General features: G+C 42.0%; 1 protein-coding gene across 1 annotated transcript; it reads right to left on the bottom strand.

The window, feature by feature from the left end:
- Positions 1-2,388: 2,388 nt before the first annotated feature.
- SLC7A14 (solute carrier family 7 member 14) lies at positions 2,389-105,727 on the bottom strand. The gene is made up of 8 exons (XM_024560528.3): positions 105,623-105,727; positions 54,757-55,213; positions 35,601-35,837; positions 33,661-33,878; positions 25,091-25,237; positions 22,417-22,625; positions 19,715-20,592; positions 2,389-9,146 (listed from the first exon to the last, which is right to left on the bottom strand). Exons 2-8 carry the CDS (start codon positions 55,058-55,060, stop codon positions 8,824-8,826), a joined length of 2,316 nt encoding a protein of 771 aa, XP_024416296.1. The 5' UTR covers positions 55,061-55,213; positions 105,623-105,727; the 3' UTR covers positions 2,389-8,823.
- Positions 105,728-144,179: the final 38,452 nt, after the last annotated feature.

Genomic DNA, 144,179 nt, shown 5'->3' on the forward strand with positions numbered 1-144,179 from the left:
TGCCACAACACTTACCTCACCCAGTTCACTGACTTAAGGAGGGCTCATCCCTTCCTGAAAACACTGTAAATGGCTTTGAGGGGTAAGTCAATATATCACACAGATATGTAATAAAAGCTTGGAGAATTCAAATTTCAGGTTCATAGAACTGGGGGCATGTGATTTTCTCTCTGAGCTTCATAGTTTAGAGTTTTTCTTGATTTGACTGAGGCCAATGTGAGAATGGAAAACACCTATCTTCACACAGGGAGAGACGCACGTGGGCCAAGGAGAGGAAGGGAGCGTGACAGAGAAAGGGCTCTCATTGCCAGTCAGAGAACTGCTGACAGTTGAACATGAAATGTGAAAGAGCTGTCAATTTAATGTTTGTGATATGAAGATCCCTCACATTTCTAATGGGGTATTTAAGTTTGAAAATGGTTTTGAGTTACGGCGTAAGGAGAAGATGGTTCTAAGGCAGCTTTGATACTCTGAATAACATTTTCAATCATTTTTCCATTTTAAAAGCTGTGGTAAAATATGCAGAACACAAAACTTAGTAGCTTAGATAGTTTTAAATGTGTAGTTCAGTGATAATAAGCACATCCATCTTGTTGTGCAAGGATCACCACCATCCTCTTCCAAAATCTTTTCATCTTGCAAATCTGAAACTCTCTACTCACTAAACAGTAACTTCGCACCCTCCCCTTCCCCAGCCCCTGGAAGCTACCCTTCTTCTAACTGTCTATGGTTTTGACTACCCTAAGTACCTTGTGATTGGAGTCATGTAGTATTTGTTTTTCTGTGACTGGTTTATTTCACTTAGCATAGTGCCCTCAAAATTCATCCATGATGTAACAGGTGTAGGAATGTCCATTCTTTTTAAGACTGAATAATATTCTATTCGAGGTCTGTTGGGAAAAGTCCAGCCATTGTTAATACAATGAGAATGGTTTATGCTACATCAATGTAACCTGGCAGCCAAGGAGAGTAGACTGGAATGAGCATAAATGAACAATGACAACTTCACTGTACTATCAGCAGAGGTGATAGACGCCATTGAGTGAGCACGTGTACTGTGTGGTCATTGCATTCAAAATGACTGAGTGAGTAGAGCAAAAAATCTGCATCAGATTTTGTATTAAGTTTGAACATTCCTCCGCGGAAACTATTTGGATGATTCAGAAGGCTGCAGCTATGGGCAACTGGTGATTGGCAGCTTCATCATGACAACATGCCTGCTCATGCATCACGTCTCATGCAGAGTTTTTTTGTGAAACACCACCCAAGTGACTGAGCCCTACTACAGCCCCGATTTGGTGCCTTGTAACTTCTGGCTTTTCCCAAAACTGAAATGACCTTTGAAAGGGAAGAGATTTCAGCCCATTGATGGGGTTCAGGAAAATATGATGGGGCAGCTGATGGCGATTTGGAGAACTTTGTGAGGTCCCAAGGTGCCTACTTGTCCTATGTACGATGTGGAGAGAAGCGGGGGGGGGGGGGGGGGGGGGGGGGGGGGAGGGAAGTCCAAAGACACAGCCTTTACCCCAGAGACTCAATCATCTAAGGAGACTAGACAGGAAGACAACTGAGGATCTGTAAATTAATACATTTAAAGTTTGTTTTTCTCCAGTGCTATCCTGCAAGGGAGATCAAGAGGGGTAGGGAATTAAGACATGGCAGTTCTTCGCATCTCAAGTAGTATAGAAAATATGAGACCCTGCTACACCCCTCTCCTTTACTCCAGGTGTCAGCATTAACTGTACTATCACAAAGTGCAATCAATTAAACCACCATTAATGCTGTTACAATTGGGTTTGGGATTGTAGGTGGGTAGGTAATATTCCTCCTCTTTGTCCTTAAAATGAATGGGGGCGACGGACATGAGCGCTCCGTGGTGCCGAGGCTGCAGGGGGCGTGTGGCTCTCACTGGGAGCTGGCACGGGAGTGGGGTAACTCCGGAGGCTGCATAGAGGGCTGGGTTCTGGGTAGAGCCTTGCGCTTTGTCTGAAGAAAATGGTGAGAGGGAGATGGAAGCAGTTCGAGTTCTCCCGGGTGCACTACAGTAAAGTGAATTTAAAAATGCAGGATGGCACTGGCTTTCCTCAAATTTAAATTTTAATAGTCAGTTAGCTGTACTTTTTGAAGTATTTTTATTCTGAAAACAAAATTTCCACAATAATGCGATTAGTTTAAAAAAAAAGAGCTCATTTATCTGGCTTTTCTACAATGGACAACTGAAACATTTAAGGCAAGATTCATTTATTCAGTTCCATTTTAGAATGGAAAGGATGTACCAGACATCAGGTACTGGTTAAGGTTAACAAAATATGGGAGAGCTTCTTTTTCTTTTCTTTTTTTTCCTTTGATAGTCTCCTGTGTAAAAGCTTTACAATACTATGAATATTTTATAGTAAGAAACTTTTGTTTCTGACTTTTTAAATAAACCTCTTTTAGACTTAAAGGCACACAATAAAGCTTTATGCATTTATTAAAATATACACATTTTGGTAAATTTAGAATTTTCCCTTAGTATCTTGATAAATCAATATATTATCAATACCACAATCAATTTCAAAATAAAACATACTCCATAACATATCTGCATATTATTTCTTTCTTCATGATAATCTACAACACCCCATTGTACAGTGCACCAATGGGAATTAAAAACCACAAAACGAACAAACTTTAACAAATACAGCAATTTCATACCAATATATGTACATATATGTATCAGAGAACAACACCAGAAATTACCAGCTGCAAAAAGCAAGTTGTACTTCTCAAGGACCAAACAAAAATGAAACAAGTTAGTAAAATTTACAAGCTGTACTTATAACTTTGGATACGAATTAAACAGTAACCTTTCTTTTCCACAGTGAGAAAAAGCGAGAATGTCGAGTCCTGCCGTTGGATGGTGTGACTACATGGGATGAGAACAATACCTGCTCTCTCAAAACCTGCAGCCCCGTCAGTCAGCTCAGACAGTTGAGGTATTTTTGTGCCATCGTAGCATTAATAGTGTCTTTGCTTTGGAAAGTGGGGGATTATGATTCTTGCCTTGGGGAGCATGAGACAAGTGTATCACAATTGCCAAGACCAATCAGGAGGAGGGGGGCAAGGAACAGTCTCTCCATCCCAATATTCAAACCAACACAATCCTTCATAGTCTGCTCTTCCTGAGAAATTTACATAACCCACAACTCCCTCTGGCCGATGTTACCAATTCAATGTCAGGAAGATGTAATAGCAAAGGAAAAATAAAAAGCACAGAGGGAGTCCCAGATGGAAAATCCATGCTGCCCCCATCTCCTAGTTCAAAGGCAAAGCCATTTTCTTTTCTTTTTGTACCAAAATGCACTGAATGTTCTTAAAGAGTAAGAAATTAGAGCTACCTACTTTCAGAAGACTCGAGTCCGAAGCTGTGTTGGTGAAAGCCCTATGTGAGTTTTGTAATTCCATGCATGCAGAAGACTGTTGAGTGATTTCTAACATTATTTTAGTTGATACTGCAGAATATAGGTTCATTTTTGATAGGCTTCAAAACTTCCACTAATCCCTTTTGAGCTTTATTAAGTCCTGAAAAAAGGGTTTTTTCTCTTGGAGAATTAATTTTGGCAAAAGGCTACAGCTTAGGTATTTCAGAACGATGCAAGCTGAACAAGAAGAGGAAAGCATTTTAGACAAGAAGTCGCTCCTGAGGAGGAAAAACAATCACAACAGCCTCTTCTGTAAAGTCTTAGAGAAAATACAAGTAGACACGGGACTAAGAATTATGTACACGAAGTTTTGCTACCCATCACCATTCCAACTGAAAAACATGAAGTACACTCACTCCGTGGTGAAACGGCACCCTGGTTCCTGCTTGCGGAGGGGCCTGTCGTTTGGGATGCTGCCTCTTCACTTGCTCATTTGTTTAACTCCAAATGTTGGCTTTCTCACAGCCAGCCGTCATGCTTACCAGTTGGCATGACGGCTTTCTTTCTTGGGGACTTCAGTAGGCCCCAGAAGACAAACAGGTCCTCAGCATCAGGGAGGTGCTTGTATACCAGAGAAACCTAGGCTTAGCAAAAATGTTTGGTAGAAACACTCTCTTTGCCTAGTCTTATTCCAAACAGCATGAAGATAGAGTGCTATTATGCAGCCCTAGGGGCCAACTTTGGGGTATGAGTTTCCTTGCACCTCCTTCCCTGCACGCGTAAGAAATTAAGGCCGTCTGTGGATTGCTCACTAACCTGAAGGCTGAAATCCAAGAGTGGACCATTATCTGCTGCCTAGACTCAGTGAGCTGACCTCAGCTCTGGCTTCAAACTCATTTCCTGATATCTGACTTCTCCACCCAACAAGACATTCCAGTCTGAGCTACAGGATAGGTAAACATGTGGTTGACCCTCTATGGGCTTCCACTGACGTCTCTGGACCCTGGTAAAACCTGGTGGGAAAGGCGACGGCAGTACACTTTAGCTTTTTTAGGCCAGTTCTGAAACTCCTTGAGCTCAAGCTGAGTAAATCTTGAGCTGAGGTTTTACTGTGTAGATAAGATAGAAATAAAAACTTGTTAGGTTTGGTTGTTTAAACTTATTGTTGAGAATTTTAAAGTAGCTGCAAATAACTTTGTGTTATCTGTCCATGTGTTAAATGCCCACACTTCTCCTAGGTTAATGCTTTAAGTATGGACGTCTTTTCCTTTTAATATGTTACATAAACTTGGAGTGTGTATGTGATTTGTTAACTCCTTGCATAGGCAGAGGGAGTCACTGCCCCAGGTTCTTAAAGTTCAAATCTCCCTGATTCATGCTTTCATCATTTCCCCAATGCCTCCCCACCCAAGCAGAGTCATCCAGCTCAGTTCTACTTTCACGTCTATCTGTGGGTGAGCCCTAACCTGCCTTCTCAGCATGATTTCTTATGTTTCATACACAAATCATGCATAAGTCATAAGCTCTTGCCAAACTAGCTTCTTGCTTTCCCTGGAAGGAGGCACAGTACGACTTACTAGTTAGGAGACAGCCATCAGCCGAGTCTATACCCTACTCATGCTGATCTTCCATTCTGCAAGCCTTTCTTCCACTTCTACTGGGCAAAATTCTGCCCATTCCACAAGCCCCAACACAAGGGCCGCATTCTCTATGATCTTTCTAATGGAAGGAGGTCTTTTTTATATCCGAACCCCCATTGCACATTGCAACTCCTTCATCTCACCTGTCATCTTCTCTATTGCTCTTTATTTATATATTCTGTTTCCCCTATTTCTTATGCCATAGCACATAATAAGCACTCCATAAAAATGTGTTAAATAAATGTATTGCATTTTCCTTTCATTCATCCATGCACCCATCTATCCATCTAGCCATTTGCTCAATCGTCAGATATTTATGGAACATCCAAATATGCCAGGCACATGTACCTGGTAAAATCCAGGTCTGAAGCTCATCTGTGGGTTTCAGTGCTCTATGCTATTGCAGTTCTCTGTCCTAATGAGGGAAGATTCATTCATATCATACAGGAGCACTTCTTCCTGTCACTACCAACAATTTTATTGTTTTTCAAGTTGCCCCTCATTGGCAACTAGCATTGCATATCAAGGTTCTGCCCTGGCTGGTGTGGCTCAGTGGATTAAATGTCGGCCTGTGAACTGAAAGTTTACAGGTTCAATTCTCAGTCAGGGCACATGCCTGAGTTTCGGGTCAGCTGGGAGTGTGAGGCAATCCATTGACGTTTCTCTTCTTCTCTTTATCCCTCCCTTCCCCTCTCTCTAACAATAAACAAATCTTTTAAAAAAAGGTTCTGCACTTGATTACTTAACACATTTCTAGCTTTGTCTTATCCTTTTTATTTGCCCCCAGCTCCTCTCTTAGTTATTTTGGGTATTACATGCATTGTAATAGCTACCTCAAATCCTTTTGAAATGAAACAGAATACCAATAAATGACAACAATGAAAAAAAATCAAATAATTGGCTCCAAACTACAAATCCACATGATGTAAACTCAATGGAAGAGCTCTAGCTATAGATAAGAATTTAAGAAAACACAGGCCTTCCTTGGACTCCTGTCAAGGGGCTAAGTTTCTGTGGGGATTATTTACAAGGGGATCTTTTCATGTGGGTTCACAAATGTGGTCTTAGGAAAATTGTTAGGAAACACTAGTAAGTCGTTCTAGTGATTGTTGGTATTTGAAAACTGCATTGTGGAATCTGGGACTTTTTCACACAGGCTGGGAAACATGAGGAAAAATATGTCTGTTTACCTTAAAAAACTTTTTCTATTAGATTGACTCATTTTTTTTAAACAAGTTTACTAGAAACATAACTAATCAATTTGAGAGAAATAAAGAGATCACAGCTTAAAATATTATACAGCTACCGAGGGATAGAAGTGACCCCTGAAATGAGAGTGCTTCACGGCATCTTCACGGAACAGCAATGGTATTGCTATTCAACAGTAGCAATGGTATTCACCGAAGCTTGTGTTCTCTCTTCTCATGCTCCAGAAATTGCATACAGCTGCTGCCAGACTTTAATACCTAAACCTCTCTAGTGAAAGGAAGCTCTTTAAGATTTTGTTATTTTGCATTAATATTTCCCTTTGAACATTTTTAACAGATACAGTCCCACCCTATCTACCTGGATGTATCTCAAGCTTAAGAGATTATATTTAAACTAGGAAGATTTGTTGAGTTCTAAAACCAGTTCAAAACTTCATTCTTGCAAAAAATGCTGATAACTCATTTACAATTAATCCCCAAGGATATATTTCACAGGCCAGGTGCTGTATCTTTATGGTTAAGTTTAGGAGAGAGAAAAACACAGCATTGCCGAGCATTATATTAAAATGACAAATGATCTCAGAAACCAGAGTTATATACAATTAATATAGAAGCATGAAAAAGATCTAGAAAATAGTAGTTATTTGAATTTAAATGACATAATGTTGGCTATGGGTATGATACGCAATTTATTTAAAAGCCTATTAAAATGTAGTTTCAATTGACCTTTAAAAAAATACTATGTTGAAGCCCAGTGCATCAACCACGGGGACTTGTCACGTTCGGCTGTTTTATCTACAGTTATCAGACTCCGGAGCTGCTCGTATTCCCGGGACCGAGAGCCTTCAAGGGCAGATGTCATTCTTTTTGAATTCCCATCACTTAGCACTTGGCATATTCTTATCACTTAGCATATTCGCAGTCAGGGTGAGCTGAGGGAAACAAATGGACTTCTGCTCCCTGTTCATAATCTTACAGCATGCCAAGATGGCTCTAGCCTCAACCTGTAAGAAAGAATAGACTTAAACATTTGTTGATGTATTCCGGAAAATTTTTGGCGTAGTGCTGGATCCAGGAGAGGGAGAATAAGGAATTTGGTATTTTGCCCCCCTTTCAGGAAATTGTCCCAAAGATTTTAGCTTGGCCCAACTTGTGCCTTCACATACATGTGTACATCCCTCAACGCAGCATTGAAATCCCTGTCACACAGGAGTAGAACTTACAGACCGTGAGTTTTTTTCCTGTGCCAGATCGTCTCATTTAGCTTGTTTCAGAGAAATTCCTTTAAGATGGACCAGATTTAGAGCCTCCCAGGTAGATATTTCTCCGGGCTGCAGTGAAACTGCTCTGGGAAATAGCAGAAAAAATACATGTCTGGAGGTGAGCTACCCCAGAAGAATAAGGTTCAGAAGCGAAATGTGATCACATGGAATGCAATTACCTAAGAAGCTGTGCTTCAACATTTTTGTTTTCAGAGTAGCGCCCACCAATCAACTGGGGGCATATCTCAGAAAAGCTACAGAATTTATAATTTTAGAAATCTGAAATAGAATTTGCAATGTGATCTCAGTGGCTGGGTCACTTCTCCTTGTAAAGATTTTATCTGATTATTAAACAAACAGCCTCCTTCTTCAAGGCATATTAGTGCCATGAAATCATGCTCCAAATTTGCCCCCTTCCATTATATCAGCAGGAGCTTAGAGCTTGGTGTAAGAGAAGGCTTGACAGAGAGTTAATTTCTGCCAATGCCCTTCTGGCCTTCACTACAAGAGATGGTTATTTCATTTTTTCCTGGGCATTTAGAAGAACTTTGATGGTGCTTCTCACCACATGACTGGGTCTGCATGACTGCTTTCTGGTGAATCTGAAACCTTAGGGAGAATGGTCTCCAAGTCCCTGAACTTTGCTGGATCCTCAAGTTACAGTTTGCAGACTATGAGAACATTGGTGAATAAAGAGAAGCATGCATCTTTTCCATGGATTTGTTTTTGTGAGATTTCAGGACAAAACGTTGCTTGCTGAGGAAGTGCCAACGCCACCTGCCCACCCTGGCCTGGGGAGCAGCTGTCAGCCTGCGTGCTGAGCACACAGCTTTGCCCTGTGGTCTCAGGGGCTGCATTGCTGCCTGTGCCCACACCCACCTGATTTGGCACATCTCCACCAGGGGCTGCAGCCTCAGTGTGGTCCAAAAAGTTTTCTCCTTGCTTCTTGGAGTATCAGTAAGAAGCAAAAAGATTCAACCAGCAAAGCAAAGGCCTAAGAAACATTTGCTGCCATCAGCTCTGATGGTTACAACTAAGATAGAATTTCTTGTACCTTCTTGTTTAGGTTTTCTTTCTTTCTTTCTTTTTTTTCCCCCACAAGGGGACCAGCAAGGAGATTCAGATTAAACCCTTTGACAGAACTATTCTGAAGAGCAAAAGTAGCAAATGACAGGCTATGACTGGGGACTGACTTTGGGGAAGGCTGGACTTTTGATGTGAGAGGCAAAACATGTTTTCACCTTCTAGCCCACAGGTAATGTTACTGAAAATAAACCACCACCATTTCTACATATATCTTGTGTGTTTACTTCTACTCTGGAGAGTAATCTAACTCATCATTTGCAATCAGGGCCTCCGAGTTCTGTTTGTGTTTGCTTTTGCTCTTTGCTTTGCTACTTGTCCGGGTGTTCTCCTTCACATCTGACATCTGTTGGTAATAGAAGCCTTTGTCTTCGGCCGGCCCGCCCCAGTTCTCCTGGCTCTCACCCTCTGTGGCGTAGGAGAAACCCTCCTCAACGGAGAAGGGGTCATCCACGTCGTAGCGCTGGTACGTGCTCTGGTGCAGGGCCTCCTCTCGGGCGCTGATTTCCAAGGTGCTGTTCCAGATGCCATACCCAAAGTAAATGAGCATACCTGCAGGAGGGGAAAGGCACAGGTGAATAAGCAGCTGCTTGGAGACTCATGGGATGAGTAGGGAGATACCTCTCAGTGGGACAAGCAGAGCTGGTGGTAGATGTGTTTTCTTTGGTCTACACCATGTTTGGAAGAGATAAAATTAGAGGCCATTTAAAAATTGGGCTATCTTGCATTAAGCAACCCACATTCATAGCTTCCCCTAAAAATGTCAGAAAGTCTGACAACACTGCATCCGCATTCCTATCTGGTAACTTAAGCCTGGAGGTGAGAACTAGCTGACAGGTTAGACAATATATGGCTTCTCTAGGTCACCCCAGTCCCCACCTCCCCTGTTGACATCCAGCTCACTACGTTCTGAGGTGTAGGTGCCAGCCAGGAATCTGCGTTTTCTTTTACGTTGGGTTAAACATTTATGGATCAGTAACAGTGTATTCCCAACATTCTCACCTTGTGTTATCCTATGCCTTCATCATTTATTTTGCCACTTAGCAGCATGCATATATTATCCTGCGATTTCCCTTGCCATGTTTCACTCACCAAACACATAATATGTTACTGCCACACAGGGCCATCCACTCTCTTCCATGGCCTCTCAAAGTGTCTAGTCCATGCCACAGTTAGGGCCCTTAGCTGTTTCATGATTGATTATCTGCATAGTGAGGTTCTATTTTATAGATTCTGCAGAAAACTGGTACTTAATACTTGTTGAATGAATGAATGAACGAGAATTCCTAGTAAGCATGAAATATCCAGTGCAACTCCTTGTTTTGATGTCACTCCAAGCAAAGAAACTTGTCTCCCCAGGTAATATGTAGCATTGACATTTCACTTCCATTAGAGTTTTTTTTTGAAATAATATATAAAATACTTTGAACGCCCCCATTCTCTATCTGGAAAACTGAGAACCATAACCTTGGGAGGCCGTAAGGGCATAATGATTAAGAGTGAGAGCTGTGGATTCATACCTGCCTCCACCGCTATTAACTGTGTAGTTTACTTAGCCTCTTTATGCCTTAGTATTCTCTTCTGTGAAACCACAAGAGTTATTGTACCTATCACATGGGGTTGATGTGAGAATGATACCAGTTAAGCAGTAGTTTTCAACCATGGCTGCACCTGAGGGTAACTTGGGGAGTTTCTGAACCACCCTGATATCTAAGCACCACCCCCAGAGAATCTGATTTAATTGGTTTGCAGTGTGACCCAGCCTAGGTATGGGTTTTAAAGCTCCACAGGTGATTCCACTGGTCAGCCAAGTCTGAGAACCTCTGAGATCAGGAGTGTAGAGCTCCTGATGCATATATTCCACCGCCAACTCTGGCCATACTGTGGTCTGTTGGGGACCCCTCGGGTATGCATCCTTCCAGGCCCTGACACCCTCTTCTGAGTGGCACTAGTCCCTTTGACTTTGCTAACCCTGCATGTGTCTGCTGGGCTCTGTGCTTAGAACAGCAAGGTCAAGCCTGCTTTCTGCCCTGGTACTCGAGAAATCCAGCTCCCTTTTGCATTTGAAGTGTGTCTATTTAAGCTTGGATTTCTTCTTACTTGTCTCAAATCACTCCCAAACCCCCGTGAAGTCAACTTTTCAGCAGCCAAAGTAAGCAGAGATTTATAGTCCTAATTGGTAATAAATCCTCTAGTTAATCATTTGCAGATGTAGCTATTACTTCTCAAATTGTGACTTTATTTTTCTGAGCAGGGATTTTTACTTTTTCTTGCTTGGGGGTGTAGGTGGTCATGGGGGATAGTTACTATCCTTGTGTAGCATGAAGCAGCAAATCTCTTAATGAAGGAGAACGCCTCTGAGACCTGAGAATACATTTCAGGAGACGAAGTGGAATTAGCAGGCACACTCCGCCTTTTGCTCAAGATTGCTTCTTTTGTTTTTTTTGCTATTTTCCCTCTAGACATCCAAACAGGTGCCAAATATTGCCTCCTACTTCTGCATGTTATCTATTATATCGGTTCTTTTCTCTTTGATCCCCTTCTCCGACCTTATTTATTTCCCTACTGAACTGAATGCCATTTTGTTTCTTTTCACACACTAACTCCCCTGACACTCCTTACCTCATTCAAGCACTGGCTTGACATCTATTCCGGCAGACCATCCCCTACCTTCCACAGGTATTGGGGTGCAGGTAGATTGATATTTATGGGAATTCTCTAAAAGTGTTGGTGTGATTACTCATAAAATCATAGACATTCAGAGTCTATAGATCATCCATTTATTTGAATACCTTCATTTGACAGAAGAAGACACAAAGGCTGGGAAAGACTAAATCATGTCCCTGGGCCTAAGAGGGGCAGAACCAGCATTCCGTATGGACCTAGAAGAGGCTCTTGCATGTCCAGTCCTTCACACCTCTCCTCCCATGGCTGGTTGATAGACTATACTTATTGCAGTAAATATTCAGTAAGAGGTTTGGTTTACATTTGTTTTTTGGGAGTGGCTGAACCCAGAACGAATATGTATGTGAGAGAATGAGTTGACTGAGGTTACTTTGGGAAAGCAACCCATGGAAACCTGCCACATAAATATTTATGGGCCTTTTCATGTTTTCTCTGAGCCCCCTACAGTTTCAAAGGTGTGTCACTCTGTCTTTAAAAACATATTTCAAATATGAGTGCTGTGAACCAAGAAGAGACTGTGCATGTATACAGCCTGCTGGAATAGTCGACATTCTTCTAGGTCTTAGCTTTATATCTGCCTTTACTTCTCTTGCAGCTCTTGAGTCAGTTCAGGAAAAGTGGTGGGAAGCAGAGAAAAGTGGTTGGAAGGATCGGAGAAAAGAAAAATGGAGGGGGACAAAGAAACAGAAGGGAGCAAATGAAGTGAGGGAGGAGAGAGAGAGAGCGGGAGAGAGGGCGAGAGGGAAGAGAGAAACATGTACTACCATCTGTCACACATAAACAAGGGCTTTGTGTTGGAGGAGTAAACAGGGCTGCTAACAGCCTCCGGTGGAGACCCAGGGTGCTTCATTTCTGCTGCTTCTTTCATTTGGCTGAGAGAACTAAGCGTGAGGTAGTTTCTGAAAAATCTGTGGCGATTCCGGGAATCCTGAATCACCTAAACTAAACTTCGCACAACACCTCTGGGTGCTGAGTTTCTATAATGATGCACTTATGTTGCTCCTTTATCTCAAGGAGTTCAAACTGTTAGACAAATGTTATCTTGTTTAGACTCCTCCTGGCCTGTCTGGGAGTGTGTGTGTGTGTGTGTGTGTGTGTGTGTGTAAGGCTAGGACTATGTGCATTTCACAGACAGGAAACTTGGCACAGAACAAAACAAAGGATTGTCCACAGCAACGTGGTTAGCGGTTGGACTGTGACTCCTTCTGGGTCTCTGCATCTAATACGCACACACACACACAAGTGGAGAGAATAGTGCAAAGCACCCATGCACACATGGCTAGCCTCCCCTGCCACCCAATACCCTGCCTCCTTCTCTTTAAGTCATTTTGAAATAAATCCCTTCCACTCTATGTACATATTTCAAAAATAGATTCCTTTAAAAAACTCAGTATCATTATACAACTAAAAACTAGTAATTCCTTAACATCATCCGGTATCTGCTAGTATTAAAATTTCCCTGAATTGTTATGCACGGGGGGAAAACCCTTCACCTTGTGAGGCTGTATGCTTACTCCAGTGATGCTCTCATTGCTTCGCATCGCTTTGGGCACTGTTATTTAGGTTGTACATATTTGTTTTGTAAACCCTTAAAGTTGGCAACGTTTTATTTTTGAGAGTGGATTTGGTTTTGGCATAAGCCAGAAGTCATTTGGAACGGAGCCTCGAGAATAAGATGGCTAATTGAGAAATAATATTATCTCTCTATTTGCATATTCTGTTTCTTCAGAACTTTGATCCATGGCTTTGTAGTTACATACTTTATATCTGTAATAAATGAAAGGCTGGTGTGATCTTGAAAACAGAAGGAGATCAAATTTTGTGCTGCGGCACACGCGCACACACACACACATGCGCGCAAGGACCCCGGAGGCTCCCTTGCTGGGCAAGAGTCATTTTTTCGGTTGATGAATCCTGGTGGGAGGGGCACTCCAGGCAGACGCTAGTTAACAGCAGAAGTAGTTCAATATTTTTACAAGAAACATGCTGTTTCGGGGCATATGGGCTGAATGCCAGCCCCGGTCAAAGGTAATGGCCCTGAGTCCTGGGAAAGGCTGTTGGCAGTGAAGGGAAATATTCAAAGGGAGGCTTTGGCTTCTTTTCCAGACAGAGTTCCCTGGTGGAAAAATGTGCCCATGAGAAGTTCGGGCTAGACAAGATGAAGAGTCTTGCCTTCAGCCATCGAATGAGCTTTCTTTATGTAGTAGAGCACTTTGTGATCATAAAGCCCTTTATAAAAAAGCATTTTCTTGTCCATCAGCCCAGAGAAGCTAGGAACTGTACAATCATTCAGTGATTGAAATGGCACTGAAACCCACATCTCTTGACTCTAAAGGGAGGGCGGTTCCTATCCTACCTAAATGTCTTGGGAAGGTTTAGAAATGCCAAGCCTTCAGATACTGGGGCACCTCAGCATCAGCTGGCAATATACCTGCTTGCTCTACTTGTGTTGATCCACTCTGTGATAATTAAGTAAATGGCCCCAAACCTACAAGTGAGAGGGGTAGGAGGAGGGGTCCTCTGGATCATATAGGAGAAAACCTAACTCAAAAACCTAGATCAAAAACTTAACCCTGAAAAGAGACTGGGTGACCTGGAAATAGAAGATAACAGCAGATTTCCACTTTTGCAGGCACAAACTCAGGTTGGGGAGCAGGGCCTTGATCTCTGGAGCCCCTCAGGAGTTTCCTGTCCTCTGCATGTAGCTCCATGCTCAGGGCAGAGGAGGCCAGCCACCTGACCTCAGACTGGGTGGAGCTGCCTCTTCCTGGGGAGCACTTTCCAGCAGGAAGCCCTGCCCGCTGCAGATAACTGAGGCTTTTTTATTTTTACCACTCTGGGATCAACTTTCCAAAACAGCATTTGCCAATGCAGAAATGAAGACTGGATGCTAATGAGGTGTCCTCCCATCCAGCGAGATCCCCACCCACTCCCACTTTGCTGATTATTTTTTACAATACCTCTACAAGTCCTGTTGATTGTAATAACAATAAGGTTTGTTTAATATGGAGTGGCCAGAAAGAGTAGGTTTAGGATGGAAAGATTCTCTCCCTGGTCCTGCAACTAATCTAACATAAAGCCACATTACTTTGTGTCTCAGTTTCCCATTGGCAAAATGGAGCTGGGAGCCCTTCTTTTATTTGAGGGGTATAATGGGCATGAGACAGAATGCATCTTGGTAAAGAATATTAAAAAAATCCAATACTCCAAGCCAGCAATGCCACTTCTAACTCAACAGAAACCCAAGAGAAATGGGTCTGTGTGGTCCCCAAATGCGTGTACGGGAAGGTTCACAGAGTTTCTGTTCCTAACAGCCCCAGACTGGAAACAAGCTCAATGTCCGTGGACACTGGAATGGATAAGTACCTTGTGGTGTATCACCACAGTGCACGGCTAGATGGCAAGGAGAATGAGCAAACTAAAACTCCAGGCAACAACGTGAATGAATCTCTCTCTCACACACACACAGTGAGGAAAAGAAGCCCCACGCCTGCTCTTTCATGGATCTAACAGGGCCTTCTGTCTCTGCCTTGGTCCTCTCTCCCTTCATTCGCAGCTGCCCTGGGTGCAGAGCTGTGGCATCTCCCCGCCACTTCCTCCCCATGTGTCTCCCTGTCCTGCAGAGCACCTCTGCCAGCAGGCAGCCTTGACCCTTGCAGACTCACCTCCACCCTCCCTCCTTCTTGGGAGCCCACTGGCCCTGTTGCCATTCTCAGCCTGGCCTTTGTTATTTTGCTTGCTCTTCTGATGTTGAAAGTGCAGTGGTTTTCTCCTCTGCCTACAGGAGAATTTCAAACTTATTTATGGGACATCCCATCAGGAATTCATTTATCTTGGTGCCCTCTCAAGGCCAAGCTCACGGTCCCTGTCTTTTCCTCCTCTTCCCCTCATCACAATGGCTACTTTGGTCAATTTCCAATAAGATTTCAGATGGTAGCTCAAAGACTATAAGTGGTGTCTTCTCTTCAGAATATTTATGTTTTAGTACAGGCTATATGGGCTCCATTGCCCAAATCACAAGTCCTATCTGGTCTCTAAATCTACAACAAGAATTGTTTTTTCTTAGATGGACTGAAAACATTTCAAATAAAAACTTGGCAGACCCCAGGTTAAGGGGGCTCGCAAACTTGCCTAATGGACGATTGATTCATATTAGTGGCTAGTAGGGAACAACTGGCCTGAGAGAGGCTCGTGAAAATCCCATCACACAGTGTTCTCACTGTCCCTCCTATGTTCCTATCCCCTGAGACTCTGCCCAACTCCATGAGGAGTTCTTCAAAAAACTGCCATCAGCTAAGAGAAAAAGAGAACGAAGGCCACTTTGTGCTCATTTTGTTGGGATTATTAAACATATGTTATTGAATTCTCTTTTCTGAAGGAAAAGAAACAGGTGCTGGGTAATCATGTTGGGACTTGTGCCTCATTTAATTCTACAAGTCGTGTCTTCTGAAGGTCAAAGCTTAGCAAAACATTGTGACAAAATGCTGTGATTAAGATTCATTTAGAGAAGGTTGCGTAAAAGAATGTATCCAAGAAGATTATCAAGTTATGACTCAGCCTAACCATATAAATCTTTTTTAAAATGTACCTGATGTTTCATAAGAAGCTCCATTTAAAAATATCTCTACTGTTCTCCCTAGGAAAGCTATACTATGAATAGAGATTAAGAGGAAAAATCTGACATTTTGGAAACTCAGAAGTTTAGAGGTGGGATATTTATTCTATAAGATCATTAAAGATTTTATAAGCCAGTTTGGGGTTGTGGGATAGATATATTTTATACATGCAAATATTAGTTTTGAAAAATATGGGGGCTTGTAATTAAATTATCTGCCTTCCTTGCTAATACCTTCTTATTCTTTGCTCTAGATGAGTGGCTCTCAAATGTGAGTGTGCACCAGAGCCACCAGAAAGCCTTGTCAAGACCTAAACAGCCCTTGGAGATTCTGTTTGGGTAGCGATAGATCCCAAACTGCACTTCTAACTAGTTCCCAGGTGATGCTGATGTTGCTAGTCTGGGAGCACACTTTGAGATCCACTGTACTAGGTCATTTTAAACATAGCTGCTCATTAAGATGACCTGAGGGAGCTTAAAGAAATACCCAATATTGCCATAGCAGACCACCAATCCGAACATCTCTGTGGCGGAGATCCTGGATATAGAATGTTTTACAAACAGCTCAGGTGATTCTGGTGTGTGTACATCTTTGCTCCAGGTGAAACAGACTTGCACACCAGCCCTCGAAGATCACGATACCAAAGCAGTTAGTAGCTTGCAGCTGGGTGCTTGTTGACCTGAGGGCTCCTGTGCCCTCTGTCTGGCCGGCTCCAGGCTGCAGGGTGGCCTTCTCCCATGGCAGGGAGTATCGGTTTCTGGTGCGAGCCTGAAGTTTGTGCTATCAGCAAGATTATAAAAGGCTCTCTGGGAGTTTTCTCCTGCCTGCTAACTGGGAGGGCAGCCTGAGTCAGAACAGGTTCATGCTGTACTTTGGCATGTGATAGCTAGTCTGGGGGACAATGAATCATTTTAGATTTTTTAAAAGAAAGGCGAGATAGAAATAGTTCTCACTGCTTTCCCCAATATTTTCTTCTCTAAGCCCCAAACCAGATCAAGGCTGGCAAATTATCTGCATTTTTACAGATGCGTAAACTGTACACTGAGGCCCAAAGGAGTTAAGTGAACTCCCCAAGGTCACGAGACACAGAGGTGGCAGAGCTGTGATTTGAACCTGGGATCTGAACCCCAAAGGCAAGGGGTCCTGCCACCTCACTGCTTTCGCAAAATGTCTTCAGTATCCCATAAACCATAGATATTATGTAGGACCAGCTACTTAATTTGTGGGTCCCAATGCAAAATGCAACCACGGAGCCTCTTGTGAAGAATTCAGATGGCAGCAACAGAGCCTTCAGCTAAGTGCGGGGTACCGTGTGACGGCACAGGTCATACGCCCAGGAAGCCAGCCCTGATGTTGTGTGTTAATCCATATGAGCTACATATCAAACATTCTGATCAAATAGAAAGGTCTGCTCAGAGGCACCCTGGTAGGGAGGTAGGAGGCCCAGATCTGAGCTTGGAGATACTGGGCTGTAGCAATAGCTCTTGAATAACTTCCTGTTATTCCTGTTGACATAGAGCATGTAATTTAACCTCTTGGAGATTCAGTTTACTCATCTGAAGTTGGGAGAGGGAGAGGTGGGGAGGCGGGGAACTATGTTAGTGTTTCTCAAACTGTAGTTACTTATGTAGCGCATTCTAGTGCGGTGGCCATGATCATGCACTCTGGGCCCGCACTGCCTGAGTTTGGCTCTGCTGTATCCTAGCGATGTGACCTCAGTTAAATACCTTAGGTTCCTCATCTGTAAAATAAAGAGTGTTCTGAGGATTAAATAAGTTAATACAAGTAAAGCCTCAGAATAAAGGCTGATATGTGATAAGCGCTATATGTGTTAATTATTACTGTGGATCATATAGCACCTGTGCCAGAGCTAATGTTTTTCTTAATTTGACTCCCTTTTTAAATTTAAAAATAATCACTAGGTTTATGTGAGTATGTGTATTTTTTCTAGTATATGTGAACATGTATAATAAATATATAATATTTTATAAAGTTCATTCATATACTCTCTAAAATCAGCCCAGATATTACCAATAGAATGGTCACCACACTGTGGGGAACACTAACCTAGATATTGAAGGTCCCTTCCAGCTTTAATAGTCTAGCAATGAATTAGTAAACCATGTACCTTTGTGTCTGTATCTTCATTCATTTGACAAATATATGACTAAAATTTTTGTACTCACTTCAGTCACTCTACCCATAATAGTATCTTTCTATTGCTTAGCTGCATGTTCAGTGGAAAAATGTTTAAACAGAGAAGAGAGATTGTGAATAAATGATATAAATGGTTAAAACCTTGATGAGTAAGTGGTGGTGTCCTCTGGATAAATCCCCCTAATGTCTAACAAGGGATGAGACCTAAAATAGTGAAGCATGGAAACAAAAGTTTATAGGAAGGCACAGAATGGCCATCAGAGGCGAGCAATCTGCTGGAGGACATTGGCCCTTTCCTTTGAATACTAGGTTTTTACCCACTTCCCTCTATCTAAACCTTACCTTGTAGACCCTGTTCAAATTCTACCACCTCAAAGTCCTTTCCAGCTGTTGTGATGGGAAATTTCTTTGTTCCTCATCTGAAGAGTGCTTATAATCACGGAGATGTATTTATTAGGCACATGGTACTATATGTTCCAGGCACAGAGGACACAATATTGAACACCATATCCCTGAGCTCGAGGGGTGGATGGTTTACTGATCGATGTGTCTCTATACTGTCCTGCCCAGGCTAGTTGATTCATGCATATTTGTTTTGCCTCTCCTTAAGGCAGGGGTTACTTATTCTATTACTTTCCTATTCCTCAAAGCACCCAAGGATCCTCCTTAGCTAGGTATTTGTTACCTGAGACCCTATAGTTACCAAATTGTATAACAAACATAAAAATAGTAACTGAACAGCTTTAAAATTAGTCTTTACTTAGTCTTTAGTCTTTGCAAGTTACCACTAGCACCAATCCTCAGCCATCTCATAAACATTGGTGATTGTTAAAGCAGATATGATATAAATAATAGGTCACAATGAAGAATTAGAAATCTTGGGAAAGATATAGATCTCCTTGAACCCAATGAAAGAGAGTTTAGAGAGAACAACTCTAATTCACACCTAAGGCTGTGAACAGCTGAGAACCTGACAGAGTCCTATCAGTTACCAGCAGAAGAAGGATGACGGAATGATGGGTACTTCCCAAGGAATATTTGATTGGAATATCAAAGGATGAAGAAAGGACCTTGGGAAAAAATGAAAAACTCTTGAAGAGTTTATGAAAGTCAATATGAAGTGAGGATGTTAAATGGTGCCATAATGCAATTTTGTCAGGAAAAAATGATGCCAAAAAATCCACACTTAATTTATACTTTGCTCATTAAAAAATTATGGCATGGTTACTATTTTAATTTATTTTTTCAAATGTAAAATACATTTTTTCATAATTTTTAGTTTATAAGATAGAATGTCAATCAACTTTTCCCACCCTCACTTTTACTATGCTACTTTCCCCCCCTTTTTAAAATATGGATTCATTTAAAGTGGATTTTTAATGGTATTAACTATCCATAAGAAGAATGTCTGGTATTAATATTCAATGAAGTGATAGATTGATCAGCATCATTCTTCAGAACCAATGACCAAGACCATAATAGGCAGAAAGAGTACAACTGACTTTCTTGCCTCTAATGCAGAAAGCAAAGGTCCATAGATCCATAAACCAGCCAGATTTCTCTTGGAATGCTGATGCCTGATCCAGCAAGAAGGTAATTTTGGGATAAGCCTGTTCAATGCCTTAAAAGGGAACTCTCAAGGCTCCAAAAGAAGTTGCTTACCCACAAAGCACCAGACGGCAAACCGGATCCATGTGATGGTGGAGAGCTTTAGCATGAGATAGATGTTCACCAGCATGGCAAAGGCAGGCACAAAAGGGAGGCAGGGGGCCATGTAGGGCAGCTTCTTGGGGTTCTCTGGCTGCTGCAGGATCACAAACACCAGGGCACTGATCAGCAGCACCATTAGAACAACCAGAAGGATGGCCCACCAGCTCTGCTCTGAGATGTAGTCGGAACCAAAGATGATGAAGGAGCAGAAGATGAACATGAGGATGAAGAGCAGGAGCACGCAGATGGTCACTGTGTGCCCTGTAGCTGCTGTGGGCCGGTCCATTTTGCCTGGAAGGCCCAACCGGATCCTCATGGTGTAGTAACGGGGCCCAATCAGCTTTTTTAACTTGATGAGATAAATGTTTTCAGATTCATCGGCTTCTATGCCTGTGGTCATGTCCACAGTGCCATAGTTGGGGTGGTTGACATTGTAGGTTGACTTGTCTGATTTCCCTATAAGCATCTCATTGTCTCCCAAGGATGGTAAGTTCTTGGCCCCACATGTGTTGGTGGCGGGGCCAGAAAACTCTTCCCCTTCACTCACAGGAGAACATACTTCCTTCTCACAGTCAGCCAGGATGCCCTCCTTCTTCTTTGTGTGCTCCTCAGACAAGAACTTGACAAAACCATCAATGTCACTTTCTGGTTGGTATCGAAGGAGCAAGACACAGACAGAGACCAAAGTGTAGGCGAGGAGTGTGCCAATGGACATCATCTCTATGAGGTCTCTGAGGCTGACTAATAGAGAGAGGAGAGCCGCCAGGAACCCCGACACAACGCAGGCCACGACTGGTGTCTCCGTGTAGGAGCTCACATGAGCCAGAAACCTGGAGGGTGAGCGAAGCACAGGGTTAATGTGGACTACCAATGGCGATGGACTCTAACACGGCTTAATTCCTCCCGGCCCTACCCCTCCAATTGACTTCCAGGTTCACAGCTTTAAATAAAGCTGACATTCCTACCCCAGGATTTGGTTCCTGGAATATAATTTAAAAAAGAATTCACTTTTAATTCCTTGGTTTTGAGATACACTTTTTATTAAAGTTCCTACTCAATTATGTGATGTAACGGGTTGATTGAGTCTAGGGGGCATTTCAGAAACCTAAGTGGAAACTCAGGCTTTGCTGAGAAGAAGTGCTAGCTGGAGAAGTCATACACCTGTTTGGGGTCCTCTAGACTTTTGTTACCCAAAGTGTGGCCTGTGCATCCGCAGCACTGGCATTGCCTTGGAGCTTGTGATAAATACATAATTTCAGCTTTCACCTGAAAGCAGCTACATCAGAATCTCTGGGAGTGGGGTTCAACAAACTGTGTTTTCAAAAACCTCCAGAATCTGATTTATGCCAAAGCTTGAGAAGCACTGCTCTACATCAAAAAGTACAGGGATTTAGCTGGTAAAATAGCACAGTAATTAATGCAGCCTAAATTCAACCAGTTACCAACTGGAGAAGATCAACAAGGGTGATTGAATGGCAGCTGCTTCCTTAGCAGTTCCTGTGGGCCTTGAGTAGGTTCCTGCTCTCTTTCTTCATGACCCCTCCTCTTCCGTTCCCCCTTATTTTCAGGATTCTCACAGGACAATAAACTGGACTTGGAGCCTCAGCATCTTTCCTCTTAATTTTCTCTGACAGCAGAAAAACCTTTCAGGTATGTGAAGTTGTCATATCTCCACCACAGTCAGATTCTTCCTGATCAGTCCAGTTCCTCAAACACCACTGGGACCTGGCTTGATGGCTTCAGGGGTAGGTTGAGGAACTGGAGCACAAGACGACAGATGATGACAGAGATAAAGTCCCTGAGCTGGATCCCTCTGCACCCCTAAGAGCTCTGTGCTCTCTGAGGTTTACTTTTGCTTTTGTGCACTGGGAGAATGTCTTCCCTGCAAGCCCTCACATGGTGGGCACCGAGAACCATGAGATGGGGCCACACCCCCTCTGCACTGTGGCCAGATAGGCCACTTCATGGTCAAGATAAGGGTCTGGAACTGTCACTAGACTGGTGTGGTTGAAGGTCTAGTCTTTGGAGTCAGACAATCCTGGGTTCAAATCCTGACCTCTCTACTCAGAAACTGGGGGATTTGGGGTAAGGATTTTTTTTTACACTCATCTGCAAAATAGAGTTATTGTGATGACTAAATAGGATACTGTGTACAAAGCACCTGGGATACACAAATATTCAATGAATGATAGCTTTTGTTGGTACTATATTAGGTCCTGTTTGGAGGGTATTTTTATTCTCTCTTCGATTATAACTTTGAACTTTTTCAACTTCAGAGGGGCTGTGTGGAGAGGGCCAGGTGCCAGGCCTCAGTATGAGGGCAGGACATAAGATGTCCCTGGGGTGGGTTCTTCCTTCCCCAGGCCACTCAGTGTTGCAGCTGGACACCCACTTATCTTTACAAGAGAATATACAATGTCAAATGGGAGGGGGATGGTTAGAGGAACAGATGGGTTTGTGCTAGATGTCAAACTGAGGGGCTGTTTCAGGAACTAATCTCTTTCAACTCAAAATCTATGTCAGGATATATGACAAATTCCACAGTCTAGGTGACAGGCATCGACATCAAAATTGCAGTCAGGCTGACAGCAGGTGACATTCTCCCTGTGCTGGCGTGGCAGAACAGAATCAGTTCCACAGAGTATAACCCTTACCTGAAAAGGAGCCCATCACCAGCCATGGCATAAATGACCCGTGGCATTGGGAAGAGGGAGCCCAGCAAGCTGACAGTCAGTCCTGCCACCGACCCAATGGCCACTACGAATTTTGCAGCATAGAACCCATGAGCCACAAACATCTCCATGAGCGGGGATTCTGTGTCAATGTCATAATATGGCACCATCAGAGTTAGGATCATGCTCACCTGTTAAAACAAGAGAAAATGTGGCTGGAGGTGGCGGGGACTGACAGCATGGGCGAATGTCCCACAGGAGAGCAAGAGCCCAGGGTCCGGGGTCAGAGGCCTGCACACAGTTTGGACCTGCCGCTTCTTGACACGTACCTTCACTTTAGACCAATCACCTGGCCTCTGGAGTTCTCAGTCTCGCTATTTTTCTCCCCACATGTAGACTTAGTGGGCTAGACCACACAGTCTCTAATATCTCTCAGTGGGCATTTCACATCTGAGGACTAAGTCTGCAGGGATTTTAGCCGCATGAAAGTGGAGCTAGACTGACAGTTCAATGCAGGGCAGACTTTACCAGGTGGGAGAGGCCAGGTCTGGCAGTGACTACGAGCACCCTGCCAACACAGACAAGACTCTCCTTTCTTTTATACTTTCAGGATCCTACAAAGTCTTACTAGTACTCCTCATCACCTCAAAGACCAGAGATCAAAACTCCAAAGACAGACGTGTAGGAGATCCATAGCTGATGAGACCCAGATGAGGACTCCTGTTTCCATTTCTTCTCTGTAGCTCAGTCCCAGGAGCCAGGCAGGTAAGCAAATAAATTATGTCACTGGGTGGAACCCAGTTCTGTTTGGGCTATATGACCACCAAGGTTTTGCTTAATCAGGGATCACTTAACCAGGACTTGTCTCCTCCTTCCCTTCAGAATTGGCTGCAGGCAACAGAGCCACCAATCACACGATCCAGCTCTCCCTGGCCTGCAAAGGCCAGTGCTGGCAACGAGAAGGGAGTTCAGAGCCTGAAAGGGAGAGAGTGCTGCACTTCTAGATCACTTCTTTGCCTATTCCTCAGGAGCTAAGATCCTGCACAGAAGCCATGACCACTAGGCAGGACAGCAGGTGGACTACTACAGCCCAGCAGTTCAGCTTCTTTCCTGGTGGTGGAATGGCAGCCTGCTGACCAGCACAGGACCAAACAGCTTCTGAGCATGGCTAAGACGCCTGCATTCTAAACGAGTATTTCCCAGCAATGTCACCACTTGCAATGTCCCTTTTGGGAGCGGGGTGGGGTGGGCTGGAGGAGAGTGGGGTTGATCTTATAGCAATTTGTGCTGAGTCTCCTGCCCACGTTAGATGAGGCTAGGCATAGAGTTGCTGGATGCATGGAAGTACTCTGTAGTCTATAAAGTGCTATTCTAAGGAAGGAACTATGGTTATTAACTTTACTGTGTCTGCTGCAAGGGTCGATCCCTGGAGGAGGGGGAGGTGTAAGGAAGGAATAGGAGTGGACATGCAGAGCTGAGTGTGTCTCTGCTGCTTCCCCCACAGCACCGCCCCTCCCTGAACACTGCCTGCAGGGATAATCAGGACAAAGATAAGATGAAGCCACTTGTAATGCCCGTGCATAGTGAGCGGTGGTAAGTGGCCTATCCACCAACGTTTGGGTGGCAACTGAATTTCTTTAAACCACATCTAAAACTGCTCTTGTGGTTTCCTTTGGTTCCAGGACAATCCTGTTTTGCAGCTTGCTTCAAAGATCAATTGCCCTGGCTTCTTTAGGTGGTTGCTAAAATTTTCCTTTTCCTGGGGGAGGGCAAAGAGGTGCATTTCACCAGCTACATCAGCAGGAGCCCCAGGGCTTACAGGGTGTATCCCAGCTGCGGACTTCTAGTTGTGGGACTGAAGTGAGTGAGCCCCTGAGGGCCTGGGAGCATTTGTGTAACCTCACACCTGTTGGTTTGTCAGCTGGTTCTCTCCATTGCCAGGGCTGAGGGGGATCTTGGATGTGGCCTAACTATCTCTGCGATAGAAATCCTAGGGTGGGAGCTGAGAGATGACACATTGAAAGTGTGAGGGACATCTCAGGGAGTGATCCTGAGAACACGAGGTGAAAGGCTTCATTCTGAGGACCATGCTTGACAGGGAAACCCTCGGGGGAGAGCTTGAGCTCTAGAAGGAAATTGCACTTCTCCCTGGGATTTAAGGGGAAGAGCGACTCCAGAGGACAATGTAATCTCTCTCCCGACTCTGGGGGAGCCTCGCATCTCCACTGCCGGGAAGCTCCCAGAAGACAGAAGGGCATTGAGGAGGGTGCACAGAGGCCCACAATGCCTCTGCTCGCACACCCACCCGTTACTGCCAGCCTATGATCTGAGCTCCTTGGACGGCAGCCCACTCCCGGCACACCGTCCTGGGCAGCAGCAGATACCAAGAGCCTTGGTGTAGGGCAGTTGGAGATAGAGAATCAGAGGCCGTGGCTGAAGTGAGGGCCAGGGACTTCTCCCATCTCCAGTTTGGAGTCCTGATTTTCATCTTGTCTTCGGTAGGTGAGGATATACAGAGCATGGATACATGCATACAAATGCTAAGGGCACAAGGAAAGGATCATTTCCTGGCAGAAGGGACCCCAGCCCCAGAGCCACATGTTAAGGTCAAACACGAAAAGGCCAGGAGGAGGGTCCACAAGCATTTGGCACTTACAGATACATATGCTGTCAGGCAGATGACCAGGGAGGCGGTGATAGCATAGGGGATGGACGTGTTGGGATTTTTGGCCTCCTCTCCAGTGGTGGCAATGATGTCAAAACCAATGAAAGCGTAGAAACATGTGGCTGCTCCTTGTAGCACCTGTAGGGATGATGACATCTGTCAGACTCAGAGTGTCAGGGCAGTACCACGGCCCGACATGTGGTACCCACAGTTGCCCAATGCCCAGCAGTCTTTATTGAGTGGCAGAGGGGATAACATGGTGGGACTTGTGCTAAACACGCCAGTTCTGATCTCTCTACTTTCTAGCTGTGTGACACATTTTCTCAATGTAAAATGGAGGTAAGAAGAATTATGCTCAAATCAGAATAAGACATTCAACACATTCAAATCATTTTTAGAAATAAGTGGGGTTAAAAAAATCACTAAGTTGGCCATCCCTAGGTCTTGGGGGAACTGATTAACCTTTCTGTGCTTTTATCCAGTGTTTCTCCACCACAGTCAGGGGCTGTATGTCTACCCCTAGGGGGTGTTTGTCAAGATGGAGAGGTACTTGTGACTGTCACAGAGACATGGGGTGGGTGCTTCTGGCATTGAGTGTAGTGGCTTCAGGAGTCTGCACAAAGAATTGTCCTGCCCAAATTACCATCAGTGCCTATGATAGATCATCTCTATGGTAACTTCTAGATCTGAAATGATATAAAAGATTCTCAGATCTTCACATATTCTATTGTCTTCTGTGAGAAGACAGGTAGAGATGGTTTGATTTTTCTGCTTTTTGGGGGGGCTTCAGTGACCTACTTGGGATGCAAGGCAGGAAAGGGTCTGAGGCCTGAGGTGGTGTAAGGCTGAGGAGGTGGTGGTGTCCAGTGACATCTGCTGGATGTCTCTCTGTCCAGAGCACACAGGACTGCATGGGTGGGTGGGGCTTGCTAAGTCAAGGTGTCAGTGAAAATCTGCCATTAAAGAGTGTGTTACCTTCTTCCAAAGAATCTACTGAAGTATAAATAAAGTTTCCCCATCTTAGTATCCTCATTATCAGCTGAAAGTAGAAAAAAATGCTTCTTTGAATGCTTGGGGATGTCCTTTTAAGGGAAAGTGAGAGAGATTTTTCTGGACTTGTGGGTATGGAATGAGGCCACTTTGCAGCATTTAAGCTCTAGCCAAGGGTCCAAGAGTGAGGCTCTTTGCAGACTAGACCTTTTGTTTAATTTTGTGCACATTCAATTTATAAGTGAAGAAACTCAAAACATATGCCGAGCAGATATATTTCCCTAAATTTTTACTCTTACCTTCTCCAATGACCTCTCAATAAGTAAAAAGCAAAATATTAAATACTAGAAGTTACAAGGTACATCACAAAGTTGAAAATCTCAAACCTTCACAAACAACCTTTGCTCATCTGCAGAATGAGTTGGCCTCTTCTACAGTCTCTTCCATTAGGACTCTAACATTTCAGTTCCCTAACTGAGAGTTCTTATCCTGGGGTCCATGCAATTCAGGGGTCTGTGGGTTTGATGAGAAAATATGGTATCCTTATTTTCATTAACCTCTGACTGAGTGTAAGCATTTCTTTCCATTATGAATGGGGGTGGTAAACTAAGGGTTCCTATATCTTTGTCAGTAATAGCAGTCATTTTCCTCCCACATTAGAGGTATTACCGAGAGCTTAGAATATCAGTTGTGTTCATTGCTATTTTCAAATGATCATAGTTATTAGATGTACATGTTAATATTTAATGTATAGTAAAGAAACACATTGTTATTATATCACAATTTGAAAATATTTTTATAACTATTTCAATGTAGTTGATTCCTTTTGATTTCCTATGTAATTAGGTCATTCATCTAAAAACACAATTCTCAGCAGGGGTTTACAGGCTTCACCAGAATGCCTCCCTCCACACCCAGAATCTAAGGACTCCTGGCCTATCTAACAACTCAGCCAAAGAGAATGCCCCAAACAAGCAGCTCCATTGCCAGAGAGCTACTTTCGGGGAGAGGAGCTAACTCCCAGCTCGAGCCCAGCCAAGCCCTTCATCTCAGGGCATGGAAATGTCTTTGACTTTCATACAAGGAGAGAAAACACATGTACATGGAAGCTCACAGGCTTGGAGATGTGCTTGTTTTCACTTATCTGGAAAATATTTCTGTTTTTAAGGATGAACACATGCTAGGCTTGCAAGCTTGCTTAGCTGCCTCAACTGAGATAAGCCTTGCTTTAAGACAGCTTCCAGAAAACAGGTCCTGCTTTATCGTCCTTTAACACCTGTCTACACACACCCCCCTCTTGTAAATCATACAGTGACCCATTGTGACAGTCAGAAGATGCATCACTCCTAATTAGGATGTCCAGGGCTACGGCTCCAAGCCTGTTTGGTGTGGTCAGTTCTGAGTCAATTCAAAAGGTCATCGATACTAGAAGAGCTCACTGCTGAAGAAAGGAGGTTGGGAGGGTCCTAAACAAGAATTTTTGGGCACACCTACCCCAGAAAAAGGTGAGAGGTCTGTAAATCACACCATGTGAGGAACACCTGGGGGTCTGGGGATGTCTAACTTGAAGAAGGGAAGATTCAGTGGAAGTCATAGGGACATCTTCCAGTTTTGAAGTATGGGCCATGCAGCAGTTGGAGGAGAGGTACTCTGTAGGCTCCAGAAGGGATCCCAGAGCCATGCATGCGGGCGGAATCAGACTTGGTTAGGAGTACAGACTTCATAGACTGTCAGACTTACGTTGGTTCTGCCACATACTAGGTTGATGAGCAAGAACAAATCCCTAACCTCTCGGAGCTCAGGTTTTTCTTTTTTATTACTTAAATGGAGGTAGTGATAATACTTAGCTCATAGGGTTGTTACAAGATTAAATGAGATTAATATAATACACTGCAATCCAAGAATACAGTAGTTGCTCAATAAGTGTTATATATTACCGCTAGTATTTTTTTTAACTATTGTAAGTTTTTCTAGACCAGATGAAATTGAAGGGCACAAACAAATTTTTTCTCCTCATCCTTCCCCTCCTTCTTTTCCTTGTTCTTGACATATATTTATTAACTATTTCCATGTACCAGGCACTGTGCTTGGTGATGTGGAGACAGTAATTAGCAAAAAGTACTATGACCTTGGCCTTGTGGGGCTTGGAGTCTCAAGAATACTGTACAACCCCAAATGCAGCCTTGACTGTAGTAATAAACTGAATAAGGTAAATAAATATCTATATATTTTTAAAAAAGAAATGCTACTCTTTTCCAAATGAGTGAAAGAATAGATGTCAATCGCTGATAATTGATTAGGTACCAGAAACTGAACTATAATCACATTGGGAAGAGAGAGAATAAGTTTGCAAAGAGAATGTCTGTTAGCCTGAATTTGCAGATATAGAACTAGAAAACAATTAGGTTAAAGAAAGACGAGATAGATCAAAGGTAGGATGGTGGGAGCTTCCACTGCATTAGGCAGGGAACAGAATTTAACTGAGATGGTTCAAATAAAATTATTTCAATGAGGGGATTCCAGGAGCTAAGAGTGAGGAGGAAATACTCTGGCCTTGCTCTCTTCTCACCTTCTGATCTCCGGATAATAGCTCCCACTGACCCAACAGGAAGCCATCGCAGGGGTCCTCTGGAGCACAGAACAGAGCGTGCAGGGTGGAGAATGAGTCTCGGGAGTGGAGGCAAAGGGAGAGAAACCAGCACACCTGACAAGATCAAACAGACCCTGGCCTAACAATCTATAGTTTAAATAAACAGATTACGGAGGAGAAGATAATAGAATTAGCAAATAAGGTCACCTTTTTACTTAAGTTAGTTTGAATCAGTTTTTCTTCCTTGCAAGCAAATGCAGGATCCATGGAATAAAACTGTGTATGGGTGTATCTCTACTCAAGTGACCACTAAAACTGCTTTCCACCTGACTCTACCCGGGTTCCAACCTGGCCACCGGCATTTGTGCTTAGGTTACCCTTGCATGCATGAAGGGAAGTGTGGTACTTGGGGGAGCATCTGTGAATAAAATTGGTGGGTAGTATGTGTGTGTGTGTGTGTGTGTGTGTAGATGTGTTATGTCATCAGTACTTTATCCTAACTTTCCTTTAATGGTTAACATAAATAAAAATTAGTATTGACTTTTTATTTTGATGACATGAGGGAAAATTGTTTTCCAAAGGAAACCTGGTGTAGCTGCTCCGCCAGGTGATCCAGCTCCGTCTGTGCCTCTGTAGAGCTTTGTGGGGAAGCAGCATGTGCCTCAGTTGCTGGAGGGCTGCTTCTTAATTACTTGTCAAAAATGATGTCTTTAGTGGCCTGATACTCAGTGTGAGGGGTCCCTAAAAGCTGAGCCCCTATGCCTTGCTGATATTTGAGAGGCATTAGGATGAAGCAGAGCCTGCCCCTTCTAACCCCCATATCATGTCTTAGCCAATCTGCCAGGTGCCTAGGGGATAATTAGACACCTTTATATAATTTGCTCCCAAGGGAGAACAAGACAAAACTACAACTTTAATAGCATTTTTTACCATGCTCAAGATCCAGATCTATTAGCAGCCTGTTTACAGCAACAGTGGAATGTGCTAATAGGTTCCAACAAATGGATTCAAATGTGCAAAATGTGGAAAAGAAGTTTTTCTTTGGAAGGCTGTCAGCATTCCCCACAAATATTTTCTATGGGCCATTTTTCTGGGAGCTGTTTGTGCTTGTAGAGCATCTTCTTTGGTTCAAGAAAAGCCATAAGATAGCATCAAGAACAAATAACATACAGGGAACACACATCAACAGTAATCATGGGCTGAGGATTTGCAGATGGAAGCAGGGGTTCAGCTGAGGGCCAGCAGTTACTTGATATAGGGAAGAAGTGTTTGTTGTTCTTAAGCTCTTCAAGACCAAAGAAGCATTTGACCCAGAACCTGTAAGTGAATAAACCATTCCTTAAGCTATTTTCTTTGGAAAGAAGTAGCAGCAGAAGAGGAAGAGTAGGCTTATGAGGGGTCCGTGGCCAGAGGATAGAGTGCTCATTAACCCTTTCAAAGTATCTGAGAATTGTGTTTCTAGTCATGTAATGGTAGCCTTCTAACCCATCCCCTACACCATGGTTTCCTCCATCCCATCCTACCTAAAGCAAATAAAGTGGATTGGAACTCCGAACTAGTCTCCTTGTCTGGTAGGTCAGGTTTTCCCTAAGGAGTGAAGAAATTCGTGCAGCTGCCAAGCAAGCAACCCACTTTTGTCGACAATTGTTAGATAACAGAGTAGGGAGTGTGTTTATTAACGTGGTGGAAGAAATGCTCATGAGAAGGTGTCAGACCTTAAAACATTGGATCTATATTCAAAGTGGTCTTGCTGGACTGGAAAAGTGACCTGAAACCAAAGTTGAGAAAGAACAGGTCCAGGCCAGTTCACCAGGGAGGAAATTCACTGCGCAGAAATCCAAGGCCAGGCAGATAGCAGGGGGGATGAGTCAGCAACATCTTCACACTGGATGTCCTTGTGCTCAGATGATGCTTTCAGTCACAGCCACTGGGGCACATATTTGAATTTCCTGCAGGGAAAATGGATTTGCAGGGGAAAATGGATTTGCAGTGAAAAGTCCAAATCCCAGCCAAACGTTTTTGGTGGCCAATGGCAAGCCTCCTGAAGGTAGTAGGTTTGGGTTGGAGTGAGGTCCGTGGCCAAAGGTGAAAAATAAGACAATTGGTCCCATGTGTCCACTATGGTGGGGTGGGGGATGGATAGTAAAGGACATAAATAAGGCTTTGGTTTATCCAGGACTGGGATTGCATTTCAACTCTTTTATGATCAAGATCTATGGCCTAAGCTTCAGTCGTTTTGATGTAAAAGTAGAGATCATTGTATTTATTTTTCAGGGCTGTTGTGAAGATTAAAGGGAAACTGTATGTGGAAAAATTTGTCATAAAGAAAATGTTAACTGTTAGGAATGGAATTTTTCCTTTTTTATGGTAAAACTAAGGCTTTTATTAACAGTCTTTTCTTCTTTTATTATTGTTTATTCTGTTACAGTTGTCCCAATTTTTTCCCCTTTGCCCTCCTCTGTGCAGCCCACCCCCAACCCCCGCTCCCACAGTCAATCCCCACACTGATTTCTGTTCTTCATTTCTTGCTATAAAAGTTGGTGAGAACCCAGGATGTATAAATGGGGAGCCTCTAAGGCTGGCTTGATTAGCTTCTTCTTTGATGAGACAGACTCCTGAATGAGAAATGATTTGGAGCTCCCAAGAAGGGAAGAGGAAACCCCCAAAGAGAATAAAAACCCCAGGACATAGCACAGGAAGAAAGACTAAAAGACTCATCTTTTTCAGCATGGGCAAAGGGTATTTACAGGAGAACATGCACTCTTTCCAGTTGTCACATGGGGCCTGGACTTAGTGTGTGCCACTCAGGTAAGCTATTAGGAAGATTTGAAAAATTTAACATGATTCAAGTACTCAAAAAAAGTTTTTGAATTGTTCTGACATGAAGTCTTGGTAAACAATGCATGTTTGGCCTGTGCTGGTTTAATTATACTCCCATTTGAAGATGAGAGACCAGGCCATTTCGGAATGCTTTTCCCCATTCCAAGACTCTATGACTTTACGAAAGTTTAAAGGAAATAAAAATATAACATGTCAGATTAATTATCTTATTTAAGAAGGCTGAGAAGGGAGGGTCATCATACTCAATACATTAATGTGGTAGAAAAGGTTCTGGAGCCACACGGACCAGGGCAGGAATTTCAGTCCTGGCACCAACTAGCTAAGTGGCCTCAGGTAAGTAACCCAAGCCTCTCTGAGTCTTGGATCCTCAATCTGTAAGTTGGGTATAGCTGCACCTGCATTAGAGTTTTGTTGTAAGAGTGATATAATATACATAAAGAATAATGCACGATTCACAGAGCACCTAGGTAGTGGATAAATCTTAGCTCCTTCCTCCTTTCATGATCACTATTGCTAGCCACCCAATGTGCACATACAAACATCCAAGATTTTATTCTCTTTTGTAAACATTTGATACAATTAGTTTTCCCACTTGATAGCTGAGAAAGCCTGAAAGCACAGAAGTTAGCTGTTGGCCAAAGTCTTAGAGTAAGTCCATGACCCACTAATTTCTTACATTGTTAAGAAAATGGTAAGAACATTTTTTGTGTGCTATCACGGAAATGTAATTGAGTTCCGGAAAAACATTCTTTTTTTGTCATTCTTATAATTTGTTGTTTCTCTTATTCGACAGGAAAGGAACAATGTGTATCATAAGAAAATATAGTTTTGAGGATCTAGAATGGGGTCAGCAGTGTTTCTTTGTCTCGTCTGGTTTTAACCAGTCTCGGGATTTATTCACTTCAAGGAGGCAGAATGAACTCCGTGGTTCTGTGGAATTCTTACAGATAAGCAGCAGTCTAGAAATCTTGGCTGAAATTGCTTCTTTGCTTATTTCTCTGCATTGAACAGCATGGCATGGTTCAGAATAACAGAAGTTATTTTGAATGTTCTCCAAGATTGATTTCTGGTCCCTGAATGTCTTGGAGGAAAACAGTCTAAGCAAAAGCTACAAAAGCAAAACTGGTGGAATCCTGGACTTGCTTCTGCCACCAATTTAGACAGGTTTTGCCTTTTTTCAGCCTCAGTTTCTCTACCTGTTAAATGAGGGGATAGGACCTGGTAACCTTTAAGACCTCTTTCAGCTCAAAATTCTCTGGTTTATGTTCTACTATTAAAAAAAAAAAAAAAAGAATGGCCTGGCAAATTCTACCAATTAATCCATTAAGTGAACATTTTTAGTCAACCTAGAGAAAGAATCCAGGTGTGACTTAGAACTACCTGTCACTGAAAATGTCCTTGTAGTCTAGCCCACTCTTTTGCCAAGCCCCAGACCTCACCAGGTGGACTTTTCTGTGTGAACCATGCCATTGGAATAGAATTCACAACCCGAACCTACTGGGCCCACTCAACTGCCCTCAGACCCCTGAGGGACTACCCACCTTGGGTCAAAGGTTGGGATTAGATTTTAAAACTGTTTGTTCCCTAGCTCCATACCCAGGAAACACTCACCCCTTCCCCACCTGTCCAGTCTCCTGGCTTCCTTTACTGTCTTGTTTGTTTATGGACTGACTGTCATCTTCTGAATAGACTATAGGGAATAGACTACAGGTTTTGGAGTCAGACAGTCCTGGCTTTGGGGCTTTTGTGTTTATCTACACTGTATGCTTAATAGCAAGCCATCTGATCTCTCTGCGTGTGAGTTTTTTCATGTGCAAGACCAGAATGTAAATATTTTCTTGCAAGTTACTAGGAAGATTAAATAAGCTATTACATGCAAAGCAATTAGTAGGAGGCATATTGCAAGGGACCGACACACCAAATCTATCACTGTTATCTATAAAATAGGATCTTAATAAATGTTTGTGAAACAAATAAAGTAAGAGCCACTCTTCCAGAACATTCCAGTGAAAAGTGAGGAAAAGGGTGGCATGAAGATAATGAAACAGAGCAGCATTTTCTTGAAAATATGTCTCAGACCAGTCACAGGGTGGAAGGCAGAGGGTGCGACAGGTACACTAGGATTTAGGAATGAACTCACCCCTGACCAGCCGTGGGGCAAGAACTGGCCTTCAGCCCAGTATTTCTTATTGATGAAGAAGAGGCCTGCAATCATGATGAACACCCACACTGCCAGGTTCAGCACGTTGAGGACGTTGTTGAAGCCCACAGAGTTCTTCACCCCCAGCGCGACGATGATGGTGACAATGACTGCGATCACCAGAGCCAGAAGGTCTGGGTATGATTCTTCACCTTTACCTAGAGGGGAAAGACATGAGTTAATAACGTCCCGAGGGATAAAAGGCCATGCAAACTCCCAGCCCCACCCCGGTCATCTGCTCTCTGCTCTGAGAAGGGCGGTCAGTTTGTCACGGCCAGAGGAGAAACTCTGTGTGTGCATGTGTGTGAGTACACACATGTGTGCCTACACTGTGGTCTACAAGTGTCTATTTGCAAATGTGCAGGTTTTGGTGTATAGGTAAGATGACCTGATACCCTGGACTGAAAACTGCGTTACATGGTAGGACAATTACAAGAGTCATATGGAACCATCCTACAGAACATTTGAAGCTAGGACTGCCCTGGGATATTTGGCACATAGATACAGGTCCAACATGTTATTTGAAAGCTGTTTTACATTCATTTTTGTTTACTTTATAGTCCACAAATTTTCCTTTCCATTCCAGCAATGGAAAGGAAAATTTGAAATGTATGTCTTTGAAAACTATTGGAAGAAGGGTGCTCTTTCCATTTATGGGTATGTGGTTGCAGAGAAAATGACCTATGAACACACCCTGCCTGCTAGGTCTTGTCTGTTAGCCAGTGGACTCCTGCCCTCTATAGAGTGGAAAAGGCACAGCCTCAGCAGTCAGGCTCCCGGATTTCAGCTGTACTTTTGTCCGTAACCAGAGAGGTCAAATTAAATTAAATTGCTGTTAAGCACATAGTGTAAGCAAGCACACAGGACACAAAGCCAGAACTGTCTGACTCTTTGGGCAAGTGTCTCATTTCTCTGGACCTCACTTGTGAAGTTAAGGGCTTGGACTACCTGGTTTTGGAGGACACTTATAGACCTAAAAGTCTATGAAATCAGCATACAAGGAGATGGGGTTTTCATATATTTTTATCTTCTCCTGGTATCTGGACACTCAGCATTTTTGTCACTTCTTCAGAGACTGGGACACTGAAGTTAAATGACTTGCACTGAGCCACAGAACTAGTCCCTGGAAGTTCTGAGGCAAGATCCCAAAGCTGCCTCAACTAATGTCTAGCTTCCCACAAACGTGAAAAGATAAAGTCAGACATGAGGATGGAAAATGGGTGGCAAGTGCCTGAAGTCTCAAAGTAATTGTTATGTGAGCTTCTTATTGTGTGGTATTCACTCAGTTTCATTACCCAACCTTGACCTCTGCTAGACTGGAATCCATTTTGTTCCATTTTAAAAATGTATTTTCTCATTTAAGAATTAATACATGCTAACTTATGAGAATTTTAAGAATCTACTGAGGAAACCATTGAAGAATTTCTTTACAGTTCTTACTGCATTAGTTTTATTTTTATATAGTTATTAACACAATACATGTGTGATTTGCATCCTTTGTCACATATCTTGCATTAAAAACATTCCACACTATTACAATAATCTTCCAATAATCTTCCAATAGTCATTCTTTTAATTTCTAGCTACATAATGTGCTTCCACAATTTACTTAGTCATTTGCTTCGCTGTAAAATACTTAGGCTGCTTCTAATTTTTTGTTATTATAAATAAGGCTGTGATGAACATCTTTTTGTAGAAAGCCTTATGGAAATTAGACTGATTTGCTTAGAGTAGAAAAAAAAAGAAGAAAGAAAGAAAGAAGAAGGAGACACATGTAAGGCTCCTGATACGTGTTTTTACCGAATTGTGTCCTGAAAGGGGAACACATTTATTTGGCTCTCCAGTTTGCACGTTGGGGTGAGAGGCTGTGGCAGTCTCACCTAAGCCGTTGAGGGTTCCCACGCTGTTCACCATCCAGCGGCTGAAAGTGTGGTTTGCCAGCGAGTCAAACATGCTGCTCAGAGCGCTGGCGCCGGCTGCAGTGCCGATCAGGTACTCCAGGATCAGGTTCCAGCCGATGAAAAATGCCACAAACTCCCCGACGGTGACATAGCTGTAGGTGTAGGCCGACCCTGTGGTCTTCGGGACACGCACTCCAAACTCGGCATAGCAGACACCTGCATGGGACAAACACACGTGGGTGGGGACCTTTAGGAGATGAGCTAACCTCCTGGTGACTAAACATTTTGGGTAGAAGATGCTGGGAATCTCTGGGGTTAGAGAACACATACAGAGAGTTTTATGTATATGAATCAATTCAACGCCAGGAATGTTTTCAAAACCCACTCCTGAAAACTTTTTAACCCGAATGCCTGGAAGGCAATCTGAACTAATTTTCAGGAACTGTTAGAAACTGATCTTATTTATTTAGAAAAATTCCCATTTGTATTATGTTTTTCTGGCATTGTTCCTTAGGTGTTAAATATCCTGAGTGAATATCGGCCTGACTCATGATGAGCCCTACAACTGTTGGCACCAGGGTTAGATTACGTGTAACATTCTTCCCTGTCATGTTTACATATTGCAGAAGATGCATCTCATTTGAGAGTGATACTTGGAGTGATGCGATATCTAGGGGGCTGATGAAAATTTCAAATATAGTGAACGACTAGTTATTTTTTGAAAAAATTTTTAAATTTTTACTTATTGATTTGAGAGAGAGAAGAAAGGGTGGTAGGGGATATACACACACACCCACATTTTATTATATATACATATTACAAATATATATATATATTTGTTGTTCCACTCACTGATGCATTTATTGCTTAATTCTTGTATATGCCCCATCTGGGGATCGAACCTGAAACACTGGCATATCAGGATGATGCTCCAACCAACTGAGCAGCCCAGCCAGGGCTAAAAGGCTAGCTATTGCCAAGGAAATTTAGCACATGCAAAAGATAATTTAATGAACACTTTTAGATTACCTGGCAGGCTGCTAAGCTCTGGCAATAAAAAAAGACCAGGAAGACATAGCCTTGCCCTTGAGGAGAGATGCCCCAGAAAATCAGCACACACGGCAGGCTTTACTCAGCTCAGTGATAGAGAAATGTATAGGAATGAGAGCAGAGACGAGAGGCGTGTGCATGAGCTGGTTTGGAGGAATATGAAAGGAGTAATTGGACAAAGAGGTAGAACATGAGGTAAAGATATGGCAGAGGGAGACAGTATGAAATATTTGAGTGGAGGGGAATGTGTGTATAGGGGGTACTTGGAGGGTCAGGGCCCACTTCAACTAGAATCATCTGTTGAATTATAATTTTGGGAGATGGGTACCAGGAATCTGAATTTTAGTAAGCTCGCTACTTATATTTGAAAAACATTCATATATTGCCTCATTTTTTGTTTAATGGAGTTAGAGGTCAAATGAGGAAGAGGCTGGGAATGCATCAGACTTCTGGGGGTTGGGAGAGTTTCCTACATTGTGCTGGGAGCTCTGGATGTGGGGCCAGCGGGCGGGGTGCCTGGTTGGAGGACAGATATAGGACAGGTTGGAGGAAACACAGCAGGAATGGGATGTAGGAGAATGTCAGAGGGAACTCAAAGCAAACTTTACCTTCAGTCCCAGTTTTGTTAATGGCCAGCCCTGAAGCTCTCTCATCACAAATCAGGGAAATAGTTCACTCTTTTGTGACTAAAGATAGCAGGTTTCTTCTCCTTTAGAAAGGGGAGACATCAGTGCAAAGAAGCAAAAATAGTGATGACAAAAGCAATGACACAGTGAAAGATGAAACATGGTGATGCAACTCATCTTTTCCTTCCTCTCAGTGACGTCATTTGTCAGGGGACGTCCATACGGAAGGAGCCCTGGCCCAGTTGGGCTGCGCTGTTGTCTCAACTCTATCTCAGGCTTGTTCCGCCTTTTCAATTCAGTTTCCTTCTTTGTAGAAACAAAGGGATTGGACCAGGATGCTCTCTGAAGGGTCTTGCCACTTCATCACCCTAGGACTCTACCTGTTATATTGAATTTTGCTGTGAAACATATTGAGCATAATCTAAATTTTCTTTTACATTAATTACGGTGCTGCTCGGTATTACGGAGATGCTATGAGGGTTAGCAGAGCTGTTTGTCCCGACATTAAACAGCGCAGGCTGCTGTTTATTTTGAGTTCCTATCTCAGCTCCTTTCCTTTCACTTTGTGAAACAGTTTCCCATCTTCTTGGAGATCAGATGATCTGTTGTTTCTCCTTGTTGCTGTCACAGGGCTCACCCTGAGCAGTCAAACCTCCGCTTTTCTAAATTGCTGCTTCTAACACTTGACATTTGTATTGTTACAGGGAGTCTAGAATTAAGAGGATGTGGTCTTGGGAGAAAGACCTGAGGAACTCTTCCATGAGGAAATTGTAGGGTGTATAAACACCAACTATGAGGACCTGATGACATTTTCTTGCTTGGAGGACTTTTGTGCTTTCTTCCCCTGAAGAGAACTGACTTCACCCATGCAGAGTAGGTTGCTCTTATAGCGCAGCATGAGGAAGGGATTAGGAGGCAACTAACTTCTCCCCTTTGGTGTAGGATCCACAATTTTACCCATAACTCTTATATGCTATATGGGTGTCTTCTCTCCACCTACCCTGACCCCCTGATAATATATAAGGATTATAACTGGAATTTTTCCAAGCAACTTTTGCAGCAGGCATCCATTTGCAAATTTAATTTGGAGAGCCAGTATTGTGGAGTTTGTGCAATCAAACACCCTCTTCTTAATATTTGATCTGCCAAATCAAAATTGAAAATACTCCGTTCACCATCAGAACTGAATAGCCAAGACGTCATTAGGTCTTAGGGAGGGACCCACCTGGGAGGGACCCACCCCTTGCTGCCCTGAGTCAGATGGTGCACAGTGCAAGAGCATGTGGGATCTCAGCCATTCATTTCTGAGGGTCCTGCTTGGATCCTCGGGACTGGAGGTTGGGGGGACAGTGAGAAAGTCAGCCACTAACTGTGTAAATTGATCACAGTAGTGAATACCAGAGACACAACAGTAAGGAAGGCATGTCTCCTGACTGTGAAGCATCTATGTTTCAATCAGGAAAGAGTTGAATAAACAGATGATTCTACATGGCCAGTTTTAATGCTACAGAATATTTATGAGGTGCTCTTGGAGCTCTGTGGGTCAGCTTGGTTCTTGGGAATATGGGTCTTTGGTTGATGGGGGAGCAGAGAGGAAGGGGTATGACTTTTGAGCTGCTTCTTAAGGGTGAGCTGGGTTTTGCCAGGCAGAAAAAACATGAGAAAGGGTGGTTATAAATAGATGAAAGGCTTAGCTGGATTGACACACACAAGCCAGTTTGGGGATTGAGGAAGATGAGTCTGCAGAGGTGGACTGGGAGTAGGTCGTTGAGGGGGTGGGTCCTTTTGAACAGATGTGGGAATCTGGCTGAGAGAACTGGACAGTTTATCTACTTCCATAGTTTTAAACCTTTGTCTTGGTTGTAAAAACCCCTTTGCACACAGTCTTATTTGGGAGCCTAGGACCTAAATAAGTAAAGGTAAAGTGGCTGTGTTTGAAGAGAGCAGGAGACCTGAGGCTGGCCTGTCCAGGATCTCCCTCATCTCACACCTTCCCCCAGCCCCCGGCACTCCTCTGCAGGTGCACAGGTTATACTGAGCATGGCATGGGGACAGGTGTCAACTGCTCTTTGGGTTTGATGTGACTGAGCCCCAGACTGAAGTTGCACATTCAATTAAATACAGAGCTGGGCTAGAATGGAGGCCTCCTCGTATCCAGTCCTAGGAGCTTTGAATTCATTCCTTTATCCAAAAAATTTATAAGGTGCCATCTCTATGATTCTATTATATTGTCTGGTCATGTTATTGTTCATTATCATTATTAGTGTACATTATTGTACTTTTTAAGGAACTGCATCATTTATAAAATGATAATGAAGATAGTAATAATAATAATAATAATGCTCATGTGGCTGCTTCCAACTAAAGAATCCACAGGGTTAGCTGTTTCCAAAGGCTGCAGGTGACCTCAGGGTAACATCAAAGGGTAACAGTTTTGGGGGGGAAAAGACATTACAAAATGGAAAGGCAAAGCCATGTTTCTGGGCATCTACCTGTGCTAGGCCCTCATCTGGTGCTTAGGGAAGCTGTGAGGGAATGCCGAGGCCTCTGTCTGCGGCCCCTCTTTGCTTTAGGAGAGGCAGTGAGGTACCATGGAAGCCACCCACACTCCAGAGAGTGGTTATGATGATTAGAGATCATGCACACGGATCATGTTGCCCAGGGCCTGGCACACAGGATGTGCTTAATGAATGGCAACCAAAATTATTACTAACTGTGGCCTTGAGCAAGACGTCCAGGCTGCTGAGCCTTAGTTTGCCCATGTGGAAAATGGTGATGGCCACTCCTGCTGTGCAGGATCCTGTGGATCTTCAGGAATTCAAGCATGATTCCTGGCATATTGCAGGCCCTCCTCCCATGGGAGCTGTGGCTATTATTATACATGAGGAAAAGGAATCTTGGAGAGAATGACTTAGCAGTAGCCTCTGGAGTGTTTAGCAGGAGCCCTTGCCTTGGAGGTGGGATAAAGAAGCAGGAAGTAAGTGTTGCTGGCTGATGGTTTTAGAGACTCGGCATCTGCAGGGATATCAGAAATTACCTAGCGTCTAGACCAAAGCCTTGTGTGCTCGATTCACTTCTAAAACAGAACATGGAAAGGTTTCCTCCTAGGTTTTAAATCTTTAGTCTGGAAACAACTGTCTTATTCCAAAACTCCGGTTAGAAATGGTGAGATAAAGAAAAAGTTCCCATTTTCTTGCTCAAACTTTCTTTATGAGAGCTACAGCCACTCATCCAGATGACCCTCATAACTGGGCTAAAAAGGCTTTGTGCAGAAAGTAAAGGAGAGTGGGAGTCGAAATGACAACCAGCAATTCTCTGTCACCCAAATATTTTGCAGCTTGTCACTCTGCAGGGGTGGGCAGTGCCCCCATTCCTAAGCAGATGGAAGTGGCATCAACAACGATGACACACCTAAAAAGCTTCTGTGAGGTGACCAGGCCACCACCCCCTTGCCATGAGAATTTAATGGACAGAGTTAAAGGTGAGCACCAAGAGACACACCTGAGCACTCCTGTGGTCTCCTCAATCCATCTGCGGTGCAGGTGGACCAAGTTTCCACTGGGACAGGCTGCGGTCTCAGCAGATGTTCAGGAGGGTGAGACACAGCAAATCTTTTTTGGGCCTGGATCTGCCCTCTAAGGAGGACCTTCCAAGAGACATCAGAAACCCCTCACAAGAAGGGTGCCATTTTGACTTCTTTGCAAATTGGGCCAATTTGCAGGGAAGGTGGAGCTGGGCCAGAGACCCAGGATTGGAAGACTGATGGAGAGAATCTTTCAGGTCAGGGGGTTTGGTTAGAGCTCCTCCTTCTAGTTTTTCTTCTTCCTTTCATACAAACACCTACCACTTTCACCTTCCTCCTTCTCCCCTCCCCCTTTCTACTCGGTGGCCCTCAAAACTTGAGAATTCTATTGGGCATAAATATGGAATTTGTATTTTAAGGAATGTTGCCACCTACTGGTCTATGAGGATGGAAAGACGTGTGTGCTTGGTAAATGGTACCGTGCACAGTCCCTGTGTGAAGCTGACAAGGATCTGCAGGTGGCTGTTCTTCCTAAGATTCTCCCCTAGATGGTCCCGATGGGGTGTTGCTGAGGGAGCAGCCCCTCCTGAATGCACAGGTGCTTGTGGCATTTTAGCTGACTTTTCTGCAGGACAACTCTAGTAGAGAACAGTGACTCCCTTGGATATGTTGGTGCCTTCACGAAAGAGGAATTCCTCCAAGGAAAATATCAAGTGCTCTTGGCCAATTTGTAGTATTGCCTGCTCTCACAGTGGAAAACATTCTGAGTAATGTTTGCAAAGGAGCAGGCATTTGTATCTATGGTTCACAGATAAGAGAAATTCATTAGCTTGGTTATTTTCTTAAAAAGCCTAAGAAATTACAAGCTGGGGTATAAAGTTTCAAGATGAGTAAATATAGCCGAGAGCTATTAAATTTATTCCAAAATAAATTATCTTTTGAAGTCCTGAAAGAGTTAATAGGATCTAATGATATGTTTTTTTTTGTGTGTGTATATATATACATATACACACACACATGTACAGTTATACATATATGTATATATATTTTCAACTATTCTGCACGGGATTTTTTGGGGGGCCAGATCCATGAAAATGCCCATGGTAAAGTCTACTGTGAATGTTTGTAATGCATATTAGCAAACCATTCCTTTTCACATATATGCAGCCACTCGGCGCTCAGTAAAGCACAGGCACGAGTTGTCTCCAAGGCAAATGCATTCCTTGGGCTGTTAAATCAAAGATTCCTCCTACCGCTTGAGATTCCCTCTTCTCCTTGCAACTCTATTCTGTGAAATGGGGTGTCTGTCTACCCTACACCCCAGAAACTGCTACTTCCAATCCCCAGGCTGTCATGGCAGCGGCCTTTTCTGAGTATTTCTGAAGCTTGGAACACCAGGGCTTACCCCTTTGTTTCCTTGTGTAAGAAGTTGTTCTTCCTTCAGTTCTATTCCTACTCCTCTGCCCACTTTTTTCTCGTCTCCATTTTTGCTTCTTATTTCTCCCCTTTGATGGTAGCTATTTAACCAAGTTTGGCCCCTAGCTCTTTTCCACATTTTGCTTTGGTGATCTCACCCCCTCACCAGGGCCAGTGGAATTTTCCAGGAGCCCCCTGATTCCCTTGATGGTCATGGTCCCTTAGCACTAGCCTCTGCGACCTAGCAATGTGAGGAGGGCACGAGTGTTCGGAGCAGGTGGCCTGGCACGTGCAAAGCTCCTGAGCTGCCAAAGCCAGCCAGGCAGGCTCTATGAACAAAGTCTGCCTTGTCCCAGGTGTCTGAGGCAAAGGCTGGCACTTGGCGTAACTTCTCTTTGAGGGTTTCCATCCGTACTCCCATCTCAAGTGGTCGTTCCATGACCATCGCGCCTTACTCATCTCCAGCCCCTATTTCACTTTGCCGAGTTGGGGCTGCTTAAATATCGCTTGTTCAGAGACAGCGCTTTGCCATGGTAACCCTTTTAATGTCCTTATAGCACTACTCACAATTCATAATTATTATATGTATTTATTTGCTTGTTTTCTGAGGCACAGCCTTTCTGTATATTTTGAAGCACAGCATTTTTGAAGGGGGCTGTGCCATAGAGGTGGCAATTCCTCTTAGGCAAATATTTTCAGAAGTAAACGTACACTCTTTGCACAAGGTTCATCTGGAGAAAGGCAGAGTAGGAGGCAGGCCTGCTGGGTCTTCTGTGGGGTATGCACTGAGAAGCTTCAGAATCTGAACCAGGACCACTCATCTGCATTAAGGACACATGTAGCCTTGTTAAGTTGGGGACCTGGCCAGTAGTAGTGGTAGGAGAATAATAATAACACCAAAGACTACTGAGCATTTACTATGTACATCAGTTACACTGAGCACTTTATATACACCATCTTATTTTTATGAGATGGTTATAGTGCATAGGCTGTTAATATTTTCATTTACAAATGATGAATCCAAGGTTTGGTCAGATTATCAGGACTCCCCAATCTTTTCCACCTGACAGGACACACCTAGATAACGATACTATTTGTATGGTTAGGAGAAGAAGGTCATGTGTAAGGGGGTGAGGCTGCTCATAGGCAGAGTGTACTAGCCTGGGCCCTCTGCCACCTCCCAGCTGCCCAGAGGGCTGAGGGGTCACCATGTTGGCACATCGGTAATTTGGGGGAAGCTCTAGGTTAAGTGGATTTCCCAAGTCATACAAGTAGTCAATGGCAGAGCAAGGCTCAGCTACAGGGACTAATTGCTACATGAGGTTGGTGTGTGTGTGTGTTGTGGGGGAGTTGAGATATTGGATCTCTCTTTACAAATCTATCCATTCCTAGATTATTAAAAAACAACAACAAAACACCTAACTCATACAGGCAATGTAATCCAAATTCTTCATTTTGCAGAGGGAGAACTTGAGGTCAAGAGATGTGAACAATTTGCCCAAGGGTCCCTCGCTGTTGGGGGACAGAGCCGGACCTAGATCTGACTTCTGGCCCAGGCCCTGTTGTGTGCTACAGTGCTCACAATTGTGGCACGTGTGCCTGTCTTCTTTCTTCGTATCAATGCCAAGCTCTTTGTCTGAGTTCTTTCCTGTGATCCTGTGCTCTGCAGCACCTCAGAGCTGGTGGCCAGTCCCTCCCACAGCCATGCCAGGTGCTCTTGGTCTGCGCTGTCCACTCTACTAAGTGCTGCTGAAGGTGTAAAAGAAGCCCAGGTTCTTCTGGGGTTTGCTGGAGGAAACTCATTTTCACAATCAGCAATTTGAAAGCTCTAGTTTCTATTATATAAAATATGTTCACCTTCTCTGAACTGGTAACTGACATCCTTCCTACAGGGCTGTCAATCAGCCCTGTATAGAACAGCTACATGCACTTCACAACACCCTTCTCACTGCTAACAGGTGACAGAAAGGTGACAGAGCTTAGAAGTCATTTTCGTGACCTGGGTTACAGAAGTTTTGAGCTAAAAAAGCACTCTCCTAATCAATAGAATACAATGAGCAATGGGTTTTCTTTTCTTTTTTTTTTTTTTTTTGAAACCCCAATAAGAGTGAGAGTTTCCTTGACTAATTTGATTTTCTTTGGTTACTTTTTGAATTTTGGGGTGTGTGCCTGCAGGAAGCAGCTTAGGGGTACCAGTCTGGAGGCAGACATAATTCAGCTCAGACTTGGCCTTTGACACTGACTGCCTTGTGGCCCCAGACAAGTCACCAAAAATCTCTGAGCCTTAGTTTTGACATCTACAAAAGGAGTATAATAATGGCACTTATTTTGTAGAATTTGTTGGGAGGATTATGCAACTGGTATTTAGCTAGTGCCAGGCACATTGTAAGTCTTCACTGATTTAGCTTTTAGGATTCACCATAAAATGAAAACACTAATAGCTACCTAGCAGGGGGGTTGGGAGGATTAAATGAGGTGATAAATGCACAGTATTTGCCTAATAAGAATAAAAACAATAATAATAATCACAGTGCCTAACATTTATTGAGTGTTTAATAAGTTAGGATGTCTCAGAGACTTTAAAAATATCAGGAGTAGCTGTAATCATTATTAACATTTCAGCATGTGGCTGTGTATTTGAACATTATTTTGGAGTTCTCATCTTCCAGAGGCTTGAAGACTGGTGTGCATTTGCTGGTCTTTACCCTCCTTCCCCACCCTCTTAACGTTGCTCCTCTTCTACCTCCCAGTACGGTTGAGAGCAGTTCTCAGATACGTTTGGAGGAACAAATCAATGCAAGTTTGTGGAATGAACAAATGATCTCAGATCAGTGAGAAGGGGTTGCACAAGAACCGATCTCCTGATGTTCACCTCTCAAGTCTGGTTTCAGTTTAAGGAGGGAAAAGTGGTTTGCTCTTAAAAACAAAACAAAGAAACTCACCAGGCCAGCAAAACAGACCCTGAATCTTTAGAAATCTTCCTTAGTCATGAAAATCCAACCTGAGATGAATGCTGGAATGGGGAGACCCTGCTTAAACTTTACAAAGGTCCTCGGACCTAGCCCAAGGAGAACGTTGGGAGCCTCACCTGTGGGAAAGGCATCTGTTTGATAGAGCTCTGCTCCCCTTACCACCTCCCCAGGGACTCACTTATCATGTGCTCACCTGCTGGCCAATCAGAGATGCTAAAGAGCAAATGAGGATGGCAGGAAATATGAATTATAAACCCTAGTGCTAAACCATAAGCTAAGAGGGCCAAGAAAAAGACTACTCAGTTTGATGATTCTTTATTGCCTTTTAGGCCCTTCTCATTGATTGCAATTGTTAATCCACATCTAATGAGAAATATTGGCTTCCAAGATCTCAGGGGCAGCTTGCTGAAATAGAAGACCTTGAGTTTTGGAGTCCTACAGACTCAGATTTCACTTCTGGCTCTACAACGAAATCTCTGCCTGCCTCGCAGGAAGTTACTTTAACCTCCAATTGGTTGGCTCCTCATCTGAGGACAGAACTAAAATCACCCCTCCCTCCACTGTGTTGGTGACAGAGACAGCAGGTGCTACATGAAAGCACCATCTGCAGTGTCCTGCACGCAAAGGTTAGTTTACTATCCCCCCGCGAGGGTGCTCTGCGAGGGTCCTCTCTCTATACCAGAGTTTTCTGTTTCTACTTTCACTTTCGGTCACCAGAATGGTGTTGTAGATCAATTATTGTAATGACATTATTTCAAAAACATTCTTATTTACTATGAGTCTTTTCTCAGCTAGAAAGAGTACTTATCTTTTTTCCCCTCAGCCTCCTTCATCCACCCATGCTCAAATCCTCTCCATCTTAAGTTTCCTTCTATCCACTGTTAGGGCCTAGCGCTTCGTAATCTCTTGTCTGTTCTATGCAGTATGCATACAACCAGTTTCGTCACCTCTCTTCTCTTCCCACTGTTGCTAAAATACATACCTAGTCATGCCACTGAACTTCTCAGCACCTACAGAATAATATATAATCTTGGTTTGGCCCCCAAATCCCTCCCCTAAGAACCCATTTTGTTTAGTGAATTATCTTGATGGATTATTTTGTTTGGGATATCATAGTCTTTGAAAAATGATCAGGATGAACTTGGAGGGAGATAGAGATTAGCAAACTGCTCTGGATAAGACAGAGAAAATCTTAGGGCTTGACAGTGAACAGTCTAAGGAGTATGAAGGAGAAAGGCTGCCTATCAATGGCGCTGGAAGCTGGAGCCAAGAAGAGAAGGTTGGACATTCTCTAAATGCAGGAAGAATTGGAGTGTCCTATATTTAATTGTAAGCTTAGTGTCTGCTGGAATGGACTGCATGATATCTCCCACCTCTGGCCCAAACTTTCCACAAAGTCTGCTGTACATGCAACATTGCCTTGTTGATACTTTGGGGAAGAGAATTGGGGTCATCTAGTTGGATGAAGAGGTGAAGAAAGGGGCATTGGGAAGTGAAGTGCAGAGTGGAGACAGAGACTCCATGGAAGCGGGGATTCAGGGTTGGAAAAAGTATGAGAAAGGTGAGACTCACAACTCCCTAGGTTTATTAAAAGGGGTCTAGATTTTCTAATGTATCTTCTGATTGTGCATTACTGGGAATCAGAACCAATTTTACTTAAATATTTCATGACAAATTGACCTCAGCAAACTGGAGGGCTTAGGGGTTATGAATCCATTATGAATCTGGCAGTGACAGCCAGTTTTCCTTTTTTTCCCCATCAACAGAACCTCTATGATACTGGGGTTGACAATATACCCAGTCAGAAGATGACATTCTCAGCCTCACGTATGTGGCCAAGTGTCCAGGTTTTAGCCAATGTAAGTAGTAGTTACAGAAAAAAGCTCATGAGAAAGGCACTTATAAAGGGGACAGAAATGTGGGAAGTGACCTGCCCCAACTTCTAATCTCTTTCCTGCCTTCTGGAACTCAGACGTGGTGGCTGGAGCTGCAGCAGCCATTTTGGATCTCAAAGTCACCTTGAGCATGGAAGCCAAGCATCTGGATGGCAGAGCAGAAAGACCAAATAGCCTGAGTCCCTGTGACTGTGGAGCCACAGCAGCAGCTTCCCCTCAGATTTCTTTTACGTAAAAGATAAGTGAAATTATCTCTCACTTCTAGTTCTCTATTTTATACAATTGAACCTAATCTGAATCTGCTAATACAGTAGCAGAATAGCAAAGTGATTAAGGAGTGGGCTCTGGAGTCAGAATGCTTTCACTCTGTTGCTTGATCTGTCACTCGTAAGCAAATTACCAAACTTTTCAGAAGCCTCCCAGTTCTAATATTTAATGAAAGGAAAATAATACCACTTATCACATAGGTTTTGGGTTTTTTTGTGAGGGTTAATAAAATAATGTGCTAAGCACTTAGAACTCTTTTGGTACGTAGTTATGTGCTCAACAAATGGTAGCTATTGCTGCTACTATTGCTATTATTACTAGTGTTACTATTACCATAGTTACTTCTCAGGTTTGGTGTTCATCTCCATCAATAAGCCATGGGCCTTCTAGGGTAGAGATAATTTCTTATTAATTTTGGTACTGCCCCAGGACCGGTGGTATATGGTGAGTACCTAATACATCTTTATTGAGCTATAGCTTATTAGACTTTTGCCAACTGTTTCTTCTAAGTGGATGATAAAAATGACTGGCATTGTGCACCGGGCAGGGGACTGGTGCTGTCTCTGTGTGTGCCCTGTCATTTTATCCTTACCCAAACCATCTGTGATGCGAACTTGAAGGGTTATTGTAGAAAGTCCATGAACTTAGGAGTCAGGTCTGTATTCTTTCTGAGGTTCAATTTATTGATATTAAAAGAGAACTGGAAATAAACTTAGAAAAAAAATTAAACCAGCCGTCCTTTACAAGAACTCAAGTTTGTAGGAGCCTCTTAGGGAAGGTTGCTTTTAATGGCCAGATGTCACTGGCATGGTGGCTTTGCTCTGTGTTTCATTCCAGTCAGCTGAATTAGAGAACCTCGTGAACCATCTTCCCTCCATCCATCAGTCTGTCAACAGAGCTGTAGGTGGTAACCAGGAAGAAAAACTATTTTCCCTCACCAGTGTACTTCCTCTGGTACACACAAAAGGGTTTTTAGCTCTGGTGATGGGCATGGGGTGGGTCTGGTTGTGGTCTGCTGGGCCATTAAAGGGTGGATCAGACCTTTGGACAAAGGGCAAAGGTGACAGCACAAGCTGTTTCCTCTGCAGTTTCCCTCCACTGTGATGGGCTGTGGGCAGTTATGGTGTTGGTGCCGGACTGGTAGGAGGAGCATGGGAAGTTATTGTAACTTTGGGTCTTGTTAAATCGTAGAGAGAGTTGCTCTCTCTCCTAGTCAGTTTTGTTTCATGTTATAAGCAGGCTAGCATTGTATGGGGAATGAGGCCACAAGGCTAAGAAACTCTCTTGAGAATCTGCTGGCTAAATAGTTTCTACCCTAACATACGTTTCCTCTTCTTGTAGGTCATAGCTGTAAAGAAGGTAGGTTCTGGCTTCTATAATAAGTAGTCCTTAATCCTGGCTGTACATTTGAATCCTCTGGGGAATTTAAAAAAAGCAATCCAGGCTCTACTCCAGTCCAATTAAATTAGAATCTCTGGGGATGGAGCCTGGGCATCAGTATTTTTAAAAATAAATAAACAGAAATTAAAAAAAATTCAAAGATGAGCCACAAACTGGGAGAAAATATTTGTGAGAACATATCTAAGAAAGGTCTTGTATTCAGAATACATAAAGAACTTTAAAAGTTAGTAATAAAAAAATGAAGAACCCAATAAAAAAGTGAGCAAAAGATTTGAACAGACATTTCACTAAAGAAGCTATATGGAACATAATCAACAAAAGAAAAAAGCAAGCAAAATATAACCAGAGACATTGAAATTAAGAACAATCTATCAGTAGCCAGAGGGGAGGGGGGAGGGGACAGTGGGGAGAAGGGTTTTTAGGAACTACTATAAAGGACACAGGGAGAAAACCAAGATGGGGTGGAAGCAAGGGAGGAAGGTGGGTTTGGCTGGGGTGGGGGGGAGTGGTGGGAAGAAAATGCAGACAACTGTAATTAAACAACAATAAAATAATTTTTAAAAAATAAGCTATGTAGATGGCAAATAAGCATATAAAAAGATGCCCAAATAGTAATTAGAGAAATGCTAATCAAAACCACACTGAAATACCACTAGATACTTTTTAAAGTGGCAAACAAACAAAACAACCACAAAAAAACAACACATGACAATAGTGAGGGCTGGCAAGGAACAGAGCAGCTGGAGCTCTTGCGTACAGCTGGTGAGAATGGAAAAGATACTGCAACTTTGGAAAGCCATCTGGCAGGTTACTATGAAGTTACATATACACTTACCACAAAACCCAACAATACCACTTCTAGGTATTTACTCAAAAGAAATAACAACTTGTGTTCACACAATAACCTGCACATAAATACTTATAACAGCTTTATTCATAATGGTCGACTGGAAATAACCGAACCGTCATTCAACTAGTAAATGGATAAGCAAACTGTGGTAGAGCCATACAGTGAGATATTACTCAGAAGTAAAATGGAACAGCCCACTGATACAAACAATATAAATTTATATTGCATCATGCTAAGTAAAAGAAACCAAACTCAAAAGGTTACATATTGAATGATTCCATTTATATGACATTCTGGAAAAAGCAAAAATATAGGGACAGAGGAGATCAGTGGCTGCCAGGGGCTGGAATGGGAGGAGGGGAAACGCACAAAGAGGTAACATGAAAGACTCATTTGAGGGTGATGGGACTCTTATGTAGCTTGATTATGGTGGAGGTTACATAATTGTATGGGTTGGTTAAATTCATAGAATTGTACATTTAAAAGGGTAAATTTTACTGTATGTAATTATTATTCAATAAAGCTGACCACCTCCTTCCCCAATCCATTATTCAGAAAAAAATGTCTTCAAGAGACTTAAATTCATAGTCAGGGTCGAAAGATATTGTTGGCACAAACAAAATTGCATCTAGGTTTGAAATTTGAAAACAGAATCTAGGTTCTGTTATTTAAGTTTCAATTTCTTTATATGTAAAACTGGAGATAACAAAACCTATCTTCAAGAGATATGAGCTTTAAATGTGATACTATATGGTGAGCTCCTAATAGAGGGTTTAGCACATGATAGAAATAAACACTTATTTAGTGTTATGTGTCAGGCATTGTACCAGGCACTTTACAGGCATCTCATTTAGTCCTCACAACTCTATGAATCAGGTGTTATTACGACCATTTTCAAAGTGGAGAAACTGAGGCTCAGGGAAGTTTTGGAACTCGCTCAAGTTCTCATAGGTAGTCAGTGGCTGAGCCAGGTTCCAAGTCTAAAATTAACATTACTAATTACTGTGCCACCTATGGAATCTTAATTTCGAACATTCCACTCTCCAATGTCACTTCTACCCTCCAGCACACTTCTTCAATATTTTTATTTCAGTGATTTTTTGAACTCATTGAGAGCACCAACTTCCACTGACCTCAGCACTTCTGAATCACCTCTACCCTCGTGTTCTCAGAGAGAGACACCTGGGGACGTTTGGAATATGTTGAATTGAGGTGTGTCTGGGACATCCAGATGGAAATGTTTGGTAGGCAGTGAGGCTTGGAAGACATGTATATGGCTGAGACATGAATTGTTATAGGCATGGGGGTATTGATGACGGTTGAAAGCATGAGAGAGTACATAGTCACCTTGAAGGGAGTGTAGGGTGGGAAACACCAACACTTAGAGAGCAAGTAGAGAAAGGGAAGTCATGAAGGAGAAAGAGAAGAAATGATCAGAGAAGTATAAGAACTTCATATTCTCACACAAAGTCAGGAGAATATTAAATGTCTCAAGATAGATGGCATGACTTTGTCAAATATAGCAGAGTTCCAGTAAGATAAGTGCAGAAAAATATCAATAAGACTTGGCAAAGGGCATATCATTGGTGACCTCAGTAAGTTTCATTTCATTAGGTAGTGGGGGCAGATGCCAGAAAGCAGTGGGTTGAGGAATGAATCAGAGGTAAGAGCCACCAACGAGCATTCTTGAGGAGTCTAAATGATTAGGAGAGGAGGAAGACTGGAAGTTGCTAGAAGAGAATGTGGTCCTAGGAAGAATTATATTTTAGGATGAGAGAGACATGACCTGGGGAAGAAGCCAGTTGAAGAGAGGATGAGGACACAATTGGAGAGGGGGATTATTGAGAGTATAAAAGGATAAGGTTAAGGGCTCATAGAATTGATTGACTTGAAAGTGAGGATGTTCCCAGAGGATGTTTCCTCTGAAACTGGAGGAAAGGTGGTGTGTGTGGGTGATAGTATAGGGACATATTTAGTGGTACAATATTTAAGGAACTCATGGCAGGTATTTTGAAAGAATCAAGGCTGTCTGCTCTAAGTGAAGAGTTATAAATTGAGCAGGGCTTATGGAGAACAATGAAAGTGTAGAAAAACCATTGAGAAGATTTGACAAAGGGCAAGTGAAAGAACTTGTGGACCCAGCAAAGGGAGGCTGGAGACCTTAACTTTGTGGTATGCTCCTATGTGAGGTTGAGTGACCTTTCCCAAGAGCTCATTCACCCAGGTGCAGACTTGAGAAAGCAGATTCTGGGATAGATTTTACTGGGTCATTTCAGAGGCTGGATGATGGCCAGGGAGACAAAGGGGTTTAGGAGCAAGCCCAGTAAGGGAATGAGCTATGGTCAGAGAGCATGGGGTTTTCATTTAAGGTTCGTGAGGCAAAACCATTCTAGGTGATGACAATACCAGGGTGTATCCACAAGAGTGGTGGCTGATGTGGCACCAGTAGAGGTGAGGGTCATGGGCATAGCACTGCCCAGTTATGGCTAGGCTGTGGTGGTAGATGGGTTTATCTGCCTGGATATTCCAGTTGCCTGGGATTATGGCAGATGCTGGGCTGGAGAGGAAGACTGTGAGCAGTGACTGGGAGGTGAGGAGATCAGAATAAATAAGCGTTGTGGGCTAGGGGGCGTGAATTTTCATGGATGTTTGTTACTGACAGGCATTTCGCCAAGAGCTTTGCATATATTTTCACATAACAACACCACCAGTTCAGCTCTATTATTATCCCCACTTTGCAGAGGAAAAAAACGAAACTGAGAACTTTGAGAGGTTCAGTAACTTGCTGAAGACCACACAGCGAGGCAGTGGTGGAGCTTTGCTGTGATGAAGGAAGAACAGGGATCTGGAAGGGGCAGTGGAAGCAGATCCCCCTGACCTTGTGAGTGGGTGAGGAGTGTGGGAATGGTATCCTCCCCAGGTTGGGTGGCAGGGCAATGGTGTCCTCAGGGTCCAACCAGCTTTTGTTTCTGGCCAGAAGTAGAAAAGCACCCCATGATATGATTATTGTGATACGGAGAAGCTGTCAATATGGGCTGATGATATGGGAGTGGAAAGAAGACAGTGGAGGGGAACTTTCTTTGTTTAGTGACAAAGGATAATAGAGTGAGAGGCCTGGTTGAAGAAACCTGCTATAAATATGTTAACTTTGGCACAAGTTGTTTTGGTCCTGGCCCTGGCTGGGGCTGTAGGAGGAATTCTGGCTGGCCTCGGCAGGGAAATGAATCAGTTACAAGGTGTGCAGAAATGTTATGAATGTGGCCATATTGAAGAAGGGGTGGGTCCCTGGTTGGGGGAGAAGCAGGCTTTTCTTTTGGTGCACCTGTTACTGGGCAGCAGTGCCAGAGCCTTCGGTGGAGCTAAAACCCAACCATCGGTTGGGTTTTGCTACCTTGTTTTGCTACCTAAAAACAAGCAAACTCTGGTTTGTAGCATTTGCTGGTTTCCGTGGTATGAATACTCCCACCACAACTGACTTCAGGGTAACCACATGGCCTCACTCAGCAAAGCTGGAAGAAGGTACAGAATCAGGGCTCATGGTGCAGTGCAGTACAGCATGGACTGGTCCAATCTTAGACCCACCCGAGCAGCAGAAGCGTCTAGGTTATGCAGCACCCATGAGCGCTGCGACGGGGGCAGGCTGCCAGAGTGCGACTGGGCCTCGTTCTGGTTTCTGAATGTAGTGTGGCATCATGAAGAATAAGATGTGGGTGACTCATTCATGGAATCATCGTGACCTGGGGGACTGGGCCCCAATAGGGTGGATCTGGAGGAGACTGTGCAGCCTGTATGAACTGAGCAGGACTCTCAGCCCTCTGCCCTGTGCCGTCTGTAGGCCCCCGGGTTACAGGTCTGCCTTCTGTCTTACTGTGGCTGGTCTGTTCTAGATGGTGACACTTTTAGACCTATAATTTATGGTAAAAATCTGGTGCCTTCTCTCAAATAATTTCTTTGCCAAATAAGTTAGAAAATGATTGCAATCAAGTTAATAGAATTTTAATCATCCATGAAATTCATTCTAGGTGAATAATTTATTTTATCTATAAGGAAAAAAATCCTTTGTTCTGCAGGAAACTTAATTATTAAAATATTCATGCATATTAGAGAATGACTTTAGAAAAAGAGGTAGTGGTAAAACTAGCAGGGAAGTAAGCCATGACTGAAGATAGATAAAATCAGTCTGGAAATATTTCCCTCATCAAATTGAAAGGGTATCAAATTCAAATCAGCGCACTTTCTGGTTGCATGTCTCTAGTCCATGCATCCCATGTGCACAGACCATTTTGCTGGATATACAATGTGAACGCAGACTTTCTTGTGATGGCATGTATCAGCACACAGACCTCCCAAAGTAAGTTCGCATTCCTATGTCTCATGAAACATTTGAAAAGACCATGACATTCACCCCTTCGTGGTGGAGCCACATGATCCACCTCATGCTTTTGCATTACAACCATCGAGAAGCGGAATATTTTCCTTTTCCTTCTCATTCAAGTTGTCTGTTGACCTATCCCTGGCATTCTGGGAAGGTACTGTATGGAACACAGCTCAAGAGAAGAGGAGGGAAGAGGAATGGGAAAGCCATTTCACAGATGATAAACGCTAGGTCCTGGTACCTCATTAAAAAGCAGATAATGAGTTTTAGGATTCTTTCTCCAGGTAAGAGAAGGCGCTAGTTGAGCTACCTCTGGAGAATATCAGTCGGTGTGGCAGATGGTGCTTCATGGGTCTCACAATGGCTTTGCATTTCTAGCTTGGTTTCCTCCTGCTGTGGAGTTGCAGTACCAGTTTGAGGCTCATCAAATCCCAATCATATCAGATTTATTGACTTACTTTGCTACTCTTCCTAGCCTTTATTTATTATTTATATCCTAGCTATATTCACTGTCCCCCTTATAAAAGAACTGATCTATCTTTCAAGGGAAGGGAAAGTTAAAATAAAAATGGAACCATTAGGACATGACAGGGAGTAGGAAGTTGGGAGATGGCTGGGCACCAGAACAATTATTTGTATCCAGAAACCAATGAAAAGTTTAGCTACTACAGTTGAACCAAAACTCTAGAATTGTGGGATGAATGACAATAGTCCGGCAAGCATGCTTTCCACAGACCTTCCGCTGCATGGAGACCCTTACCTGATAATATGGATGCAACGGCTGCAATGATGAAGGACACAATGACACCAGGTCCTGCCATTTCCTTGGCCACCAGGCCAGATACCACGTACATGCCAGTGCCCACACAGCTGCCAACACCAAGTGAGATGAGGTCCACGGTGGTGAGCACCTGGGCTAGCTTGGTGCCATGTGCTGTGGTGGCCCCTGTTCCCTCCAGCATGGACTCCACTGGTTTGGTGCGCAGGATCCTGGAGTGCATGGCATACCAGGCTGCCCCCCATTGCACCCGCCGGGGGTCCAGGGAGGCCAGGAAGCCACTCATCCTGAGTGGTAGGGGTTCTGGTGAAGGTCAACTGATGGTAGAGGGCTATGGAAGCCTTAGTGGGTGCTTCTGGAGCTCATCGAGTGCACAGGGATCTCCCTTTTAGGAGAGGTCCAGAGGGACCCAAAGCAGCCTTCTCCTGGGCATGAATATCTGCAGGAAAAACACAAGCAAGGAGATGAGACTAAGTGGGGAACAAACCATGACTCAGAGGCATGCTGGGAGAACTGGCCTATCCTGTTTACTCTTACACAAGAGCGTTGCATTTTCCCCTTTGTGTCCCCTCCACTCCTGAATGACAGTCTATAGCTCACTCTGTGTTGCATAGTTGTTCTGAAGAGGCTGGACTGAGTCAGTGCACTGCCTCTTGCTTCTCTGGGACCTTCTAAGTTCCTTCACTTCTCTGTACTTCGGTTTCAATTGTACAATGGGGATAAGAAAGTCAGCCTAATGTTTATGTGAAGATTAAATTAAAGTATGTCTGAAACAAGCTTAAGACAATGCCTGGAACATGGAATGTGCTCATCTGTCTGAACTCTAAGAACTTTTTACCTGGCTTGGCCAAGACTTGATCTGTGATTCTTGGGCACATCCTCTGGGGACACAACATCCTCAGTTTTTACACAAGGATGTAAAATTAGTCTAGGTCTTGCTTTGGAACCTTGCTCTCAAACTAAATTAAAAACATGTTTTTTCTTTGTTCTACACACCCAAATATATTTCTAATGAGCATATTTTAGTCTAATAACCAGGAAAATACAAATAAATACAAATCAAGATTAGTTAAACATGTCATAATTATTTTAAAATTTCTTAACACAATGAATGATGAGCAGAGCTCTAATTTATCCATCCTTAATCATAGTTCACTCTGATTCTGTGTGAATTCACTCATAATTCATACAGAGGATGTATGAATTGAAGTAACAAATAGGTTGACCATTATGAATGAATAGTGTAATCAAAGTTTTCACTTGACCTAGTGAAAAATGTTTTGAACATTTTCTTGCTTTACAAAGATTGGGGATGGGAGAATGCTCCTGGCATTTGGTGTGTGGGCCCCAGAGATGCTAAACATGTGGGAATATCTCATCAGACATTCTTGTAGGTGAAAATTCTGGTTATGATGATCTGAACCTAAAACCTAACTCTGTTTTAAATATAAACACATGGGATTGGGGGGATGGTATTAATACACAATTTCATCAAATTTTTCAGGAATACAACTATAAAATAAATTGAAGGAAGGTTGTAATTTCTTTAGAGGAGGAGTTCCTCTCCATTTCAGAAAACCAGCCCCCCCCGCCCAGCAATGCCATGTGGTACTGCATCTCCCACGCTGTACCACACATGTAACAGCCTGCCATTTGGAACTGGCCCATTTGCAGTATTTCTTCATGTAGTGCATGCATCTGAAAGCTTCATTTGGACATGCCTGAGTGTTTACGTACTGCAGTATGTTATCTAGAGGCAGGTTCTCCGTGAGTTTTGCTTCAGGACATTAAAGAGGGGTGTGGCGCTCACTTATTACAAAAGAGATAGAGTTGAGAACTATTGTCTTAGATGATTTCAAAAGTTTTGTCAAGTTAGGAAATTATATGAAGCTACTGTCTTTGGAAGTCAGCAGCATTATAAACGTCTATAAAGGAAAATGTAAAGTACAGCTGAATATCGTACTGTGCTGATAAGCATAGGACATTTATGTCTATAATAAATACCAGCCCACATAATCTACCAATATTAATGCATACCACTTAGTACTTAACGTAACACTTGTCTGCTTCTAGAGCTTTTGCAAACACAACCTAATTAGGAGAATCATGTGAAATGTGGCAGTTTGGTTCACAGGAGTTGGGGGCATGGCCTTACTGCTTAAATTTCCTCCTGGATCTGACAGTATTGCTCTCTGCTGGGTTGCAATCCTTGACAACACCTTGAAATGCCAGTCCAGTTCGATGCCACCATATATGCCAGAGTCATTTAAAAGCCTAGACTGTCAGCAACATTCTTTTTTAAAAAAATATTTCTACATTTGTGAGAAAATGTGTCACACACGTACCAGGAAAGCTGAAAGAATGACTGCTTTGCTTAACCTATTGAGCTCTTGTGGGGAATCTCGCGTATTATCTGTTTAATTGCAACTCAGCCAGCCTATAGTGAACATCCATTATGTGCCAGGCGTGGGTTAGGTTCAGGGGTGCTGAGACATGGGAGCTGCTCTCACGGAGCTTCCCATCTAGAATGGGAGGTAAGCCAAGTCACAGCACGAAGGAGGGCTTTGTTTGTTCGTTTTTCTGAAAAGTTATTTTTCCTGTTACAAAAGCACAGCATGACTGTTGCAGAAAAAATCAAACAATATAAATGATGACATTCAGTGTGGAAAGACAAAGCATGTAACACAATACACAGGTAGACAAATAGAACCAGGTGGCTTCAGAGAGGGATAAGGGCTATGTTGTGGATTGAATTGTGACCCCTCAAATCCATATGTTGAAGATCTAACGTGCAGTACCTTAAAATGAGACCTTATTTGGAAATGGAGTCATTGCAGATATAATTAGTTAAGATGAGGTCATGCTGGAATAGGGTGGGCACCTAACCAATATGACTCCTTATAAAAAGAGATTTGGACACAGAGCCATACACAGAGAACAAAGTGTGAAGATGAAGGCAAAGGTCAGGGCCATACATCTGTAAGCCATGGAACACCAGGGATTTCTGGAAAAGCACCAGAGGTTAGGAGAGAGCCACAGAACAGATCCTCCCTCACAGCCTTGGAAGGAACCAACCCTGCCAACACCTTGGTCTTGGACTTCCAGCCTCTAGAACTGTGAGGTCATCAATTTCTGTTGCTTATGTCACCCAGTTTGTCGTTCTTTCCTATAGTAGCCTTAGCAAATGAATACAGGCTGCAGAGGAAATCAGACAGGGTGCTGAAGGGGCAGAGGGTTAGGGTTAGGCTCCTGACCCTCAGGAGCCATAGTGACACTGGCTCCTGAGTGCCAGTCATGCCAGATGTCACTCTTCCTGCAGGCGGTCCACAGTGGAAAACAGGAGTGGCTGTTCTGGGAACTGAGTGATCACGACTGGGACAGGGTGAGGAGGAGGATCTGAGGGCTGTGTGACAGCTTTACGTGTGTCCACTCATTCAATGCTTACAACAAAACCGCCTTTACAGATGAGGCAGCGGAGGCTGGGAGAGGCCCAGTCACTTTGTGGAATTCATGGGCCCATAAAGTCAGAGCTGGCGTGTGGCTCTGGGCCGTCCACTCACAGAGCTCAGTCCTTACTCCTGGCTCTCCTGCCTGATGTGGGCAGCGTCAGACTGCTGAGGGTCCCTCAAGCCAAGAGGAGGGGCTTGAGTTTATGCTACATACAGTGTGATGCCACGGGAGGGTTTTATTCTGGAGAGTGACACAACGTGATTTATATTCTTAAGAGCTCATTGTAGCTGCTGTGCAAAGTTAACTGAGCCTGCGCAGCGGTCCCCAGCCTTTTTGGCACCAGGGACTGGTTTCGTGGAAGACAATTTTTCCACGGACAGGGGTGGGGCAGTGGGAGGGGGAGGACAGGAGTCGGAGGAGCTCAGGCAGAAGCTTTGCTAGGTTCGCTGCTCACGTCCTGCTGTGTGGCCCAGTTCCTAACAAGCCAAGGACAGTACCAGTCTGCAGCCTCGGGTTGGGGTTGGGGACCCCTGAACTGAGGAATCATGCCCAACAACAAGTTGGTCCCAGGACGGAGGTACAAGGTGAGTGAAGCGTGCACCTGCTGCTGAGGGAGGCAGTGGGTCGCCATCCTGGCTGCACAGAGTTTCCCAGGGGTCTTTCAGAAACACTGGTGCCTGACCCCACCCCAGAAACCCCAATTTAACTGAGCTGAGGTGTGGCCTAGATACAGGGATTTGTTAGAGCTCCCCAGGTTATTCTAGCAAGGCAGGGTTGGGTCCACTGCCCTATACCACCAGGCATGGCTGAAATGCTGGGTGTGGAAAGCCACATATTGCCTGTGATGATGGATTTTTATGTGTCATCCTGGCTGGAATTAGGGATGACAGATAGCTGGTGAAATGTTATTTTTGGGTGTGTGTGTGAGGGTATCTCTGGGAGAGATTAGTGTTAGAATTGGTAGGCTAAGGAGATGACCCTCATCGGTATGGGTGGGCATTGTCCAATCCATTGAGAAGAAAAAGGCAGAGGAAAGGTGAATTCGCTGATTCTGCTTGAGCTGAGACTCTGTCTTCTCCTCTCCTTGGACATCGGTGTTCCTTGTTCCTTTTAAAGTCAGACTGGAACTTACCCACCGGTCCCTCCTGATGCTCGGGCCTTCAGCCTCAGAGTGAATTACAATGCAACACTGCCTTTCCTGGTTCTCCAGCTTGCAGACAGCTAATTGTGGGACTTTTTGGCCTCCATAACATGGGAGTCAATGCCTATAATAAATCACCTCATATATATCTGTACACATATGTAGCCTATTGATTGTGTTTCTCTGGAGAGCCCTGACTAACCATCGCCATTTTCCCCGTGGGGCCACAAGTCCGACAGACCCGTCCTGTTCCTCATCCCGGGCAGGCAGCTGGGCCTCTCAGCAGCTGTCTCCTGTTGCCAGTGACCACGGATGCTACGCTGTCTGGAGACAGCCTCTGGGATACTTGTCCTGATCAACCTTCATCAGAAAGTGTCACAGGGACACTGAGCAATGAACCAGGCTTGTTAGAGAGGTGGTGGCTTCTATTTAATAGACAATTAGAAACCATGGTGAAAAACACAGAGACTCGAGGAGCAGAACAGTTGAGGGTGGCGAGGATTCCTTACTGGCTCTGTTCCCTCCACGTAATTGCCCTCAGGGCTTGCCTTACTGTTGCAAGCAGGGGCTTGGGGCATTTCCTGTCTTGGTTGGAAATCTACTGGAGGGAACAAAATGTACAAGAGAAAACATACTTCTAAGTGGCTATTGACAATATCCATATTCATTACCCCCAGATTATGTTACTCAAAGATAGTTTTGGAAGCTCATTGCTGTTGTCTTTCCAAGATGAGCAATAAATGTGTGTGGTGCTTTCTCCAGCACTTTAATTCAAGTGTCTCAAAATACTTCACGGCTTTAACTAAGGAAGGCTTACAGGACCTCTGGGAGAAGAGAGTCATCATTGTGGTGTTTGCTGGGTTGCTGGAGGGTTCAGCAGGCTCTGAGTATAATGTCGGTAAGAGCAGGTTCGGGTGAGGATGAAAATAATTACGGCTTAGACGTTTGCTGAGGTAGGATTACTGAATTAGACTGGAGTCTGCCTTTGGAGGAGAGGAGAGGGAGGAAACGAAGGATAACAAAACAGTAAACAGCCCCAAATCATTCTTGCCTGATTTTGCAAATACACTAAGGGATTACTGAAATCCCTTTATGACATTCCCTGTGAGTAATTGTCCAGCCTTTGCTGAAACATCTGGAGCAGCAGGGAACATTGGCTGGTAGAAGCAGCCTCTTCACACGGTTGGACAGTTACAATTGCAACAGAATTCTTCTAATCAGTGTCCCCTGGCAAACCGAGTGAAAGGTGCCTGGTCTGATGAGCTCCACCTGGTTACTCAGGGTCAAGAGGAGCCTTCTGAGCTCCTCCCCCCGACTCCTGTATCCTGGGGTCCTGTGCTGACCCTTAACCCCTCCAACCTCACTGCTTTTCCTCCTCTGGGTTGAGCTCCTGGCTCCTGGTTAAGGACGTAATTCAGCAGCCAGATTCCCTGGGTTCAAATTCTGGCTCTGCCCTTACTAGCTAAGTGACCTTGGGCCAAGCCTCTGATGCTCCAATGTGGACATCTATGAAATGGCATAATAAGTGTACCAAGCTCACAGGGTGCTGGTAAGGAGGGAAGGAGGAAGTACGAGTGAAGCTTTCAGCACAGTGCCTGGCATGGCATGGCAGCCTCATCTCGAACTGCCCTGCTCTGGCACCTGACCGGGTCTCTTGGTCCCCAGCTGCTGACACCTTTTCCTACCACCTCCCCCTCCCCCTCCCCCTCCATAGGTAGCTCTCAGAGGACCCTTGGTCCACTGCCCAGTCCTTATCCAGGGCTTTTCACTGCTGAAACTCCTCTGCAATTCTGGCTGCACAATGAACCCCCTGGCACTCCCTCTGCAAGGGACTCGTGCTTACCTTTCTCAGGTTTGCAGAGAGTGGCTTTCTCCTTTCCTGTGTTTTGTTATCTAAAGGGGCATCTCAGCAGGTTTGCTTGGGCCTGTGGGGGTTATACTCCTCTCACTCTTCTACACCCTTGACTTCTCTGCCCAAGATGTAGACACACTGTTGGAGGGCTTGGCCTTGGGGCTTCACTTACCGTCAGCACCCTATCCCTGCAAGTGTGACCCCTTTCTGACCTTTATGCCTGTGACTCACTCAGCCAGTCTCTGATGGCAGAGTTTCCACTGAGGGCCTGGCTTCTGTAGCTCCTGTCGTCCTCCCAAGCTTGCCACTTACGGCTCTGTGTTTGCACCCCGACGGTGAGTGTGCTTGCCTGTCAGTCACTGTGACTTTACACGGGAGGCCTGACACAGGTCCTATGCATCTGAATCTCAGGGTCTGCCCGGCCCTCGCAAAGCGCCCTAGGAAGCTGGATTGATATCTATGTTCTGGTACTCTCTCCTGTTGCCCCCAGTTTTGTTCTCTGTTCTGTACATGTAAGGGCTAATCTGCCTATGGGAAAAGACTTCACGTTTTCGAAGGCAATGAACGTATCTCGGATGGAGTCTTTATCTTTCCCAGACTAAACATCTTCGGTTTCTGCAGTGACCAGCAGTGTCTCACGTGTTGAAGCTTCTAGAGCGGTCACATTCTGTTTTGTACGTCTTGGGCAGGCGCAGTTTATTGTGCTTGACAGTTTTGGGCCGTGACCGAGCGGTTAGGAAGATGTCTTGTCCTGTGTGCGTGCATGTGCCTCCTACATCACACAAGGTTGATTCCTGACAAGCTCACTCAGGTACATAATTGGCTTAAAGACCAGGGTTTCTGATTTTTCAGATAGCTAATCTCCCCAGTTATATCTTTGTTAAGCGTTTGATAGATCAAACCGATCCCAAGTATTTTTGGATCACCCACCATAGTACTTAACGATGTGTTAACCCATTTATATTGTACACGGAATCTCAGATACAGCTGGCTTTGATTTGCTCGGAATGCCTCTAAAGGGGAGTTTGAGTTTATGATGACTGAGTGGTTAGGCAAAAGAGGTCATACCAATTCAGCTTCCTTTTCAAAGCTTGCTGTTTCTCTTTCTGTTTCTAATAAGATATTGAGTGCACTAATCAGCTTCTGCTACAGTAATAAACAACCTCAAAATTCAGTATGTCACAACAATGACGTTTATGTTGTGCTGGGGTTCTGCCCCAGGCTGTGGACTGGCTTTGGGTCTCTTCGTCATTCCGGACTATGAGTCTCCACATCTGCTCAGCCTGGGATTTGAGCTAGAGGAGCAGCCCTACCTGACTCATGGCGCTCTCTCCTGCGCGGGCCAGGAACAAGGGCTAGTGGAAACATGCGCTATGCCTCTTCCGCTTCTGCTCCAAGCGGCATTTCCCCTGACTTTCCAATGGCTAAAGTAAGTCAAATGACCAAGCCCACAGTCAATGAGTGGGTTGCATACCCTTCCCATAGAAGGCATTTTTGTCACATGGCAAAAGGTGAGGTTGTATACTTTTCTTAAATGAAGGATATGAATAGCTGTGATGATTATATAACTCATCTCATTAAGCCCGTGCTACACACTAGGCAAGACAATTGCGTTTTGCTTTGAGGCTTTTTTCTTTTTTTCTGGCATGGGCAGAAGTCTATGCATCTGAGGTGTAAGCGTAAAGAGACTCTGCTGTGTTTGTTCCTGTACTTCCACAATTCATTCTGCAAAGATATAAATATTGGTTCCCTTTAACAACCAGTGTAAATCCAAAATTAATCTGCCTCTGACACCAAGCAGTACCAACCAGTAAGCAGTCATTTTAAATTTATTTGCTTGAAATAAATAATTAAAAAGAAAAACCGTGTGAGGATTGATTGTTACCTAGTCTGGGACAGTATTTCTGCTTACAGAAGTTTCCCATTCTGCTTCCTTGTTTGTCAACACTCCAGGAGGTGAGAATATCATCTGTGTGTTTATTTGGCAGAAACTGTTGTGAAAACACTTTCAAGAGAATGCCTGGCATCTACTTAGCGGGCGGAGTGCCGGAAGCTTGTTCAGAGATCTGGTTATTTAGCACTGAGATACCACCTTTGCTCCCCAACCCCCTAAGCCAGGGAGGAAATCACAGCCTGCCGCTTCCTTTCACTCTTTTCTCCCACTCATCGCAGGTCCAGGATCTCAGGCCCTTGCATGGCATCATGTATCATGCATCGTGCATTTAGTAATATTAACAACAACAAACCCCAGAGCCCAGCGCAGGGAAAACCGCCCCATTAATCAGATTTCGATGGGAAAGTCCTCTTTTAGAAGAGGCAAATCACACAAGAAAATAATTTAGTCTTTGTATGTCACTGTAAGAGATCTAAGGAGTTCTATTAAAGAAGTCATTGCATGAAAGTATTTAATGAGTTCCTACTACGTGTTTAGCTCAATCGTGGCTGGTGTGGCCATACCAGAAACAATGTTTGATAGAGAATGTCAGGAATTTAGACACAGGGGAGCTTCAGGGAGTGTAAGTGGCCTCTGTTTGTTCCCCCTGATTCTCTCACTCACCTACTAGCTGTGTCCCGGGATGCTGCCCAGCACGGCCCACATCCAAGGCTCCCTGGCCTTCTGGTTGTATTGGTCAACGGGAGGTACCAGCAGGCAATTGGGAGGGAGGCTCAGTGTTTTATCTTCAGCTCCCCTCTGCTGGGTTACTGTGTCCATCCACTAAAGATCATGGCTCCTGCCAGGTGGCCCTCTCCACACAGCCTTCTCTCCCTGAGTCCTGATTACGCTTCTCTCCTTTTGCCCTTTCAGACAGAGTGTGGTACCTCCAAAAATACACTTTGCCTCCTCGTGATTGCTCTGCCTGCACCTTTGTATAGTATAGTTATTTTTATCACACTTTCTTCAAAGCACAAGATTTGCATGGGCCATCTGCCCCCCCGCTGGAATGCTGGTTGATCCATGGGGAAATCCTGGGGCCGGGAGGGGTCCAGGACAACCAAGCACACTGCCTATGCCTACAGAGACACTGGGGCTGGGCAGAACACTGAAGCTTAGACTCTGAATCTGCTGTGTGAACTTAGGTGAGTCTCAAAATCTCTGAGCTACAGTTTTCTTGTTATCTACAAGATAATAGTTATCTTGTAGCGTTGTCATGATTGAACAAGATGATGCTTGTGGATGCACTTTAGAAACCACAAGGCAGCTTATCAGTTGTAGGCATTGAAACAGTAGTCAATGCCTCAAAGGATGGCTGAGACACAGTGAGAGCCTTGGTGATTAACAAAAATGGACCAAAAGGTGTTTGCCCTGCTGGTCGTACCAAGGTAGGATAGCGAGCCATTCATGTTTGGAAAACCTCTGGACAGAAGAATAGTACAATACTTTTTCTGGTTCACACTTGGTTAGCCAGAAAAGTTAGCTAGAACATATTTCCTAAGTATTCCTAGGTGTACTAGGAGTTCAACTGCATGCAAAAGTTATTGGGAAATAGGGTGAGGCCACTTCTAAAACACATGCAGAGTTTTAAAGTTAACACTAAAAGGTGAGAGTGCCCTGTCATACAGTGAGCATATAACAGTGAATCTGGAGACCCCAGGCATTGTCCTTGGCTTTGTGACAAGCTATTGGTGAGATCTTGAGTAGGCCACAGCTCACTGAGGATTCTGCTTTCTTGTTTAAAAAATATGATAATGACTTACATTTTTAATGCAACTCAACAGGTTACAAAGTGTACTCATATGTGATGCCTAATTTTTCCCAGGAAACTTCTTATCTCCCCACCTCAAGTGAGATCTGAGAGGCCATTCTGAAATAATGAAATCCTGGGACGTTTGAGACACCCAGCACAACACCTTCATGTCACATGTAATTAATTTAAATGGTGCTCAGCCTCCAGAAGCCAAGCCGCACCCACTTGGGCTGGAAGCCAATCTCAGCATGTCATCGTACCCTAGAGAGAAACTCCAGCTACACTCCTGAGGGGAGCACACTTTACTGAAGCCTTCCTGACAAAAATGGAGAAATGCTATCCTATACCACACAGAAGTCCCTCCTGTATCAGTTCCCTGTGGCTGCTGTAACAAATGTTCATCAATTTAGTAGCATGAAATAATACAAAATTATTATTTTACAGTCCTGAGTCTGCAGGGCTACGTGCCCTCGGGAGGCTCTAAGGGCCAATCTGTTCCTGTTCCCTTGCCTTTTCCAGCTTCTGGAAATTAGAGACCACCTGCATTTGTTGGCTTGTGGTCCCTCCTTCATCTTCAAAGCCAGCAGCCTAACATCGTCTCTCTTCTCTGACCTCCTGCCCGCTTCTTGGAATTGTCCTTGTGACTATGTCAGTCCCAGCTATTTAATCCAGGATAATCTCAAGATTTTTATCTTAATCACCTCTGCACAGTCCTCTTTGCCATGGAAGATAACCTACTCGCAGGTCCTGGAGACTAAGACGAGGACATCTTCGGCCATCATTATTCAGCCTGCATAGCTATTAAGAACCACTCTTCAGACACATCCCCCTTAGTATTTCCATACTGTCTGGCAAACTTCCTCTCTTTTTTCTTTCTTTTATTGAAAAAACTTGGCTCAGCTTTCTCCATACCTTCTCTCCAAAATTCTGTCCCTAATCAAAAACAAATAAACCACCCCTCCGCCATTGCTGACCCAAAGTATATCTACCTACTGTTCCTCAAGAATACCCTTTTGTAAAGTCACCCCGTCGGCTACCTCCACCCGAGCAGCTCTGGAGCCCGGGCACTGAAGTGACCTATCCAAGGTCACATACCAGGTAACGGCAGGTCTGCTGACTTCCATGCTTTACTGCTCCATTTTATTTCTTCTTTCCTTTTTTTTCCTTCTCATAAGGTCTCACAAAACAGCTAAATATACCTCTGAAGACAGGAGGCAAAATAATGCTAGCTCAGAATTGTCTCTTCTCATGTGAATCCATCAACTGTCGCAGGTGGACAGAGCAGAGCTCACGAGAAGGCCTTGCTGCTTCACTTCTAAGAAGGCGAACAAGGCTGCCTTTGTTTACTATGTACGGGAGCACTCTTGTGACACCCAAAAGAAAATTGGTTATCTTATGCCACACAGAAGTCCCTCCTGTATCAGGTGATCCCTCAAAGAAAATTAGTTATTTGCCTGGTTGTTTATGTGGTAATGTTCCTTTAAAATATATTTTCCTCTTAGGAGCTGAGGCAAGGCATAGGGGTGTTTAAATGTTTCTCAAAGCTCTTTCTAGTGACTTGGCCTCAGCGGGAATTTCTTCATCACAGGAGTCTTCTGAGTGCTTTTATTCACATCCTTAACCAGCTGGCTTCCCCAGCATTGCTCGGGAAAATCCTTAAGTAGGTTCATCCCTGAAGCTCCTCTCCCTGCATATGCTACATAGTTGCCCCTGTGAGGGGCTCCCGCACAGATCAATAACTGCAGTCTGAACACCTGACTTTTTGCCTTTGGGTTTGAGCTTACATTTGAAACTACTTTTATTTTCTCTGCTCACTGTGTCTTATCCCATATTCAAGGCCTCTTTTGAACTTTGGATTCAGTTATTCTAGTGATTGGCCACCTGCCTTTTTGAGATTCCTTCCACTGCCCCCCACAAGGTATTTGTACTATTCTTAAAGGGTCTGCATCTTAAGTCAGGTAATTTAAGTAGACCAAGTTTTGATAATGGCCATTTTTTTATGTGATACAGCAATAAACAGACAAGTGGACGGAATCTTAACTTTACTGATGTAGGTAATTATAGATGCCGCATGAACTTTCAGTTCTCAACAAAGCTTGACTGCACATAACCAGCCCCACTCTACTCATGCTTTGCACTGTTCTCAACACACACCATCTGCTTTAATGAGTTCAGAGCGCCTAGTAAATGTCTGGCACCACGTATGCAAGATGCAGAGACAAGAAAGAAGAAGAAGATGCCCGTGCCCACTGGGAGCTCCTGGGCTGGGCAGGAAGACAGGCATGGCACTGAAGTGGCCACCCGATGTGATTCGGCAGGTCTCCCTACTCACTCTGATGATTTTACTTCTTAGCCTTTCTTTTTTTTTCTGTTTTTCTTACCTTCTCTCCCTCCCTATCATGAAGCTATTAACATTTTCATGTTCTTTGGGGACTCAGTTCTGTCCCATCTGTCATTAAATGTGTGTTAACCACAGGGGCCTCCCTTCCTGTGATTTCCTATGGGGCCCCCAACTCAGCATAAGTTAAATTGCCTTGCCCAGACTGTTTCATGCACTGGGATCTCCTTAAAACCCTCCAAATGGTCTTGTACCACAAAGAAGATGAAATCCAGATTCCTTACCCTGGCCTGGAGGGCCCGACACATTCTGGTGTCTACTTCATCTCTGAGTTCATCTCTTGCCACCATCCCTTTTGGTTCTGCCACACTGACCTCCTTTCTGTTCTTGAAACACACTGAACTCTTCATTATTTCAGGGACTTGGCACTCATTTCCTCTACCTGGAATCTCTTGTCCTGCGTCTTTGCATGTCTCTCTCCTCATGATTCTGGTCTCAGTAGACATGTCATCGCTGTGGAGGGAGACCTTCCTCTGCCACCAGAGCTAAAAGTAACCCTGTCTTTCATCCTCCTCCCCTTATGTTCTTTCTATCTATCTATCTATCTATCTATCTATCTATCTATCATCTATCTATCTATCTGTCTTCTATCTCCTATATTTTTGAGTAATTTATTTCCATTTGACCTTCATTTATATTTATATTTTCTGTATCTTCCCTCCATAAATTCCTTGAAGCTAGGGATTTTGTCTGTCTTAATTTCTACAGAATTCCCAGTGATTACAGCAGGGATGGGCACACTGTGGGTTATCCACAAATGTTTAGCTCCTCCATAGAGCTAAAAAGAGTAGTAGGTGTAAAATATTTCTTTATAAAAGATATCACTTACAATAGCAGTTTATAATAATCCCTGCTATCTTGAGACATCTATTACAATGTAATTTCTTTGTTAACTACTCTGTGCATAGAATTAAAAAACACAAAGCCTTAGAAATCATTTGACCCAAGTCTCAGATTTTTACAAATGAGAAAATTCATTATTTTCATTGAATGCCTTTACAGATCCCTTTGGGAAACTAAATGATCTATAAATAAGTTTAATTGTAAATAAATTATCTCCCTATATTTTTGAGCCTTTTATTTTACATTCATTAAGTCAAGGGAAGACAATTAAAAATCCACAGTATTATAACATTAAAATTTTAAACATGCAATTATTAAAATTTAGTTAAAGTTAGAGTTGTACCTTTTGATATAGACATTTCATGTAGCTCCTTGGAGACTTTAAACAGTGTTTTACCAAAGCTGAGGAGTAAAACCCTCCTAAACCACAGACTTTTGACAGCCTAGGAATGTAACACAGTTTTGAAAAATGGAGATCTGCTTGCCCTCGTCGTTTCTGGCTCCCGAGTCTACTTTGAGGCTGACACCTACGCAGAGTTGGTGAGTGGCAGGCCCTGGGGTACACTCTAGACCTGCAGCCCAGGGAACTGCTCTCTGGGGGCAGGTTTCTTCCTCAACTGCCACTGTGTCTTTCCACTAGGAAATCTGAAAGCTAGGAGAGCATCTTTTAATGCCAGGAGCCCTAAGTCACAGAGGAATGCCAGATTTCATTTGGGGACTTTTAAATAAATTTCTAACCTATGAGCTATTTGTTGGAGAAGTGCTTGCTTCCAAGCCGTCAAGTTAAAATTTTCCCAGATTGCAGGTTTTTAAGTTCAAATGTATTCCTCACAGAGCACCATAACATACAAGTATCAATGCAAATATAAGCATTTGATAAAATAGAGCAATGTGTCCATTATCACAAGTATTCAAAAAAATGCCAGATAAAAGGAGACATTTTCTCTTACTAACATGGCAAAGGTTTAAAAAAATAAAAATATTCATTGCTGATGAGGGGGTCAAAGAAGTGATACTTTCATATCCGGATGGTGGGATGCGAACGAACATATATGTTTTGGGAAGTAAATATATCATATGGAAATAATCAGGTGCAAAAAATTTTTCTCAGGGGCATCCACTGCAGTTTTATTTGTAGTGGTAAAAATTGGAGACAACCTAAGTGTTCAAAAATAGGAACAGAGTTAACTGAATTTTATGGCATCAAAGAATAAAATAGTGAGCAAACATTAAAATATTGTTCTAAAATAATACTTAGGGACGTAAGGACTACTCAGGATATAATAAATTAAAGCTAATACAACTGTACATGAAGTATGACGCAGTTTCATTTACGTGCTAACATTTTAAAGTGTGGATCTGTGTGTGGTGGGTTCAGGAATGATTTCTGTTTTCATCTTTCCTGTGGCCAGCATGTATTCCTTTACAATCCGGAGAACAAATTTTTTCAAAATAAAACATGCACCTCTCTGCGGCCAGGGAGAGATATCTTTGGTTTTGTGTTTGTGCTTCTATGCACCTTCACTATGCAACTGTTTTAGGATATGTTCCCCACACAGAATTAGATTAGCCAACATTATCATTATCATTCCATTCACTTTGAGGATTGACTTTTCAGGCCCAGAGAAAGCTCTAACTTGATTGTGAAATCAACCTCACACAGCAGGTTTGAATGACCAGGAGTCTGGAGGTGGGTGGGATTGTCCCAGCTGCCGAAGAGGTTCAGGCCAACATCCCTGCTGGGAAGATAAAATCTGTCCCTAAAGCAAATACCTCAGTCCTATGACCCTGGCTTCTCTTAGCTTGGTTTTCTTTCTTTCCATGCTTATCATCCACCAAAAGCAACTAATTCTGGTAATTCCACGGACAGTTCTAGGAATTCTAATTACTCTCAACAGGTTTTGTTGTGCAAAACAAGCAAAAACAGCATTCCTCCCACAAACCCCATGCCCTCTTCAGCTGTTGCCATGCTGTGGGTGGCTCTGCTTCGTCATAATCTGCCAGTTATCAGCCATCTCCATTAGGCCTTCCACGTCTTCCCTGCCACCACCAAAATTTCTTTTGCTGAGGTCATCAATGGTTTCCATGTTGCTAAATCCAGTGAACGCTTTTTAGCCCTCATCTCCATCACTTGACCTGTCAGAGGCATTCAGCACAGTTGTTCAAGTCCTCCTGCTGGCACACGCTCACTCCCTCTTTCGGCAGTGAGAGCCGTGGGCTGCGTGTGTTTGCCCTGTGCAAGCTACGCCGTACTCTCCTATCACTCTTTTAGGAATAACCTTTTGTGATTTCTTTTTCTTTTTCAGTATAATGGAATTTTGAAAGGAAGAACACGTCCTCCAGAAGATCCTTACTGCTGGTACATTTGTAGTTCTTAATATGATGTTAACTATTAAGTGGAATCACAATGATATTTAGATGTGGCCATGTGTTAGTGTGAATCAACACCAAGGAACTGTTATGGTGGGATGCCTGGGTTGTCTTTGCTGAAAGAGTGGTCTAAATGGGGAAAAGAGACTATCTAAATGCTCTTCAGTTCAACATAAAAAGGGGGGGGTTGATGGACAGATATGAACAAGAATATAAATATTCCTCAAGGTAGACAGACAGTCAGATGCCTTATGAACTTTTGGGTCCATCTGGACTGTTTGGTTCTTTGCACTTTGGCTCACACTTGGAGCTGACCTGAGACTGCTACCCTCCCTGCAATCTGAAGCTCAGGTTGGAAGTGTAAACTCCCCTTGTGAAGTGAGGCCAGTAGACCTGCTGCCCTAGTACCTTTGACCTCCTCCTTTCCCCTAGAAGACACCAGCCCAGTCTGATGTATTTTTCTATGCCTTCTCCAAAGGAAATGGTCATGATGCCTGATGTTTAGAATCAGCCCAAGAAGAGCCCACTTTACTATGTTCTGCATCAGTGAGGTCCATGAGCTCATGGACCTCTGCCCATAAGAAGTGCAATTTCTTGAGAACCAAGTGGGATGGGAAAGGGGAATGGGCCAAATCGCATTTCATACATGACCACTGAAGGGTATCCCGACAAATGAGCCTCTGTGTTCAGAGCCAGATTGACAATACTGAATGGGGTCCATCTGTCATAGCCAAGTGTTGACAGTGTAAGTCCTTCCTGCTTATGGTTTGAGTATGACCGGGACCCCCATTCCATTTGGTTAGTGAGAAATCTCTGAATAAGCAGGGGTGAACTCCTCTTGAGGCATATCACTGTATTAACACAGTCCCCTTTATTATTTTGAACTCTCACTTTCATTCTGTTGCAAGTAGATAAAGGGTAAAATAGACTAAAATAAAATCTTTTATTGTGAGGCTAAAAACTGAGATGTTAAATGCTTATACGTCTAAAATGCAAATCATAGTGCTTAAAAAAGAGTGTTTCCCTCTCTGTCTTCTATGTTTGCACATCTGAGGTAGAAATATTTGCTCATGCTCTCCGTTATGCCAGAGGCTGCCTAGAGAATATCTTGGGTAAACTTCACCAAAAAATTGTATCACTTACATATGCTTACTATGTACCAGGCATGATTTTAAACTGATTTATATATGTTATTCTTACAACAACCCTATGAGGGAGATATTATTTTTAAATATTTCCAAATTAAGAGTAAGGAAATGGGCACAGAGTAGTTAAAACATTTGTTCATGGTGACACAGCAGCTACCTGGCAGAGCTGGGATTTGAACCCAGGTAGTGCAACTCCAGAGTAGTGGACCATCTAGAACAGCCCTGCCCTGCAGAGCTATCTGTGATGATGAAAATGTTCTTATGCTGTCCAGTATGGTAGTCATAATCACAGGTGGCTATGGAGCGCTTGAAATGTGGCTAGTGCAACTGAAGAACTGAATTTAAATTTTATTTGATTTTAATTAATAATAACCACATGTGGCTATTATACCAGACAACATAACTGTAGAGTCTGTGTATAATAACTTCCAAAATAACATCAGAACAGTGACAGTATCCTTTACAGAAGAGGACGCTGGGGGCCAGAGAAGTTGGGGCATGTATCCAAGGCTCTGAAACTAGAATGTGGATGGGCCGGGATGTCAGGCTCTAAGCCACATGCTCTGGTCATCAGAGATGCACTGTCCCTGCTCCCCGCTCCCCACAACCAATTCATTCTCCTGGCTTTTCTTCTCTTTCCAAACAGAATCAGAAAGCATATCTTTCTTCCTCCCCCCTTATCCAAGTCCCTTTTTCCCTTCCTCTATTATTAACGCAGTAACAGTAGAACAGCACTTTGTGGCAGAACATCTCCCTGCATGTGTGGGGTGTGCGTCATGGCCCTGGAGAGCGGAATGGACCAAATTGGAACAGCTTAACTTAGTAGTAGGTGGTGTACTCATTCTTAACATTCTTAAGAGTTTATTACAAACTGTTCTTTTGTTGCCTCTTTCAGTTATTCTTCCCTTCAGTCTACTACAATTCTTCCATCCTTGGGAACAAAATATATGCCACATAATCAAAAGAGCCTTTGGTTAAAAGTACTAAGGTGTTATCTACTTCAAGTTTTGTTATTTAATTTGAAATTCTACCAGCTCCCCCCCTACCCCTGCCAAAAAGTCTTTCAATTAAGTTCACATTAGCTAATATTATTATTAAAGAAAAAAACCACAATTATTTATGGTTGAGGAGACTGTCAGTTTTTCTTAAGCATGGTTTTGAATAAATCAACCTTATATTAGCCCATGGTGAGCCAAGCACAGCGTCTTGTACCTAGTAACCGTTCAACAACTATTAACGTTTAATTGATTTGCCTTCCGCTACCTTCCTTTAGTGACTTAAGGAAGGACTCATCTGAACATGAAACCTCACTTTAACCACCTGGCATGAACAGAGAAAATAGACCTCTGTTCAACAACAACAAAAAGCCCAATTCAAATACTGGTGCACCCAGGCAATCCTATTTGACATTAGAAGAGAAGAAATGCTGTTACTTTGTCAGATAGCCTACTGCCCATCTGATTACAAAATACTATCACCGCCTTATCTGGAGATGAAAACTCACCGAGCTCCCAGACGGAAGGAGGCAGAATCTAATGTTTCCTGGTGGAGAGGAACATGCCAGTATTTCCAGTGACCTGGAAAGTAGGAGTCTGCTGGAAAGCAGCTTGTGAAGAGACCAAGGAGGACTCTTTTAAGACACTGAAAACACGGGGAGAAAGGGCATTTGTGTTTGGGTCTCTTTGATGCTTCCAATTCCACCGTGACACAAGCTGCGCTTCTTGGATCCTAAATCATGATTGATCTATGCCAGTTCAGCCAAGCTGATGTACTTAAAAATCCAGAACATTGACATAAATTAGTGTTCTCATTTCCACAGACTCACTTAGAGAATAAGTTCACACGGTGGTGTGAACAGAGAAGGCCAAAGGAAAAAGAACGCACTTCAAAATTTCTCAAGATATGACCTCTAGCATTGTACTTGTAAATAGAAGCTCTTTCTACTCCCAAGCAATCAGACCTTCAAGCCAATTCCTGGAGCAATCCCCTGTCAAACCATGCTGATCCCTGGTGTGCTCACCTACAAAGCAATCAGCAGGGAGGCCCCTCACACTGGTGGACAGCTGGCTCTGGAAGGTGATTTGGATCAGCCTTCCCTAGTCCAACTAATTTATTTTTTCTCCCTAAAGCCTGGACTTGAATTAATATTGCTGGTGAGGGCTGTTGCATCATGAGTAGTATCACAAGCAGGTAGATGATGAACAGATCTCCTTGGTCTTTGAAGTTAGACTCCCAGGGGTTCTCAGCCCCTTAGAATAATTTTGAACCATGTGAGTCAACTGGGGGCTTCTAAAAATACCCATGTCCAGGTTCACTAACAAAAGATTTATATTAGGTGGGAGCCCGATATCAGGGATGTCTCAGGGATCCCCAGATGATTCCAAAGTGTAGTCCACCTGGCTGGAGCAACTAGCAACCCCAGGTTGCCAGGATCCCCATCTCTTCCTCCTCCTCCCTCTTGGCACCTCCTCCTCATTGTCTCCTGCAATGACTCAATTTGCCAAATAATATAGGTTTTATGTTCTGAAGAGGAGGGTTTTATTTTCTTTATAGAACATGAAAACATTTTCCATTTCTTATAAACAAAACAATATATACCTACTGTAAATTCAGACAATTTAAAGAGATCTAAAAAATAAAGTCAAACCGCTCATTACCTTCCACTGGAGATAAAGACTTTATTTTGATATGTGACTTTCCAGGATGTTTCCTAGAAATATACATATTTCATATATATGTGTGATATATACATATTTGGTATCTCCACTTCTAGAAACTTAAGGTAAGGGATTATATGGAAATGGTTGCAAAATACATGTCTCCTGTAACATTGTTTATATAAACAACATAATGAGAAGAACTTCAATTTCAATTCAAAGAAAATTACACTAACTGTTGAATAACCATATGATGAGCAAGTCTTGCAGTCTTTAAAATGATGTATATCTACATTACTATCTTGGAATGATATCTCTGACACATTAAGCAGTCCACAATACATGGATTAATTGTGTCATTATTCATTAGAGTCTGTGTCCCTTTTAATCTCTGAGTTCCATTAAGGCAAAGCTGTGTCTTGGGCATTGTAGTGTCCCCAGCACCAAGCCAGGGCCCGGTGGTAAGTAGGTGGCCCTCAGAACAAAGAAATCAATAAGTGAGTAGATATATCTTATAAAACACTTTGTAAATGCTTTCACATTCAGTTATGCAAAAACTATAGGCATTAACGCCCCATCTTACATGAAAAAGGGAGGTTTGGAGAGTTAAGTGATGATACACCCTGCATCCAGACTTGGACAGTAGACCAGCCCCTCTCTGGCTTCCTAGACTGTTCCGCTACAGTTTTCATACTCAGCTTGAGCTGGGGAAATGTAACACTTACTATGGTCTCAGAAATTAAAAGTTCTAACAGCTATCCCCACCTGACATCCCAGGGAGAGGCATTTAGCTTGAACAGTGACATGAAGACTGCATTCTTTGAGAATAAACGATGGTTACCCCAGTCAGTTCTGGGATAACCATTGTACTTTTTAAACATGAGCAGGGGAGAAAACATGAAGGTCAATCAACAAGAATCACCTCTCCCCACACCATTCAAGGCATGGGCAATCTGAATGAGAATGAAGACAGAGAGCAATTTAAGCTCTTTACAAGGAAGTCTTTATAGTGGCAGTGCCAGAGGCCTGATGGGTGAGGGCTTGAGTTTAGGGAAATGCCAAAAGCTGGGGTTGCTGTGGTTTTACCTGTCTGATTTTACATGCCCAGGGGAAAAGCAGAAGGCCCTGGGTTATAGTTAAATGATGGTTGTGACTGGGCGTGTGTGTAATGAGGGGCTGATCTGAAAATTGGTTGATGGTCCTCAGTGCTATTATCCTCAGTGATACCTTTTTAAACAGTGCACATTACATTATAAATGTGACGGGATTCTACCCCTTCCTATACTGACATCAAATACATAGATAATAAAATCAAGCCATAATAAACATTAAAGAAAAATCAATATAATGCCTTCATATGAAGAAGAACTAGAAGGCAATTAATAATTTATAATAAAAATTCTCTCCAAGCTGTAAAAGCTCAAGCAAAATAAAATGCAGTACTCAAACTTGCATCTATGCCTAGAACCACTGGAATCTCAGCAGCCACAAAGATAAAGTTGTGGGGTGTTTCCCATTTAAATACTGATGAGGGGCTGAGGGTAGAGTGATTTTCTGAAAACTTCCAAATTCAACCTAATGCCACCTTCCCTTGTTTTGTACATTAGTTGTCTTTCTGAAAAAATCATCACATACACATTTTTTAAAATTGAGGCATGATTCACATACCATTCATCTATTAAAAGTGTGTACTCTTAGAGTTAGGTAGCCATCACAAATATGTAACTTCACAACAGTTTTATCAGCCTCCAAAGAAACCCACACCCACGAGCAGTTACCATCCACTGCCCTTCCCCCACCTCCTGGAAACTTTCTTGATGGTGTCATTTGCAATGCAAAATTATTTGGATTTAATGTAGTCTGATTTGCCTGTTTTTTTCTTTTGTTGCTTATGCTTTTAGTGTCATATCTAAGAAAGTATTGCTTAATCCAAGCTCACAAAGAGCTATGCTTATGGTTTCCTCTAAGAATTTTATAGTTTTAATTCTTAATTAGGTCTCTGATCCATTCTGAGTTTTCTTTTGTGTGTGATATGAGATGAGCCCCACTGCATTCTTTTGCACGTGGATATCCAGGCACCTCAGCACCATTTGTTGAAAAGACTATTCTTTCTCCGTGGAATTATCTTGGCACCTTTGTCAAAATCTATTGCCCGTAAATGTAAGGGTTTATTTCCGGACTCTTGACTCTCCCTCATGCTGCCCATGGCAGCTAATCTGGCATTATTAACCCCTGTCAGCTGAATGCCAGTGTGCTCTCTAGCTCTCCTAAGTTTCTAGAACACCCTCAGGAGGCAATGCCCCTGTGGAGAGCCACTTCTCTAAAATTACCTTCTGTACCCTTCAACCTATTTCTTTCCCTGACTCCTCCAGCCCATCTCCCACATGGCTAAAACGCATTTATTTTCCAGGTTATTCTGTGCTGGGAAGTTTTCAATGGCTCCTGATGCCCTGTCAGCTAAATATCAAACTATCCAACATGGCCCATCAGCTCCATACCCTCCAACTTGTCCTGTATACCACCTGGCCTGTGGAGCTGGCCTTGCTACTATGTGCTGCCCCTCCATCGGGCACACTGACAGCCCTTTGGAAATCACATTCATGCTTTAGGACCAGCTCCATCGGTTCCTCTGGAGAGCCTTGTGGGTCTCCTCTCCAGCTGGCGGTGCCCTGCCTTGAGTTCCCAAAGTGTCTTCAGGGGACCTTCGTTCTGGCATTTATCATTCTAAATACAAGAGCTGGATTCTTTCTGCCACTGGCCACAAGTGCCCTGTCTTGTTTATTCTGGCTCTGCCTCTCTGTAAAGCACGTTGCCTGGCCTCTGCTGGGGTCAGTGAATTTCAGTGGAAAGATTGAATCAGTGGTAAGTTCTTCCCGAGGAAACCGCTCCTGTCCTCTGGAGAGATTGCTTTGCCTTGAAGCTCACAGAGATTTATTACCATTTATTTATATAACACACATGCCTTTATTTGAGAAGAATGGCAGGGGTCTGAATGTGTAATTCTAGGGAGTAGGGAAGAAAGCTACCAGTTTAAATCATCATCATCATCATCATTATCATCATCATCAACAACAACAGAAAGTCTTCCAAATACTAAAAATTCTCCAGTGGGGCGTAGTCTTTTTGTTCCATAAGGAAAGAGGCACTTTAAAACCCAAGTGCCGCATGTGAGATATTCAAACACGGTGGAGATGCCTGGTGGAAGATAGGCAGAGGCTACGGAGAGATGAGGCTGCCCCGGAAACCTACAAGAAACCGTAGTGCAGAGGCACCTAACAAGGGAACAGTCAGAAGAATGTGTTTGTCCGAAGTGGCAGCTGCTGTGTTTAGGTGACAGGTTTGCAAACATTGTCACTGGTGTCAACCTCAGACATTGTTCCTCCTGCTACAGCTCTGATGCCCAAGCCACTGTTAAAAACTTTTTTTTTTGCATGACTTGACATTTTAAAATTACTTTTTTCTCTCCAAATCAATATACAGTAATATCAAATCTTGACAAGTATGGCTAAGTAAAAAAGAAACGACGTCTATGGCTATGAGTTCCACCCACCGCAGATGGCACTGTGGGTGTTGCAGGGTACCTGCTCCCAGGAACTCTGTTTCTCTCCAGGATTTACCCTCTCCGCAGCGTGACTCTGAGGGCCAGTCACTGAGTAAAAGTGCACACTTCAAAGCTCAAAACAAAACAAAACAAAAAGGTAAGTGCAAAAAGAGGGTACAGGAGGAATGTTGAGGAGTTTGCCAGCTCTCCTGCGTCTGGGAACCATGCTGGGCACGGCTAGGAGTGATTAGAGTACTGATTCTATTACCTCTAGCACTGCACAGCTGTGACGTCAGTAATGCAATTCAGCACGATCAGAATGAAATTAACCATGAGTCAGATGGCAGCTGCCGGCTTTTTAAGCTAAGGAGAAATGGATTTTGTCAAAGTTTATTAATTCAACATTTTCTCCTCTGTGTCTGTGTTTCATTATTCAGAACCAAGTCTAAGGGGCCATGTTGAAACTTCACCCTAATTGATGGTCAGCATTTCTTTCCCCTGACTGAAGGCTTTTCCTTCAGCTCCACAAAGGGCCAGCACCAAGCCTGTGCAACCTCTCTGGCACACCTTCCCTCCATTCTTCCCGCATCCACCCACTTCAGCCTTCAGCCTTCAGGGTCACAGCTGCCTTGACTACTCTGCTTTCAGTTCCTCCCTTTCCATTCTTGGCCTTACAGTTGATGCTGCTCCCAAAGCCCAGCCCGGGGTGTTACCGCTTTGCTCAGGAACCTTCAATACCAGGACACCTTGAAACGTTCCAACATCCGAATTATAGGGGTGCCAGAAAGAGAAGAGGAAGAACAAAAAATTGAAATTTTATTTGAACAAATAATGGAGAACTTCCCCAGTCTGGCAAAGGAAATAGACTTCCGGGAAGTCCAGGAAGCTCAGAGAGTCCCAAAGAAGCTGGACCCAAGGAGGAACACACCAAGGCACATCATAATTACATTACCCAAGATTAAACGCAAGGACCTACATCCAAGATTACTATATCTAGCAAAGCTATCATTTAGAATGGAAGGGAGGATAAAGTGCTTCTCAGATAAGGTCAAGTTGAAGAGGCTCATCATCACCAAGCCCTTATTATATAAAATGTTAAAGGGAGTTACCTAAGAAAAAGAAGATCAAAAATAGGAACAGTAAAAATGACAGCAAACTCACAGTTATTAACGACCACACATAAAACAAAAACGAGAGCAAACTAGACAAACAACTAGAACATGAGGGTTGTCAATAAGGGAGTGGGAGGGGGAGAGGGGGGTAAAGGTACAGAGAATAAGTAGCATAGATGATAGGTGGAAAATAGACAGGGGGAGGGTAAAAATAGTGTAGGAAATGTAGAAGCCAAAGAACTTATAAGTATGACCCATGGACATGAACTATGGGGGGGGAACGTGGGAGGGAGGGGTGTGGGCAGGATGGAGTGGAGTGGGGGGGGGAATGGGACAACTGTAATAGCATAATCAATAAATATATTTAAAAAAAAAAAAAAAAAAAAAAAGAGTGAAGTTCACACTCTTAGCTGGGTCCAGTGAAAGTAATCTCTGGAGGGGCTGCCAAGCACTTTGAAAAATATTTTCTCCCTCCCTCTCTTCCTTCCTTCCTTCCTCCCTTCCTCCCTCCCTCCCTCCCTCCCAAGGACGTACTTACTGATTTTATAGAGAGGGGTAGGGAGGGAGAGAAATATTGATGTCAGAGAGAAACATCGGTCGGTTATCTCCCGTACGGGCCCCACTGGGGACTGAACCTGCAACCTGAGGTATGTGCTGTGACAAGGATCAAACCCAAAACTTTGTGGTTTAAGGGACAATGCGCCAACCAACTGAGCCATACTCTCCAGGGCTCAAAAGTATTTTGTTTCTTTACCTAATTAGGAAATTTATACTTTCATAATACTCATTATGATAATTTGGAAAATCTGGAGAGTGTAAAGAAGGAAAGAATAATTACCCATGTCATACTGCCTACAATTAGCCAGTGTTAACTAATGTTTGGTGCAAAATGGTTTAAAATTATGCTCAAACTGTACATACAGTATTGTATTCTGTTGTTTTTACTGATTATGTTAGGGACATTTGCTCAGATCATTAAAATATTCTTATAAAATATTATTGGAATGGTTGTTCAGTGTCCCATTATATTGTTGTGTCACAACTGATATAATCATCTACCTATTGTTGGTATTGTTAGCCATTTAGGTTTCTACCAAATTTTGACTATTATAACTAATGCTAAAATGAACTTGCTTGCGTATAAATCTTTAATTACATTTTTGTTGTTTGCTTAAAAAGAGATTGCTAGAAGATGGCATCAAATAACTCTCCAGCCTATTGTTTTAATAATGGGAGCATTTGTTTTACCTCCCTTCCGAACGTATGTCTATCCTGTGCAACCTGGCAAAACGCTCTGCGCATCATGGGCGCACCACAAAATGATGGCCAAGTTAAAAGACAGGTCGCCTTCGTGTGTCTCAGTCTCACTCAGCAGTTTCCTTCATTTGTAAAGTAGAGGTGTTGAATTATATTATCTTTTAAACATGGCATTTTATGGTTTTCATGCCTTCAGAATTTCACTAATAACATATCTAAGATGTGATATTCACAAACAATTGTTTTCACAGCCCATTTCCTGTATGGATCATTGATTTCCCATGGGGTTCAGGAAGGCCTGCAGCCTCGCTGGTGGGGGGCAATACAGCAAGTTGGGAAGTCCATGCGGTTTGCATTCCCTCAGCCCTGGCTTCAGTTTGTCCTCTGTGTGACCTTGCATGCAGGATCTTAGTATCTCTGGATTTCAGGTCTTCTGTAAACCATGCCTACTTTGCAGGATTGATGGGAGGACTAAATTGGATAATTTTGTAGGGCTCTTTGTAATAGTGGATTTTAATTGTTATAGCTATTATTGTAATGCATGTTCCAATAAATCACTTAGGCATCCTGTGCCCTGGATGGTGACACAGGAGTTTGATAAACCAGGGTTATTCTTTAGGGAGGGCATCGATCCTCTTTTTCCAACATCAGCACCGTGAATGGTGAATTACTATGCAAACCTATTTTCTGCATGTGTATTTTTAATAGGAGAATCTAGACACAGGGCCTATTCAGGCATTCCTTAGAAAATCTAAAGGAACTGGGCATTGATTTTGCCCCATCATCGACAGACAGACACACAAAAGGAAGCCAATTCTTTGATTTTTCAGGTAAATTATTTCCAGATTGACACAGTACTCACTGAAATATAGTTTACTAGGCTCTCCCCCACTCCCATTACAACCTCTGTAGCAAAAATAAAATTAACACCACTAAGGTACTAAGGAGGAAAACAAGAGAAGGACCGTAGCAGAGCCCAGGGAAATAAATGAACAAATGGGAGCCTCGTTTAAGAAAGAGTACCTGTCCTACAGGGTTGTTGTGAGCAATGACATAAAATAATGCGTGTAAATGCTTATCAGAGTCCAGGCACTGTGGAAGTGCGAAAGAAACAAACCCAGATAAACCCCCAAACCAACTTTTTTATTATTTAAAATATTATGGCTTCAAGTCAGGAAGTTTTCAATCAGCCTTCAGCTGTAACTGCCCCTGAGTTATGTAATTCCATATTGATTTTAGGAACAGTGCATCTGGAGCTGCCTCATTTTGTTATCTAGAGAAGTACAATCCCATTTATCAAACTCTTAACAAGTACCGATTCTGTGTCAGGCTCTCTCCGGGGTGCGGGAGCAGGAGCTCAAGGGGAAGAGGCCCCAGTCCTCAGAGATCTTCTATTCAGTTGCTCTTAGTCTGTGTAGTGCAAATGCCATTAGATGGGGACAGAAGAAAGTAGTATGACATCATGGATAAGAGTGGAAGTCTGGCCCTGAATACCTCTGTTCAAATCCCAGTTCTGTTACTGACCAGCTATGTGATCTTGTAGCTTGAGCTCTCTACATGTGTTTGATTTTTTTCTTTTGTAAAAATGGAGTAATACCAGCATGTTCCCCCAAAGTATTATTGTAAGGATTAAATGAGATGTTCCACAGAACTTGCTTAGAAAATGCAGGTTTATAGTGTCAGTAAATATATACTGCTATTTATTGAGAGGCAAGAGCCCTGAATTCTAGTCCTCCCTTTTTCACTAAATAGTTTTGTAATCTTGGGCAAGACTCATGCCTCTGAATCAAAAGGGAAGGGTGGGTATCTGCCTCTTATTGGATGTATCATGTATGAATATTTTCTCTCATTCGGTAGGTCGTCTTTTGTTTTGTTAAAGGTTTCCTTCACTGTGCAGAAACTTTTTGGTTTGATGAAGCCTCTGCACAAATAAACACATAAATTTGTTTATTTTTGCTTTTGTTTCCCTAGCTTGAGGGGACCTGTCCAAAAAGATATTACTCAGACTGATGTTAAATACTTTACTTCCTATATTTTCTCCTAGAAGTTTCATGGTTTTAGGCCTTACATTTAAGTCTTTAACCAATTTTGAGTTTATTTTTGTATATGGTGTAGGAGAGTGATCCAGTTTCATGGTTTGGCATGTATCCGTCCAGTTTTGCTGGCACCACTTGTTGAAGAGACTGCTGTTATTCTACTGTGTATTTTTACCTATTTGTCACAGGTTTGTTGACTGTATAAGCAAGGGTTTATTTCTGGGCTCTCTATTCTTGTCAGTTTATCTATGTGTCTGTTTTTGTGTCAGTACCAGGCTGTTTTAATTATTATAGATTTGGATACCCAAAATATATAAAGAACTCCTGCAACTCAATAAAAAAATAAGCAATCTGATTGAAAAATAGGCAGATGACATGAAAAAACATGATTTTTCCAAAGAAGACACACACATGACCAACGGATACAGTGAAAAGATGTTCAGCATCACTCATCATCAGAGAAATGCAGATAAAAATCACAATGAGATACAACCTCACACTAGGCAAAATAGCTATTAAAAACTCGACAAATAATGTGTTGGTGAGAATATGAAGAAAACAGAAATTGGGATTCCTCAGAAAACTAAAAATTGATATACCACATGACCCAGGAATCCCACTTATGGGTACTTATCTAAAGAAAAGGAAAACACTCATTTGAAAAGATATATGTGCCCTTATGTTCACTGCAGCATTATTTACAATAGCCAACAAGTTGAACAGCCTAAGTATCCAGTGATGGATGAGTGAAGAATGTATTTTTATATATATATGTATATATATATATATATATATTTGCAATGAAATATTATGCAGTAATAAAAAATGATATCTTTCCATTTGTGACAACATGGAATGATCTAGAGGGCATTGTACCAAATGAAATAAATCAGGCAGAGAAAGAAAAATACCATGTGGTTTCACTTACATGTGAAATCTAAAATAAACAAATGGAATAAAACAAAAACAAACTCATAGAAACAGAAACCAAAGGGATGGTTACTGGAAAGGAGGGGTGGGGAGATGGGCAAAAAAGGGAAGGGGAATAATAGTCAATAATTGTGATGTTTATACAGTGATAGATGATTACTAGATCACATTCTAAGGTATAAAAATATGGAATCACTATAGTGTACCCCTGAAACTAATATAACCAATATAAGATGGTATGCCAACTAAGGTAAATTTAAAAAGAAAAGGAAAGGAAGGGGGTACTGTATTGGCTGGGCTGGTCGGCTGGACTATCAGGGGGAAACGGGGTTGTACCACTCACTGGGGCCAGGAAGGCGTGTATCTGGAATCTAGGACCTTCCCTTGGGCATGTTGGAACTCCCCAGTCCTCTGGTTAAAGTCGACGGGAAACTGCGACCATCCAGTTCAGGCAAGACTGCCGGAGCCTTGGTGTTTAGAATATAAAATTTAGAAAATAAAAGGGTGGGGTGGGAGAGATTAACTACTTAAATTTCCTCTCAGATTTACAATTCTCAAATTCTAAATCCCCACTCTACTTCTAGCTTGCTGTGTTTTGTACACCGAGGTATCTGGGCAAATAGCCAGTTTTATGTTCAGATCACCATGGTAGATGCGAACAGCACAGTAATAAGACGGTGTGGCTGAAAATCAAATAGAATTCACACCCACTTTGTATGAAAAATGTCAAATGACAATTAAACATGATGTTTTGCCTGCAATGTCATTCTGAATGGAGAATTACAAAGTTGGATTTCAATGATTGGGCTTTTATTCGGGCTATAAATATAAGGTTATGGTATAAGAATGGTGTGTTTAAGCTTCTTCTTGCACCTTAAACAGAAGGAGTGGCAGTTCCCTCCTGTTATAATAGTGCTTAGTGTTGGCGTAAATATTCCTCCCTGTGTGTGGCCCTGCTCAGACGAAGGATGTGAGCTGCTGATTTTCGTGTTGGTCGCTGCCTGGCTGAGCGATGGTCTTGAGAGGTGTATACAGGAGTCCAGCTGCATGAAAGTTTTCTTATGAAACCACAAGTGACAGACAGCGCTTTCTAAACTGGTATCTCACACACTTATTAACACGTCCTTAACAATTGCCAGTACTGATGCTGATGAAAGGCCCTATTTAAACAGCATATTAGTGGTTTCAAAGCCTTGTTTCAACTTTTAAATTTGTTCAGCGGGAGAATAGAGAATATAATTTTCTTTTTTAGAGTGGTGGATTGTTATTAATTTAACACTGATTTCTTAAGCATTAGTGAGATTGTCCTCTGGGTACCAGAAAAGATACATTTCTGTCAGTCAGTGGGACAAATTGGTTTCAGAAATGCAATGCTAGCCTTTTCCTTAAAAATGTTGTTACTACAAAAGTAATAATTGAAATTATTATAAAAATTTAGAAAGTAAGAAGACCTATAATCTACTACCTTAACATGCCTACTGTTACACCAATTTTTAAATTATTGTTATGTAGGACTTGTAGCATTCTCAGAGTAAATTTTTGTTCTTCTTTTCTCTGGTAAGTCTTTTTTTAAATCCCTGAACACTCATTAGTTTGCATTCTTTAAGAAAAGGATATTGATTAATCCGTGTCCTAATTAAATGCCAGATTTTAAAAAAGTACTAATTCTAATACCTGGGTTAAAAAACAAGCAAATAGACTAAACAGAAAACATACAGAGTTTCTCTCTCTCCCTTTTTCTCCTTCTCCTCTCTCTTGAATTTGGGAAACCACACTGAGGTTGCTTTTATTAAGTGGGCCTTTAGTCTCACACAGTGTGTAATTAACAAGCAAATCAAGCAAAGCCTTCCAGTTCACTGGCATTTCAGAGGTGAGAAGAATCGGCTTGGTCTTTGCCACCTCTCTCTCTTCTAGCTGAGTCACTCATCGGGGTCAGTAGTAACTGGGAAGAGGAACTTTATTTCATTACAAAGTACCCACAGCAGAGCCGCCAGGGTCCTGTCCTGAAGAAACAAGCACGTTTAGGATTGGGTTGGTCGAGTCGTGTGTGGGTTTTGCCTGGGTTGACTGATGGTCTTATTATTCCTCATTTCTCGTCATGAAACTGACCTCCAGAGAATTCCACTGTCTCTGATGGATTGATAGGAACACTTTAATCCCTACCACCTCAACAAGGCATCTTGCTGCTCTTATATGGGTCCAGGCATAGCACCTCTCCTCTAAAAGTCAAATATTAAAAACTTTAAATTTTGAAATATTTCAGACATAGGCAAAAGTATAGAAGGTGATATTATAGCCATTCTTCTTATTAACATTTTTGCTTTTGCTCTCTTTTCCTGGAAAGAAAGAAACGATTACCCATTAATAGTTAAGGCACTCCAATTGCCTCTCTTCCCTCTTTCTCTTGTAAACCCTAAGAAGAAATGTATGTGTCAAAATGGATTTCTTGTGGTTAACAGGGCCCAAGTTCATAGCCAGAGTCTAGCAGGCGTTGCTGACTGAGGTCTTCCATGTATCCGCATTTTGCAAAAAGCCACAGACTGAGTTTTCAACCTCCTATACTGCTCCTGCCGCCTAAGCCAACCATTATAAGGAAGTTCTTGGTCTCCTCTTGTGATCAATGAGCTGAGACCTGTTCCATCTGATCAGAACTGCACCATTAAATCCTCATTTGCATTTTTACCAACCAATCGGAATGCATGATACCAATGAATCAGAACTGTATGATTCGGACCAATCAGAAATGTATGATTTCAAAAACTCATTTGCATCAAATGGACCTTTCTCAACCTCAGTTTGTCTACAAAATGGGGATAGTATATCTGTTCTGCTTGCCCTACAGTATTGTGATAAGGATTAAATAATCGCCATGTGGAAAAGTAGTATGCATTTTAAAAAGTTATCCATGGTGTATTGTTGATAGTGTGTTGGTTTTTTATTGTTATTCTATTACAGGTGTCCCAATTAGGGAGCTGGACAGAAATTTTCTCTGTGAAAGACAGCCTCCCCTTTGCTCAGTGGAGTGCACTTACAGTTTTCCACCAGAGGCTGCGTCTCTGCAGTTTGCAAACTGTCAAATCCTCAGCCTTGGGATTTTTATACCATGTGGGTAGTGAGAACTTGGGTTCCAAACCCTTTCATGGAAAGGCTTGAGGTTTTGATTTCTCATGCAAACCTTTTTTTGTGCTAATGATCAATGGTAGGATTTCTAGGTAGGTAATAATCAAGGGGTAGGATTTCTCTAGTCCAGGGGTGTCCATCTCATTTTCACTGGGGGCCACATCAGCCTCGAGGTTGCCTTCAAAGGCCGAATGTAATTTTAGGACTGTATAAATGTAACTACTCCTTAACAGTTGAGCGGAGCTTGGCAGTGCCACTGGGTAGAAGCAAGGTGCTGGACTGGATGAAACAAGGTGGAGGGCCGGATTGGGCCTGCGGGCCTTGTGTTTACCACCTGTGCTCTGGTCCCTCATTTCACTGAAAGCAAGGTTCTTTGAGGGTCCTGGATCGAAGTAGTGGGTCTCAGTTTCAACTCCCTACCTCCCATGGGCCTAAATTCACAGTTCCTCCTGCATGGGTCTCCAAATTCAAGTCCATAAAATTAGTACCCTTTCCCGGGTCTCATAACACTTCTTCCCCTCACTCTTGCCTGCAAGCACATGCCCCTTCTGACTCTTTTACCTCTTAATTCTCTGAGACCAACTGGTGCTAATACTACTTCTAGTAATACATATTATGACCTTAAGTCCCTTCACAGTCTAGGCTCCAAGCTGTTAGCTCCCTGGGGACCTGACCCATGCTTCGCTCTTCTTCAGGGTTACTATAGAACCTAGGAAGCTTCTTGCAGCAAATATTTGTTAATTGATCCACCAACTCCCCAGGGTGTGCGATTGCTGTGTGTGTATCTTCATGTGAAATATATAAGCTGTTTTCCACTTGAACTGATGTAGTTGGGGATACCACAAACTTCAGATCCCTTTGGGTATTGTGGCAAAATCACTGGGCTAGGAATCAAAAATCCAGAGTTTTAATTAATCTGTTGTAGAAAAATTGTGTGTCTTTAGACCAAATATTCTACCTTTCTCAACATCAGTTTGTTTGTCTACAAAATGGGGATAGTAGATCTGCTCTGCTTGCCCCACAGTATTGTGATATGGATTAAATAATCGCCATGTGAAAAAGTAGTATGCATTTTAAAAAGTTATCCATGGTGTATTGTTGATAGTGTGTTGTTTTTTTTATTGTTATTCTATTAGAGTTGTCCCAATGTTTCCCCGTTGCTCTTGTGTTTTTATTTCTGAATAAGGACATAGTAAACCACAGAGGCAGTAATACGATTTCCTGATTCCTTCTGGGAAATATTGCTTATTCTGGCATTGTCTTGTTGTCAGCCTTGCTACAAGAAATACTGTTTTAGTTTGCCACACTGCCTTTAATGGTTTACATGTTGCCCAAAGGAGCCCTATTGATATTCTAGATGGCTTAGATAAAGTGTCATTTTTGAATGTTTAACTCAGAGAAACCCATTAAATGTCATACTCTCTTCTGGCAACATCTTTCCAGTTGTTCTCAAGTCAGTACAATATTTACCAGCTGACGCCTTTCTAAACAGAAACGAGGGTCACTTACGTTTTGCTTCTGTTTCCCTTCCCCCTCCCTCACCAGTGTGCACCCAGGCTCTCTGGGTTCATTCACACCAGCGGGCCTCCTGCCACACTAAAGATGAACTCACATCAGCTCAACAAACCCTGGTTCCTAAGGGTTGTGTGTAGAGCAAACTTTTGCAAACAGAATATCATATTTTCATATTAAATAACACATGTTCATCCTTTGGTTTTGATCTGCATTCGGTCAGTGTTGGATTTAGTATGTATCTCACTACCAAGTTCAGTCTCTGAGAGACTGCAAACATCCACTATTTAGATATTCTGGTGATTTTAAAAATTAAATAAAGAATTATTGCTGGTAATTATTTCCAGCCCTATCAATTGTTAATGTTCTTGTAATGGGTTTTCACATAAGAGGTACGTGTGGGTGTGTCATATTTATCTTTTCTTCCCATTTCACTTTTGAGTCACTACCTCTTTAAACACATGGGTGAGAAAAAAATTGAGTGCAGGTCCTCTCTCCAGGGTCATAAGAGAGTGCTGGGAAGTGGAATGCTGGTGGAATAAACAGTGATGAATGCCACCTAAGCCAGCCCTGACCAGTGGGTAATCACAGTCATATAAATGATAGGTTCTCCTGGAGAAAAGAATTATTTTCTGACTCATTTCTGGAGCTCTGAAGTGGCACTTTCTGTTGTTAGAGATCTATTGTGCTGAGGTAAGACTTCAGCTGCTGGCCCCCGTGGAGGAGACATGCAGGGACTAGAAAGCACACTCCCAGGTGCTGAATCTGGAAGAAATAATTGGACCTGACACTCTCATTTCCTGGAAAAGGAAAGTGAAACCCAAAAGATGTGCCCAGGGTCATGCTGCTGGCCAGAGGCTATAGACCCAGGACCCAGGAGGTCTGCCTCCAGTTCACTGGGTTTTATTTTATTAAGTTTAAGTTTTAGCAGTTTATTCTTTTTCAGAAGACATAGGCCATAGTCTCTGAAGTCAGACAGACCCATGTTAGAGTCACTGCCCCACCTGTTACAAGTTTCAGTCTTTCTGAGTCTTGGTTTTTTAATCTAAAAAATGGGCACAGGAATGCCCACTTTGCAGGATTATTGTGCTAGTTCATGTTAATGTATATGAAGTGTCTGGTACATACTAAAGTACAGATATTATTGTTATTACTCTAGGAGATGGGGTGGGCCAACTGTCACCTCTAATTTTGATAGTAATGCGTACTTGCTATAGCCTTCTTTTGCTAACTAAATCTTTTCTCATCTCTGCAGCTTTGGGCTCCATTAAATTCAGGTTTCACATAGACTTCTTTTGGGAATTATGTGTTTTATTTTTTAAGTATTTCTGGCCACCTAATAATCCAGTTCTTGTTGCAGAATCCTGGATTATTAAGAAAAGAAATCTCTGGTCTTCTCAAGCTCTGTGGATGAGGAGAAATAGATTCTCACTCCCTATACCAGCCTGGTTCTTTCTCTTCCGAGACAGTTGACCTTGAAATATTAACCAGGCTGGTGTAGGAAGTAAGATACCCAAGCAGTGGGTTAAGATAGGATAGCAAGGGAGGGGTGACCCTACCTGAGCCCAGCTTCAGCTGGGATGAACAAGGCAAGGAGCCGATGATTCTCAAGTGCAAGAGTACAGTTCGATGGACCAGAAGATAAGTGACTTATTCAGGTCAGGCACTTTTCTTGAAACTGAGGTCTCCATGACTTTGATGACCAGGGGGATTTGGGCAGGCCAAAGTCAAATAGAGGCAGTTGCAGATGGGAATCTGGGGCTGTGCATGTACATGTCATCTGTGTAGTGGTTACTGTCAAGTTAAACTACAGCCAGACTTGTGCGAATCACCTCCCTCTTTATTGCTTCTCCTCGGAAAAGGAGGTGACAACAATCACCTTGCTTGGCCTGTGGGAAGTAAGGGAGATGGTTGCCTAGAATATTTGGGAGTCTGCAGCTTGGCAGAAAACAACAGTGATAAAACAAGAAGTCAGAAAGAGGCTGAGTTCACCTTCCTCTTCTTGCTAATGTAGGGCTGAGGGTCCTGAGCAGAATGGTGTGGGAAAAGCTGGCTGGTTAGGCCGGATGACTCCTTGTCCTGTCAATAGATAGATGACCTTAGCTTCTTGTCCTGTTGAAACAGACCCTTCCCTGCTGTCACTAGAAAATGAAGAAAAAAATGGAAGTGGGGATAAATACAGCATCAGAAAAGTAATGGGAAAAAATAAATAAATGAAGGGTGGAAAAATAAAGTGAGGAAATCAAGACTTTAGAATCTTTGGCATTTTGTACCACGCTGGAATTGAATTGGATGTGAGCCATGGAATGCATCTTTAAATTAATAATATGCTGCTGATGTTATAAATGATCAAGTGGGAAAGAATGATGGTAATCATCTTATAGACGGGGCATCTCAGGTCCAGAAAAGCAAAGGTGGGGCACACACAGCCGGAGAGGAGCCGACCTGACTCCCCCATCCCGGCTTCATTTCCCCAAGGTGTTTCCTTGACAGTGTTCTGGTTCCAGGCAGGCAAAACTCATCTGGCTTTACCCCTCTCTGCACTTCTGCCCATCCCTCCAACCTGTTCACCACCAGCAGAGGGTGGCTGCTGTCAGCTGAAGTCAGGTGGGAGGGCAAGGAGAGAGGGGCAACCTCTCTCTGCAGTCCTCAGAGTTGTCTCATCTCAAACACGGTTTGACTGACATGATTCAACACCAGCCAAGAAACAGCAACTACGGCCTGTGATTCTACAGGTATGAGACACTCTTTTCTTGCACATTTTTCACAGTTTGATATCCTTACTTGACTTTTCTATTTCCACCCTCTGTCTCCCTCACCTATCCCAATCACTGTTGCCAGAACCTTCCAGCACTCTTCTGGTCACAACTGCTTGGTACTGAAACCTTTTGTGGCTCCCACTGTCTGTGACTTACAGTCTTATTTTCTTAGCTCAGCATTTAAGTTCCAAGAGAGATGAGTTTCACTCATCTTATAGCCATTGAACTGGTAATGAAATGCTTCTCTAAAAAAACTCCAAGCAGCTGAGCCCCAAACACATTCAGGTGAGTTCATTAAGAAAACCAAAAAGCCAACCCTGAGACCTTTACTTTATCACATAAAGCAAAGTTACAATGGACCACCTTGAGTAATGTGGTGCAGTCACACCCTCAGTGATACCTTAAACATTGCATTTGCAACTGGTATTTTTCTACGTTTTGACTAGAAATTGGCCCTGCATAAAAGCTGAGCTGTGAGATTAGGCTGGAAAATTTATTTCATTTTCTAATGACAGTGATTTCCCACTGATTTTTTTGTTTTTGTTTTGGTCTTTGGCTAGGAAAGGCTTACTGTCCTTTGCCGGAAGTGGAGAAAATCACCTTAAAAAGACAAATAGTTTGCAGAATATAAATTAGGCCTCTAGGCTTGGTGAAGTTGGGATCATTAGTTAATGACTTCATGATGATGCCTCTTGCAAGTGACTTTTGAAAACTGGGGACAATTCAATGATTCAGCAATGAGAAAGAGCCAATAGTTTATTTATGTGTGAGACATGCCTCTTACTCTCAACCCAGGGATACTGGTAAAAGCTTTGACTAGCGGGAAAGAAATGCATCTCTTTTCTCAGTGCCCAGGAAGTGCTCTTGAATCTCCCACCCCGATTCTCCCCGTTAAGGGGAAGTACATTAGAAAAAATGTAATTTCTTCCCCCTCCTTTTTTTGTTGACTTTTTTTTTGTTTTTACTCTCTCATTCAACATTTTCTTAATATGCTCTAGTTTATCAGAAAAATTAAACTGTAGAATTCTCTAAAGTTGAACAAAGTAGCTTTTCAAACCCCCCATGCTGTTTGCCTAATAACTATCCCCTCAGCCACCAGCTCTCCTATTATAGCTTGTTAGTCTTCCTGTGCTATGTCCGGCTTTGGGGAATCACACAATCTCAGCCTTTGCTGAGAGAAATGAGTCCCTACAGGCAAATGAAAATACTGACAGTTCTAGAATATTAATTTATTTTAAGTCCAGATGTGTAGCGTGTGTCACTGAGTTTAGGGCAAATTTTCCTACCTAAAACCATTCACAGAAACGCTGAGGACCTAAGCCACTGTTTTTGTAAGCAGAAACTTGCATGATATTGGTCCATTGGGCCTGTAATTTTGTTCATTTGACAGTTACACGAGAAGAACTCAAATCACTTCACTGATTAAGAAAACCAAACCTAAGCAACCAGTCTTGAATGCAACCCTCCAATACTCTAAGCAATTGGGACTTGGTATTGTTTTTATTTTAACAACAATATTCTGAACAGTGGCTCCTCTTTTTATTAATAGCTATTAGTCTGTGCTTTTCCCCCCCACTGTAACTCTGATTTTTAGCATATTTGTTGAATGAATAACTGAATAAAAAAAGAGATACTGTTTTTCTCTTTCTTAGATGGAATGACAGAGGCCTAGAAAAGAGATGACTTGCCCAGAGTCCCACACACAATCTTTGGGTCTCTGGGTCTAATGCTTTGACGGGACCATGAAGGTAGAGCTGCAAAGTCATTCTGATTCATGCAGGATTGGTCTCTTTCAGAGAAAAGTTTTAAATTGTGGATGGGCAGTATGGATGAGGAAGACTTTGGTGTTGGCATAGCTTTTGAATCTTGACCATAACCTCCTCCCTTCTCTGGCTATGAGATATTAGACAGGCAATTTAAATTCAATAATCCTCATATATAAAATTGAGGTGATAATATCTACTTCATAGGATGAAATGAATAAACGTAAGCTATTGTTACTATTATTAGCAGTACTGTGATATAGTTATCTAATTACCCTTTACTTTAAGAAGAACACTCACTAACTTGTATATTGGAATTGCTTGTGTAAAGAGGTAACATTGTAATGCTCAACTGACAGTTCTCCCCAGATTCTTAATGTACTGTGATGGCACCATTGAGTTTATTCATAACTGTAGTTTGTAATAGACGTGGAGCAGAAAGGAAGAACACAGGCTAGTCACTAAGATAGTATTAAAACAGAGAAGTCTTGTTTCTATTTTGACAGTTAAGGTCTATAATGGTGTATTTTATTTATCTGAATTAGGAATTTATTTCTGACACAGCAGTCCATGTTCATTCAGATATTTTCTTCCTCTGTGTTCTGATGCTGGAATAGAAATTCTGTGTGACTAGGAAGGAAGTTACAGTGAATCCCAAGCGGTCTGTGGATCTCGTGCCTGCTTGGAACTAGGATAACCTGCCAGCTCAAGGGAAAAATAAAAATAGTCAAATGGTTGTTTGGCCTCTTTCAAAGCAATGATGTTGTCTGGTTTTTAGAAAAACCTTTTGAGAGTTGATTCCTTTGACATTTTGTGGATGAGTCATAGTCACTCCATGAATGTTTTCTCATTGAGAGTGACTAATGAATACAATTTCAAATGTCAGTGTCCACACTTGGAGATTTCTGACAAGGATAAAGCAGCCCCCAGTGCTCTTACAGCATAGTCAGGCCGTGGTACTCTCTAAGGTGGAATAAAGAGAATCAGCACAAAGTACAAGAGATTTTCCCCTTACAGAAATAACCAAACCACTCGGGTGGTTTATTCATGATAAATGCTTAAACTGAGGCATTTACCAGAACTCCCTAAAGCAGACTAGCATGTAGCTAACATGAGATAGGCCAAGAATTAAGAAGTGATTACATGTCTAAAATAATATTCTAACAGAAGACAGGGACTGCAGAAAGATGAGGTAAAGTCTCTATCATCTGCCAAAAGAAGTTGCCGAAGTTTATCCAACCGGGGTAGAATTTGGGAGAAATCTCTAGTCTCTGTTGCAGGCTGGGTAGCACATTTCATGAGACTGTCCGACTGCATGTTGTGCTCACGGGTCAGCGTTGATCACTCGTTTGGTTTTCTCACTATCCGAATACCAGGAAGGGGATGACCTGGGCAGTGCTCACAAGCATCCCCATTGCATGTGGCTACATTGCAGCCACTCAGAATTTGGAGAGCATGGTTGGATTCTGCAGAGCTAGATGACTTTTTTTTTACAGGTATTTTTTATTTTTGAGAGAGAGGAAGGGATGGAGAAAGAGAGGATGAGACACTTAGATATGAGAGAGAAAAATCGATCTGTTGCCTCTTGTACATGCCCGAACCAGGAATTGAACCAGTAACCTCTGGCTTTGCATGACAATGCCCAACCAACTGAGGCACACCGATCTGGGTGAGCTAGATGACTTTTGGAAGAACCAATAGGATACAGTCTCTGTACCTAAAAAGACTGGTCACATTGTGAGACAATCCTGACCCTGTGAAATCCTGCCTGAGAAGCCAGTTCTTGGATTTTTCTCCCCTTTTCCTTAGTTCTCTTTTCAATATAATTTTTACTGAAACACCACCTGTTTTTGGCCTAAAATGATTCTTCAGAATAAATTTAAACAGAAAATGTGAGTTGCATAGATTTTCTAAGAAAAAATCTATCCTTGTAAATTTTGTGTATACTAAATTAAACTCACCATGCTGATCAATTCAGACAAAACACTTTTCCCTGGAAGCAGAAATGGTTTGGGAACTGTCTTTTTTCATTTCTTATCTACTACCAATCTCACTTAAATTCATCCAATTACCCAATTATTGGATCTCTGAGATCATGAATCGAATAACCTGCCACTTACAGTGAACTTTGGATGAACTTTGCTCTGTTATCAAATGATGGGAGGCATGGACACTACCTTCTTTCTTCATGGACACACTCTTTTCTGGGGTGATCTCCAGCGAGGTGATGGCATTGATCGGGTACAGGGGTGGGTAGAAGTAGGTTTACAGTTGTAATACAAATAAATAATACAATAATTAATAAGCAATAATGCAAGAATAAACTGTTTCATGTACTACAATTGTAAACTTACTTTTACCCACCCCTGTATATCCTTTAGACTAGAAAGTGTGTTATACTCATCGATAACCAGCTTCTTAATATGATAGATGGACCAATAACATGTGGGATAACAGCTTGTGGGTATTCTAAACAATGTCCTGGCATGAATCTCTGAGCACAGTGCAATCAGTCACTTCCATGGGGTTATGCAATGAAAGGGGTGTGGGGGTGTGGAGAGTGGGAAAATGCTGTATTATCTACCCTTAAGCAGCATCTTGGTGTGGAGGGAAAAGCACTGGACTTGGAGTCAGAGAATCTAGTCATAGTGCTACTTTGAGCTGTGCAAGTTTGGGCAAGTGGTTTTACCTCTCTGGCTCTCAGTTTCCACTCTTATAAAATGAATGGATAAGTTTAGATGATTGCTAATGAATGTGTATTGGAATATGGAGGAAAAACGGCCAGATAATGGAAGTAGTAAAAAACCAATCTCAGAAATGTAAATATGCACAGACTAAGATGACTATGAGGAGAAATTTAAGATCATAAGCCTAGATAAATTATTAGGAGTGTGCAGATGACTGAAAAATTTAGCCCTATCTACAGAGAGGGCTGGCATTCTGGAGTCTGAAATGGTATCTCTGATATGCTCTGTATGCAGGGAGCTTCATCTTTCTGAAGGCTCCCTCATCTAGAAAATAGAAAGGCAGTGATCACTTACACACACACACACGAACAGCACATTATTTCCAGAACCACCAGAGATTAAGATGTCTCCTGTTCAGGCTGTGCCTCTATAATCTCTAGCAGTTTGAAATGAGGAGGCAGGAGGGGGTGTGTGAGGTGGAGTAAACATGTCATGCCCATGTGTTGGTGTGTTTTTGTCTGTGTTTCTGAAGAGAATGCTCTCTCATCATGAAGAAGCGGTCCAGGATCTGATACATCACCTGGTTGTAATGAAGGAATTATATCTTAATAGTGAGCAATGGAAAACTTGGAGCTTCATAAACACTTAATCACCATATTGTGTGTTACATTGGTTATGTACCAATGATGAACAAAATTCCCAAAGGCAGCACAGAGCAGGGCAAGATGCATTGAAATAAGAGGATGGACTAGGCTCTTGTCCTCTCCCTGCCACTAATTTGCTGGCTGGCCGCAGGCAAGTCACTTAACACCTCTGGGTTTTTATTACTTCAGCTGTAAAACACAAGGAAAGGAGAAGTCCAGGATGATTTCTGAGGTTTCTTTTGTGAGATTAAACCTCCCAGTTCTTGTGTCTGCTATGAATCAAACCTGAATTCAATGATATTCCTAAAAATATTCATAAAACTCCTGTCCAAAAAATAAACTCCAGGCTGAATAAATATACCCACTCAGCTTCTTTCAAGTCTCTTCAGAGTCCTTCCAATATGACCTCCTATCATTCCTGGCCAGGTCTCTATCTAATCACATCAGCCTGCAGACAGGTCTTTACCTTCACACATGCAGCACTTGCTTATGCTGTTCCCATTTCTACAATAGCCACATGATAAAATATTATGTGTCATTCAAAGTACAGTCGTATTGTAATTTCTCTATGGAGGTAAACGGTTTCTTCTTCGAGCCCTTCTCATAACAGGTTTCAGCATGTGTCATGCTGCAGATATGATTATGGGGTTTCACCTGACTATCAGATTGTTGGTGACTTGAGGGTAGGGATTGTATCCAGTGCTTAGTTAGACCCATGCTTGTTGCAAGTAAAGGTCACAAAGAAACCCAACATTTCTTCAATGGACTGCAAAGGTGTTGGTTTTCAGAATCCCGATTCACTGATTTGGGGCCTGCAGTGCTGACCTTTTATCTGGGCCTAGGATTATGGGCATGTTAACCTATTGGGACCCCTTATGCTAGCTGAAGTTGGAGGGGGCTTCTTGTAGAAGTTTCTGAGGGCCAATTTGAAAACCATTGATCTCTGACCCCATATTTCACTTCTCAATATAATTATTGGAAGTTCAGTAATGATTCTGAGCTGCTGTAGACCTCACATGAATGTGGCTAGCTTTCACTTTGGGGAGAAAACCAAAAGTAAATTCTCTCAGTCCACATCAGTTGGGAAATCAGGGTCTGCTCACAACATATTCTAGCAGTATTTTTAAAAAAGATTTTATTCATTTATTTTTAGAGACAGGGGAAGGGAAGGAGAAAGAGAGGGAAAGAAATATCAATGTGTGGTTGTCTCTCTCATGCTCACTGCTGGGGACCTGGCTCACAACCAAGGCATGTGCCCTGACTGGGAATCGAACCAGTGACCCTTTGGTTTGCAGCCTGTGCTCAGTCCACTGAGCTACACCAGCCAGAGCTCTAGCAGTATTTTCCAGTGGAGGAGTGCTATTGGCATTTTGGGTGGGCTGTCTTTTTATTGTACAGGGTTGTCCTGCCTAGTGCAGGACATTTAACATTCCTAATCCCAGTTCACCCAAATCCCATCCCATAGTGTCTGTGATGACAAAAATACCTCTTAATGAGATGCTACTGCCCAGATCGAGAACCATTGATTTTAGAAGAAACCACGAGTCCTCCCATATTGTAAGAATCATTTTCTAGACCTGCAAGTTTAGGTCTACGATCTTAACCCTACAGACTTTGATTTAATTGTCAAACCTGGTTCGGGACTGGGTATCAACAACTTGAGAGTTACTTTTGACTAAGAGGGACTGGATGGAAAACTTATTTCTTTCTTTTGTACAGAATTTATAGTTTACAAGGAACTTTAACTAATGCCATCTCATTAGCCCTTCTTGTCATGTGAGGGATGGATTCCAATGCCCCTATTATAATAAAGAAGGTGAATGGTGCTGGCTCAAGTCTCACAGTCATTTCAAAGCTGAGACTGGAAACCAGGTCTCAGCTGACTCCTAGGTCTTCCCACTCCCCACAAATATCTAGAAAACTGCAGAGGTAGAAGTAGAGTTATATATTTTATAATTGCCTTTGGCTTTGGTGGGATATGTGGTTAGTTTATCAAGCTGGAAACTAAAGCTAAAGAATAAACAAACAAGCAAACAAGTAAATTTATTTAGCTGCTATGATAGTATAATTGTCTTATTAGCCATAGCATATTGTGTTAGATACTCATCAACAGATGAGCACACATTAAAGTCCACAGTGAAATAGATGAGTACTGTGTTGTATTGTATTTATGACTAATTTGGTAAGGTAGGCTTAATAAGAAAATAAATGAATTTCACACATGATTTTGAAAGTTTGAGTCTTACTCTTGACCTAAGCACATCAACAGGAAATGACACTGTGGAAGCTCTCCCGTTCTGCCTTAAAAGCTGTGTAGATTGTCACTTTGAGTCAAAAACCTAGAGCAGAAGCCAGAAGACTCCACCGAAAAGTAAAGATGTGGAAGGCTGACTTTTGTAGCCTTAGAAGGTGCTGGACCCTGTACCAGCAGATGATCCATTTTGGGCAATGCAGGTGGTTCACACATTCTGGGAAACAGTAGCAGAGTGGTCCTCATTGCATGCCGCAGCCTGCAAAGCACCAACATTCAATACTGAGCTGTTGAAACAATTGGTCAATGGTATCAATTACAAAATGACAAGAGCTATGCTGAAGAAAGACAATGCGGATACCTATACAGCTTCATCAGAACCAGAGAATCAAGGTTCTAGTCACTCTCTTGATTGTTCTTCTCACCTTAAAATGTAGGTAAAATGGAAATTCCCAAAGGAAGAGGCTTGTATGTTAAGTGTCCTTTAAACGACACACATCAGTTATCTGAGAAACTTGTGGTTTTCAAAGAGGCTGTATAGCATGATGGTTAAGAGCACAAACTTGTTAGCTGTATAAATTTGGGCAGATTATTTAACTACTTTTGGATACAGATTTATTGTCTGTAAAATGTGGATAATTACATTATTAACATTATAGGGCTTAGTAAATGTGTATAAGTAAATAAGTATCAGCTATGATAATCATCATAATCTTCATTGTCATTATTATTGTTGCTGGGTGAAATATTAGAGTGAAATGTCAGAACTTCCAATAAGTAAGTAATGATATAAAACTAAAAACTTTGATTTATTTTTGATTATTTGGTTTGAATGAGGCAGAGAATGAATTTACCAAGTCCTTGGCCTTATTTCATAGAACCATAGGTGTTATAGCTTGCAGGACCTGAAACCATAATTAATCCAAATTTTTTATTTTAGAGATAAAGATGATGAAGTTATCAGGAGTGAAATCCTTGCCCAAATTCTTGCAACAAGGATTCTGGGATTTTGAATCCTTTTCTTCTGACTCATAGTTCCATCCATGAAATTTTTACCAACTGACTATCCTCAACCAGTAGTTCTTTTACCTGGGAGTACAAAGGGAAATAATCCAAAATCCAAAAACATCTATTTTTCTACTCCTAACAGCTCTGGTTAAGGTTTGGTGGAAGAAGTTAAACTTGTTGACTAAACAACTTTTTATGACTAATAAAAAGATGCATGATGTCAAAAGATGCAAAAAGCAGTGGATTTGAGGGAAAGAAGGCTGAAGTCTTATTTCTGCCTTTCTTATAAGCTTGAATGACTATTCTCAGCTTCAATTTCTGTTTGTAAAATGAGAGTTGGGTTATATGATTGTTACAAACTATTGGCACAGTAATATATTCTATAAATATAATCTCTAATAAACAGTTAAATCATTACAATTATGAAGGCCATTTTGTCATTAGAATGTTCAAACACCTGAATGTAATTTTTAAAAATTTGTTGATTATTAAAAAAAGGAGAAAAACAATTTAAACAGTAAACAGGCTATGGAAACCAGCTCATTCATTTGTAGGACAGTTTATTGGGTTGGAATATTTTGCCTTTGGCAAGTGAGAATCAGTTAATTCCAGGCATTTGCTTATTGACTTACTAGAATAGAATGATCAATTTTTCTTCATTTTTTGTCAATAATCACCAGTTAAAACTCTTAAATGGAGGCCTAATTATCCCTGGAAAAGGATGATATTCTGTGACTTGCCAGACTGTGATGTCACCAGCTCTCCGCTAATTAATATATGTGCTCTCGTTCTAAGCTAAGTAAATGCCTGCAACAATCATGAAGGCCAATCAAATACTTTCTGAAGGAAATAACAAGTACTTCTTTAATGTAAGAGTGGAAAACAACACACAACTCCATTCAAGCATTGTGTTTATGAACTTGTCTCTTCACAATGAAATGAAAGACCCTTGGGTTGATATTTCCCTTGTTCCCTGGAGGAAGGAGGCAAGATATAATTCTTGGAAGCAGTCTTTCTTGGCCATCACCACCTATGTCCTCAGAGAGGCAAATAGTGATTGTCAGGGTAAGATTTGGTGCTCTGTGTTTGTCTCTTGTTTTATCTTCTAAAGGAAAATGCCACAGGGAATATTCCTTTATTGGTTAGATGAGTGCATGGCAGGAACTGACCTGGAACAATGGCCTGCTTTCAACAAATATTTACTGAGCACCCATATGCCAGGCTATAGGAGTTTTAAACACCACATGACCACAACATTTCTGTGCCAATATAGGACACACCTTCATCATTTTATTGATTAAATGAATGACTGTATGCCACAACCATCAGTTTCAAAGCCACACTATCATTTCCCTTTATTTCCTGGGATATAAGATCAGTGACATCACTCAAACTAAAAACAGTAAAAATTAAACTCTTTTCAGCTTTGAAGTAATGTATTTTTTCCCTTTTCAAAATCCAGGCCCTTCCAAGAGATAAACAAGTTCCAAGAAATAAATAAACCATGATTCCCAACAAAAGCTGTTTATTATTAAAGCCAGCATGATCCACTAGAGGCCAGAGTTGACAAGCTCACTAATTTTTCCTTTAGTAATATATTTCCATATGCAACAAAGGCCTGAGAATGGTATGCTTGAGCAGCGTCAGGGCTCAGAGTCTGTATCAGCTAAAGGCAAACTAGGTCTCTTAGAAAGGAAATAATCTACCAGAGCTCCTGGAAATAGAGATAGAAACTAGAGCCCTTGGCCATACTCATGAGATGGGTAGAAGCTCATTTCAATTAGTAATTAGTAAAAATATTCCTTTAAATGATCTCCCTTATCCACTCATAATGAGAAATAACCATAATACTTTTTATGTTTTCTCTAAACTCCTATTACTATGAGAAAATAATTATTGACAATTGATTTGAAACTGTTATTTAAAAGGTAAAAGTTGTTCCAGAACCACTGAGACATCATAGTTTGTTTGTTTTTTTTTCATCCCAAAGGAAATGTTCAGGGACAAAGAAACTAAACCACAAACAATATTTCAATTCATAGAACCTAACCAAACACAAATCTCATCAACATAAATGTTTTTTTTCTTTTCACTAAAAAAAAAAAGACAACAAAGGCAAAGAGCACTTATACCAGGAATTAAAAACATACACAAATGCATTTAGTTAATTACCCTATTTGTTGATTACAGCAATATACTCTGCTATACACTCTACATGACAGTACTAACCATTACAGATTCAATCATACTCCTTACAAAGTACTTCCATATATTATACTTTGAGTCCCACCATAGCCCTTTGAAATTGGTATCATTTCTCATCATCATTTTACAAATGAAGAAACTGAGCTCTGAAGGGCTTTATAATGTCACCAAGTAGTAAACAGTACACTTAGTACTAACTTCAAGCCCTGTATTCTTTCCATATTTATCATAGTATACTTATACTAAGATAAGATACATAATATACACACATGTTATTATATATATATATGATTGTATATAATCATATATGATTATACATATGAACTTGCATTCTGTGTAGAACTTACAAACTCTAAGTTGGAATTCAGGAAACCAGCAAGACCCATCTATGGAACATTTTTCTCTATTGGTAAAATGAAATCCATATGAAGCGAACCTCAGAAGGAGCACCAGCTCCTTCAGTGAGACATGTACTCTCTTTGCTACTCTATTGTTTTCACCATCTCTGGGCTTCTGAGGGTGTCCTAGGTACAAAGCGTTTTTTTCTGTTTCCTTAGCAGAAGTTTCAAAGCAAAGTCCCATGTCTTTTACCCAATTCCAAGTTCTCAATTGCTGTGAGGATGTTTTTAGCACTTAAAAAAAAGATTTTATTTATTTATTTATTTAGAGAGAGGGGAAGGGATGGAGAAAGAGAGAGAGAGAGAAACATCAGTGTGTGTTTGCTTCTCACATGGACCCCACTGGGGGCCTGGCCTGCAACCTAGGCATGTGCCCTGACTGGAAATTGAACTGGCAACCCTTTGGTTCACAGCCCATGCTCAATCCACTGAGCTACACCAGCCAGGGCTGTTTTTAGCACTTTTTTAAGTCAACCATGTTCAATAGAACTTTCTGCAATGCTGGAAATGTTCTGTATCTTCACTGCCCAATAAGATAACCATTAGCTTTATATACTGGTAGTTATTGAACACTTAAAATATGAATAGTGTGATTAAGGAACTGAATTTTTAGTTACTTGTGGCTAGGGACTACCACATTGAACATGGTTTTTCTGGATAATTTAAAATTCTGGTTCACAGGGCCCAGAACATCCAAGTAACAGCATCCTTGAAAGATCACCAGTGGGGGTCCAATAGAAGTTAAGTATTTAATTATGAGTTATGCTTTAATTGATTCTAGAGAGGGGTTGAAGCAGAATGTTGGCTTTAGCATTAAAAGGCATATGGGGATCTTTAAGTAAAGGGTAACAAATGGGGGCATTTTGTGGTAAATATTAAGAAATAAAAGAGCAGAATAGTACCATTTGAACTGAACTTGGATTTCCAAACTATACATATTTGAAGCAGAATAGAACTATCCAATTCAATATAAAAATTTCCTCCTTGCCAATGTAATTAATAGGGCTACAAAAATTCAATTAAAGAAGATGAGATTTTACTATGGGCTGAAATAGAAGCAAAGAGAAATGAATAGAGCATCAGGCTCTGCTGTTTGTAAGCATGGACCAGAAGTCTAGGACTACCTCCAGTGGAATTATCTACTTGACAGAACTGTGAATATTCAATAAAATCATTTGTAAAAAAACACAATGCCTAGCATGTGGTAAACATTTGACAGAACTTATAATGATTATTGATTTCTGCCTACATCTTTTGAAGGCTCTTCCAACTCCCTATGAGAACATAGGAAGATGCTTAAATTATTTTTCCAAAATCATTTTGGAAAAATTATTTTTTGGGAATAGATCATGGAAGAGGAAATATAGACAACATAAAGGCAAGTAGAGAAATGTCATGCTGTCACCCCCATTTATGAACTGCTGTCATCAGGAAAACTGTTATGTGGGAAGTGGAAAGTCTCAGGTATGTGGGGTCAGGCAACAATGGAATAGTGAAACCAGAGGGGAAAGAATAAAAAGAAAAAGTAATTAAGAGGACTGCTTACATTTTAGGTGTTTGTATATTTTTGACATCTTACTGATATAATTCACTGATGGGGATGTTTTTGTCAAAGACAATCAAAGAAGGCAGCATGAAAGAGGATTAGGTGCCAGGAGTACAGTGGCACTCCCCTGGGCACTGGCCCTGGAATCAAGTCAAGTGGGTTCCATTCCCAACATTCACAAAACAGACTAATGACCACCTTTTTGTCCTCAAATACTTGTAAAATAATAGTGCCGGATGACCTTAAGGTTATTCCTACCCTGAAACTCAAGAGTATAACTCTGAGTATGAAAACACCTCCAGGACCTAGTCCCCCAGATTCGTCGAAGCTCTGCTGCTCTTTCAGGCGAGCCTGCTGTTTTAGCCCTCTAATGTGTTTTTGTAATCCCAAAGCTCAAGTTGTGTGAATGGCGTTATCTCAAGCAGCAAGCACAAAAGTAGTTGGCATGGTGGGAGTGAGTTGCTGTGGGTGGGTAAACAGATTAAAGAGGACAAGGCTGGAAGAGAATGTTGTGTGTGAAAAAGAAAGCAGTCCTTTCTCTTTTGACATTCTCTTGCTGTATTTCTCAATAACATCTTTCCAAAGCCAAGTGCCAAAATGAGGGCATGAAAAATAACTTGAACTTTGGAGTTTAGCAGACCTGAGTTTGAATCCAAGCCCTGGATTTGAGATATCTAACTTTAGGGGGTTTTTTTGTTTGTTTTAATCATTGGGATTCTAATGGTTTACAGTATGAAGTTTAGATGAAATAATATTACCCAGCAGATAGTAAGTGTTCATAAATATTCTCTTAACTTTGCCTCTCAGAATTAGCTTCATTCTCTTCCCACCTTACCCATAATATAAAATATTAGTCAATTAAACAAATACACAGGGATGCTTAGAGATCTTATCTAGAGGATGTAAACAGCCTGCGGTGGGGAGAGAAGGGTGCTGAACAGAGAAAAAGCCATACCCAGGCACAGATAGCCCAGTCTCTCCGTTAAGGAAGCCTTTTCCTTTGGGTAGCCTCACAATTCTTTGGTTCCCCAAAGCCGCGAAGTGTTTATTAGAATAGCACTCCTAACTGCTTTCCCAACACTTTGCCAACAGAAAGATTCACTGTGCAGTCAGAGGAGAGAAGGAGGAACCGCACGTCTCGTACCCGCCCGAAGTTAGCTAAGCTGGATCCTTGCTCCTCTACCCGAGGGAGGCAAGAGCATCATCTCGCTCTGTCGCTTGCTCCACCTGACCCCTTTTATTTGGTTCTAACGCAGTTTCTGCTTGTGGGGAATGCTGGCAAAGAGCGAGCCGCCAGTTCTCGGGCAGCATAAGCTCCCTTCCTGGAGAACTTTCAGCACCGCGGACAGCTCCAAGTCCTCAGTCCGCTACCCGCCCGGGTGTTCTCCAGGACCACTTACCCCAAGGAGGAGGTGGGGGAGGGGTGGGGGCGGGTTACCTTGCCAGCTCCGGCTAGTGACTGTCTCCAGAGTTCGGCGAGAAACCCTTTACCAGAGCCGGTTCCTTTGCACCCTTCAGGTCAAGACATCAATGAACCAAGCTTTGCACAGGGAGTAGGGGTCAAGGGTGCCAGGAGCAGGCTTGCCGTTCCAGCTTTCCCCCTGTTTCCCCTTGGCCTTCCTTTCGCTTCTAGGCGTTTGGCGACTTTCTCTCTTACTCTTCAATCACGATACAAAATACACATTACGGACGGGGGCTCAGGAGGGAGAAGGAAGTTCGGGCTACCTCCCGCGAGGCCACTTTGCCCTACTCGGGCCCTCTGGGTTCGCAGAAAGCTGACGTGCTTTGGGATGGGGAAGAGGCGAGGCTCTGACCGGGTAATAAGTGAGAGCGAGAATCCTTCCCCGCGGCTGCCCATCATCGCCCCCCCCCCCCCCCCCCACTGGCTAGGGAGCGTCCCTGGACACTTCTCCATTACATCCTCCTCGTCTTCCCCACAGGTCACCTCTCCCTGGGGACAGATGCCCCTGGGAGCACACCGGCCAGGTCAGGGCACCGGGCTCAGCTGGAGTCCCTCTGAAGAGTTTGCTCTCAGGTAAAAGGGCAGACGTTGTCCCGCCCTCCCCTCAGGGCTGTGGCCGAAAAACGTCTCTTCCTTTCCCTGGGCTCCAGCCGAGGCCGAGAACCGAGATGCGGAAGCTGGGTGCCATAACTGCGAGGGTAAGAGGCGTCCGTGGGGACCCGGGCAGCCCGGCCACTGCTCGGGGCTCCCCTTTGCCTCTCGCTCCAGCGGCGCTGAGGCTGCATTTGCTTCAGCCCCGCCTGGCAGCTCCTGAGAGTCTCCAAACGCTGGACGCTGCCCGGGCCCCATTCCAGGTCAGAGCCTGAGAGATACCCCGACCCAGCTCCTTGCTTCTTCCAGGGTACCCCTTCCCGTAGGGCGAACAGCCTCCGCGCCATGTTCCTTCTTCCCCCCTCCCAGTGGCCCCGGCTCTCCGGTGCATTCAACCAAAGGCGATCATCCCATTTGCGGAGGTCCAGCTGGGATGGGGGGGGGGGGACACAGACTGCGGTGAAGGGGCACTTTCACTCACCGGAGGGCTGGCAGCGATGAACCGCCTGCGGGACTGGTGGCTGGCCGTCCACACTTAGAGCGCCTGGCTCTCTCTCCCACTGTGATGCGGGGTGCTGGTGGCCCAGGAAGCGAGAGGCAGCCGCTGCTGCAGAACAGCTCCTCAATTATTCAGATACCACCCCCCTCCCGCCTGAGGCCTGTCTGTCATCCCTCCAGCTCGTCTGTCTCCGCCTTCCTGAAGTCACGTGGGCTGGTCAACCCCTTACATTTCTGAGCCCAAGCCTCTCACCAGACAACCACCCCCAACACACACACACACACACACCAAACACACACATCAAACACACACAAGCAATCTGCCATTCTCAACGTCTCCCTGGCCCACTGAGCCTCCAGATGGGGCTTTAAGTATCTCAGGCTGTCCAGAGACTGAGGGGACCAGAGATGGGCCCAGTTCTCTGTCCTGGAAAAAACGGGAACAGACAGGACTGCAGTGTCGGTGTGTTGAGAAGGCGTCTGTCAGCAGCCCCTCCTCTGCTGGACTCAGCACTGAGGAAAGCTGGCTACTCAGACCTGCTTCCTGCCCTCTGAAAGCTTACCCACCTCCTCCCCTGAGCTCTTGCTGCTCTTACATTTCTTCCACCTCCCTCAGCATTATTGGGAAGAAAAGATGGGAGAGACTGAAATTTACTTTCCTTCCCCCCAAAATCAAGCTCCCCTCCTTCAAAGGTAAAGTAAGCCAAGTTTTCCTTTGGGTTCTCAACATCTTGCAAGATGATTTGAGATGTGAAGACCCATCAGGAATTTCAGTCCATGTGAGCTTGGTTTATTTCATTTCCTCTAGCCATTCTTCTTTCATCAGGAAAATGACCACTTCACAAGACTGTTAGGAGGATTAGAAAAGATAATGATCTTGACATTGCCTAGCCCAGCGCTGGATATTACATATTGGGAACTCAATAAATGAGAGTTCTTCTCCTGCCTCTGTTAAAAGTAAATTTCAGAAAATAAGATGGTCATGATTTGTGTCTGGAATGGAGGTGTCTTTTATAAACTTGGAAGGGGGTATCTGTGAGGTCAGACTAGGCAGATAACCAGTTTGAACGGGGACAGGAGAGGCACAAGGCTCATATTTCCCATCGGTTCTGTTAAGATAAATATTCCAGAGCTATGTTATATATTTAAAAGGTGAGGACTAAATGGTACCAACCCAGATGTGTTTGGCCTCATCAGAGAATTAATTATTTAACATGCATTGAATAGACTGATTTGGATGGAAAGTACCTACATGAATTTTTGCATCTGTAGTCCAAGACCTTAAGATATATGGGAGCTAATGAAATGTAACTCCCTGTCCTTGGAAAAAAATTCACTGCACTTTTGTTTGAGAATACTGGCTGACTCATACCCCCTCCTTAGAATGGAGCAGTTCAAAGCTACATTTAGGTGTGTGTTTTAGCTCAGAGGCCTTGGGTTCTCCCCAGAAAAATGACTGACCAGTGCCAGGACAGTTTTGGTAAAACCATTTAGTTCAAGCTTATTACTGCCTTGGACCAGCATTGAGGACTGAAGTCTTGGCACATCCCCTTAATTTAAATTTATGAGTCTTGCAGGAGCAAGGTATATCGGACCCAAGAAACTGTGAAACATTGCATAGAGTTAGAGAATTAGAAATTTGAAGTCATAGTTAAGGCCCTGCCAGTTACTTATTCTAAAATCTTTGGTAAATGACTTGATCTCTCAGAGTCTCATCTTTAAAATGGGAATAGAATGTCTACCTGCCTTCTCCATGAGACAGTTGTAATGTTAAAATGAAATAATGTATGAGAAACCACCCTGTGAAAGGTAAAGAGCAAACAAATGTAAACTACTAATGTTATGGACTGAAGAAAACCCTAAATTTATTCTATCCAGATGCGTTATGGACATAGAGGCATGGGAAGACGGGATTTGTCATGGAATGAGCAGCTACTAAAATGTCAGTGTATTTCTGTAAGCCTGTGTGTGTCCATGTAATTCAAGGGGTATAGTGTTGTGAATGCTGCATTTTTAAATTTTCCCTCTCTTCTGTGATGGATTTCTACATTAAATCTCATTTTTTTTCTCCAGTCTTTCAGTTGAGAATAGCACTAGCCACAGTCACAGTGGTTATGAGTATTTAATATCTCAGATAAGTTTGTGTCTGTATTTCAGGACAGCAGGGTTTAGAGTTTTCTGCCTCTGCTGGTTAAAATTGATTTGGTTTAAAATTCAAAATTGGTTGGATTTCAGGAAAAATATTCAGCATCAAAAGAGCAATTCCTGGTTACTCATCAGTACTTTGAATGGTGAAATGCCAGTAGACCTGTTGAAATCTGCACACAAACCAGGAAGTCCTGAGGAGCTGCCCCTACACTGAAGCAGTCCAGTTTCCTGGTTTACTTCTTTGTAATAGTCCTTAGAACGTTCAACCTAGATCCCTTATATTTAGGGAGACCAGAAAATACCAACCCATGCTTCTATATGTATCACTTAAAAACTTGTTCAGACTAAGTAAGATGCTGCCTCTGACTCCTACCCACCTCGATGTTGTCATGAGAACACATGAGAAATGGAAGAGTAAGCATGAAATAATTTAATGCCTCAAAAATGGTGCAGTTACTCAAATGAATATAAATTTCAGAATATTTTGGACAATTTCACCAGGAATTGCTCTGAGACTCTGAATAATTTTTTCAAATTCGTTTTAAATGCCCGTCAACTTTACCCAGCAAAGAGCAGAAAATAGAGCTTGAGAACAGATCTAGCATAGATTACAGTGGAAAGGTACACCTTAACAGTGATTTCTTGATAATGTTTCCCTTGGGTCCTACCCCTTTACTTGTAAGCTCTTATCTTTTACCTATTGACTATTACCTTTCTAAGCCACTATAGACACTTTCCAGTTGGTGGGAAAGCACTCACAAACAAATTAATAGAAATGCAGTAGATAAAAATGTAGTTGAACATTTAGAGACACACACAGGAGCAACAACTGATGCATATCTCAGTTTCAGGGTTGAACAATGACACCACAGAGTGACTGCTAATTAGATCTTGAAAGTACACTTCCCAATTTTATTGTTCCAACAATTGGAATATGGAGTTTCGATTCATTTATTCTCCATGTACTAGATACTTGAGAAAACAGCCATGAACAATACAGAAATGGTTGCTGCTCTCCTTGAGCTTACAGGCTAGTGGAGGGAGTCAGACCCTAAACACGTAAACAAAGAACTTGAGAAAAGTTCCTGATCAACACAAAATAGAGTGATATTATAAGGGGTGAAGGGCCACCATGTTACTTGAGTGGTGGAAAACTGACAAAAGCAAACGCAGGGCCCAGACACAAAAGTTGTTACTGTCCAAGGAAGGGGCAGTGCACTCTTACCTAAGGCCTTTTGCCAAAAGCCTGACATTTTCAGGGTAATCACTAAAATCATTCATGATTGACCAGTTTGGTTGGATTAGGGTTAGGTCATGAGGGCATTGGCCAGATGCCTTAGAAACAATTTCCTGTTTTTGTCTCATGATTCATGATGATGAGTACTTGATGCTTTCTTCTAGAAGAATTCTCACCTCATCAATACTCCTGATTTTTGACTCTGAGAAGATTCAGAACCTGACAAACCAAAGATACTGCAACAGTATGACCAGGGTCCAGTTCAGAACCCTTTAAAGGGAGAGATGGTTCAGAGCAGCAGAAGAGAAGACACAGAACCAGATCCCAGTCTCCCATAGGCACACAAAAAAGATATATTGAATAAGTAACCTGCTGTTAGTATCCTACCAATGTATAAGCTAAATTATCTACTAGCAATTATCATTTGAGTATCTAAATACTAAGAGAAAGAAAGGGGATGCTGACCTGAGAACGTTCATTTTATTCCTTCCAAATTTACAGAGAGATATAGCAACCCCCACCCCTGTGACACTACCCCACCCTTGCAGAGCATATACAGTTGCTTAATGATAAAGCTGTGGAGAGAAGTCAGGAGTGTCAGACCAATGGAGTTCCTGTCATGGAAGGAAACATTAAAGCAAACACTTCTTCATATTTATTACATGTTTTCTTTCTATCCATCCACTTTTCTACTTAAATAAATTTGTTTTAAAGAGGTTTCTAACATTATTTTAAATAGAAAACTGGTATCTGTTGCCATAAATATAAGATAACCATTTAAATAAACACAGTAAAAACAAAACAGTATTATTGTAGTCAAGCTAAATACTATTGCCTTCCAGATAATTTGAAACTCGCTTTCACCTTATTAAAAAAGAAAATCAGCAACTGTTAGAGAGGTATTAAAGACATGTTGGCATCAAACTGAGGCTTTCTCCATGAAGTAATCAGATAGACTTGAAAGGTAAGTGGAAAAGGTTTAACTTCCTAACTCTGTGATTATAGGCCATTTAGTACTGAGTCCTACTACCATCTAAGTCAGTATTTCTCTTAACTTTAATGTATGTATAAATCATCTGGAGATCTTGTTAAACATGTAGAATTGGATTCAGTAGGTCTGGGTGGGACTCAAAGACTTGCATTTCTAACACAATCACAGTGATGCTGGTGCTGCTGGTTGTTGGACCACTCTGAGTAGCAAGAAACTAAAGTACCAGTGATGTTATGTGTTCCACATTTGGGAATATGCTACCTCTTTTTTTTCACTTTTTAAAAAATATATTTTATTGATTATGCTATTACAGTTGTCCCATTTTCTCCTCTTTATTCCCCTCCACCCTGCACCACCCCTCCCACACACATTCCCTGTTCCCCTTAGTTCATGTCCATGGGTGGTCCATATATGTTCTTTGGCTTCTACATTTCCTATGCTATTATTAACCTCCCACTGCCTATTTTGTACCTACCATTTATGCTTCTTATTCCCTGTACCTTTTCCCCCATTCTCCCCCTCCCCCCCCGCCACCCGCTGACAACCCTCCATGTGATCTCCATTTCTGCGATTCTGTTCCTGTTCTAGTTGTTTGCTTAGTTTGTTTTTCTTAGGTTAGGTTGTTGAGAGTTGTGAGTTGTCATTTTACTGTTCATATTTTTTTATCATCTTCTTTTCTTTAGATAAGTCCCTTTAACATTTCATATAATAAGGGCTGGGTGATGACGAAATCCTTTAACTTGATCTTATCAGGGAAGTACTTTATCTGCCCTTCTGCTCTAAATGATAGCTTTGCAGGATAGAGTAATCTTGGATGTAAGTCCTTGCCTTTCATAACTTTGAATACTCTTTCCAGCCCGTTCTTGCCTGCAAGGTTTCTTTGGAGAAATCAGCTGACAGTCTTATGGGAACTCCTTTGTAGGTAATTGTCTCTTTTACTCTTGCTGCTTTTAAGATTCTCTCCTTCTCTTTAATCTTGGGTAATGTAATTACGATGTGCCTTGGTGTGTGCTTCCTTGGATCCAACTTCTTTGGGACTCTCTGAGCTTCCTGGACTTCCTGGAAGTCTATTTCCTCTGCCAGATTGGGGAAGTTCTCCTTCATTATGTTTTCAGATAAGCTTTCCATTTCTTGCTCTTCCTCTTCTTCTGGCACCCCTATGATTCGGATGTTGGAACATTAAAACATCTGGAGGTTCCTAAGCCTGTCTTCATTTTTTTGAATTCTTGTTTCTTTATTCTGTTCTTGTTGAATGTTTCTTTCTTCCTTCTGCTCCAAACTGTTAATTTGAGTCCTGGTTTCCTTCCCTTCACTGTTGGTTCCCAGTACATTTTCCTTTATTTCACTTTGTATAGCCTTCACTTTTTCCTCCATTTTGCGATCATATCCAACCATTTCTGTGAGAATCCTAATTACCAGTGTTTTGAACTGTGCATCTGATAGGTTGGCTATCACTTCATCTCTTAGTTGTATTTTTGGAGGTTTGATCTGTCCTTTCATTTGGGCCATCTTACTTTGTCTCAGCACAGATGTTATGTAGTAAGGGGTGGAGCCTTAGGTATTCTCCAGGGCTGAACAACCCACTTTGCTGTGTTGTGGTGCTGTATATGGGGGAGGGGTCCTAGAGAGGGAGCAATGCCACTTGCTTGGCTCTCAGCCGGCTTTCAGTCACTTCCCCTCCTACCCACAAGCAAATTGGGCCCTTTTGGTGTTGGTTCCCCGGTAGGTGGGTTTGTATACCTTCTAGGATCCTGTGGGTCCAACGAACTCTCCTGTAAGGCTGGGAGTTTCTCCTGCTGCCTCATCCCCCACAGGTTTTTACAGTTAGTGGTTTCGAGGCTTTATTTCCCCTCATGGAACCCTGAGTTGTGCAGTCTGTCTCACTCTCCAGTTGTTCCTCCTGGTTTATCTTCACACAAATGTGGGACTGCCTGCTCCACCAGCTGCTGCCTCACTCGATCTGCCACCTGCCGCCTTGCTGTGAGTCCTCTCTGTCCCGGGTGCTCATCTGTACCCATCCTGTCGGTCTGGATGAATGTTTCTTCTTTAACTCCTTGGTTGTCAGACTTCCATACAGTTCGATTTTCTGTCTGTCCTGGTTGTTTTTTGTTTTTAAATTTGTTGTTGTCCTTCTTATGGTTGTGTGAGGAGGCACAGTGTACCTACCTACATCTCCATCTTGGCTGGAAGTCCAAATCAGGATATGCTACCTCTTATTTTATAGGTGAGGAAAGTGAGGACTTGGAGATCGTGAATAACCTGAGGTCCTACAGTTAGTTGGTAGATTAGTTAGGAGTAAAACTCATTTCACAGTCTTCCTGCCCCTCAGTTTAGTGCTTGTTCCCCAGAAAGCTATAAGGGCACTGATGTGCTACTTGGGCCAAACAAACAAAACAAACACCCTTCCCCCCAAAAAAACTCCCCAAAACAAAACATTTTCAAAAGGCTATGACATGAAATCCAGGGTTTGAACTGCTATATTCTATGTTATGCCCAAACTCAGTGGCTTAAGATAACAAACTGTATTTGTGGGTCACAGTATGTCTGCACTGTGGGTCACTATGGGCTCAGCTCCATGTAGTCACTCTAGACCATTTTTTTATGCCCCATCTTAACATGATACTTCGGAGTTCACCTTGGCAGACAGGACCACGTCTGGGAAACCTTGCTCCATCAACTAAATACTCTGGCGTGGAAGTGGGGCACAGCACTATTGCCCACAGACCACTGGCCGGAACACGATGGCCCCACTCAACTGCAATTACAAAGGAGATGGAGAAGGATAATACTTCCATCTGTCGGGAATGAGAGTTGAACCAGATACCATGAACATTAAAAGTCTTTACCAAATATATAGTCTTTCTATCATGGATATTCTTAGTTTTTTAAAACAGATTTTATTTATATATTTTTAGACAGAGGGGAAGGGAGGGAGATAGAGAGGGAGAGAAACCTTAATGTGTGGTTGCTTCTCACGTGCCCCCTACCAGGGACCTGGCCCACAACCCAGGCATGTGCCTTGACTGGGAAACAAATTGGCGACTCTTTGGTTTGAAAGCCGATGTTCAATCCACTGAGTCACACCAGCCGGGGCGAATCTCCTTGATTTTGACATCTCAGTCTTTTTTCCTCTTTTCATGAGCTCCCTTATCCAAGTTTTCCAGGCCAATGAGGCCACTGTTAGTCCATTTTCCCTGGGTCCTTCTGTATCATACAGAAGGAAAAGGCAGTATAGTGGTAGAGGGAACACAGAACACCAGGGAACTTTGGTGATAGCAGGAGCATGAAAATAGATTGGCCAGTCAGTAAAGGTGACCATGGTGCCTAGAAAAGAGAGAGGGGCAGAGAAAAAGAAAAGTAAGGGAAAAGAAAGGAAATGTTCATTTCTTGAGGGCCTAGTATTAGGACATTTACATGATTTTGCCTTAATAACATTCCCATCAGGTTGTTAGTAGCCTGTTTTACACTCAAGCAAACAGATGCTCAGAGAGCTTCAATAACTTTTCGAGGTCAACATAAGAGTAAATCAGGATCAGTGTCAGACCATAAACTTAGTGTTTCTCCAAGGAATTCTAAGAAAATCACTCTTGCAAAGGAAAGCAGGTCCTGAAGAAGAGTTTACTTGTTCACACTGATATTAGAACTGAGGCTTGGCTTTGCTGTGGTTGGCACATGCAGACACATAGCTGAAACATCCTGATTTCATAGTGGCTACTGCATGGGATTATACAGTTTTTGTGAGAGACCAAGATTCTTTTGACTTTGTAACTGGATGTCATCACTGTCAGTCATCTTTGGGCATAAAAGAGGAAGTCAAGTCACCCCCTGAGAGAAGGCCAGAGTGGGTGTTGAAGAGTCTTCCTTAGGAGACTAAGAGTGATGGGGGCCAGATTGTTCCATGTGCTGCTGCGGTCATGGTGGGAAGGAGCAGGGGACTCTTGAGTGAGACAGACCTTGGTTTGCATCCAAAGTCAACTAATTATTAGTGACATGGTATTTGACAAATTATTCAAGTCTGTCTGAGACTTAGTATTCCAACATGTGAAAGTGGATAATGATGCCTAACTGCAGAATGGTGGTGAAGATCGGAAATGATATATGTTAAGTGCCCAGCACATGTCATTGTTCAGTATCAGTGGCTCTTCTTAGTGTTATCATTGATAAGAAGGTGGCTGTGAAAGAGGCTGGAGAAGCTCAGCCTCCAATTTCCTGAGTGAGCTCAGCTATGCAGTTTCCTGTTCTGAGCCTCCATTTGTTCTTCAGAAAAGTGAGGGAATAGGAGCAGATTTCTTCTATGAGCTCTTCCATAGACTCAAGTCAATGAGCCAGGAGTCATGTGGTTCTCCTGGGAAAGGATAGGGACCAGTCTTGGTGAGCACCTACTCACACACAGTACAGCAAAGAAAAGGGAAACAGCTTACGCTGAATGAAGAGGTCCAGGGACTCACTGGCAGAGTTCCTGAGCCCCAGACAGGAGCAAACTTTATTTTGTTGCCATTGCCACCAACCAATGACCCATTACAACAAGAGGCAAAGTTAGGGACGACTCTGGGTCAAGGGGTGGTCTGTTTAGCCACCATTGCATATAAGAAAGTCCACATCGCTAATAGAAGCAGTACTCACTCAGGCAGCAGCCACAGCAGAAGCTTTGAATACAAAACAAAAATGTCAATAAGCACCAGGGAGAATTGGAGGGAGAGGAATGAAGTTCACTCTAATGGGACTGTTAGCTTGCTTCAGTCTCGGCAGCCCATGCTATTGCCACCAAGTGGAAAATGGATTATACTGGCAGTGGGCCAATTATGTCCACAGCAGATTCCCTTCATGAGATGGGCAGGCAAATCACTACCCTCTGAGTAAGCATTCATCAGTAAAACAATGATTACTTTGTCAGCCTTTTAAAGATATGTATTTACCTGCTGTGTATAAGCTTTCTCTTGTTTAATTCAATGACTTTTATTTATTTGTTCATTTGTTTTTATTACATTTATTGGAGTAACATTGGTTAATAAAATTATACAGGTTTTAGGTATATAATTCCATAACGCATCATCTGTATATTGTATTGTGTGTTCACCACCCAAAATCAAGTCTGTCACCTTATATACCCCCACCTTTTACCCTCTTCTACCTCCCACACTCTCCTTTCTCTTTGGTAATAACCATACTGTTGTCTGTGTGTATGAGTTTTGGATTTTTGTGTTTAACCCCTCAACTTTTTTACTTAGCTCCCCAATCCCCAATCCCCCTCCCCTCTGACAGCTGTCAGTCTGTTCTCTGTATCTATGAGTCTGTTTCTATTTTGTTTGTTAGTTTACTTTGTTCATTAGATTACATATATATGTGAAATCATATGGTATTTGTCTTTCTCTGACTGGTTTATTAACTTAGCATAATACTCTCCAGGTCCATCCAAGCTGCCACAAAAGGTAAGATTTGCTTCCTTTCTAGGCCAAGTAGTATTCCATCATGTAAATGTATCACAGCTTTTTTTTATCCACTCATTTACTGATGGGCATTTGAGCTGTTTCCAAATGTTGGCTATTGTAAATAATGCTGTATAGAACATAGGGATGCATATGTATTTTTTGAATTAGTGTTTTGGGTTTCTTTAGATATATTCCCAGAAGTAGAATTGCTGGTTAATGACAGTTGCATTTTTAATTTTTGAGGAAACTCTGTACTGTTTTTCACAGTGTCTATTTGTGAAAATCTGCCTTTCCACATAGTACATGAAGGGTCCCTTTTCTCCACATCCTCACCAACACTTGCTTATTGATTTATTGATGATAGCCATTCTGAAAGGTGTGAGGTGATAATCTCATTGTGGTTTTCATTTGCATTTCTCTGATGATTAGTAACATTGAGCATCTTTTTAAATGTCTATTGGCCATCTGTATGTTGTCTTTGGAGAAGTGTCTATTTAGGTCCTTTGCCCATTTTTAAATTGGAGTGTTTTTTTATGGTGTTGTTGTGTAAGTTCTTTACGAATTTTGAATATAAACCCCTTATCAGCTGTATCATAGACAAATATGTCCTCCCATTCAGGAGCTGTATTTTCATTTTGTTAAGGGTTTTCTTTTTGTGCAAAACCTATTTAGTTTGATGTAGTCCCATTTTGTGTTTGTGTGTGTTTTCCTTGCCCAAGGAGACATATCAGGAAAAATATTGCTCTGAAAAATGTCCGAGATTTTACTGCCTATGTTTTTTTCTAGGATTTTTATGGTTTTGAGTTCTACCTTTAATTCTTTAACCCACTTTGAGTTTATTCTTGGGTATGGTGTGAGAAGGCTGTCTAGTTTCATTTTTTTGCATGTATTTGCCTAATTTTCCCAACACCATTTGTTGAATAGACTATCTTTACCACATTGTATATTTTTGCCTCCTTTGTCACATAATAATTGACCATAAAGACATGAGTTTATTTATGGACTCTCTATTCTGTTTCAATGATCTATATGTCTGTTTTTATTCCAGTAGCATGCTGTTTTGATTACTATGGCCTTGTAGTATAGTTTGATATCAGGTAGTGTGATTCCTCCAACTTTGTTCTTCTTTCTCAAGATTGCTGTGGCTATTCAAGGTCTTCTGTGGTTCCATATAAATTTTTGGAATATTTGTTCTGGTTCTGTGAAACACGCCATTGGTATCTTGATAGGTTGAATCTATAGATTACTTTGGTAGTATGGATATTTTAATGGTGCTATTTCTTCCTATCTATAAAATGGTATATGCTTATGCTTATTCATATATTCTTCAATTTCTTTCTTCAGTGTATTATAATTTTTCAAGTACAAGTCTTTCACATCCTTGGTTAAATTTATTCTGAGGTATTTTAATTTTTTTTGATGCAACTGTAAATGATATTGTTTTCTTAGTTTCCCTTCCTGGTTGTTCATTACTGATGTTTAAAAATGCAACTGATTTTTGAATATTTATTTTGTATTCTGTTACTTTTCTGAATTCATTTATCAGCTCTAATAGATTTTTTGGGGAATTTTTAGGGTTCTCTATTTACAGTATCATATCATCTGCTAATTCAATGACTTTTAGAATATGAAAATACTTCATTCTGTTGACTTACTTCTTAAAGCTTTTTAGAACACCAAATACTCTGTAAAGCATTCCAACATATTAAATAAAACTAATGAGACAATTTAGAAAAAGCAATAAAGTTCCAGACTTTATCTCCTGCAGGTCTCAGCTGGGGAAGGCCTAAATTATTGACTGAAGATATATGTTTTCAGAATTCCCAGTGAGGGGGGAGTTCATAGCCTACTGTCTCCTTCCACAAAATGTTATAGTGTTTAATTGTCTTTGCATTAAGGTTTTCTATGTCTCATTGTGCCAGATGCCAGAAGCCTTTACGATGAATCAAGGCAAGACTGAATACGCCCTCCTTGGAGATTTAGTCATCCTATAGCACTCTGTATTCAGATTGGCGGATCACTGTAGGTACTGGTTTTTGGTTCTGTGTTCAGCTTGGTCTGGAACACTTTCTCCACATGACTTAGGGCCACACTAGTGAACTTCCAGATCTCAAAATATGACCCGGTGTCTTAGGACAAGTCCTAAAGCAGACATCAGTTCACTACTTTCTACGTACTGACTCTGCAGGCCCCACTTTTAATAATCTTGCTAATCTCTGTGTTATTGCACAGAAATTGCACTGAATTTTTTCTTGTTTTGATTATGCTTATATATCTATGTTCAGTAGAGCCTTGGACCTCTATTAAAATGCAAATCCTGCAGGAGGTATTTGTTTAATCTATACTAATAACAACACTGCTGTGAGAAATAAGGATGGTTCTCTTTGTCCTTACCCTGTCTCGATAAGTAATTGCAGAGTTTTGCTTCATCCATGAGGTCAGTTTCTAGCCTTGAGCTTCTCTGCTGATTCTCTGGGATCTCTGCCTTTTGATGTGAAGATATGATGATGAAGATGATGATGGTAGGGCAGTAACAGTGTCTATTCCTTCCCATTCATTCTTTGTGCCTCAAGCCTCCTACTCTGGCTGGTTCAGCTGCTGCTCTTTTCATTATGTTTAGTCTTGGGAATATTTGCACCAATTAATTTATCATCAGAAGAAATACTTTAATCTATAATGGGAAATGAGGCAAACTTAATTCCATCTCACAATTGCTCAAAGAGTATAGTTGTTTTGTCCAGAACAGATGCTGACAATAGCTGGTTTAATAAGCAAGTGCCCGTCTCCTTTGAATTCTGTAAGTAGCTTTAACATCCCCGATCCTTTACTAAAACAATTCTTCACAAAATTTGATCCAATCAGACTGCCAGTCAAGATGGTGGCATAGGTAAACCTCCTCTCACAGCTACAGCAAAAATTACAACTAAACCACAAAACAAATATCACCCCAAATTGTCAGAAAACCGAGCTGTGTGGAAGTCTGATAACTAAGGCTTTGAAGAAGCCACATTCATCCAGACAGGTGCACTTTTTTACAATAGGCCATGCCACTAAGACAAAGCAACTCTACTTAATATACAGAAACAAAATAAAGGGAGGCTGCCAAAATGAGGAGACAAAGAAATATGGCCCGAATGAAAGAACAGAATAAAACTCCAGAAAAAGAGCTAAACAAAATAGAGATAAACAACCTATCAGATACAGAGTTCAAAACACTGTTTTTCAGGATGCTCCAGGAACTCACTGGGTATTTCAACAGCATAAAAAAGATCATGGCAGAACTTAAGTAAAATAAAGAAAAACATACAGGGAACCAACAGTGGAGGGGATAAAGCTGAGAATCAAACCAACAATTTGGAACACAAGGAAGAAAAGACACTCAATTAGAACAGCAAGGAAAAAAAGAATTCAAATATGAGGACAGGCTAAGGGACACCTTAAGATGTCTCTAAGATGTGCCTCTGGGACATCTCTAAATATATCAACATCTGAATCACAGAGGTGCCAGAAGAGGAGAAGAAGAGCAAGAAATTGAAAACTTATTTGAAAAAATAATGAAAGAGAACTTCCCTAATTTGGTGAAAGAAATAGACATACAAGTCCAGGAAGCACAGAGAATCCCAAACAAGATGGACTGAAACAGGACCACACCAAGACACATCATTATTAAAATGCCAAAGTTTAAAGATGAAGAGAGAATCTTAAAAGCAGCAAGAGAAAAGCACATAGTTATGTACAAAGGAGTTCCCAGAAAACTGTCAGCTGATTTCTCAAAAGAAACTTTGCAGGCAAGTAAGGACTGGCAAAAAGTATTCAAAGTGATGACAAGTAAGGACCTACAACTTAAATTACTCTATCCAGCAAAGCTATCATTTAGAATTGAAGGGCAGATAAAGTGTTTTCCAAACATGATGAAACTAGAGGAGTTCATCACCAAGCCATTATTATATGAAATGCTAAAGGGAATTATATAAGAAAAAGAAGATAAAATTGATGAACATTAAAATGGAAATAAATTCACAACTATCATTAATTGAGTCTAAATAACAAACTAAGCAAACAAACTGAACAGGGACAGAACCATAGATATGGAGATCATTTGGAGGGTTACAGTTGGGAGAGGGAAAGGGGGAGCTTGGGGAAAAGGTGCAAGGATTAATAAGCACAAATTGGTAGGTACAGAATAGATAGGGGAATATTAAGAACAGTATGGGAAATGGAATGGCCAAAGAACTTATATGCATGACCCATGGATATGAACTAAGGAGGGGATTGCTGGAAGGAATGGGGGTACAAAGTGGAGGGGGACAAGGGGGAAAATTGGGACAACTATAATAGCATAATCAATAAAATATATTTTTAAAAAACTTTGTTTACCTCACACATGCCAATGCTTTTTGCTGGTTAGTAATCCTCATAAAACAGGAGAAAAAGGGTCAACATAAAAGAGAGCAACAATAAAATATTTGTCCTATTTAGGAAGGTGACGTGACCTCTGGCTTTGACAGAGGTGTGTATCTAGTGAAGGGAGCTGCATTATATGTTTTGAGAATTAAGTCTTTTTCTATGTTGGATAAGTGAACCACGAGATAAAGAAATTCCAAAGTGCACATAATGTGTTTATGTGGGGAGTAGAATAAATGATTGCTATGCCCTGAGGCCTCCCCTTATGAGACTTGGGCAAGTTTAGAACAGTTGGGAAGGAGATGTTTATTTGAACAAAATGGGGAAAATGCGAGTAACAAAGGCATCTTTTTGGGGGATGATTTCAGCCTGGCCAAGAAGATCGTTAGACTTTTAAAAATAAAAATTATAGTGGCTAACATTTATTGGGTTCTAACATTTATCAGAACATTTATTCTGACAAGAAGGTCACAGATGTCAGTCATTTATTGACTAAGGTAGGTGTGTATTTTCAAGGAGAATTTCAGAGCAGCTGCCCTATGGAAAACTCATTTAATAAACATTAAATAGATATTTCCCAAGAGCCTACTATGAGCACAGTGACCAAGCTAGACCTCTGTGATTAAAGAAAAGAGCCTACATGAAAGGCTCATTGACTAAAAAGTCAGGGACTTGAAGCACAGCTGGATCCAGGTGCTGAAAAACCATCACTAGGTGTCTGCTGTCATCTCTCAGTTCTGTTTGTTTCTGAATTAGCTTTATTCTCAGCCAAGCTCTCCTCAAAGGTGGCTCATGGGCACCAGTGGCCCCAGGCTCACTGCTTACCAGGTTAACAACCCCAGCAGAAGAGTATCTTTTTCCTAATAGTTTCAGCCCAAATTCCAGGGCTGACTCTCATTGAACTGAGAGTTATTTGCCCATTTCTTAATTAATCATTAAGCTGAGAAAAAGGAATGTGATAATTGGCTGGTTTATGCCCTGTGCCCACCATAGTTCTGGAAGGTGGGGTTAATATCACTGATACCACAGGGCCTGGGAGTGGGGAGTAGGACAGAACACTGTTAATCAAAAGAAAGAAATAGATTCTAAGCAGGGGGAAACAATAATGCATATTCCAAACTTTATTGTCCATAGAATCCTTTTTCTTAAAATTATTATTCAGTAGGACACACTTGTGGAAATGCAGTCATAAGTAATTTGATGCTTAAATAATGTCTCATAATGAAGAGGGTCTTGTTCCTAGACATTCTTATCTGACCCTATTGAACTTGTTTGTCCACTGAAATGGAAAATGCATTGCCTGATTATTCACACCACTAGGAGCTGCCACGCCAACAATGATAATTGTGATTAAATTTCTTCTTAAAAGTACCACTCTGCATTTGTTTAGTGCTATACACTTTATCAAATGTTTCCTCCCACATAACATCTCATTAGTTCTGAGATACTATCGATTGTATTTAATTACTCCATGACCTAAGCTATCAGAAAACAGTCTTCTTGTCATTAGCTGTCAAAATATCATACCTGATTCCCAGATCCCTTTAGCTCCACCTGTTGTTACCTTGCTGGACTCAAAAACTATTTGTGAAGATATTAAGTATGCTAGTTGACTTTGCCTTGTTGAAAATATGTTTTATTTTAGTGCCATAAGATATTAGCAGAGGAAAGCACTGATTGAAGACTGGCCAATTGCTCCCAGCTGTCAATCTGAAAACAGAAGGCAACGGTCCAGGCCCCAAATTATTTATGCGCAAGAGCACTGGCATTGGGACGGCTTAGATGGGGCTGACACCAAGCACCGGGCAATTTTGTTTTACCCAAGAATGTATAAATGTATGTATGCATGTGCCAGTGAAGTTGCATTTGGTTCCAAGTAAAGGAAAGCTCAACTAAAACTGACTTGAAAATAAAGGGAACTTACTGGCTCTTATAACCCCATGTCTGCCTTAGATCTCTTTTAGGGCAAGAATGATAGGTAGCTAGATAGATGATAGATAGGTAGATAGATAAGAAAGAAAGAAAGACAGACAGAAAGACAGAAAGACAGACAGACAGACAGACAGAAAGAAAGAAAGAAAGAAAGAAAGAAAGAAAGAAAGAAAGAAGACATAGGGTGGAGTTAAGATTTGTTTGGTCAATGACTTGACGCAGTCATCGCAAACAGCTTTTTTTCATGGCATCAAAATGGCTTCAATGGTTCCAGGCTTCATATCTGCACCATATACCATCCAGAAGGAGAAAGTAGCCTTTCTTTCCTGTGAGCCCCCAACAAACATCCTCTCCAGTCTCATTGGTTTGAATTAAGTCTTATACCCCTTCCTGATCAAGAAGCCTCATCAGATATTTGGATTATATTGATTAATATTCTACCCCTGAAGCCAGACGTGGGGTTAGTTTCCCCTCAGTCAGATGGGGGTTGAGTAAACTGGGTGGTTTCCAAGGAATGGGAGTTAGATATGGGGGAGAAAACTCCAAACAAAGCTCATTAGTCCAGAATGGTATCAGTGTAGTTTCTCTCTGTCTCTCCTTTGAATATTATCTACTTATTCTAATTCTACAAAGGATTTCAAGCAAGTAATGGCCATTATTGGTAGGGATTGGAAACAACACAAAGAGCCTTAGATTTGGAATTCAGTGATGCCATATCCCATCTCCATGGCCTTGGGCAAGTCCTACATTTGAAATTCAGCCTCTCTCATTGGTAAGTGAGAATAATATTTTCTCTATCAATCTCACAAGGTTGTTGTGATCAAAGAGAGGATCATGACTTTAGGAGCATTTTCTAGTTTACAATAAAAATGTAAGTTATTATTATTTTTTTTCATGGCTGGCATCACTTAATGGGGAATACATATTTCAGAGCAACAGATTTGCTTTGAAAAATGTTCTATCCCAAATCTCCAGTAGGATAAAAAAGGAGCAGCAGTGGCTTTTAGGTATATGGTGCTAAGCATATGACTTAGCACCATATACCTAAAAGCCACAGGAAATAATGACTTTGGAATAGCTGGAGAAAGACCAGATGGATGCCTCTGTGATCAAAGGAGTTATTTTTAGAAACATGTTCAGTATCCTAGGACAATGTCATGTGGGGAGAAATTATGCTCTTCTGTATAAAGTACTGTACTAGTTATTCCCCTTGGAATATCCAGAGGTTAAAAACATGTTTTTCTGGAACACACAGACACCAAATTGTCATGTAACCTTAGGTCAATCATTAACCTTTCATTCAGATCCTCAGTTTTCTCATATGACACATGAGTAATAACACTGACCTCATAACATTTGAGAGATGGTTATACTATTAGTTGGTGACTGACTATACAGCGCCAAATGGTGCCTGGAGCATAGTAGCTGCTTTCTAAATGGCAACTCCTCTGGCTGCCTCCATTAACCATGAAATTTACAAGGGGCTAATAATGGGAGGGCCTTATCTCTGAAGCTTCTTTCTCTAAGCCTCAGAAGTTCATAAATATTTTAAATATAATTTATATTCTTGATCCTAGGAAAAATGATTTGGAAATTACACTAGGATATTTAAAGCTAGACAGTGATTTCTGAACCTTGTAAAGTGTCTTAGCAAACTTGGTTCAGTGTCTAAATTGATTTTATTACCAGAGTGAATTGTATATAAAAATGAACAGGTAGCCATCTATTTAGTTATCAATATATCACCTTGTATGTCTAGTTCTTACCTTTTAATAAGTTTGCAGAGCTTCTTTTTAGAAATATAACCATCATTCATTTTAAAATTCAAGAAAACTTAATGGTTATTAGAAATTTAGAAAATCAATTTTGGTCTTTATATACGGGAAATTTCATCTGGTTGGTACATCTATGAAGTAACAGTTCAGTATTGGTTAATGTCTGTAATGATGATTCTCAAGATATAGCTGGTACCTCTGAGTCATCAGACATAGGCTGAGTAACATTCAAACAGCTTTAGTGTTAAATGCATTTTGTTCTATTTGAATCCTTTGAAATATGTATTTGTGGCACAAATTTTATCTTTTGCTAGACATTTTCATAGGTTGAACTTGAGAACTTTGTCTCTGGACCTGGAATAATACAGAAATCTCAATCCAATTAGGGATTTCAAATACATTTTTTACTCTAATAAAAATTATAGATATTATGCAAGTGAATGGAAGTTTATATTTAAGGAAGACTGTGAACATTTATAAACAATGATAATTACTTAATACTGTGGGTTAGTAGAAAGGTCACAGGATAAGAATTAGGAGGTATTAGTTTTAAACCCTAAGTTTTTTCATAACTTTGGGTAAATCACTTAACCTCCTTGATTTCAACTGTAAAATAAGGAAGTTGAACTAGATGATTACTGAGATATCTTTAGATTTTAAAATTTTATGCTTCTATTCTCATATATAATATATAGTGTGTTTTTAATAGAGAACCAAATTAGGCTACAGTTGGAATTTTAATCTCAACTAAGACAGTATACCTTTAAAATACAACCACTGTTTAAAATTACTGAGTAAGGACAGACTTCAAAGAATAAACTCCAAACTTAGAGCTTATTATTATTTCTAAGATGAAAGTACATTATTTAATATAGGCAATTATGGCTATAGCAAACTACATTGATAACTGAAATACAAACAGGCCTGTTCTGAGGATATTTGCTAATATTCTTTCTTTATTAATAAATATTTCATCAAATGCTTCCTTCAATCTTGAATAAATGAATAACTTCAATTATAGACACTATTATCTATATATGTATTTGCTGTTATGACAGATGTCCATCAACTGGCTAAAATTTGTTAATAATCCTCTAATCAATATTTATGCATTTATTGACACATCTGCTTACATCCTCTAATGGCCTATTCCTTACTTAACTATTAATCGTAAAAATACCTAGCACAACAAAAAAAGCTTTAAGATGTTCAATTATGATAAGCATTGGGATCAACAAACATCATTGGATATGTAAATAGCCATCAGTAAAGATGGTTTGTGTACAATTGTAAAAAGCCAGTCATTGGTAGATGTTAACCTGTTGGTGGACTTTGGTCATAGCATATTTACTCAAGCTGCGAGAGTGTTTGTGATGGAAACTCCTCCAGGAGCAAATGTAGCAGCATTGATTTCAGCTGATTAGCTTGCTGCCTTAAATATGTGCCAACAAGTAACAGTTTATGGAGACAGCTGACATCCTACAGAAGCTGGAGATCAGACACAATGAGGAATGTATTTCAGACACAAGTAATGGGAAATCAAGAGATTTCCAATCTATGTCAAGCAGCAAAGCTGACATCATTGTTGAGGTAGAGAAGATAAGCTTTGACCCTACTATGACAGCTGGCTTTTGGTGGAGAAAGATCTGTGAAAACAATAAAAGGAAACTTTGATAATAGTTACTACGATGAGTAGCTAAATATGGAAATACAGTCATAACTTAGAGGCAGTGCAGGTTCAGGTTCAGACCATGACAATAAAGCAAATATTACAAGCAAGCAAGCTGTAATTTTTTTTGCTGGTGGAGGGGTTTGCCTTCAATCTGTATAAACACAATAAAGCTAAGTGCGAGGAAAGGAGGTATGCCTGCATCCTTAGGGTTAGCCTAAATTCAAGAAAGCACCTATTATTACTCATATGACCTTTTGGATGTTATTTATTTTCAAAGTGCTGCAAGGCCCTAGGATGTTAATGATATGGCTCTCACTGTAGAAAGAAAAGAGGTCTTTCAGGATGGGGCAGAAAAAACGAAGTGGGATTAGTGTCAAACCAGGTGTGTCTGACAAACTGACAACAACAAGAGCCACCAAACTGAAATCATTGTTAGGAATAAAGAAATTTACCTAGAATCCAGACATAGGACAGGCCACTATGATAACTCAATCCATTTATTCCATCCTTGTTTTCCTGTTGTTTCCTTGGTTCTTCTCTCCTCCCTGCATGGTAGCTTCATGCTGGTATTGACAGGTTACCCTAGGATTAGACGTCATGTCTACTAACAGGAGAACACAAAAGGAAATAAAATATTGCTTCTGGGACTCCTTCCAGAAGATCAAGGGATAACTTTTCCAAAAGCCATGAGGAAACTTATTTTTCAATTTACTTGATCCAGTTGATATCATGTGACTAGTCAGGAGTCAGTTATAGCTAGTGAGAAGGGATGATGAATCAAGAGAGCTTAAGTGAATCAAGCTCTCTGGGGCTAGATGTGTGGACAGCTTCTGTTAATACCAGGGCACTGTGTGTGGGAAGACTGGATACCTGGAGAAAATCAAGGCTCTCTTAGGAGAGCAAAAGAGAGGGGGAAGTGGACGCCCAGACACTAGTCCAGCACCTGTTCTTACCAGCTGATGAGATTGGGCAAGGTAGCTAGCCACTTTGGAGTTTATTTTCCTTAACCAAATAACAGTTCTACACATATACTTGATATTCATTTTATCTTCCCTTAGTAACAATGGCTCCTTTCTGTTCTGGTTGAAAAGATTGCCAGCTAAAGTCTATAGTTTTTAGCATACTCTGCCTATCAGGCTTTGGGGAATTGCCTTAAAAGGTGAGCTGACAGTTGATATGTGACTTTCTGGTCTTTCTTTGCTTTATCTTGTTTTCTACTTTGACTCAAGAGGTAATTATTAGAGTTCAGCAGCCATTTTTGGAGAGGAAGGACTCCTGAGAATGGAGACCATGTAGAATTGCCAGTTCAGCCCTGAACTTCCTACCTAGACCTTTCTTTTATGTGATAGAAAAACTAACATATAAATCTTTTAAGCCACTCTTGCTTGAAATATTTGTTGCTAGTCTTAGAACTCACTATTCAAATGGTCTTTTCCAATCATCAGTGTATAATAATTTGCTAGTAAAGTTGAAGTCACTATGACAAGTCATGGCCACTCAAATGGATGACCTTTCAAAGTTTCTATATGTCCATGCAGAAAAATTGTTCTCTTCCAATGGAAACTTTTAATGAAATAAAATTCTAATCAAATTAAATCATCCTGCTTTTTATTCATTTCACATAAGAGCATGTATGAGAGACTGAGTTTGCTGGGAAAATGAGTAGAACTCTCCATATTGCTTGACTCTGCAACAATCTGCAGGAGAGTTTATGATTCATTCAATACTTTAGCACCAATACTTCATGAAAAAGTGCGTCATTTTGGAGGGGAGCACTTGTGGACTAAAACTAAGTGAGCAGCTCTTAAACTGTCTTGTCACATTAAATTTGTACTGTGTGTCTGTAGCCACTCAGTGATGGCAGAAATAACCAAGTGTTGTGCATAAAAAGTTTCCCTAGGCCAGGGGTTATTTGTAAATTTTTTTTCTGGAAAAATTACATTGAGATATTTGCATTCAGTTTCCCTTCAACTATCTAGATAGATGGCACCCATGAATGGAGAATGACTTGTGTTCTCCTTCATGCCTCCATGTTCAAAGATAATGACATTCACTTGTGCTTGCTCTTGTTTCCATTTTACTAACTGAATCTGCACTCTTACTTCATTACCTGCCTGTGGGTCCTTCGGCTTTGGGTATGTTTCTGGAATTTTTCACAGAACACTCTCATATGCTTCTTTTACTTTCTATGATTTCTCTTTTGACTTTGGGAGTTGACATTACCTTGAGTGAGATCATTACTCTTTAGCTCCTGGCCCATGAGTTTCCCTTTCACCATCTTTTCAACCACACTCAAGTCCTAGACCATATTTTTGAATGAATAAAAAACATCTTATGATTCGTCTTTCAGTTTCAGTTGGTAGCCTGAGTGAATAGGGTGGGGAAGGCTTGGGGTTGGGATGGAAGCCAAGAAAGGACTAGGAGTGATAGTAGAATTTAGCCCTTGATTTTAGTTTTAAAACCTTGTGCATCTTCTAGGTTTTTATTTAACTCATCATCAAATGCTAGATGTCATTTATTTAAGCGACCATTTGTAGAGTCTCTATGTACCCAGTTCCATGCTAGTTACTGGGAATAAACAGGTAGAAGATACAATCTATGCCTTCCAGGAGTTTACAGTCTTATGAGGGAGGCAGTCAAGTACATGAAAATAACAGTTGTCTGGGGTGGGTTCTACTGAAAAGCTCTAAGAGAATCAGAGATAGCATAAAACAATCAGTGTGTGTGGCTGTGATTTCATGGCTGGCTTGGAAATAAAACACAGGTCGGTCAGTTAGGCAGGAATTATCATACAATATGCCTGACAATATTTATAAGTCCATGTCACCTGCTGAAGACATTTTCCTTAAACTTGGTGTATTTCCTAGAACGCTAGTGCTCCCCCCCCACCCCCCTAAGAAATTGAGGGTTGCTGTCCTTGGTGCTGAAACAGATATTTGTGTAGGTAAAGAAAATAGTATAAACGGTGTTGGCTTCTAAAGTTAGGGACAGGGGGCAGGAGGATGCAGATACTTATCTAGAGGGCAGGCTGACCATAAGCTAGGTAGCCTTAATTTTGACTAATAGATAAGGAAGTGTTCATGAGTGTTGGGAACCCCTGCCTGGTTTCAGAAGCTGTAAACCCTCATGGCTAAGGCTGAGTGAGAGACCTTGGGACCATAAGCCATTAAGGAGACAAAGCTTATCTCCCTGACAGGGGCACTGCCCCTACCCACATTACTTTACCCTGCTTGGCCCTGAGCCTGAACAGTTAGCCAATGACGAGTAAGATTCCTCAAGGGAGGTACGACATAAGGACAGGCATGGTCATGAAGAGGACCACAGGGAAGGACTTGGGGGGCTATAGAAAAAGGGGGTGATGGACCCTTACCCCTGGGCTTTGACACAGCCTAAATCCTCATTCTGTCTGCAAGAAGTCTCTTAATCTCTTGGCTGCCTTACTTCCCCTGCCTGACTTAAGCCTGAAACAATGACAGAGGGCAGTGCAGCCCTGTGCTGGAAAGGGCAGATTCCCCACGGGGTGATCAGGCCTAAGGAAGAATACATAAAACCCTGTGAAACCTGCTTTGCTAAGAATGCTCTCAGTGTTCTGATAAGCATCCAAGAATGAAATGAGTTTGTTTCCCAAAGTATTATAGCGCTTTAGCTAAGGGACCCTGACTCAGAATAAGCCCTCTTAGTTCTTTGTATGTCATCTATTGTTTGATCTTTACTGCCTGACAATGAATGATGAGCTTTACCTGTATTCCTGTGCAAATTGAACCCAATAAAAGCCCATTGAGGAAAAGGCTCTTGGCCCTTCTCCTTTGAGAGATTGGCTCCTTTCCTCCCCAAGCAGATCATGTCTTGGTAGACTTATTCTCATCCGTCCGTGGTGGCCAGGGGGGGCCCTGTGGGCAGAGCCCCCCCCCAACATGAGCAGTCATTACTGAGAGGCAGAGCACAGATCCTTCGTAGTCTTAATTCCTTTCATGATTGATTGGTATAAGGAAGGCTCACCATACTAGTGGCAGGGGGTGGGGTGAAATCACAGGAAATGGAAGTGCTCTTGCCCCCACATCCTGATGCAGCAGATGCCATAGTTATGTATGAGCATCTCGGGGAGGAGAAGTCAGTGTCTGGAAAGACACAATATAGCAGCTGTTTTTGGTCCCACTTTCCCAGTAGCCACTGTCAGTGTTGAGACTCTCTTCATAAATGCACCAATTCTGGGATCACTTTTTAAAAACATTTTTAAAGATGGAGCTGCATTCCATCCCTTAGTCATATGACTTCTAGGTTTTGGGGTTTTTTTTTTGTCTCAAAGTGCTTGTATTTATTTTTTTAAGACTAGTATGGAGGCAGCACAATGTAGTAGAAAGCCAGACAGACCTGGAAGCTCAGTTTATTTATTTGCCAGCTATATGACTTTGGGGAAATTATTCTTTAAACGTTTGCTTTCTAATACATAAAATGGGTGAAGACCCCAGCTGGTGGCGCTCAGTTGGTTAGAGCATCATTCCCATAAACCAAAAAGTTGTGGGTTTGATTGCTGGTAAGGTCACATACCTAGGCTGTGGATTCTTTCCCTGGTCAGGGTGCATATAGGAGAAAACCGGTGTTCCTCTCCTCTCTCTCTCCCCCTATCTTCTTCCTCTCTCCCTAAAAGCAATAAAAAATGTCCTCAGGTGAGGATTAAAAAAATTTGTTAAGAAAATGGCAGAATAGTAGTGAAGCTTCATAGGCATAGTACATGTAATGTGCCAGCAGTTACTGACTAAGGGTACATTCCCCATAAATGGTAGTTATTAAACTTAAATATTGTTATTTTCAGTGAGTTTTTTAATCTCTTGGGGGATAAGTATGTGGGCAGAGATGCAGAAGATATATTTTTTCTGATAGGAGCACATACAGTCACCTTTATTTCTCTTTAATTCTTTCTGGGAAAGGAGCAGACTGATAGGTATGTGGCAGAGGCAAGGGAAGTCAGGCATGAGCCTTTGATGGCTTTGAAAGCTAAATTTTCTTCAGGGTAGTCTTGAAGTGGGCCACCCGCTATTCTTGGATTTGTTTATCTTCTTTTGCACTCTGGATTACAGAACTGAGTTCATCATACTTACTCCTAAATTCATGCCTCACTATCATCATAGATTCATAGAAAACCCTTCCTTTTTGTATTCTATTTCAGTATTTCTCTCTTCTTCCCCTAATTCAATCCTTCTCTCCTTCCCCTAATCCAATCCCTCTCTCCTTCACTCAAAGGCACCCACCATGACTTATTTTATGAATGTCTTTCTATTTTGCTATTCATATATCTATTTATACATATGTATATAAATAGAAATTCATAGTTTTATGTGTATTTTAAATGTACAAAAATTGATTTTTGTCAAGAGTCTCATTTTGTTTCTTAGCTTAAAGCTCAGAATTATGTTTTGAGCTTTATTTTCATTGCACTGTGCAGATCTATTTCACTCTCTCAGATTCCGGCACATGTTTCCTTCTTACACGTCTACGGCACTTTACATATAAGATCGCTTGGTGGTTGACTCTTACTCCTTATTGTTTTAAACCACACTCCAATTAACATTCACTTCCATGTTTTCTCATGCACTTGTCTGAGAGTTTCTGTGGTTATACATCCAGGAATAGAATTACAAAGTTGTCAAGTACAAGCATGCTCTGCAGGCTCGATTACCCTACAAAATGCCTGCTCAAGTTTGCATTTCCACTAGCAGTGCAAGAAGAGGGTTTCTGTTTTTACATCCTCATCAGCACTTGATATTATCTGCTTTTCTAATTTTTGCCAGTCTGATGTTTGTAAAGTGGAATTTTACTATTGTTCTATTTGAATTTCTGTGATTACTGCTAAGATGGATCATTTCTTTATGTAGTTACTAATTGTGCTTCCTTTTCTGTGAATTACTTTCTTATTTGACCATTTTTTCCAGTTGCTTATCTTTCTTTGTGTTGCAGAATTCTATGTATAGTTTAGATAGTAATCTACTGTCAGTCATGAAAATTATAAACATCTTCTCCCAGATAGTCACCTGCAGTGTTAATTAATTGTCTGCAGTGTTGTTTTAAAATGAATAAAAATGTTTGTATGGCATAGTTGAATTTAGAAAAATTTTCAGGTTGTTTTATAATTGAAATATAACAGATATAGAATTTTGCACAGATCATAAGAGTACGGGTTAGTGATTATCACAAAGTGAAACCTCCTCTGTTCACCTTTCAAGACAAGGAATAAAACATTATGAACGTCTCTCTTGTGCTCCCCTTTATTTATTATCCCCTTTTTGTTCTCTGCAGTTAGCAACTGTCTTAGTTATTTCTGCATCACAAATTATCCCAAATTTAGTGACTTAAAGCAATAAACACTTATTACCTCATTCAGTTTGTCAGGAATCCAGGAGTGGTTGAGTGGGGTGTTACCAGGTGCTCACAAGACTGCAGTCAAAGATGTGGGCCAGGGCTGAAGTCATGTGAAGGTTTTACTAAGATGTGCTTCCAAAAAGGCCCACTCATGTGGCTGTTGGCTGGAGCCTTCCGTTCCTCTCTGGCTGCTGCAGAAGGCACTTTAGTTAGTGAAAGTGGTAGATGCTATTTGTGCCCTGCTCATATCCACTGTGAATGAACCAATTCTATGCATGCTGAGCTGGCTACCAGGATCTGTGATTCTTGGCCCTGGAGTTTTCTCTTGTCCTTGGAGGCTCTTCTGCCTGTTTGTATGTCAGGCTGCAAGTATCAGAGAATTAACACATTTCATCCCTGGAGCAGCCCTCAGCCAATGACTGATGGAACTGGGAAGATCAAGGATCCAGTTTCCTTGCCTTCTGGGTTAGGGGTGGGAGGATAAAACTGAGGCATGTGTTCTACACTGGCTCCCAGTATAACTAGTGGATTAAACACAAGAAATGCAAGTTGCTCATAAGGACAATTTGCCTGAAAGCGCTCTTGCTTCCTTCTTTTATTCTCGTAATTCATTCACTTGCTAGTGTTTTCTAGAATCACCTTCAGAATAAATCATTGCTCATAAATCCTTACTTTGGGGTCTGATTTTGTGGTATTCTCAAAATAAGAAAGCTAACATTTCCATTTGAATTTTGTATCTATGTTCAAAAGTAAAATCACCCTGTAATTTTAAATCTTATATTACCCCTTTCCTATTTTATTATCAAAATGATATAATACTAATATAGTATGATAGCCTTTCTTTTTCTCTTCTTGAACAACTTATATTAGAAAGTGATTATCTTTAAAATTATATAGAACTCATACACAAAGTCATCTGTGTGTTATGCTTTCTGGGGAGGAAGAGGAGACTTTGATTGCAATCGCAATTTCTTTAATGGCAGTTGGTTTATACAAATTTTCTATTTCTTCTTGTGTCAATTTTGCCACATTTTAGGTTCTTCAGTTAAACAAGGATTTCAAGTATATTGGTTTATAGTTGTTTAGAACAGTCATTAAGTAGTATGGTGGAGCTGGCCCATGCTGGTTCAAGAAAGCTGATGATTATTAAATTTTCAAGAACTTCATAAGTGATTGATGTCACATTGGTAACTTGTCACAACCGGTAATTGGCCATGGTAGGGACATTTACATTATGGAGATTGGCAAACACTATCTATTGTAATTTCCCCCCTGGTGAACTTGTTATAAATACCAGAACACCACTGGTTATTCTCATACTTCACTGGCCCCTTCCTCTCCATCTCCTTTACTGACTTCTCCTCTTTACCTTGATTCTTAACATCTCAATGTCCTGTTGTAGTCTTTGGTCCCCTTCTCTTCTTCATCTCTACTGACTGTCCTTGGTGATCTCATCTAGTGTCACGGCTTCAAAACCCACATATATTCCCATGAATCTCAAATTCCTATCTCCAGTCTGGACATTTTTCCTAAATACTAGACTCACATATCCAGTTGTCAACTCAACATCTCTTACTTGAGGTCTACGAGACATCTCAAATTAAACATGATTAAACTGACCTCCTGATTTATCTCCTCGGGCCTGCTCCACTGGCAGCCCTCTCCCTCTCAGTTGATGGCAACCCCACATTCCAGTGGCTCAGGCTAAAAGTCTTCTAGTCATTCATGACTTCTGTTTTCCCTCATCCCCTATATCTAATCCACTAAAAAATCATGTTAGCTGTACATTAAAAATATACACATCTGGCAATTTCTCACTATCCTTGCCTGAGTCCTTATTATTTCCTAACTCAATTATTACCATATAATGGGTTTCCTAATGGAAACCATATAATGGGTTACCATATAGTGGGCTTCCTAATGGGTGTTCTCACACCCACCCTTACCACCCCCACCCCTAGAATCTATTATCAAGTCCTTCAGGTAGCCAGAATGATCCCTTTTTAAAGATCACATCATGCTATTCCTCTGCTCAAAACCCTTTGATGGCTCCCAGTTACACTCAGAATATAAACCAGAGTCCTTACGATAGGCCTCCCCTTTACCTCTCTAATCACATCTCTTACTAAATTCCCTTCCCCTAGACACCTTGATCTGTTCATTGCTCTTTAAAAACACAAAAACAAGACAAAACAAAACAAAAACTAGGCAAGCATCTGCCTCCTGCCTGGGATATTCTTCCCTTAGATAACAGCACAGCCTACTTCTTCACTTGATTCAAACAACATATTGTTTATTATCTCTCTCCCCCCACTGAAGTCTGGGCCCTGTGAGGGGAAGGACTTTTCTGTTCATTCCCTGAGTTATCCCAACAGAGAAGCAGAAGAAGACTTGACATACTGTGATGATCAGCCCATATCTGCTGAATGAATTATCTGCTTACTTAGTGAAGAAGTGGCCTTGCCAGCCTTGTTAAGTTTCAGGGCTATCCTTGTCTCTCCAGGATATTCTCATGTAACAGGACATGTCAGTCCTACTTCCACGGTGCACCTTGTGAGAGCTGCTCCTATGCTGTCCTTTCCCCTGACTGGAGGGAGCTGACATAGTTTTTTTAGGAAATCACAGGCAATGGAAAAACCACTTCGTCCCCTCCTCACCATCTGTCAGCAGGAAATCCTGTTTGGAATGAGAGGAAACTTTACTCTTCTTTGGCTGTGAGCCCCACTCCCTTTTGGGACTGCTTTGAGACAAGGAGGATGGGAAAGCAGAATTAAAATGATAGCTTAGTTAGGTTTTACCTGTGCTTACAGGCCTATGTTCCCTGAATTCACACTCACTATTTAAAGGAAAAAGAAATTGCTTTTAAGTCCATCCTTAAAATTAGAAAGTTAGTCCTTAATCAGGCAAATACAAACAGATAATGATTCAGAAGTAGGTTTGACAATTTGAGGAGATTCAGCTCAGTAAAGTGTAACAGTTTTATTTTTTCCAATTAACACTTTAAACTATGCTCTGATAAGTTCTCCATTTCCTGTGTCTTAATAGCATCTTCCATAACTTCTTGTCACCTTTGCTAATTAAGAATCCAGTTCAATTTCAAAGCTTATTTAAAGCTTACCCTGTCTCGTCCCCACAGCACAGGACTGAGCAGTGACCTCTGGATGTTGGAAGCAGAGGAGGGGAGACACACACACCCTGCCCTCTCCTGTCCTAGGTCTCCATCCTCTGGAGTATTGGGGGCTAGGAGAGATGGTACAGGCAGGGGTCATCTTCTACAACTGTCCACAAGTACTTTGATCTGGTTCTGCTTGGTGCTGGTGGCCTCTGCTAACAGGGTGGTTTGGCATAGATATTATTCAAGGTTTCTTTGAGGGTGGTGTCAAATTTTGTCTGATTTCCACTCTTGGTGCTTTGGATTCTTTAGAGAGAGACAATTGGCTCTTTTTGGCCCTACCAGTGGTCCATGTCTCCACTCTCATCTCCTGACAGGGTATCACCTCACCTGGCCTGGTGGCTGCCCTGGCAACCCTCTAACTCCTCTCCTGCTACAGTTTTTATGCTTCTTTGCCATCAAAACCATGGAGTAACATTCCACACCTTCTGAGAGTCCTGGGCAACTGGGCTGAGGCTGTTTCAACGATCATTTTCTTATATGGCATAATACATTATAGTTCCTTCTCTTTCCAATAACACTCCTTTAGAAATATCCAGACAAGAAGCAAGCACCAGTCTCTAAATTTAGAAGCATCTCCTCTCCCCATCTGTGGATGTATGTCAAGATGCCCTAAGAATTCTGTCCCCACACTCTGACCCTCTCTGGAAGGCAATATCAAGCAAGGAGTCAGATCGCAGCTCAGCCAGCATCCATCTAGGGGGTGAGATGATAGGCGCTACTCCTTGTGGGTGCCTCCGGTCTCTACAATTGATTCTTTGGGGGCCTTCTCTCCATTGCATGGCACTAGGTAATGTGGCAATTGGGAATAGATGTCCTCTAAAATTTGTGCTCCCCTTCCACAGTAGAAAGATGTCTCTGGGAGACAGCTTCCTAACCGGAGGCTAGAATTCCCCACCCCCTTTGTGTCTAGGTCAGCCCACATGACTGGTTCTCACCAATGGAAAGTGAGTAGCAGTGAAATGGGACACTTCTAGGTGAAAGTATTTAAGAAGCTGACGTGCTTCCTCTAGGCACAATTTCCATTTCCAATAGTTGGTCTTAGATGATAGAACCCAAGAAATGGGTAAAATCACAGGATGGAAGAAGCCAGAATCCCTGAGTTACTTAGAGATGAAAGTTCTGTGTTGAACAGGAACATCTGCTTTGAACTGTTGTATGAAAAAATAAACTGTTGTGTTTGAGCTATTATAGAGCTTGGGTTCATTGGTTATGGCAGCTAATGTTACATGAACTATTATATGTGACAAAGAAGCACCAATCTTTTTCTGCCATGATGGGAGAAAGAAGCTATGGGAAACCATTCCAAGTGTGGGAAATGTGGCCCAGCCCCCACACGGAAAAGCCAGTGGGGAGTGAGGTTCCGTGGGCAGGACCCACACCCATAGATAGGTTCTCCCATGGGGAATCAGGCCCTCATTTTACCTAGGCTGCTTTAAGACTTGCTTTTTGCTATAACTCCCTCACCCTGAATTGAGGCAGCAAACATTTACTGCATATCTTTAAAGTAACTTCCTAAAATCTATGCTGAACCTTCCAAGGACCAGTGTAACCAGCTTAACCACTTTTCCCTTTACATTTGCAAATAACCTTACTCTTTCATGTAATTAGCAACACTCTCTCCTTTGTTTTCTGTAACCGCCTAAAGCGAACCTGTGCGTAGTAAATGAGGGTCATCCTCAATATAATGTGCCCAGAAAAGCAATAAAAGTCTGTCAAGGAAGGGTCGGGGCTCTTTCCTCTTGAAAGAATGGCCACACAATCCCTTTTCCTCCACAGGATTTGGTAGTCCGTGTGTCTTTGTCTATTCCCGCCACAACACTGGATCCTGTGGGCCGGGATCTGCATCAAGAAGACTCTAACAATGAACCTGAACTCTTTACATGGGACAAACCATTTTCCTTCCCAACTTCCAGTCTTATATAAACAGAAGGCTGGAGTGAAGGTCCAGAGTGGGAAGGGATGTTTTGTTGGCTCTTAGTTTGTCATGGGGCCGGTGTGTGGCCCAAGCATTGATGGCTTTATTAGGAAGTAAACATACCTAGTCACCAAGTCTAGGAAATAGAAAATGTTTCACTCAGCATGGCACAACAGTAATTTTTGAAAATATGAAAATGTGTTCACGGACCACTCATAATCGTCATCACAAAGCATTGAGGGACCCAGAAGCCCCAGATTGGTAGTGATACACGTGGACTCCTTGCTCTGTTCTTTGTCACTGGCATGATGGAGTTGAAACTGATGGAAGGACAGCTGTGGTGATCCCCATGGTTGAAGAAAATGTCTTATGGTTTGATGGCTAGATGAACTATTTATGGAATATCAGCCAGGCCTGGCTTTGGTGTCAGCAACTACTTGACTCCACAAAATGTCTGGTGCTGAGCTGGGGTGTAGTCGGTGCCAGCACCATCAGAATGTGCTTAACTGGGGTCAAGACACCAGTGGGGAGTGTGAGAGGCCCAGTCAGCTAGCAACAGGTAGCAATCCAGACAGGTAAATAGTGGGTCACAAGGAGGTGTTTTGGGAGGCTAAAGGTGAATGCTCTGGAAGGTGGGAGAACTGCGGCATTGTTTGATTTATTAGAAGAAGAAGGAAAGATAAGAAATCCCAGATTGGGAGTCAGGAGGAGGACTCCAGTGTCCAAAAGGTGGGGACTTGTGTGATGGTAAGTCAGGTTTTAGCAGAAACCTGCAGAGTAAGAGAAACCAAGACGGAGGCTCAGGCATTAGCACCTATAGGAACCACAGGAAACGACTGCATGGAACTATTTTCAAGGTTGTCTTGGTTCTGAGTCACTGAGTGTCTGTTCTGGTATTATGTAACTCCTCCTGGTGAGAGAGGAATGGTCCCAGGGCCTGGCGAGGGCTGAAACCACAGAAAAAGTTTAGGTGATCCAAAGTGGAAAGCTCAGATGGCCTTAGATGCAGGGAGGTAATTGATCAAGCAGATCAACATGTTGTGGTGTCTGAAATTCCCATCATTAGAGTTAAGGCTTTAGGTTAAACTAATGTACGAAGCCATTATTGAAATGCAATATATCCCAAGAGAAGTAATTAACATCAGCACATCTGCATATTAGAGTATCAGAAGGCTAATTCTGAAGGGATGAGAATTTCTTTGATAAGTCTCATATGTGAAATGTGGGAGGGAACTAATTTATCTAGTTTCTTGTATATTATACTCATTTTTAAGTCCATATTTTACTTACTCTTCCTATCATCGATTCCAGGTTCATATCATTATTCTCCCCTCATAGTAACTTGCAAAAGGATGCACAGTTAGTAAGCGGCTGTGTTAAGTTGTATTATTGTTCACTACATTTGCTGTCCCTCCTTGGGGATGGGTAAACATCCCTGCTGTGCTGGTGACAGACCGGGCCATAGAACTCATTTGGTCAGTAAAATACAAATGGAAGCGATGCAAGAGGAACCTTTACAATCCAGCATATGGGCCCACTATCTCTTCCCCTTTTCCACAAGATTAATTCCCCAGGTAGAGGCTGCTCCTTTAGCCTGGGTCTGGAGATGAAGGCAACATGGAACAGAGCCACAACTGACCTATAATTGATATGTGCTCTGATATGAGTGAGAAATAAACCTTCATTATTGCAAGCCACAAGGCGCTGAGTTTGTTTGTTACCATAGCATAACTAAGCTTACATTGGTTAGTACAGTGACTGACAGAGAATTCAAGCCCAGGCCGGTCTATCTCCAGAGCCCATATCTTTCCCCTCTCAGCACGTGACCCCCCAGCAGGAAGGACTCAGAGGCTTAACCATCATTGCCATGCATCTTGGGGCATCTCCTCCTCACATCTTCCACCTCCTTCTACAAATGACCAGTAGAAGCTTGAGAAAGTTTCATGAGTGTGGCCATCCCCAGAGGAGCCCCCCTAGAGGTGAATGTACTGTACCTGCACAGCAGATCTGGTACCCCAGTTTCCTCCCCGTTCTGGGAAGCAGTAAAGCAGGGGAGGGAATAATGATGACAGTGAGAAGTTCTGTGATGCCGGAGTGCTTTCCAGAGACTCTCTCTGGCTCAGCTTGGTGGGAACTGGTGCCATCTGGTAGAGATGGACACCCAGACTGGAGAGTTGGGCCAGCATTTCACTCCCAGTTTTCTCCCTACCCCTGGAGTAACTGGGAAGTCCTCCATCCCAGATTGGATGTGGGCACTTTCCAGTAGGGGAATAGCCCAAGGGCCTTTCATTCAAAACAAATAGGCTTTCTAATGAAAACCAGAGTGGGTCCTCAGGCAACATGGGATTTTGCTACTTAGATTGGTCAATTCAGGTCAGAAGGAGGAAACAAACAAACCAACAAAGCAAGGAACTCAGCTAATCCAAAAAGTGTTCTGATGTTGCCGCTTTCCTCCTCTCCCCCCTACCCTCACCCCAAACACCAATGGCATTTTTCCTCCAGGGATTTAAACTGAGAAAATGGACTTGACCACCCCTTTCTTTGTTTGAATTTCTCCCTAGGGTTCTGTGTTGCAGGGCAAATCCAGCCTGGGACAATGGCCTGGGGAATTGTCTCAAATAGTCATTTCCCCAGACATCTGTCAGAGGAACCAGGTGATTACGGGGCAGCCAAGGCACCCGGGGCAGAGAGCAGTGCAGCCCGAGTCCACTGGGTCCGCTGCGAGCCAAGCTTCCGTTTCCAGGGGAGGGGATCTGTGTAGTCAGCCTGCAGGCCAACAGCTGCAACATTTGTTTTCCTTTTAAACCGTCTTTGAGCCACTGCATAACAATCCTCCCCGAGTGACTGATCACATTCAGGAGCTGATTGGCACTTGAGTTTCTTGGGTTTCTTTGTTTTCCTGGAATTCAGAGCACCAAAAATAGCATTTTGTTCTGTTTTACAATGAATCCTTTTGAGATGTGTATGGAACAGGAATTTTGTAGAAAATCTTAGAGTTGATCCTGATTTATAAATAGTTTACAAAAAGCAAGAAGATACAAAAATTCCCTTTGTTCTATGATACGTATGTAGGTTTGCTCCTGCGTTTACTGGTGAGGCTTCCCCTCACTACATGGCTCCTCGTTGCACCATCTGAGGGAACCGAAGCATCTTCTTTGCCCTGGTAGCCAGCTGACCAGTTCCAGTGGATCCATTGTTTTTAGTTCCCCACGGTAGTAAGAGCCAGCCTGTGTCGAGGGCTTCCCTGCTCCTACAAGGCTTTTACATGCATTGCCTGATCAAACCTTCACCATTTCTTCAGAGTAGATCGAGCAGAATATTATTAGGAGCCCCAGGATACAGCAGGTCAACACTGGTTTTACTATCGCATTGCTTGGATCTGGGAGGTCAGGGGCCAAGTTGCTTTGGTGTGGTTCTGGATTATGTGCCCTTTTACCTATAAAAAGGGTGCACAGAATGAGACAGAAGTGAGTAAATAAAGAAGAGGAGGGGCAATTGGGTAAGAGGAAGCAAGGAAGGAGGATGGGCAAGGTATCAAAATAAGAGGTAAAACATGTAACTGACAGGAAGCTCCACTTGGCTGGATTAAGCGCTTATGGGGCAGACATGAGGCTTCCCTGCCCTGGTCGGAAGCCCCCAAAGGTCCCGAGCACCTTCTAGGGGCACTCCCTTCAGCATTTGCGCCTGAATTAATGGGAGTGATTTGTCACCCCCCCTCCTGGATGGAGGAGTTCTTGTATTGTTGTGTGTATGAACCCCACTCTCCTGTTTCTGTCGTAGAATAACTGGCAATAAATAAAACATTCCAACAATCTTATTTTTTCTTGCCTAGACAATTTCAAATAACACCTGGGGTAAGATTTTTCCACTAAATTGATTTTATTAGCGAGTTGCTCTAGTAACACGCCTGTTGTATTATAATTTCGCGAGCTGCTTGTTTTCCCAAACGCAGTGCAGAGCCTTGCTCAGTGCACAGCGTCTGTGTGAGGACTGACTGTTGTCTTCCTCCTCCTGTGTTTCTGATCTTCATTTTCTCTCTTTTTTTAAATAGGAGATTGTGCCTGGGAATCTTTAGAAAATCTTCCCTCATTAGCTTTTATATTTTTATCCACCTTGACATTTAATTATTTTCTGTCTTTAACATTGTTTCTTTTCCTTTTTTGAAGCATGTATGACTCAGCACACTGGCTGAATTGAAAACTCCTCAAGGATAGTCTTGTGTCACCCCAAATCCATATGTTAAAGCCTCCAAAATGTGACTGTATTTGGAGAGAGGGCTTTTAAATGAGATTAAAAAGTTAAAGTGAAGGTATCTAATCTACTCTGACCGTGTCCTTAGGAGAAGAGGAGATGGAAGCACAAAAAGACACCAGGGATGAACAGGAAGAAAAGGCCGTGCGAGGGCACGGCAGGAAGGTGCATCTGCAAGCAGGGGTGACAGGCCTTGGGAGAAACCAACCCCGCTGACACCCTGGTCTTCCAGATTCCAAAACTGTAAGAAAATCAATTGCTGCTGCATAAGCCACCCAGTCAGTGTTCTTTTGTTATGGCAGCCTGGGCAGACTAATAACAGATGCTGACATCTGATACTTCTCTGATATATCTCTGCCCCGTTGTGCCTGACAAAGTGCGTAGCATACAATTTGGACAGCACTTAGTAACACCAGTTGCATTTGTTTTATTTTTTATCTTTTCTGTTTTAAAAAAGATCTGTCAATAAAACATATTTAACAATTCACTTCACATGCACTTATTTTGATTTGTTGGGGAACAGCTCTCTATCTTCATATAAAGACGTAGTCACTTGTTTGAGTAGATAGGAACTGCCCATGGTGAGCATTTTTAACATTATGAAAGATTATATGGTGAAAGGTAAGCCTCACTCACCTCAATCCTTCAGGTCTCTTCCCTAAAGTCTCAGCATGCTGACCCTCATTCCGTAGATGCTCTATAGAGATACTGTAAAGTAAGGAGCTAGAAGACACCTTTGGAAGCATCAAGTCCAAGCCTTTTATTTTACGAATGAAGACACTAACTCACCCACAGCCACCCATGAATTGAAAGGTATTTCAGGATTTATTTCACCAACCACTGACAACTGCTTTGATCAAGGGAAGCCCATCAGCCTTCATTCAGCCCGAGAGATGACATGCTTACTGTGGCCCCTTAAAAAAGATGATTATATTTCCAGGCCCAAAGCATGGATATGCTGAGAAATAGCCTACTAATACTGCACTTTCCCTCAGCCTGAAGAAATGAGGTAGATTCTATTATCCAGGATCACCTCCAGACAGAGACACTGAGTCCGTGGAGGCTCAGAGTGTGCTATATTAGGAATGACCATCCAAAAGGGGCAGGAGGAGCTATCAATTAGAGAGATGGGTTTTGTATTGGCATAAGGAAACCCAAATCCTACATAAAAGCCACCCTCTCCACATGGCAGAATAACAATAGACTGACATGTTAAATAATTGATAAAGCTTGCTCTTCCATAAATACCGGTTTTAAAAACAAGAACCAGAAGATGAAATGAATCCAGTGGGAAGAGACACTGTGTAATCTTTTCTGAGAAATGTCTGATGAGACAAACACATGTTATTTTCTGATTCTGTGCCTGACATTTTACACGTGATTCACGCGAAGAAGTGTCAATGCCTGACTGTGATTTCAGCGGATTGAGGCGTATACTCTTCTTTCTAGAATGTCAAGATGCATAGATTTGGGGGCCAGCAAGAACATTAGAGGTAATTCAGTTCATCTCTCTTCCTTTCTGAAGATGAAACTAGAGAAGTAAGGGGCGTTCCCAAAGTCACACAGTGGTGAGAGATGCCTGCCATCCAGGGCTGAGGACAGACAACACTGCTTTTGCTGCTGTTTGAATTCAAGCTAGTGGAGAGCTGCTTGACCCGGGTAAGATTCTGCTTTCCTTGCTTATATGAGTTTGACTTTTTATTCTATTCAAAATCGTTTGGTAAAAAGAAAAAACTACCATGCATGTGATTGCTGTTAGCACTTTAATACATTGCTTCCCAGAGTTTTTATCTGTGCATATGTAAAGTAATTACTATTTACTGCATATATAATTTTCATTTTGTTAGCTAATATATCATAAGAATTTCTAATGGATGCAGAAATTCAGGCAAATCAATATACTACCGGTCATGCATGTTTCTGTTGTCGGGCATTTAGGATAATTCCATTTTTTGCTATAACAATATGATAGCAAAAATATTAACAATATTAAAATTCCATTTCATGTATAACAATATTATATGATATTTAAACATCTATGGCATATGCCTTTTCAGTAGATTATACTGTTAATATAGAAATTCAGGAACAGAATCAGACAGTCGTGGTTCCCACTATTTACATAGTCACAGGGTCAATCCGATTTGCTATTGCTTTACAACACTGAGTGATACCATTGCAAGTATTTGCTAATGTCCTCATCGAAAATGGCACTTGTTGGACTTCTTTTTTATTTCAAGGCTGCTGAGTCCTTCTCTGGACATCTTCACTCTTCCTACTCTAAGTATTTTAGCTTTTTTTTTTTTTTTTTTTTTGCGTTTTAGCATTCTGAATTGCTCATAGTTCCCTGAGCAAAACAGCCTGTTCCATGGATCTTGTTTGCAGGTCTCTCTTGACCAAATAGGAACCCCTTGAGGATCTATAGGTTCTTAGGGTCTTGTGTAATGCCTGGCACACAGTGGGTGCTCAATAAATGTGTATTTAACAACTGAATAAACGAATGAATGAATACATGAGGTTGAACTTGCCCCCCATGTTTGTTCAGCAGCTGTGATTTCTGAATTTATTGTCCTTTGTTCATTTCCTTATCAGTGTCAGATTTTTATTGATTTTTTTACTAGTGTTTGAATATAAGATATTAACTCTTCTGCTGTCACATTTGGGCTGATAATTCCTTCCAGTCTATGGCTTACTCCATATTTTAAAATAAAGAGTAGGAGCTGGACTAATAAATGTATCATCTCCTGCTGTATTTTCTCTACTTAAAAAGTATTCAGAAGGTGGGGCTGGGGTGGGGGAGAAAGAGAAAGAGAGAGTGACAGAGACAGACAGATTGATTCTAAGACATTGAGTTCTGAATTCTGAGAAGAGTCAGAGAATTTGGTTACTCTCTTTAAACAGATCTATGGGTTGTTCATGTGGAAAGAGGAAAAATGTTGGTCACATTTCAGGCTCTCTGAAGCTGAAAAGGTCAACCAGCCCCTGAATGCAGTGAAGAACTAATTCTCCTCTTCCACACAGAGAGGCTGGTTTCAAATAAAAGGCACACAGAGTGGCTGAGTAATTTCTTAATATATTCCGTTTGTAAATGGGAAGTGAAAACACTCATTAGTAATCCTTAAACTGTTGGTGAATCAGCACTGTCCATAGGAAACAAACATATACAACCCTGCCTACATTGAAAGAAGAAAAAAAAACACCTTACTTTTTCCCTCCCTTTTTTTTTTTTTTGGTCAGATATGCTCTTCACGTTT

Source organism: Desmodus rotundus, chromosome 2 (assembly GCF_022682495.2).
Source record: "Desmodus rotundus isolate HL8 chromosome 2, HLdesRot8A.1, whole genome shotgun sequence".
NCBI classification, from domain to species: domain Eukaryota; kingdom Metazoa; phylum Chordata; class Mammalia; order Chiroptera; family Phyllostomidae; genus Desmodus; species Desmodus rotundus.

What these genes read in the sequence shown, in the direction of transcription:
- SLC7A14 (XM_024560528.3), bottom strand. Translation starts at nt 55,060, where the DNA reads ATGAGTGGCTTCCTGGCCTCCCTGGACCCCCGGCGGGTGCAATGGGGG. An exon ending in GGGAACCCTCAACGGCTTAG is followed by an intron (nt 33,879 to 35,600) that starts GTGAGACTGCCA and finishes TTTCCCCTCTAG; the next exon opens with GTAAAGGTGAAGAATCATAC. An exon ending in TGCCCCACGGCTGGTCAGGG is followed by an intron (nt 25,238 to 33,660) that starts GTGAGTTCATTC and finishes TCATCCCTACAG; the next exon opens with GTGCTACAAGGAGCAGCCAC.